A 143,327-nucleotide genomic window follows, 5' to 3' on the forward strand; every position below is an offset into this window, starting at 1 on the left:
CTTCCCGACCCAGGGATCGAACCTGGGTCTCCCGCATTGGAGGCAGACGCTTTAACCTCTGAGCCACCAGACATAAATGTTCCTTATTAAATTAAATGTGTTTGAGTTAGGAAAAGGGAGTCTCGTGAATGTTGGCCAGGTGATGGTGGATATGGCAGAAATTGCAGGAGTTCCTGAGAAAAAGAAGAAGGGAATCCTGAATGCTGGTCCAGACCCTGATGCAGAATGGACATGGAGGCTCAGACGGGGGCCAGGACGCGTCTAGAGTCCCATGCAGGGCTGGTGGTAAGGCCAGTTCTCTGGACTCCCTGACCCAGTGCTCCTCTCCAGCTGACTAGTCAGCCTCAACAATCTGTGATTCATGATGCCTCAAAACTGGGCTGCCACTGTCTTCCCAGAAACGTCCCTCCACCAAGTCCCGTGGGGACCCCCACCCCCGCAAGCTCAGAGTTCCTGGCCCATTTAATAATCCAAGCTGCGGGCGAATCCTCCTTAACAATCCCCAGACAAGCAAGACTGGAAATCATGTTTTTGCTTTGAAAACTGCCACCGACTGCCTTTCCCACCTTCTGCTCAGCAAATCTTCACAGGCCGTGTTTTAAATACTTTTTCTCCTTTCGCTGTGATCAAAGGACTTGCTTGTTCCCCTGATAGGTGACAAAAGATGTCAGGGAGACTAATGAGCAAATGTGGTGGCTTCCCTCTTCCTTTCTCCCTGGGGAAGAAGGCTCGGGGTGTCGTGGGCTGGGTGGCCTTTAGGATTTGGGGGTGAGCACACAGAGAAGGGTAGAGGCTACAGGCAGGGGTGGAGGAAGGGACCTCTGGCAGGCTGACAGTTTGGTTCTAGTGGTTGACATCAGTTGGGTGGATACTCCCAGCATGCATTTCTCCTGGGCAGAGCATCTCAGTTTTGCTTTAGGATAACCATCCTTCCTCCACCCTCATCTGTTTCAGGAGGTGTTGGCTCCAGCCTCAGCTATGGGCTGTGTGCCTGACTCAGACTTTGTATTCTTCTGGCCCTGGCGATTATGGTGGGCATGTCAGCCCATCAGAACTGTGGAGAAGCAACCTTGGAGTTCCAATTGGATGGACTATTGTCAGAGAAGACAGCTCTTCCAGCTGGGGAGACAAGGATGCAAGCCTGTAGCTGCCAGGAAGTTTGCACAAGAGGGGCTAATGAAATGGAGCCCCCAAATGGAGAAAGAAATGGACAGACGCTGAGTCTTGATGATCTTAAACACCAATCGAACCACATCTGGATGCAAAAGCAGTAAATTCCCTTTTGCTTAATCTGTTGAGGTTTTTCTTTCATCATGACAAAGATGACCATTTCATGATCATCTTTTATTATCTGAACATGTGTCTTCAGGCACCTCACTCCCTACAGTGACCCCTCCCTATGCCCAAAGATATAAATACAATTTCTTCCATTCTCCACATTTTGGGGCACAATTTCAGCCCCTTCCAGTCTCAACACACACCAACACTGGAACACCCTCTGTTAGAGGACACGAGCCTGATTGTGGAAACTGAGGCTCACTCACATAGGGTACGACATGGAGAGTTCCAGGGTCACACCTCTGGGATGGTCTCTGCCTGGGCATGTTCCCACCCAAGAGAAAGTGCAAAAGACTGGATCAAACATTCTCCCTAGTCCAGGGACCCCTGCAACTCACCCTCCGTGAACATGACCGTCCCATTTTCCAGGTTCAAGACTGAAGCACCCGGGACCAGTAACACCTGACACTCCTGCTGTCATCTCTTCGTCATGACACACACTTAGCACTTAACCCTCCACCTGCAGATAGGGGAGAGGGAGAATGAGAGCTGAAAACGTTGCTTGTGCTCCTGGATTCAGCCATGCCTGAAGACCCTAGATCTACCTCTTGGATCTTTCAAAGACCCATAAGTCTTTTTTTAGGCTAAGACAGGTTACATTGGCATTCTGTCACTTGCAACCAAAAGAGTCCTGATTATATAGTTGCTTTCAAGTCTTCAAGGGTCTGTGTGTCATGGGACAAAGACAACAGCTCTATCCAGCCAGCCCCAGAGGTCAGGAAGCAGACTGTCACAGGAAGTTCACATTTCATGGGCCCCCCTAGTTATCTAAGTGGGAAAGAGCCCCTGGAAGCAGTGGGAGGGAAGGCTGACAGTGTGGGGACGTGATGACTTGGATGCACAGGCGACCACAAGTGCCAGGACAAGGTGCCCCTGAGATAGGGGCTTGTCTTCCAAGAACTGGGGCCATAGATGCCCCAGACCAACGGTTCTCAAAGTGTGGTCTCTAGATCAGCAGCATCAGCATCACTTGTGCCCTTGATAGAAGTACACATTCTCAGGCTCCGCCTTAGACCTACTAAATCAGAAACTGGGTTTGACACCAGCAATCTGTGTTTTAATAAGACTTCCAGGGGGTTCACATGCTGAGCAAAGCTTGCACACTACTGATTTAGACATTTAAATAAATTCAATGTGCTTAGTGAAGAAAGCAAATTATTTATTATTGAGAAGAGATAGGGGAGCCCAGAGCCCAGCTATTGAGATTTCCTGTTCACAAGGAACTCAGGGACCCTCAGCAGATATACAAGCCAGTACAGTAGCCCTATGCCTCTCCCACAGGCTCACACCAAGCAAGGTGGCGAGGCAAGGGATGGCCACCCCCTAAAAGCCCCTCCAAGCCCCTTTGCTTCAGCCTCCTCTCGAGGACCCTCCTGAACTGAGGAAACTCCAGGAAGCAATGGCCATGCCCGCATATGGAGAGAAGAGCATAGCACTGAATGTAAGCATTGGGCTGGGGTTGACCAGATGACCTATAGTCTGACCAGCAGCAGAAGCAGATACTAGCTAGATTCCTGACTGCAGCCCTTCTGTCCCCAGATCCCTTTCAGTAACTCCACATCATAAGAGTCAGGATAAGCCTGCGTTGTCCTAGCAGTAATACACTATCCTGACCTCTCAGTGGCTTTGTACATCTCATAATACTTTCTTGCTCTCAAAAAGTCCAGAGCAAGTGTATGACTCTCAAGGATAGCTTTTTTCCTGCAACATCATCTCAGCAAACCAGACTGATTTCCTCTTGCAGCTCTGCCCTTTCAATATGAGGATTTAGGGGCAGGGAGAACAGGGAGGGATGGGCACAAGTTCTTAAATCCTTCCACCTGGGTCACTTCCACTTGCAGTCCACCAGCCAGAACTGGCCTGTGGCCCTAGGTAGCTGCAAGGGGGCTGGTACACGTGGGGAAACCCTTCAGACACCCCTGGCTCTGGTCTACTCTGCCACCTTCCTGGGATCACTCATTCCTTCACCAACACCTATTGAGGGATGATTTGGAGCCTTCCCCATGGGCAGCATGGGATCCACCACCATTAAGGGAACAGACTTGGTCCCAGCCTTAAGGAGTTCATGGGAGTGGGATGGGAAGATCAAGCAGACCCTCATCAGTTTCTCAGGCCCCCATTTCTGTGTCCCCCTTGGTTACAGCATCACCGTCCTTCCTGACACACCAACTAAGAGTAGTCAGCTTTCCTTCCTTGGCTGAGCCTCAGTTTTCTCATCTGTATAATGGGGATAATGAGGGCAATAGACATCATTCGATTAAAATGAGATAAGTCAATCATTTGGGCTCAGATGGTAAAGAATCTGCCTGCAATGAGGGAGACCTGGGTTCGATCCCTGAATTGGGAAGATCCCTAGGAGGAGGGCATGGCAACCCACTCCAGTATACTTGCCTGAAAATTCCCGATGGACAGAGGAGCCTGACGGGCTACAGTCCACAGGACTGCGAAGAGTCAGACATGGCTGAGTGACTAAGCACAGCATAGCACAAATCACTCACAGACTGAGGAAGCCTCACAGCCCTGGGCAGGGGAGCTGGGATTCATCAGTCTGATTCCTTAGTTCGAGATTTTTCAGTGGCTCTGGTCTTTTCAGATCTCCCTGGGTGAGTGGCCTCTGCAGAGTTCCTTGTAACCTTTCAAACTCTACAGTGGGGCGATCTGACAGCCCAACCTCCTGGCCAAAGCCAAGGTTTGCTGTGCCTGGCCTTGAGCCAACTTGGTGCCCTGAAAACAACTTAGGGACCTGACCTCTAAGGCATCCCTGGAGCCAGCTGCTGGCTCAGGTCATTCCAGAAGGGTTTCCCACCCCACCCCACCCCCAGGGCCATGGACAGAGTCAGCTCCAAGACCCTCACCCCCCACCTCTCTTTCTCCAGACTTAGATGTGGTTGAAAAGCTTACCACGGGACCAGCAAGGCCACCACCACCACCATTAGAAACCTGATCCCGAGTTGCTGATTAAAACCAGAAGGGGGTTTTAATCAGCTGGGGCCATATGCTATTTAACTGAAGATGAAAGGACAAATGATAAGCATCATCTCGGAAAGGATGTCGTTAAAGGAAGAGCAGAACAGCAAGTGGCATCTTTTATCATTACAGCAGCCCCTCGCAAAGCGCTCGTTAGGGGCTTTGAGGACCATCTGGGCCGGTTTTCATTATGCAGCACTGACGGTGTCATTGTGTTTGACGCCGGCTCCCGCGCCCATGCCACGCTAAACTTCTAAATATACAATTAATGCCTATTAATTATAGTTTTCAAACCAGCAAAATGATCCTTCATTAACTTAATCGCCTCTTTTATTTTATCAGGAAATTGTATCCTCTCTTTTCATAATCCCCACATCTGAAGCCACCCGTTGGCGGCGGCGTGTGATGCTCGGCCGGCTGTTTACGGGACAGCCTTCCTGCCGGGGCTCCTGGCCATCTCGACCCTGCCCACCCCAGCCTCGTCCCCAGCCTAGAGATGGGGAGCTACCGCAGGCCTCCAGAGCATTCCTACCAGTTGTCTGAGCAGGTGTGGGGTCCAGAGGATGGAGGTGAGGCTGGGGCAGCTGCCATACCGGGAACCTGGTCCACCTGGACCCCGGGTTGGATCAAACTGGGTTTAAACCAGCATGGGGGCACGGGGTGAGGTGGAGGCTCAAGAGGGAAGGGATACATATGTATACTTATGGCTGACTTGCATTGTTGTGTGGCAGAAACCAACACAACATTGTAAAGCAATCATCCTCCAACTAAAAATTTTAAAAAATATATGAAATGTGAAAAATAAATAAACAATTGTGTAGGGGGCAATGTGGAGAGGAAACTGGGGTCATCACCTTCTGACTGTGTATAGTTCTCATCTTCATTGCTAGAGCCCACCCTCCCAGCCACAGTAGCCAGCCACTTACAGTATTGTTAACCCATTGCATGGATGGGAAATTTAAGGCTCACAGAAGAGACATGATTTCTCCAAACTTGCAGAGCAAGCCAACCGCCAGCCTGGAACTCAGACACAGGTTGTCTCAGCATGTTTGTACATGCAGTGCCAGCACAATTGGACTGGGCATTTTCCTGTCCCTCTGCCCACAGCATGGCGGCTGCCCTCCGGCCCCTCTGTCTCTGGCTTGGCCGTGTGACCTGCCACGGGATGGTAGCAGATGTGATGCCCACCACAGCCCCTGCGTCTTGGATGGCCAGGAGATGCTCAGGGAAAGAAGGGAGGCAGGAGCGGAGGGAGGGGGAGGAAAGGGAGAAATGTCACAGAGCATGAGCTTTGCAGCCTGATTGGGCCAAACGCCTTAGAGAATTGAACAACTTACTGGCTTTACCTTCCCCATCTGTAAAATGGGTGGAATAGAAAATGGACCTCACAAAGTGAAGATTAAATGGGCAGTGCTTTGCCTAAAGTGTCGCTTTGCTGCCAGTGGGATTGGGGCAGCATGGCCTCTCAGAGAGCCTAGAGGAAGCGGCTGCATCCTCACCACCCCCACATGGTTCATGATCCTGTCTCCTGTCTCCAGTTCAGTTCAGTTCAGTCGCTCAGTCATGTCCAACTCTTTATAACCCCATGGACTGCAGCACACCAGGCCTCCCTGTCCATCACCAACTTCTGGAGTTTACACATACTCATGTCCATTGAGTCAGTGATACCATCCAACCATCTTATCCTCTGTTGTCCCCTTCTCCTCCCACCTTCAATCTTTTGTTAAAGCCCTTATACAGTTATCTATAAATTAAAAGGGTTTCTACAATGCCCTCTGTTCCAACTTCATTTTCACAGCCTTAAGATCTATCATTTTATCTCATCTATGCCTTAAAGTAGTTTACAGACCAACAACTGTGATACGGGGTGGGGGGTGCAGTGTGGGAGGCTCAGGAGGGGCACATGTCCCAGCCTAGGGAGTCAAGGGCTTGCTAGAGGAGACAGGTCTCAAAGGAGGAGTGGGGCACATTCACACAGACCCAAGGCCACCTGGAACGTCAGCTGTGACCGCCAGGGACAGCCCAGTGAGCACAGATTCCCACTGCCCTGGCAGGAGTGCATCTGTGCAAAGTCCTGGGACCTTCTGCAGTCGCCCAGGAACCTGCGTGCAAGACACAGCCTGGTAGTAAGGAGGCCTCACCCAAGACATGGGCTGGGACCAGAGAACACGTGCCCCAGCCTTTCGTCCTCCAGGGGCAACCTTGGAGACACATCCTAAAGTCATCTTGTCATCTTCTATCTCACTCTCCTGCTCCCCTGATCCTCTTCCCGGCATCACTCTACCCAGATGTGATCTGTTCCTTGTCTCAGGCTCTGCCTTGGGAACCCAGGCTAAGATCACTGGCAAGAATAGGCTTTGCAGGGAGGAGGAGCAGTATCTTCTAGGGGAAGCAGAGGTCTCTTTTATTTAAGGACCACTGGAGGTTCAGTGCAGCAGGATGGAACAAAGCAGGAAGCAGGCAGGAATAGCTCACAGACAGCCTGGTCTGCTGGCCTGGGACTGGGCCCTTGTCCTGAGGGCAGCAGGTTGGGTTTGCAGTAGGGAAGTGTCACGATCAGATTGGTGTTTGAAAAAGCACTTTCTGTCTACATTGCGAGGGCTGACAGAGGGAATAAGACTGGAAGAGGAGGTGGTCAGGCTGGGGACAGTGACAGGTTCTGGTGGGCCCAGTCCCCTAGAGTCATGGCAGCTGGGATGGAGGAGCTGGGGAGAGCTGGAATCTCTGGAGGATGCAGAACCAAACGTTTTCAGTTACTGGACTAGGGGAGAGGAAGGGGAAGTAGGGGAGGACACCCAGGCTTCTGGTTTGGGTTACCTGGTGGATTATCTTGCCATTTACTGAGCTTAGAACAAGTTTGGAGATGGGATAACATGCTCCCTTTGGGGACATGTAGTTGAAACTCCTTATCAACAGCCTTGAGGTGGTCATCAAGGCCATGGAAGTGGGTGAGGTCCCAGAAAGTGAGTCCATGGAGAAGACAGGGAAGCCAAAACTGAGACTGAAGCAATGCCACTATTTTTAAAACTTTTTATTTTGAAATACTTACAGATTCTGCAAAGATAGTACAGAGAGGTCCCATGTACCCAGTTTCAATGCTGTGATTTTTAAAGGAGGATTAGGCAAAGCTGACTGCTTAAAAGCAGCTCAGAGAGGCTGGAGAAAATCCAACAGGGCTTGATGTCAGGAAAGCAATTTCATTCAGGATTTAATTTGGCTACAAGGGAGAGTGGTTTAAACAAGTGAGAAGATGATTTCTTCCTCATTTAATAGTCTAAATGTTGGTGTCCAGTTCTGGAATAGAAGCCCTGTTTCTCTAAACCCTTAGGGACACAGGCTTCTGCCAGTCACTGCCCCATCTCTGAGGTGTTATTCTTGTCCTCATGGTCCAAAATGGTGACTAGAACACCAGCCATCACATCTGCTTTCCAGGCAGCAGAATGGAAGAAGGGATAGAGAATAAAAGGAAGAATAGGAATAAGTAAGCAACCTCTTAAGGTGGATTTCCAGGAACTGTCACATAGCACATAATACTGACTACAGTTCAGTCACAAAACTTAGTTGCAAAATAGTCTGAGAACTGTAGTCTTTATTTTTGAACTCAAAAATCACAGATCCTATTACCAAGAAGCAAAGGAGAATGGATACAGGGAAGTAACTAGCAGCCTATGCACAGAATCCAATGGTGGAGGGTGTTCTGAAAGGAAGGATATGGTCACCATGATGAAATATAGCCAAGAAGTCAAGAGATGTAGCTACTAAAATTCCCATTGGATTTGGGGACAAAAAAAGTGGCAACTTAATGGGGATAAAGATCACTGTCCGTCCCAAAGTCCTTCATCCTAGTACTTTACTTTTCCGAAGTTGGCACTTGTCAGGTGGATGGGGCAGAAGGACAGAAGTGATGGAGTTGAGAATGGTAGAAATTCAGATCACCTACTACAGTAGAAAAAGTAGGAAGTGAAGATGAGAGAGTGAAAGGGAGCTTATGCATCGGGGAGAACCACAAGGGACTGTCAGAAGGACAGCAGTGAGGACAGAGGGAGGTAACAGTCTTTGCGGCTTCCAGGGTGGGGCACTTCTGGGGCCACAGTAGGATCAGGAGTGGGTGGCTGAAGCCAAGAGGAAAAGGAGGTTGTTTCTGGGAGGGGGTTGGTTTACAAAATTTAGAGATCGGCTCCAGATGGGTGCTGAAGTCCCCTCAGATGCTGGTTGGATGTCAGGTAAAGGTGGATGCCCAGCTTCCTGGAGAAGACCCGGGCCAACCTCCCCTCCAACTCTTTAAAATTATCATGGTTATTGTGACACTGCCCAAACAGTTGTCCTTGAAGAGCTGTCCATGGATTCCTAGGAAAACGTTCAAACCTGTCACCTTTTCCTCTGAGGTTCTCCATGATCATCTGGCATGGATTAAGATGCTGTCAGCAACAGAAACCCCAAGGAACGGATGATGCCAGTGTGTGGCCCTGAGTGCCCTGGATGAAGCATTTCTGTGCCTGCGAGTGCACTTCCCAGCTCCTAGCACTTGTGACATGTTATGGAAAGCTTGTCCTGCGTGTGGTGGGAGCAGCCCTCGACCAATGACTGAAGGGATGGGTGATAAATGCCCAGGCTTCCCGGCTCTGTGGGTGAGTAACTCTGAGGGGCATTCAACTTGGGTTCGCAGCAGAATCAAGCTCTAGTTATCTTCCCTTCCCTGTCTCCCTCCTCACTCCCCTCCAGCACTTTCCAGATTGCCTCAAAATAAACAGCTTGCCCTCACATCTTCATCTCAAGATCTTCTCCTGGGAAAAGCCAAACAACCAGAGTACAGATGATGAGTAGCCACTGGGTACCCTACAAGTGGTAGTTCAGTGACATCCTCTAAGGCCCGGGTTCTGCCCCATGTCTGCTCTGTGATCCTCAAGCCGCTAGCAAGATGGCTACCACCCAGACCTCTTACAGCCCCGCAACAGGTTTCCCCTCAGGCCTCATTGGCCAGAATAGGGTCATGTGACCTCTCCTGAGCCAATCACTGGCAAAGGGGGTACCGGCTTTGCCAAGACTTGCTGAGACCAATACAGTTAATAGACAAGACCTCCTACTTCCGGGAACTTGTTGAAAACGATGGAGGAGGCAGAAGAGGAGGAATGCAGGTGGGGTAGTAGAGGGAGAAGAAAAGAAGAAGCAGCAAGAAAAGAAAAAGAGTCCAAAGGTATAATGCTTAAAGAACAACTTTACAAGCTCAAAATTTTGGGGGTTATGTTGTCCATATTAAAACCAAAGTGTATTAAAAAATAATAATAAAATTAAAAAAAAAAAAGACTGGCTTAGACTAATCACCAAGAGACAGAAAGGATATTGGGGTCAACTATAAGGACCAAAGCACACCCTCTTCTTCCCTTCCACTCTCAGTCTTCCACCATAGATGGGAAATACTGAAAAGATGGAGCTGGTTGACTCTGAATGCCATTCATTCAGTGATTGCGTTCACGCAACAAGCATTTATTGTTTGTTTCGCCCTTGCCTTCAAAGAGCCCACAGGCTACTTGCTGGGGGTGGAGGCTAGGGATTCAAGAAAGGCACCGAGGGCTGAGTGTGGTGGGGGCTGAGCAGCAAAGGCATTATTCAGGGATGTACTGATTCAGCTGTTTTGCCATCTAGAATCTCACACCCCCTCCCCCCAGAAGGGTTAGGTTTAGGGCCCCACTGAGTCACTCTCTTCCAGGAAGCCTTCCCTGATTTCCAGGCCTCCAGTCTCTACTATGTCCTGAGACCCCTTGGACTTTGAATGGATCAGGCAGGCCCTGGGCTGACACTGCCTTGGATGGTTCTGAAGTGCCCTTGTGTCCATTTGTCTCATCTTCCCCCTTAAGAATAAGGGTTCCTAGAGGGAGGGGTCGTGTCCCCAAGTCTGACCCAGAGCCTAGGCCAACCTGCCTGATCCCATCTCAGCCCCCTTACCTGCCCTGTGGCCTCCTCCCCTCTCCCTATCTCTCCCATCAATTTCTTATTTCATAAAAATCAATTTTTGTCCCGTTTTTGCCATCTGCATAAAAGACTGTGGCATCAATTAGCCTACGTTCTCGCTCTCTCTGTCTCTTTTTTTCTCTCCCTCGTCTTTTTTGGAAACCTCTTTGTAGGGAAAATCTCATATTTCAGCAATTTGCATTATCCACACACCCAGCTTTGAAGTTCTAAGTTATGGTAAGAAAAGGACCCACTTATCTGCCCATAAAAAATGTTCAAAGCTTATAAATTCCCTGAAACAGATGTACATTATCATTGGATTTGCCTTTCTTTTTGCTAGAGCATGCCTAATAGAGTTTTGGCCGCCCCCGGTCCCCTTCCCCCGCCCCTGTTAGCATCTAGTCTCCACAGAAGCCCGCTCCCCACTGGGCCAGACCGACTTCAAAGGTCCCAGGCTGTCTGTTAGCAGCAAAGCACAAAGTGGGAACATAGGGGCCTTTTAAATCCCCCACGTTTAAGTCAATATCATGCCTCCCTTCTTTCCCTTCTCCCGGCAGAGGGACATAAGTCAGCCATTCCTTTTCTGCCTTCGTGAGCGCCAATTCAGCAATTACCAGAAAGAGGAAAGTGAGACCTCTGTCTCTCTGTGTCTTTGCCCTCTTGTTCCTTCCAACTTTACTTCTGTTCCTTCTCGCATTTAAGATGATGTTCCGCATCAGGGAAGGTGTTGCTGAGCCCGGGTATGACAAAGAAGTGGATCCCTAACACTTGCATGGGTGATAATGTCATAAGCCTCTTGCATCCAAGAGGCCCTTGTCTCCTCTGACAAGCGCTTCCTCTCTAGGCTACTGTTTCCGGTCCCTTCTCCACTAAGTGGACAGACGGTCACATGCTGCGGTCCCCTCCCGTCTGCTGTCTGTGCTCAGCTTCTCAGACAGCTCCAATGGCCTGCCCTCAGGGCCTTTGCTTGAGCTGTTTCCTCTAGCTTTCACCTGGCTAATCCCTCCTCCTCCTTGAGGTCCCCACCTAATGTAGCTTCCTGCAGAGGTCTTCCTCTCATTCTCAATCTGGTCCCCTCTGTTATTCCCTCACCTGCCTCCCCAGACGTTATCACAGTTAATAACAATGTGATTTTGGTGTGACAGCTTTCTCCTTACCAGACTGAAAGCTCTCTGAAGGGAGGCAGGGAGGCCTGGTTTATTTCCTGCTGAGCGTGGTTCCTGTCATATAGCAGTTGACCAGTGAGTATTTGAGAGTATAAACGGATCAAGGAAACTGGAGATGAACTTGAGACAGGTGTGGCCCAGGGAAAAGCCAGCCGGGCCTGAGAAGGACCTCTCTGAGCAGTGAGAACCAGGTTTGGGTCACCCTCTGCTGGGACCAGGTTTGATTTTGGCAGCTCCCTGTCACCAGGCAGTGGTCTGACCCCAGAGACTGACTTGCAGTAACTAAACTGCACAGCAAGACCCAGCGAGGTCCTCAAATGATAGAGTCTTTCTCCACAATGAAAGAAGGAAGGAGAGAGGGAGGAGGAAAGGGAAAGAGGTCACGTGGACCACATTAGAATATTCTGGTATTCTGGCTAGGAATTTCTGAACAAATCACAATCAGATGCTGCTTTTCGAGAACAGGGCCAGAGGAAATGGAACTGGGTAGCCTCTGTTAAGATGGCCAATTGCCCGCCCCATCAGAAGAGGATCTGGCCAGTGGACTGACCCACTCAAAGTCCCCCAGGACTCCTGTCTCTGGTCTGTGCTGGGAGCCCATAGGCCAAGCTGCCAGTGGTGCTGCCTCTCCGCTCCCAGCACCCAGAACATCCCCTGAACATCCCTGGGTTTCAGTCTGTCCAGAGGCTGCTACCCCTTCCTGGAGGCAGAATCAGCATGTCAAGGAGCCTGAGCAGGACCCTGCGAGTGGGTGTCCCCTGCCTGGTTGTCTTTATGAGTCCAAATTACAGAGACGTGTTGAGTGCCAAGAGCAGGCCACATGTGAGGTCTGACTTGGGGCCGGGTGGGCAGGCCAGGAACGTGCTATGGTTCAGGCACTCGGCAGATATTTAACAAGCACCTATCTTTGCTGGGCCTTTGGGATTACAAAATAATCTTTGGTGAACAAGATAGTGCTTTAGTGGAAACAGATGTTAACCAAATAATCAGAGGCACAAACAAGCTTCTACAGTCCATCCTGATTATTCACAGATTCTTCATGAATTCGCCTGTTCACTAAAATTTATTTGGAACCTCAAAATCAATACCTATGGCGCTTTCATGGTTATCCATGCTCTTGTGCAGAGCAGTGAAAAATCTGAGCCTTTAGATGTGCATATGTCAGCTGACATCAAACAAGGCAACACTCGGCCTCCCTGTTTCAGCGTTCATATTATAAACGTGTTCTTTCCATGGCCCGTTCAGCACTGCACTTTTTGCACTTGTGTGCTTTGTGTTAGCGATGACTGAAGGGCTGACTAGTGGTCCAATGAGCAAGAAGGTTGTGATGTGCCTTATGGAGAAAACGTGTGCTACGGACTTCCCAGGTGATCCAGTGGTTAAGACTTCACCTTCCAGTACAGGGGGTGTGGGTTTGATCTCTAGTCGGGGAGCTAAGATCTCACGTGTCGTGCAGACAAAAAACCAAAACGTAAACAACAGAAGCAATGGTGTCACAAATTCAATAAAGGCTTTAAAAACAATTCACGTCAAAGAAATCTTAAAAAAGAAAATACATGTGCTAGACAAGCTTCATTCAGGCACGGGTTATGGTGGCTCTGGACCCTGAGTTCAGTGGTAACAAATCAACATGGTAGAATAAACCTGGTGTCTTTAAACAGAAACACATACAAAACAGAGTTGATGGAAATGTTGTTTTCAGAGGCTCACAGGAACCCAACCCGATATTTCCCCAATATCAGTGGTTCAGTATTGGCTAAATCAGTGTTTGCGATGACTTTACTGAGAGTAAAATGCAGCAAATAATGAGGCTCAGCTGCTATGACAAATGTGATCAGTGCTATGAATGAAGGGATGACAGTGCACCCAGAGAGCATGGGTACCATCTTTCTGCAGCTGAGAGCTCGGGTCAGGCCAGCAGCCCCACCTCTCAGACCTTCCCTTCACTCACATTTCCCTGGACTTGGCTGGGCTGAGAGCAGAGCAGTGGGAAGACTGGTCTTTGCTAATTTTTGTCCATGCCCATAGGCTCCTGGCAAGGGAGGGTTGAATAACAAACAGCTTGTCCGCATGGACAGGTGTCACACTATGTTTAACCCTGCCACACACTAAGCATGACCCTGCCAAGTCACTTGGCTGAAATGTAACTTGGTTACCTCCTTGGCTTCCACACAAGGTTTTTCTAAGGACATCAGCAAATGCAGGTTGAGCATACAATGAGTGCTCCATAATTGACTGATATGGCCATTTAGCCTCCTCCTAATCTTAGGGCTCAGGGCCTGGTCCCAGGGGCTGGACCAGATTCCTGGAGGGACAAGGAGAGGCCCAGATGCAGGCAGCCAAAGATTCTTGGGGCTCCCTCACTCCTCAGGAGCTGCTGGGCATGACTTTCAGGCTGCCAGTCCCAACCACTGCCCCATCCTTTTGGGAGGGCAGAGCTGCCACCCCCAGGCCCAGTTTATCAGAGCCATATGGGCAATCTCATGCACATTTGGGATTGCTGGCCCACAGTGGGCTGGGCTTGCCCAAGCTCACACTGCAGGTTGGATCTGGCGGGAATGGAGTGAATTCACTGAAGGTAGAAGGGGAAATTAACTGGGCAGGTGGGAGGTGGCACGTTGCTGCCACCACTGACCCCCAGGGGCTCTGAAGCTGGGGTGGGAGTGGGGCACCTGTCATCAGTCAGGACTGCACCTCCTTCCCCACAAGCCCTACGGGGTCAGATTCTCAGAACAGTAGCTGTCATTTCCTGAGGGCCTGCTCCGTACCCAACTATGAACTGAATGCTTCAGGCCCATCAGATCGTTTAATCAGATTCTCACCTCAGCTCAGTGAGCTGGGTACTCTGATTAGCCCCATGTTCAGTCAGTAAAGAATCTGCCTGCAGTGCTGGAGATCTGGGTTCAATCTCCGGGTCAGGAAGATCCCCTGGAGGAGGGAATGGCTACTCACTCCAATATTCTTGCCTGGAGAATCCCATCAACAGAGGAGCCTGGTGGGCTATACAGCCCATGGGTTCGCAGAGTTGGACATGACTAAGCGACATACACTCTCCCTTTCACAGAGAAGGAAACCGAGGCACAGAGAGGCTGCACCTCTTGTCCAAGGTGGCACAGCTGGGGAGTAGCAGGACCAGGATTCAGTCTGGTCTGCCTGACTCGCATGTTCACGCCCTCCACCCTGGGCTGTCCTGCTCACCTGAGCCGAGGCCCCAAGCCTGCGTTCTGTGGTCTGGCTACTAAACCCAGTCACCTCCCCAACTCCACCTACCAAGCCAAAGCAGGCCGGCAGAGGTACGATAGGGCACCTGTATGCTTGGGAACCAAGCCCTGGTCTGCAGCATGGCAAAGCAGCACAGCTAGATGGTCACGTGGAGCCTCCCCTTCCCCAAGGCTGGCTTTGACCACCTGCACAAGTGCCTCTCCAGGGAGCCAGGGCATCAAAGCACAGCAGGAAGACTGGGAAGGGCCCACGGGCATCTCCCTAAAGAGCCAAGGGAGGAAGGGGCACATCAGATCCCCACACCGGGGGTTACTGTGGACACACTGTAGTCAGAGCACACGCCTTGACTCCCACCAAATCCTGTTCTTTGGTGCCTGAAGTTTTATGAGGGGGAGGGTGGTAGGTTATTGAAGGCCTGAGCGGCAAAGCAGATAGGAAAGGAACTCAACTCACACCTACGGGAGAATTATTAAATTCTCCATTTGTGTCCTCTGGCACAGTCATGGCCACTTGCTCCAACATCACGAGGCTTTTTGGAGGTTCTGGGTGGGGCAGGTGTGTGGGGCGCTCTTTCTGTCTCCCTTACATCTCAGGGCACACACTCCTTAAGGCTGGGTCACTGGAGTTCCACCCTGCTTGTGCCAAGGCCCTGGGCTCTTCACACTGTAGTCTGCGGGCCCAGCTGCCACGTCATGTCCCAGGGTGGGTGCTTGTTAAAAGCACCAATCCCTGCTCCCAGCCCCAGGCCCACGGAATCACAGTCTCAGGGGGTGGGCCTGAGTCTCTGCATTTAACACGCTCCCTGGGAGATTCTTATGACCCCTGAAGTTAGGTGTGGCTCTCAAAGGAGGTCACCTGGGTTCTCAGCCTGTCTGCCCAAGAACTTGGAATACCTTGGTACCCAGGCCAAGGAATCTACACCATCAGAGGTGGGGCCCAGGCACCAGAGTTTCAAAATCTCCCCAGGTGATTCTGAAGGACTCATATGATGAGAATTTCTGGTTGCGAGCATTCCATCCCTGCCTGTTCCCAGCCCCCTCCCCAACAGGCTGGTCTAGGCCAAAGTCAAGTCTGGAGGGTCTTCTGTCAAGGTAGAGACCCTCTTGTCTCCGCCAGGCACGTGAACTGGATGCACCACAATGCTCCTACTTCATGGAGAGAAAACGGAAGGGAGAGGAAAGCTCTGGGGCAGTCAGGGGGAGATGGGGCATCTAGGCAGGCCTCTGCCATTTCCTCCCCCTCTGAGGTCACCTTCTGCTACTAGGAGACGGACCTCACTCCCATTCCCTCTTCTCACACTACAGCAAGGTGGGAGTGCACAAAGCCCTTGGCGGGGACATGCATTAATCAGAATCATTCAAGGGCATGAGCCCCACAGGAGAGGAGTCAGGTCAAAGGTCTGCTGCTTTGCAAGAAGGTGATAGGGCCAAGAATAACATCAGAATCCCAAACATGGAAAATGATAGTTAGAAGTGATAAAGCTTCACTGGTTGGAGTAGGGTGCCCTTACACAGCATTTGAGAGTCAATACACAGCTTTCGAAATAATATAATGCAATAATGGAATACTTGCTTGTGTGTGTTAGTCGCTCAGTCGTGTCCGACTCTTTGTGACCCCAAGGATTATAGCCTGCCAGGATCCTCTGTCTACAGAATTCTCTAGGCAAGAATACTGGAGTGGGTTTCCATTCCCTTCTCCAGGGGATCTTCCCGACCCAGGGATCAAACTGGATCTCCTGCACTGCAAGCACATTCTTTACTGTCTGAGCCTGCTGGGAAGCTAACCCACAGCTTTTAGGAGTCAATAAAGTGTTTGTCTGAACCACCTGAATTGGTTCTGCGAAACATAGCCATGCACACATGGGAGAGGGGGCGATATTGGGGCTGGTCCCACGCCTGGGGGAGCAAAGGCAGGAGCTGGGAGGCTGGGTACTGGGGCTGGACTGGACAAGGGGCAAGGGGCAAGGCTGCCTTGGGATCCTTGGAGCCTGCAGTCCCTAGTATGTGCTGGTGAATTCCTGTCTTCGGTGAGGAGGTAAGGGCAGTGGGGGTGGGGTGCCACAGCCCGCTGGCACGGAGCACAGCTCAGGGGTCCCCTTTCATTACCAAGAGTGCTGACAGGCCTCACAGAAGCCGGTTATTAGTGCAGGCAGCCTTCCCCTCCTCCTGCGACCTCCAAGGTTGCCTTCCCTCTGGTCCTGTAATGATTTGACATCTGAACGCTGAGGGAAAGGTGGGATGGGAGTGGGGGTGGGGGAGAGTCAAAGCAACTGCTCCTGGCTGTTTCCTTTGCCAGAAAGTGTAATTGGCACTGCTGGGTGGAAGTGCACGGGCCCCTCCACCCCCCGCCCACCCTTCCACCCTGGGCTTCCCGAACCCCCGTGCTTCCTGGGTGACTAAAGCCTCAGCTTAGTTGGCTGCCTGAGCCAGACAACCCTGGTGTCAGGGACAGATCAGCAGAACCGGGCATCCTAGCGACCAAGCACCCGGAGTTTTGTGCATATGTACAGGCGGTCGGCAGACCCTTAAGTCGGGTCTCTGGATCCCGGGGAAGGTCCAGCCCTCAAAGCTCAGGGCCTGGGGAGCTAGAGCAGTTCCTCTGCGGTGGGTGTCAGATTTGCCGGCAGGACAAAACTCACCCCCACTAGCCTGCAGGAAAGTGCTCACAACCTGGCCAAGAAGCAGGTTGACCGCGCGTTCATCCTCTCATTCCTTCCTTCCCTCCTTCCCTCTCTTTCCTCCCTTTCTCCTCTTCCTTTAGCTGCCGGTGACTGGGTACCACTTCTTTTAGAGCTCATTCACAATTGATCAACATCGAATCGCACAGGCTCTTGAACTCAGCAGGTCAGCATTGGCACTCCAGGTGCCAGGGCTCCAGCTGGTGGGCACCAGACAAGCCAGGCACAAGGATGTGCCTTGGCCTAGGAGGAGACCCACCTATCTGCAGGAGGGGAAGGGCAAGCCTCGGCGGGGTGACAGTGCCTCAGAGCAAGAGAGGGCGTGAGCAGCTGTCGGAGAGGAGCGGGCAGAGCCTGTGATGGACACGGGGAGCTCTCCAAATACATTAGGGCAGAGAGGAAAAGGGCCTAAGTATGAATACTATGCTACTCCTTGGGTAAAAATAAAAGGGTGTGGTGGGAAGAGGATTAAGTGGTAACTGCAGTGTTTTCTTTCTGGAAAATAGATCTGAAATAAATATTGCAAAATGTCAGCATTTGTAAAATCTGGGTAGTGAGCCTCACAGTTACTGTTTCAAAGTTTTCTGTTTCAGAGTTTGTTAGAAATATTTTTTTAAATAGCAAGATGGGAGGGTAGGGGAGAGATGAATAAGCAGGGCATGGAGCATTTTAAGGGTAGTGAAAATACTCTGTACGATATTATAGTGATGGAAACACATCCTTATGTGTGTGCGTGCCGTGCTAAGTTGCTGCAGTGGTGTCCAACTCTGTGAGACCCTTTGGACTGTAGCCCATCAGGCTCCTCTGTCCATGGGATTCTCTAGGCAGGAAACTGAAATGGTTGCCATGCCTGCCTCCAGGGGATCTTCCTGACTCAGGGATCGAACCTGCATCTCTTAGTCTCTGGCATTGGCAGGCAAGTTCTTTACCACCAGTGCCACCTGGGAAGCTCACACATCATTATACATTTGTTCAAATCCATTGAATGCACAACACCAAGAATGAGCCCCAACATAAACCGTGGATTATGGTGTGTCAATATATGTTCATCTGGCAAGCCACTCCAGTACTCTTGCCTAGAAAATCCCAGGGATGGAGGAGCCTGGTAGGCTGCAGTCCATGGGGTCGCTAAGGGTCGGACACGACTGAGTGACTTCACTTTCACTTTTCACTTTCACACATTAGAGAAGGAAATGGCAACCCACTCCAGTGTTCTTGCCTGGAGAATCCCAGGGAAGGGGGAGCCTGGTGGGCTTCCGTCTATGGGGTCACACAGAGTCGGACACGACTGAAGTGACTTAGCTGCAGCAGCAGCAGCAGTAAAAAAAAAAAAAAAAAAACAAGTGCCATCTGTTGAGTGATGCTGACAATGGGGAAAGCAAAACATGAAGCAGAGAAAGGGTATATAGGAAGTCTCAGAACCTTCCTCTCAATTCTACTGTAAATCTAAAACAGCTCTGAAAAAATAGTCTTAAAAAAAAACAATTTAAATGGGGAGATATCTCATTTAAATATATTTATTTTCATAAAAACTGTCAGTGACACTTTCATAGTGTTCCTGTGGGCCAGGCGCTGTTTTAAATCGATGAATTCTCACAACAAATCTGTGGGGTAGGTCTCTTATGATTTCCCCTTCATAAATGGGAAGCTAAGGCTTGAGAAACACACAGAACTACTAGGCGAGGGACTCAGGATTTGAACCCAAGCAGCTGGGCACCAGCATCTGTGATCACACCACCACGTCACACTCAAAGGCACCAGGAAGCTAGGATCAGGGAAGTCAGAGGGCTGTGTGCTTCTTCGTGCGCGCTGTTGCGTACTGTTTGAATATTCCACATGTGCACGCTACTGTTGTGTTTTTTTAAATTAGGTCAATTCCAGGTAGCAAGAAATAATAGAACCCTGACAGGTGTGGGGCTGGGGGAGACGGTACGGACCTCCTCTCAGAGGCTGAGGAAACAGTCTAAGCCCACCAGGTCAGAGAGGCTCCCTGCGTGGACCCAGTGCCTAGCTCGTTTCCATGGCTGCAGCAGTTCTGGGCCTGGGGCACTGTCCGCTCTGTCTGCTCGGGATCCCTCTTCTTCCTTCTTCCGGCACAGACCCCACCCCCTCGCCACAGGTTAGACATATGACTCCGGGGGGTCACAGTGATTGGTCCAGGGGTGGGTACTGGATCCAAACCCAGCCAATCAGAGCCCTTCCCTGGGCCTATCCTAGTGGAAAATCCTTTTCCACCGGGTTGTGCCGCCCAGAGTGCCAACAGCACCCACACCGTGGCAAAGCATGTCAGCGGAAGTATACATCCAGAAAGGAAGCAAGAAGACCCAGGGAGTCTCAGCTGAATTCATAGCCTGTCATCTCAAAGCCAGCTCCCTCCCTGCCTTCCCTCGTTTGGTTACATTCGTATCAGTTTCAGTTGGTTCCTGCCTGAGAGCAGCCCACAGCCCCAAACACTGAGAAGCCCAGATCCACTGGTTAAGGGGTCCTGAGAAAGACTAGAATCCCACCTCTGCCACTTGCTGTGTGTTCTCAAGAGAGTTACTCAACCTCTCTGAGCCTGTTGTACTCCCTGAGCTTCTCCTGGCCACCTCAAAACTCACAGTTGTCACAAGGATTAACTATACTAATCCAGTTCCAGGTATGCCAGTAAGTAATAAAATTAATACGGTGACAACAACTCCACACACTATCTTCAAAAATTACTCCTTACCAACCCCAGTAAACCAACACCAGAGGCTCTGGAAAAGGGGATCCCTGCTGGGAGACCAAGGAGCAGAAAGGCAGGCAGCTGGAGCCACTTTTTCTTCCTGTGTCCCTCCAGATTCACCCTCCACTCTCCTCTTTCCTGGAAGAATGCCCATGTGACCATCAGTAACTCCCTTGCTGTCTGGTTCCTGGTGGCTTCAGCTGAGGAGGCCTCAGCAGGACACAGGAGGACAGGAGAGAAAGGTCCAGAAGTCATTTCCCTGGAGGGTCCCCACAGGCTGGCTCCATCCTTCCAGAAAAGGCCATGGCTCTTTCAGGTGCCCCCACCCCTCTGTCTGCTGACAATGACCCCCCCCACCCCCAGCCCCTCCACTCCAGGGGTAGGAGTGGCACCCAGAGTGCCAGCATAGGGTCTTTTACTCATTTAAGAGGCTTGCCCACACTATGTAGATATTCCCTTTATTAAGCTCACGTACTCATGCTCAGTCATTTCATTCGTGTCTGACTCTTTGCAACCCTATAGACTATAGCCTGCCAGGATCCTCTGTCCATGGGATTCTCCAGGCAAGAATACCGGAGTGGGTTTCCATGCCCTCCTTCAGATTAAGCTCACTCCATTATCCAATTAGAATGTGTGTGTCACCGGTTTTCACAGGGTCCCTGACTAGTTGACGGGGGTCCTTTTCCTGGCCTCCCCAGGTCTCAATCAAAATTCTTTTCTACAGAGGACACTGCTCCAGGGTCCCAACTCTGGCCACTGTTCCCATTTCCCTCCACAATTCCATAATCCCACCGTCCTCTCCAAAACCTATCAGATCCTAAACCTTGAGAAAGGACCCCGGGATGAGAGGCAAGTGGCATTTAATGAACAGCAGCCCCAAAGGGAGGCAGACACAGGGTCACTTCTGGACTTTGGATGTGTCTTGAGAAGCAAAGCACCAATTTCTGCACACCAGAAAAGGTACCTGAGAGTGTATATTTATAGAAAGATACATAGAAATGGACAGATGGCATCTATCTACAGATACAGGAAGCTCTGTTAGAGAATCACGTAGGTATGTATATATTTGCCAATGGCAGGACATGAGGTTTCCACATCTTCGTTCACAACCGACAACACACAATTGCCTGATCTTGGAAAACCACACTTGTTTATGTGGTTAGTTCCCTCTCCTAAGGTTTCCAAAGCGAGAAGGCTGATTTCAGGGGCAGTCTTTAAATATGTGTGTGTATCTTTCTAAAGAAGAGAGGAGGAGGAGAGAAAAAGGAGAAATGTATTTTCACGTTGCACAAGGCAGGAAAGATGGGGCTGGTTTGGGACAGGGGGGCGTGATCCCACTGGAAAGGTGTGAAAGGTTAACTCCAGAAAGGACAGCTAAGGTTTCTAGGTTGGGACATCAAAACACAACAGCCGGGAAGGTCGCGCAGTCCGCTGAAATCCCTTGTAGCACATTACAATCAGTTAAGGGCAAAATAAAATCAGAATCATACTAAGAGGTAGCAGCTGTTTATCTTCTCGGAGATTTCGAGGGTCTCTGGAAGCCCGGCCAGGTAAGGGTGTTCTTCTGGAGTGGGGCAGGGTTCTGGCCGAGGGCTCCGGGGGTGGGGTTGGGGGTAGGGGGTGGGGGAAGGGAAAGGTGTGGGATGGCCCAGGGTGGACACTGGCAGCTCCGGAGCCCCAGGGAGCCTCTGCCACTGCAGGCCACTTCCAAACCCACAGTCACTTCTTGGGTAAGTTATGCAGTCCCCACAACATATAAATAAAAGTTTAGTTCTGTGTTTCCATATATCTTCTACATGGAGGCTAGCTGAATATTAGTGGAGTAACAATAATTATTAATAAACAATAATCGTCATAATAACAATAATTAATAGAATAATAATGCCTTGGGGGGCTGGGGGAGGGGTCCTTCATATGGCGGGGGCGGGGCGGGGCGGGGCGGGGCGGGGGCGGGGCTCTATGCCTCTATGTCTGGTAGAAGTGATGGTAATGGTGGTGGTGTTCGTGATGGTGGTGATGTTCGTGTCTCTGGACCGCCTGGCCGGCCTGGCTCTCGTACACCACCACGGCGGGCAGCTCCCTCAGGTGGTCCCGCCCCACGAGGGTGCCACCCACGGCCAGCGGCGCCTGCAGGCCCCGGCACCCTTGCTGGCTCTCCTTGGCGCGGTGCTTGTGCTTCCGGTGCCCGAGGGGCGCCAGGGTGGGGAGGAGGGCCGGGCTGGCGGCCAGGTGGCTCGAGGGGGCCACCGCAGGGACGGCGGGTCCCCCCGGGGGCTTGCTTCGCGCCCCTCTGGCCACGTGGCCCACACCCACGCTCTTGCCCTGGGCCTTGGGGGACCTCACAAAGTGCTTGCTCCCGTCCTGGGTGCCGCCCCGGAGCCGCTGCTGGACCTCCGAGGCCTTGGCGAAGGGGGCGTCAAGACAGTGGAAGGAGCCGGGGTCCGCGCCCGGGGGCTTGCGGTGTGGGACGTGGATGGCTTCCGGCTCGTGGGAGCGAGATCGAGTAGGGTTGGACGCGCGAGGGGGCAGTTCTGACTTCTGGGCCACTGACGGGGAGCCTAGGAGTCAACGCAACAGACGTTTAGTGAGCACCTACTGTGTGCTGGTGTCGCAGGGGGCCCCAGAAATCACCCGCACCCCCAGTTCTCCCACACGGAGAGAGGCAGCTGTTCCTTATCAGAGCTCCCCTCCCCACCCACTGCCGGCTCCTCCCTGTCTTGGAGGAGAGTTTTCTAGGATGGAACTTTGCCATCTGCTAAGTGGGAAAAAACTGTTTCTTTGTTAGGTCTTTAAAAATAATTAATTCTCCTTCTGAGAGTTTGAAAAGAGAGGAGACAGAGACACTGTTAACTGTCTAAGGCCACCGGGGCACGAAGAAAATCTATGAGCATGTTCCTTTACTTACAGAGGTAACCCAAAGAGGAATTAAACAAAGGAGGAGGGGGAGAAGGGCGCTAACGGGAGTGAAATTAAGTGGGCTGCGTCTTCATTTATCATAGCAAGAGCCAAGATGTCAAGGGCTCATAAAGACAGAGCGGTGCTTTGCTTAACCAAGCCCGGGGTCCTCACTGGAAGAGAGGGGAACTGGGTGGGGGTGGGTCAGGGTGCAGCGCGGAACTGCTGTTTTCACTGAATTAGAAACCCTTGGATAATACTTGATATTGTTCAACTTCGTACATGTATTACTTTAATCTTTCAAAAGTTTTCAAGATCGTCTCCCCGAAGAAGGCTCGAATCTCTCTAGTGAAAGCTCCCCGGAGCCCAGGGGCCAGCGCACACCTCCGCCCCGCCCGCCCGGCCACGCCCTCCCCTGGCCACCCGCTCAAGTAAGGGCGCTACCTTACCAGGCCCAAACTGGGACGTGTAGTTTTCTATCCCCGCGAGATCCAAGTAGTGGTTTCTCCTCTCAATGTTCTCATCCACGCAATGGTGGTAGCAACCGGACTGCTCCAGATGGCTGTCACCCTGGAACCTTTTGGGGAAGGCAAGCGGAAGGGTGGGCCCTGGCCTCACAGTGGGAGAGGTCCCACAAAGCTCCTGGGAAGTCACCAGACAAGCGTTTCTGGACCCTCTGTTAATTTCAGTCTGGGTCTTGGGAGCGGGGGAGGGAGTGACCACTTCAGTACTCTGGCCCTCCTTTTCCTCCCCTGCCTGGCCTCCCTGGGCCAAAGCAAAGGAGAGAGTAACTGATCAAAAAAGAAGGTCCAGAGCCAGGCTTCAAACCGTGTGTCCCCAGTGTCTGCCTGGCTCCCCAGGGGGTGGGGAGAACAGAAGCCCCCAAGCCATTGGAGTTGAGGTCAGCAAACTCCATCACCGGCCCAAAATCCAGCATGGGCCTTCCCAGTGTGTGCGTGTAAGGTGTGTGTGTGTGTGTGTGTGTATATGTGTGTGTGTGTGTGTGTGGTGAGGGTGACGTTTTCCCCACTGCAGGCTTCTGGGCTCCCTGCCCCTCCCCTTCAAGGGTCTCTGTGATCTGCCCATGCTAGCTTGCCTCCTCCCTGCTCCCCTTAGGACAGCCTCCCACATCTGTGGCCAGCCTGGGCACACCTGATTCCTAGCCCTCTCCTCACACCATGCTGTGTCCCTGCTTGGACCCCACCTTCTCTCTTCCCCCTGTGCTGCTATTTCTCAAATCCCAGTCATTTCCTCTCCACATACACAGATACTGGTACATCTTCGTGCCTCCCATGTTACTGTTACACTACATTACTGTTTAACTCAACACTTTTCTTTACTCAGGCTCTCTCTTTTCATCCCTCCCTCCCTTTCCTTCCTTCCTTGCAGTTAAAGAAAAACAACAGGTGAAAGCTAATTGCAGTCTTACAATCCTTTATCCACATTTCTGAAATCCAAAACGCCCCAAAACAAAGATTTTCCATAACTCGTTTGGCAGCCAAGCTTGCGCTAAACAGATGTGAAGGTAGCTATAGTCTTTATCTCACTTAACGTGAATATTTATACATGTCCCTGAAGAAATATTTCTGTGCTAAATCCTGGGTTGCTGCTCAGACCTCAAACAGAAATATGGTGGAAGCACCTTTCTAAAACTCAACAGATGCCAAATTCCAAAACAAATCTGGCCCACGGCATTTTGGATGAAGCAGCACAGACCTACATTTAGGTATTTTGGAAAACTGAGCTTGATTTGTGAATCTGTCCTCTTAAGTCACACACCCCCACCCCTACCACCACTTGCCGCCCCAGGAGGATACAGCCTGCAGTCTCCTGCTTGAAATCCCTTAGAACCTGGTATACAGCTGGTGCTCAACCTGTGCTTGGGACCGCCTTACCTGAGGAGGGCCCGCTGCTTCTTCTCCCAGCTTCGCAGCTCCTCGGTGGGCTTGGTCTCGGCTCTGGGCCTGGCACTCTGCAGGTCTGAGTCCCATCCAAAAGACAGATGAGAGCTGGTTCTTGCACCCACCCACCCACCTCCCGGCCCTTCCCAGACTGCCTAGCACACCGTCCTTAAAAACTGGCCCACAGCAGCTTCATGATAGCTCTGTGGGGAGGGTTCTCCGAGTCAGGACTAAATAGAGGGGTCTTGCAGCTACGTGCCCGGCTTAACTCCTCCCCCAGACCCCTTAGCCACCTTCGAGGCTCGGCGCACTCGCCCACTCTCCCCACGCCCAGGCCCACCTCTAGCGCTTTGCTCATCCAGGGCCTTCCATCTCTAGAACTCCTTCCCTATCCAAACCCTGGTCCTTCAAGGACCTGCTCAAACCCCACTGGTCCACAGAGCAGCTCGCAGGAAAAGCCCTAGGCTCCCCACCCTCCCACCCCCACACTCCTCCCACGTGAGCTCTGAGCCTCCATGAGAGCTGGCAGTGGACCGACCCCTTGGCCAGCATGGCCTGCCAGCCCTCACCAGGGTGATTGAGGACGATGCTCTTCTTGCTCTGGCTCCCATCGGGGGCCACCGTGAGCTTGACCCGCAGCGTCTTGCTCGACGTCGGGGAGTGGTTGACAGAGGAATCGACCACCTCATAGATGGTGTGCAGCAGGCTGGTGATGTCCTGGATGGGGAGGGAAGCAGAAAACCACATGCATTTAAAACAGAGGACTCAGAGGGGCGGTGGAGCCTGAAAGGCGGAAACCTCCCCAGTTCCCCCAAACCCAGCCTCAGGCAAAATCTAGGATGTCAGAGGCTCACCTGGACCAGAAGCAAGAGTGAGGGAGAGGGCGGGTGAATGACCTGAACGCACGGGAAGGGCGGTGGGCAGCGGGGCTCAGTGGCACCTGGGCCCACGGAGGCAATGAATGGAAGTCTCTTCAGAAAGTTCATGCCTCGCGGGTGCAGAGTTGCCCCAGGGATTCTACATCCTCCGGACTTCCAGGATGTCCTGCCAATTCTAAGCCATCTCCCAGGCACCAGAGAAAGCTCTTCCGCTGGGCACCATTTAACAGGTAAACTGAGAGGAGGGGCTTAGACACTGCGGCGTGAGCATCAGCAGCATCTGCTCTGATCTGATGCGCTCCTTCTCAATGAAAAATAGAAAAGTGGATGCGTCCCTAAATATAAACTCTTTTGTGAGAACTTGACCAAAACTCCTCTTCTCTCTAGACCTCAGTTACCCCCTCAATCAGAACGGGCTCTCCAATCCTTTGGGTTGGGGGGTGGAGGGGGGACCAGGTCCCCCTCCATAGGTCCCACCCACCACATCTGCCTAAGGTCCTTGGTCTGAGGGGAGGCTTCATGCTTTAAATGATGTTGGAAACCTCTAGAAAAGGTATTTGCCCTCTATAGGCCAGGCTCACAGACTCTTCTGCCCAGAGACTCTTCATGAATACAGATGGACTCAGCCCCCTGTTGCCCCCTTGCCCATAAGCCTTTAGGCAGAGGTGACACCAGGCACTGCCATGGCTCTGCAGTGGGTGGAACGGTGACCAGAGGTGGTGGGACCAACTGGGTACTGTCCCCACCCACAGGAGGCGGCAGCCACCCGACTCAACTACTTGCAACGTGACAATGCTGGCTGAGGGTCATTCCAGAGAAGCCAGGAATCCAGAATCTCCTGTTACGTTTTCAGAATCTTCGATACTGGCAACTAATTTTTTTTTTCAGCTTGGTTTCCCTCTGCCCCCAGCCCCTGGCAACCCCCAGTTTATTTCTGTCTCTATGAATTTGACTAGATGCCTCATATAAGTGGATTCATGGAGTATTTGTTTTTTTGTGATTGGCTTATTTCACTTAGCATAATGTCCTCGAGGCTCATCCATGTTGTAGCATGGGTCAGAATTCCCTTCCTTTTTAAGGCTGAATAATATTCTATTATATGGATATGTCACATTTTGCCTACCCATGCATTATTCATTCATCAATGGACACTGGAGCTTGTGCCCACCTTTTGGCTATTGTGAATAATGCTGCCATGAACATGGATATGTACAAGTATCAGAGAATCTGCTTTCACGTCTTTGGGGTATATACCCAAAAGTGGAATTTCTGGGTTATACGGTAATTCTATGTTTAATTCTTTTGAGAAAACTCCATACTATTTTCCATAGTGCTGAACCAATTTACAGTCCCACCAGCAGTGCGCAGGGGTTCCCTTTTCTCCACCTTCTCGCCAACACTTGTTATTTTTTGTCCTTTTGATAACAGCCATTCTGACTGTGAGGTAATATCTCATTGTGGTTTTGACTTGTATTTCCCTCATGATTAGTGATGTTGAATATCTTTTCATGCACTTATCAGCTATTTGTATATCTTATTTGGAGAAATGTCTAGTTAGTCTTGCCCATTTTTTAATCAAGTTGCTTGCTGTTGCGTTGTGGGAGGTCTTTATATATTCTGGATATTAATTCCTTCTCAGATACTTGATTCGCGGATATTTTCCCCTATTCTGTAGGTTGCCTTTCATTCTGATGATTGTGTCCTTTGATGCACAGAAGTGTTTAATTTTGATGTAGTCCAATTCATCTATTTTTGCTTTTGTTATCTGTGCTGGGCTGGAACACCTGGGGGCTAGATTGGGGTTGTTGGGGGGCTGCCAGTTTGAGACCTGGGCTCCAGCCTCTTACTTGCTGGCTCACTGGGGATCCCAGAAATTCTAGCAAGGCCCACGGAGGACCCCCTCTTTCTTCTTCTCTTTCCCTTGAGCTGCTCTGCACCACCACACTTGCCCACCCTCTCTCATCATCTTAGGAAGCCCACGAAGGTGGCATCATCATCTCTATTTTACAGATGAGGAAAGTGAGGTCCATCAACAGCATTGCCTAAAGCATCACATACCAGGCCTGGGGCCCTGGGATGCCATCCCCGAGGGTCCCAGATGATTCAAGGTGCAGGAACAAGTGTGCTTTGGTAGTCCCAGCTGGAAAATCAGCCCTGTTGATTACAAAGAGTCCAGCACAGAGGAGTAGACGCCTGTGACTATTTATTGTACAAATGAACACCTGAAGGGTGAACAGGTACTTTCTTCTGAGTTGGGAAGCTGGCCCAGATGCCAGCTGTAGACTGTGGTTGCAGTGAGGTGGGAGTCTGAATGCCCCAGCGCACAGGAACCAGCATGCTGATGGCCAGAGAGCGTGGAGGGAAGCGGTATTTATAGCCAGATTTGAGGAGTGGCTTTAGGGCTAAAAATAAATCGGGGGAAACACCAGGCTGGGTCCTCCCTGGACTGGGGGCCAACCTCCTTGCTGCTTGGCAGGAGACAGACACCAGTGAAGGCTCTCCCTGCAACTGGGCCGGGTCACCCTCCCTGGAAATCTCCACATCCTTGCTATTCCTCATGTTAGCAGGGGGTGAAGGATAGCAGAACGAAGAATGAGAAACCAGTGTCTGCCTGCAAGATTTCGGGAGGCCTCCGAGGTGGGGGGCAAACCCTTTTATGGTCAACTCCTGAGACTCCCTCAGTCTCTTCTGAACCAGAAAGGAAGAGGGTGGCTATCAGGGGCCACCGCACCTCTGAGAAGCCCAGTCTGGCCGCCCCTTGAATTGCCACCTCCATGCATTTCTGTTACCCAGGCTTCAAGCCTGGGATGCATTCTCCTGTGAAGATAATGACTCCATTCCCAAACAGCCTGGGGTGGGGTGGGGCGCAGAGGGAGGAACAGGGGCTTCTCAATGACCCCGCACAGACAGCATGATAGCTGGAGGACCCTTGGTGTGGGAAGGGGGGTGGTCTCACCTAAATCATCCCCCATCTCCCCAGGGTCCCAAACCGGGAAGGGTCTCTGCTGCTTCCAAATACTCAGGTCTCTCTGGGGGCTTTGCCTGCTCAGAATCCATTCCCTTCCCCAAATAACCGACCCTTGATTTTATTTTGTGATCCAAATCCATTCCATTTTTCATTCTACGTGACTCGCGTGTCAACTTTCTCTTGACTCCAGAATGAGCACATGTACTCAGAATCAGCCATTAAAAGCATCACATGGCTCAAATGGTTCTGGACCAGTCATGTCACTCAATCAAAGCTGGTCACATTCAGCTGTGGAGTTCCACGTGACATTCTGAATTTGGGAGAGCTGCAAACAGGCTGGGGTATAGATTGAAACTATCTGTCATTATCTTGCCAGCAGGAGAGACTGTTGATAATGAAGGAACACAGAGGAAAGAACCATGAAGAACAGCTAGTCCTGAAGACACTGAGCCTCTGGATCCAGCCATGCCTGAAGTCAGTGCGCGTGGACTGGATTTTCAGTTACATGAGCCAGTATGGTCCTCTCCCTTTCTCTCCCTCTTTTTTTTTTTAAACTTACTGTAGTTTGTGCCAGGATTCTGTCACTGATACCCAAAGAATCCTGAATGATTGAAATTCACTCACAGCTTCTTCCTCCAATCTGTTCTAACATCCCCTAAACCACAGCCTGAGGAAGAGGTGGCCTTTTTTCACCTGGGTCTCTCCTCTGGCAGCTTCTCCTGCACTGTTTACAGAGAAGAAAACACTGAGCCCTGAACCGGGACAGGGAGATAAGATAGCAAAGTTTCAATTCTCCCTGAGAGCACCCTGAGGCTCTCAGGTGCTGGGCGAGAGGCGGGCGTGGAGCCAGCCATGCTCCTCTTGGGTCTCTGCAGATCTGTTACAGGCCACACACCTGGACCTCCTGGGGAGGGAGTGGATGTCAGAGAGAAACAGGACTGAAAAGGCAACAAGGAGGCAGAAAGGAGGATATCAAGGCCCAGGCAAACGAGAGGCAGCAATCATCAGTAGTAACTCAGACGAGATCACGTGCCAGCCTAAATAAGCCCTCCCCTGGCTTCCCTTAACAGCTGAATCGAAGTCAGGTTGCCAGCTGCAGCCTCCGAGGTACCGCACGACACGTCCTGCTGGTTCCTGGCTGCAGCCCTGTCTTTCCAGATAAGCAGACATCGCACCAGTCTCCTCTCGGTCCTTAAACACCCTGGTGCTCTCATTCTCCCCAGCCCGGGGCCCTCCCCCAGCTTGGCACCTGTAGGGCTCAGTACCCATGTCACCTCCTCCAGGAGGCTTCTCTGGTCACTCCAGCGCATCTCAGTCACGTGCACGTGCTAAGTCGCTTCAGTTTTACCCAACTCTTTGCAACACTATGCACTGTAGCCCGCCAGGCTCCTCTGTCCATGGGATTCTCCAGGCAAGAATACTGGAGTGGGTTCCCATGCCCTCCTCCAGGGGATCTTCCCGACTCAGGGATCGAACCCGTGTCGCTTATGTCTCCTGCATTGGCAGGCAGGTTCTTTACCACTAACGCCACCTGGGAAGCCCTTCTCGGTCATACCACTCCGTGTATTTCTGTCACTGAACAAATCACAGCTTCTGATGATCCTACGACGGTTCAGGCTCCACTTCTCTCAGTGGACTGTGAGAGCTACATGGCTAGGAATTGCACCTGTGCTGTTTCCCCAGCGTGCACCCAGTGCACAGGAGGCGCCCACCGTAGATGGGCCATTCGCAGACCCAGGTATAGAGGAAGGGTGGGAGGAGCCCAGGGAGGAAAGAGATATGGGAGAGGTTTGAGGGGAGAGAGGGAAACAGGCCTGCAGTGAGGGGAGGGGTGGGGGTGGACAGGCTTGTAACAGAGCCGCTGGCAGCACCCTGGGGGCTGGGCTGCTCATTCCTGCATCAGCGGACAGAGGCACTGGAGAGAAGCCCACCCCAGCTCCTGGGCAGACTAGATGGGAAGTGGCCTGGGGCGATCTTGGAGCTCCAGAACCAGAGAGAGAAGGAGGCCGGACAGACTCTGCTGGGGACGCTCCCTCTAGAGAGGTCTGGGGCCCTGCGCCTGCCTCTTGCCGCTCCCCAGCCTGAACGGTGCTCGCCCCAGAGCAGCCTGGCGGCCCTTCCTCTCTGTCACCTCTTCCTTCTCACCAGTTTCCATGAAGCTCCCAGGGGCCTCACTCCTGCCCTCCCCACCTGCCTTGAAGAGAAGGGGAAGGGGCAACAGGGGTGGGCGCATGACGAAGGGTCCTGCGCTGGGGGCGCGGCCTAGAGGGGGCCAGGCAGGTGCACTCACCTCTCGGGTGACCTTGCCACTGTTGTCAAAGTCGTACAGGGTGAAGGTCCACTCCTGCCGGCTGTCTTCCTCCACGGACACGTCACACTGCAGCTCCTGGATGTAAACAGGTCACTCGGCAGCTGGGACACCCGGAGGCTGGGCCACAGGGCCGCCAGCCTCCCCGCTGCCCTCCCCAGACGCTGTGTGAAGGAGAAGGTGATGACCAAGACACGCCAGGCCTGGGAGAGAGGCCAAGCTGGGCCAAGGAGCTTGGGCCTGGGGAGAGGGGCCTGCCAGGGACCAGACACTCTCGGGTCTTCAAAGGCTGAGGAAACGCAAGGGAGGGCTTTGGGAGGAGGCGTGTGGCCTCTGGAAGAATGAACTTGGAGCCGGGGGTAGAAGCTACCGGAAGACACACGGGGTCTTCCCGTGGGTGGCCACCCGACCTGGAAGGCAGGACGGGAGGACTGTTAAGAGCTGAAGGGTCAGTCCCAGGTACCAGCCTGGGTTTGGCCCTCTGCAATGACGTGACCTTGGACAGGGCCTTTCTTTTCTCGGTACCTCAGTTTCCCCTCATACAGACTACAGAAGATGATGGTATAGACCTCAGAAGGTTGCTGGGAGCATTAACTGCCCCACGCCACGTCCCTTGTGCCCCCTCCACGTTCCCCTGTAGTGGGCCACTCCCCACTTCCCGCCTCAAGCGTCCAGCCTCCCTGTCTGAGGAGTCAGGGATTGAAGATCCCGGGAACCAGAACAAGGAAGGGGCCAAGCTGGGGGACACATCTGAGACTTTTAGCGTGGCTCTCTGGGGAGCCCTGGCGGACAGAGCCCCGCTGCCGGAGACCTGCTCATCAACCAACCCCCACCGCCGCCAGTGATGGGCACCCCTCCTTCCCTGCTCCCTGGGATCACCTCCCAAGTCCTGTCTCAGGGTCTGCTCAGAAAGAACGGGAAACAAATACGTAAGTCGCTTGGCTCAGAGAAAAGCCCAATTAATGGTGGTAGCTGCTACTGTCTTTGCTGGAATGACTAATACAGCAATGACGTCATCACCGTGGCTCCCATAGCCCGAGGTGTCCAACCGCAGGGAGCGGGAGCAGGGAATCAGGGAGCTCCGTCACCGGCCGCCCGCATGCAGGGGCTGGCTGAACCTCAGACAGAGAGTTCCAGAAAGGACAGCCGTTTGGGGAAAGAGAATCCACAAACAGCCTTTTAGATCCCCGAGTCCTATGAAAACAAGCGAAGACACCCCCATACCACCCAGTTCCATGTCTCTCCTTGGCCCACTTTTCCTTCTGCAGGAGGACAGACTCAGTGCCCCCAGAGAGGGGCGGTGCCTGGCCTCCCAAGGCTGGTGGGAGTGAGCCCCAGCACGGCAGCCCTGCCCCAGGCTTCTGCAGCTCACATTCAGCTCCCTCTAGCCATTCTCGGGCGGCCCACGCTGAGTTCAAAGACGGCCTTCCCTCAGTTGTGACACGCCTGTCTGATACCTGCCAAGTGCCCGCTCTGCTCTCCAGCACTGCGTCCTGCAGCACTTGCCCTGAACTCATGCGTGCACACGAGTGTGTGCCTGTGGGCACATGCACATATGAACACACACTCACACACGGACATACACACACTCACACATACATATGTATACATATCAATACACACATCTGCATACACATTCATACACATATGCACACCTGATCCCTCTCCCAGCCCCTCCACTTGGCTCCAAAGACAGCTTGGGTTAGAAGTTCAGAAACATGGGTCAGGTAACTACCCCCACCTCCCGTGACCTCTGTCACATGCGTCCTCTTGTCCCCCAGCCCCAGCCTCTCGGGTGAGTCCTCCTCGGGGACCATGGGTGAGTCACAGGCATCAGCTGGCCCCCGTCTGGAAGCAGACCCACATGGGCTTCCAGGAAAGATGTCTGAGTCTGGGCCTTTCCTCTGCCCTGGCCTCGGTGTTGGCTTTGCCAAGCACTTCCAGAAGACCTGCAGAGACCCGGGGTGGAGGGCTCAGGAAGAAGTTAGCAACCCCAGCTCCTCAACAAGACACCACCTGCCCCCTCAGCTCCTCGGTCAGGAGGACGCAGGGCCCTTGATGACCAATCTCACCCCCTCTTCTGCGTCATCTCCCCTTTGCTATTCCCACACAGCCAGCCAGCACTGGCAAGCCTCCAGGCCTTCTGTTCTTCCCTCGGCCGGAAGTGTCCTCCTGATCCCAAAGGCTCCCCAATGCATCACCTCTCCCAGCTGCTGCCTCTGTGCCCAGAGGCTCAACGCAGACAGTTGCCCTCCCCAGCCTCTGCCTGCAGCCCTGGCTCCCCCCTCGGGGCACTGTGCAGAGTTTGGGATTGCCAGAATACCCATCACTCTGCACCCTCTGGGCTGACTTAGGGGACCTCCCTGTCCCCTCTCCACACTCCCAGATCCCCATCGCAACACTGACTGTGCAGTTACTGGGCCTGGGTCACTCATCTGTCCCCCTCACCACACTGTGTGCCGTGAGGCAGGAACCATGCCCAGTACACTACCAGGTTCCCTGGAACCAGCGGGTGTCAATCCCCATTGCTTGGAAGGAAGAAGGAAAGTACTTATTCTGCACTGGACACCCTTTGAAGCACTTGAGATGCCTTAATTCATCATGTTTCCAACATCCCAGCAGATAGATATTGTCAGCAGTCCCCAACCTTTTTGGCACCAGGGACCAGTTGCATGGAAAAAAAATTTCCACGGACCAGGGGGTAGGGAATGGTTTCAGGATGATTCAGATGCATTACCCTTATGATGCACTCCATTTCTTATTTCTTATTACATCAGCCCCACCTCAGATCATCTGGCATCAGATCCCAGAGGATGGGAGCCCCTGGATAAAATGACTCTCACCATTTTACAGGGCAGGCGAGTGAGGCAGTGGCAGAAGTGGGAACTGAACCCCCATCTGTGGGCTCCAGGGCTCTGCCCCAGTGACCTTGTAGGGGAGACAGAGCAGGAAGGAGGGAGGGTGAAAGGAGGGTGGGGAGAGGCTGGTAAGCTCCCTGTGGGCAGCCTGGGTCTCCCACTCAGCACCTGGACCTGTGCTTGGTACACACAAGGAGCTTAATATACCATCTGGGGAGGCAGGACAGACAGACTGTGGGCTCTGGGTGGGCATGTCTCTTTTGCTGTTGACCACCTGAGTCCCCCCTGGGCTTCCCGCATTGTGCTAGCAGTAAAGAACCCGCCTGCCAATGGCAGGGGATGTAAGAAATGCAGGTTCACTCCCTGAGTCGGGAAGATCCCCTGCAAGAGTGCTTAGCAACCCACTCCAGTATTCTTGCCTGGAGAATCCCATGGACAGAGGAGCCTGGCGGGCTATGGTCCACAGGGTCACAAAGAGTCGGACACGACTGAAGCGACTTAGCACTCACTCACCTGAGTCCCAGAGTGAGGGACCTGCCCAAGGCCTCCTGGTCACCTACCCTACCTGAGAGCCCCATCGTGGCCCCCTGGACAGCCTCGGGAGGGAGCTGGTAGCAAAGATTTCCTTCACCCACGAGGAAACGGGGGACCAGAGAGGACGTGCAGGCAGCCACGGCAGCACCAGGGCCAGAGTGCTGCCGCCCCTGTCCACTCCCCTGTCCTCCCCCCAGAGCACCGGGCCACTGCCTCTGGCCACCACCCCATGGTGAGAGGCCAGGGGCCTGAGCTGAGAGGGGAGGGTCACGGGGAGTCTCCAGGGCCTGTGCTGAGCTGGGGTAGCCCCAGATGTGGCAGGAGGAATGGTTGTTCATGGGGAGGAGAGGGGCCGTCACATCTGGAGGGGCCTCAGCATCTCCCCACCCCATCAAAAAGCAGCATGGGGCAGAGAAAACCCTTCCGCCCAGGGCTCAGCACCAGGAAAGGAACCTTACTTCGAATTTCAGCTGTTTCTTGGAGCCCGGGCAGGGTTCGCCTGACTTCTCCATCCTCTTCTCATCTCCGCTGGCTAGTCCGTCTGTCTTCTCGGGAGGCAGGGCCACTGCAGGGGGAAGGAATAAGGGAGACGGCGTGAGTTGGAGGGCCCCGAGCTGCCCCAGGCCCAGATCGTGTGGCTCTGTCCGGAGGCCATCCTCACCACAGCGCAGCGGGCCCGCTCTGCCCGGCCGCTTTGCTAGAGTCAAATCCCTCTGTCCTCCGGCCCCGTTAATGCCCAGGGCTGTCCCAGGGGAGGCCCCCCTCCCAGGGTGCCTCTTTGCCAGCCGCTCAGGTTGCCCAGTGAGCCTCACAGGCCTCTGTTTTATGTGGCCCAGAGAAGCAGCCTGAGGCCACCCATGGCATCTTTGGGCCAAAGAGCAGGTGAATGGGGACAGAGAGGAGCTTCTGGAGACCCAGAGGGAGCTCTGGACCACGGCCGCTTTCTGCAGTCTCCCTGCCTTCCCTGAGAACACTGCAGTGACCTCAAAGGTGCCACCTGCCTGGGCTCAGCATGTCGCACACTGGTGGGTGGTCAGGAAGAGGGACAGAAAGGGGAGTGTCAGAAATGGAGTTCACCGAGGTGGGGGAGCACACACACACGAGCACACGCACATACATGCGTGCACACGCACACACACGCATGCACACCTTGGTGTCCTCAGGAACCAGCTTACCCTGGGCCTTCCATTCTGCTTCTGCTCACCTAGAAGGGCCTCCCTCTGCCAAAAGTGTTGAGTAGAGAGCTCTCTGGTCCTTCCATGCCCTCCCAGGAGCAGTAGGAAGGTGGGCATGAAAAGCTGGTGGTCTGTGGACATCACTTTACCGTGAAAACCCTCAAGGGGTGCCAGGGGACAGGGCTGGGGGCAGCCATCATCCCTGAGCCCATGGCTCCATCAGATCTTGAATGTCCCATGAGACCCCTCCAAGCCCCTTCTGTCTCTGCCTGATAAAGGGGACTCAGGTTTGCTCAAGAATGTGCTTTCTAGAACCTCACAGCTCCTCTCTTAGATTCCCTCAGCTTCCCTGGGGCAGTGATTCTGTTGCCCTGTTTTACAGGGGATCAAATGGAGCCTGGCTCTCACTTGAGGAACTGTCCCCATGTGTCCAACTAGGGGTGGCCCAGAAGGGCCCTGTGAGCAGCTGAGATGCCTGAGCAGTGGCCCCAACCAGGGCTGGACTTTCTTAGGAAGTCAGGAGCCTGGAGATATATGTCTACCAGGCCAGGAAACCAGGTGGAAGGCCTTGCCTCTCCCCTGACCCTGTCCCCCACCACACCCACACACCCCAGCTTTGCAGACCGGGACCCAGGAGTGGCTGCCGGGGAGTGTCCCAGCTTTCCCACTTGACACCTGCCCTGTGGGCCCAGCAGTTATTCAAAGCCCTTCCCAGGGAGCCCTCAGAGCTTCGTGGCTGACTACACTGCTCATTAACTCACTCGGGCCTCACAGCAACCCCAGGAGGCAGGTACTAGGCTCAGCTCCACTTTCCAGATGGGAAAACCGAGGTACAGAGGGGTGAAGTGCTTTGCTAGTAAGTGGCAGGGCTGGGATTCGAACCCAAGCCTGGCTCGTGCTGTTGACCACTCCATGGTGTTCCTGGCTTGGTTCAGCAGACTTGGTGCCAGCCCTGGAAGAGGGTAATCTCTGCTTGGCTCTGATCCTCCCAACACTGTGTGTGGCTCTAGGCAGGTCACATAACTTCTCTGGATATCTCACTTTCCCCAACTGTACAGTGGGGATGATAATAGTCCCTTCCCCAGAGGATCCCTGTGTGGATTCAAGGAGTTGTAATTGAAAGGGCTATGAGCCCGGGGTCAGCACACGGGGTCCAGCCATTAGTAGTGACAGTCTGGTGAATGATGTCACTGGGTCTCCCCAAGTGGCTCAGTGGTAAAGACTGCACCTGCAATTCAGGAGCTGCAGGTTCAATCCCTGGGTCGGGAAGATCCCCTGGAGGCTGGCATGGGAATCCATTCCAGTTTTATTGCCTGAAGAATGCCCAGGGACAGAGGAGCCTGGTGGGCTATAATCCATGGGGTCACACAGAATTGGACACAACTGAAGCAGCAGCACACACACATGACGTCCCTACACATTTTATCTTTAAGGAATCAGGAAGTGAGTAGCAAAGTTTTGTAAAAGCTGAGGCTTTGGGGTGCAAACAGACACAAATGTGTCATATCAGCCTGGGTAGGAAGCAGGACAGGGAGGGAAGACATGAAGATAAGGACGCTCCAGTCACCAGGCTAGACTGGTGGGGACAGGAAGGCCTCCATGGCCAATGATGTCCTGGCTCCATCACAGCTCCCTTCTTGACTGAGCCTGGGGGCCGGGGCTCGGCGAGATGCAGGGAGCCCCCAGATCTCCATGCCCCTACAGCAAAGCAACTACTCCCTAAAGTCATCAAGGGCTCCAGCTAGAGACCCCATCTCAGTCACAGGCCCCGGCTCCTCCCTGGTGGTTTCATAGAACGAGGCCACTGAGAATAAACCTAAAAGATTCAGGTAGGGGCACCTGGCAACCTCATAGCTGGGGTGATTGACAAGAGGAAGGTCAGGATGCTGCCCGCTCCTGGGGTAGGGGATGAAACCAAGTCCAGCACTCTCTGCTCCTCCAAAGCAAACACCTCAATGGCCAAGAGGTCTGGTTGTGACACTGAGCCCCAGAGAAGTCGGGTGGGAGACGGGCCAGTGACCCAAGCACAGCCAAGCACACAGCCTGCACCACCCTGACCCCTCCATCTCAAATCTACCAGCACACCGCAGGGCCAGAGCTGCTGCCATCGTGGGAAGAAGAAAAAGAAAAAGAAGAAAGAGAAACAAAGGGCAGCTCCATCTTCAAAGCTGCTGCCTCCCTCTGCCAAGGTCCTGGCTGGAGATGCAAGCCGGCGAGGCTTATCGAAACCAAACTTCAAGTTCAAAGGGAAGTTATCAGAAAACCACCTTCAGGTTCAATGTTGCCTTTCAAGTTCCACTTGATAAAACCCAAAGAAAAGAAACCTCTGTCCCTGCTCTCTCCTTCTCCGGGGCACCCCTCCCCCTGACACCCAGACAGCCCATCCTCCCTTAGGCCCTCCCCAGCCTGCCTTCCTCTCTCCTCTCCCGGGGAGAAGGGGAACCTCCCCCTCGATCCCTTATCCCCTTCATACGTCTTCTCCAAAGACCAGGGTTTTGTCCTTTCTTCATCAGTGGGTCTCACCCCTCAGCCCATCCTCACTCAGAAGACCACCCAGACACTCCCCAGGGGCCCCTTCCCAGCATGAGGGACAGGCACAGGTGGGTAGTATTACTGGGAGCCGTCTGCCCTGGGGCCTGGGACCAGGAACAAGGACAGTCAGCACCCGGTTGCCCCCACCAAAGAAAGCCTTTCTCCCTCTCACTGTCCCCTGTCTAGGGGCCAGAAGAGGTGGCAGATGATCAATCAGAAAGCCACGCAGACCCCAGTGCCAGACGCCCGGGCTGGGACTCAGGGGCCCTGCTTCTATATCCACATGTGAGTGAGCCCCCTGAAACTAAATGACATCAAACCACTGCCCACCCCAGCCACCCCTGTGCAGAACACAGCCCCCCTCTCTCCACCCGTCCAACCTCGGGCTCATGGGCAGATGGGAGAAGGGTGAATGGGGCTCACTGCAGGCTTCCCAGGCCCCACCAACCGGAGAAGAACAGTATTTTTGTCAGGATGGGTTTTAGCCCCAGAGCCTGAGCCCATTCATTCCTCATCGCCTACGCCTGTTCAGCCCACTGATTTTTCCCCCCAGAGGTGACCTTTCGGGGGCACAGTTTCAGGGGGACTCTGGTCATGCTTCAGTAGCAGCACTGCTAGCTGGAAAGCAGTGGAAGGAGGAGGAAAAGGAAGGGAAGGGACAGAGTGAGGAGGAAGGGAAGCCTCTCACTGAGCGTGATGCACCCCCGGGTGACCCAGAGCAGGGGCGGGCATACAGCCCGTGAGCCAAAGCCAGCCCACCACCTGCTTTTGTAAATAACGCTCTACTGGGACACAGAGACACCCACATCCATTGTCTATGGCGAAAGAGAGTTGAGTAGCTGCAACAGCCACTCTAATGCCCACAAAGCCTAAAATATGTACTCTTCCTGGCCCTTTAAGCAAACGCTGTGGACTGTGCAGTTTTGCACACCCATGAGGAGACAGCCTTGATAGGCAGGGTGCAGGCTGGATTTCACCTGCTGTTCACCTGCTTGACTGGAAATCCTTGTGCAGTCCACAACCTGCCCAACCATACACAGCAGCGAAAGGAGAAAGAAAATGTCAGCTCTGCTTTCTTAAAACCAAGTCTCAACTCCAAAGAGTCTGGGGCAGCGTGCAGGGCTCCTTCTCTGTGGACGCGGCCCCCTGTCCCTCCTCTCACCATGGCTATGGCCATGAGGAGCCAGCCGGCCGGTTGTGTTTACCAGATGATGGCTCTGTCCCACATTAGCTCCCAACCTGGCATCTCTCCACCCCAAGCAACTGCCAGATTAAATGCATTACTTGACCATCTTCACCCGGCTCCCTTTGATGTTCCCTTCTCAAGCTTCAAAATACCTTTTGGAGGGAGATCAGACAGCATTAAACAGAATTACTAATTAATTAAGCAAAGTTAAATTTTAAACACTGTTTGTTGTGTTAGCCAAAAGCCTGAACAGAACAGACTTTTTTCCTCCGCTGAGATCAAAGACAGTCTCTTCCCTCTCCCCTCCCCCAGTTTAAAAAGGGGGTGGGGGTGGGGAGGAAGAGAGAGAGAAAGAAGAGAGTGTTGAATACCTCCAGGGAGAGTAGGAAATAACCTAAATGGGGGCAACTCTGATCATGGGCCCCCCATGAATCTAATGGGAGGCATCCGAGGCTTCCTTGGAACCTCATGCTATGAGAGCCATGGTCACTTTCTTGGGACTGTTTAGCAGTGATCCAGGGAACAGGATGGCACAGCCAACCCAGCCAGAGCTGTTGACAGCTGGCGCCGCCCAAGCAGTACGAGAAGAAGGGCTGTGAAATGAAACAGATCCACCCACCCGAGACCCCACCCTCCTCAGTAGGATAAGTGCCCCAGGGCTCCTCCCTTGGGTTTGGGGTCAGGGTCACTTGGGGTCATTGGGAGACTGGCTCTGAGAAGTGGACAACTGTGCCTGGTACAACTCAGGGAGTGCCATTCACACACAGGACATCTTTGATTTCTGTATTGTTCATGACAGTTTTTGGACAGATGGCAGAAAGGTGTCTTAAGGAGGGGCCCCTTTTTCCAATTTGCACAAACGCATTTGTTGCTAGCAGAGGGCTGTCTAAACTCATTCAGTCTGCAGTCTTCTCTGGGATTTTCTGATAATGATGGGAGCCTACCATGTCCACGCGGCCAGAATGCAAGTTTCCGAAGAGCTGGCCCTGATGGCTACTGCCCCAAGGCTGCCCACAGTGTACCATATGTGCACAGAGCAAATATTCCATCCCAGAGTGACCACTGCACCAAATCCCCCAGGAGGACAGGACACAGGCTATGCAACAAACACTACGCATTCTGGTGTGGTTGGGAACTGGAGTGGGAAAGAGGGCTGTTTAAAAGGGGTAGGTCCATTCTGAATCCCAGACATCGGCTAAAATCCAAACCCTGGATGATATCAGCAAATGCCAGCTTATTTTAACACAATCCAGAAGGGCCTGGTAGACATTAAACTTTGGAAGAAGAGACAAATTTGAAACACGGGATGATCAGCCCCACCAAAGACTAGAAATGACTAATGCCAGAAGGCCTGGCGGACACCTCTTAGCCTGGTTACCTGGCAGGTTCTTCTCAGTTGATATAACGTAAGATTTAACACAAGCCAGAGCTTCCTGGCTGGAGTTTGGACACTGGCCTTAACACACCCACAGGCCCTTCTCAATTGTCCACATCCAGATTATCTGCCACAAATATTTTAGGCTCAGGGTGGCTTGCCAGGATGTCTCTGACTCCCCAACCCTTCAAGAGCAGCTGTTAGAGGGAATGCAGATGAATTTTAATATTAGCCTATGCCAAATATAATTAGGAGGGTAAATCTGCTGCCAGTAAAAAGAGAAAGATATCGTATGTGCATTCCAGACCAAATGGTTTCTTGCGTTATCTGCATGAGGCTCTCCTCGGGGCACGCGCGTCCTAGAGACATGCAAGTGTGTGCGTCCTTGCACACAGCAGTGGGCTGTCCAGGGGTGCTGGTGACATTACTGGGCACACACATTATTCCATCATGTCCTCGTAATATCACCACACAGGCTGTGGTACCACCTGCCTTTTACAAGAGGAAACTAAGTGGAAGAAGCCAACTTGATGGACCCATTTCCCAGCCCCGTCTCTCCAGAGAGCCAGTTTTCCCTGCCAAGAACACTCTTTCTGTCTCTCAACACCTGCTCCTCCTTCAGGTCTCCAGGTTAAATGTCCCTATCTTCTGAGAAGCATGCCCTCACGTGCTCCGGGGCTGGGTTAGGTTTCCCTGCCCTGATTACACTGCTATCATCAGCACTCGTGAAACGATCTTTCCGCTGCAGCCCCAGCCTGTCACCCTACAGAGAAGTGTATCATCATCATCATCAAACGCAACAACCAGCAGTAGCAGCATCAGGATGCGAACACAGAAGATGTAGAAACAGAACGAAAATCCCTGTTTCCTGCCTCCCCAGCCACTGGTCTGCCCACTCCATCACAGGACAATGGTAACACCTGTCCCTGCCTGTCCCGCAACCATGCTCCTCTTTCTGATAATAGCATCTGGGTTTCTCCAGTGGGCCGCCCCTCCCCCAGCTCAATCTGTGTGGTTTATGGGGGCGCTGATCCCACTCCACACAGTCAAAGGCTTTGGCATAGTCAATGATGCTAAAGCTGAAACTGCAATACTTTGGCCACCTCATGCGACGAGTTGACTCACTGGAAAAGACTCTGATGCTGGGAAAGGTTGGGGGCGGGAGGAGAAGGGGACGACGGAGAATGAGATGGCTGGATGGCATCACCAACTCTGTGGACATGAGTTTGAGTGAACTCCGGGAGTTGGTGATGGACAGGGAGGCCTGGCGTGCTGTGATTCATGGGGTCACGGAGAGTCGGACACGACTGAGCGACTGAACTGAACTGAACTGAACTGATCCCACTCCAAGCTTCCTGGAAGCACCCAGACCCCACCAGCTTATTTTATCCTGGTGGCCCTGTGTCCTCACTCTAATGCCAAAGGACAGTTGTTCGTGAAGCTGACGAGGTTAAAGTTGCTGGGCCTCTGACTTGCACCGGCTCCTTCCAAGTTGGAATGTGTGGACGTGGTTGGTTGTTTTTGTGATGCTTTCAAAATCAGGTATTTTATCCTCGCTTGGTTAAGAATGCTGTCTCTTCCCATTCTGACTTCCCGCCCGTCCCCTTGTGTCATGTGGTATTGGAGTGAACACAAGCATTTCTTAAATCGAGCTAAGGGGAACTTGAATTGGGGATATATTTATTTAGGTTTAGTGGGAAATAAATGCATAGTAAATAGAAATATGTAAACACGTATATTTGTATATAAATGGTCCACAGTTATGAAAGAGAATCGTGTATTCTTTCCCTTAAAAAAGACAACCCCCAAACTGGATAAACTTGGGTCCCACAAAAATCTAGACCTATCCTGGCCAGTAAAGTAAGAATCAAACTTTTGCAAGAAATAATGGACTTGGGGGCTATCTTTCACCTGTGATGGCTCAGCTCATAGGATATGAGAACCCAGAGCTGGGTAGTCATCTTGGCCACCTTACTGGGAGAGACTAATAGAGGGCAGAGGGAGAGACTAATAGAGGGCAGAGGGAGAGATGATGGAGACAGAGAGAGAGAAAATGAATGAGTGTGTGTGTGTGTGTCTGTTAATGACATGGTTTGAGCTCCTGGATCAACCAGCCCTTCTTTGGCAAGATCTATGCTAGGATTTTTCAATTCTATGAGCCAGATTTTTAAAAACACATTTCTTTATTTATTTGGCTGCCTGGGTCTTCAGTTGTGGCATGTTGGATCTAGTTCCCTGACCAGCAATCAAACCTGGGACCCCCTGCATTGGGAGCCTGGAATCCCAGCCACTGGACCACCAGGGAAGTTCCTATGAACCAGATCTTAAGCAAGTGCAGGCTGAGTATCCAAAAGACCCCAAAGAATCCTGACTTAACCCTCCATCATTTGGAGCCCTTGCTTTTCAGGAAAAACAAAACCACCAACAACACATAACTGACCCAATGCAGGACTCTCAAAGCTGGCTTCCAGCAGTTTCTGCCAGTGGGTGTCTACCCCTGCCAGGGTCTTTTTCTCCTCACTCCTGCTTCCCCAGGTTACATTTTTCTGTAAGTAGATTTTATTTAAGGGCCAGTTGTGACTGAGGGGAAAGAAGAAAGGGGGAAAAAAAAAAAACCTTCCCAACAAATAGCATTCTGGCCTTTTTTTCTCATCAGAGCATAAGGTTGATGGCCACTCTGCTTTGAGGTTTGAATAGGATTGAGACGAAACATCTGTTGGGGAAGGGAGGGGAAAAAGCCAGGAGAGGGAGAAGGAAAGGGAAAAAAGCCTTCTTTGGGCTAAAAATATCATGTCCCTGCCACTCTCCCCCCATCCCCGCCCAAGTTAAAACATGTGATGAAATTCAACTTTTAAAATCTAACCCCGAGCTACTTGAAGCTATGAAAGCCTCCTCGGTATCTGACACAAGTCAGAATTTCCACTGTTCAAGCTGAGCTTTTATGAAGAACAGACTTGAGAGAAACTGCTGTCACGGCTGCAGCCCGGGCTTCTGGGGGGACTGCAGTGGACTGGAGTCGGGGCGACTGACACTCGCCGGCAGGACAGGCTCTGAACTGAGGGAGAGGAGCCAGCGGGGTGTGGCCCGCCTGCCCCCTCCATCTGGGGGTCCCTGCTGCTCGGCAGTGAACTCCCCTTCCTCCCAGACTGACGGGAACCACCGGCTGCCCCATCGATTGAGAGCCTCGCCTGGGACTCCAGGGCTCTGGTGGAGCTGTCCGTGGCCTCTTCCTGAGAAGTCCCCTCTCTCTCTTTCTCTCTCTTTCCAGCTGCTCCCTGAACTCCAGACTCGGTGTCCATCTGTCTCCTCCACACCCCCACCTGCATGTCACACAGGCATCTTGAAGCCAATACATCCAAACACAAAAGACATGGTCACCTGCTAAAACCACCACCTCAGAAGTGAACGCTTAGCTCCCGAAGCCCAGTCCCTAAGGTGTCCCTGGGATCCCTTTCTTTCCCTCACCCCCGTCTCCCAGCCCTACTACCCCACCCCCAGGCCCCTCCATGTCTCTCCAGCCCCTCAGCCCCACTAGGCCGAGGCCATCAGCTCTCCCCTGCACCATCGCAATCGCATCCTGTTCTCATGGCTTCCCCCCCACCTCAGAATGACCTGTCCTTCACAGAAGCCACAGTTCTCTGGTGAAAAGGGAAGTCAGAATCTGGCACTCATCTACCTCAAACTTGCCAACAGTCTCTCTTCAAAACCCCAGCCCAGGGCCCCACCCCTGCCGGCCGCCCCACCCCATCCCCCTGGTCCCTGGCTGTCACTTGGGCCTCCCTTCTGTGCTCCTCCAAACCCCACAGCCCTCCCACCCTGTGGCTCCCCTCACTCCTTCTGACCGCTCACCCCTCACATCCGCCCATGGCGGCGCCTTCCTGGCACCTGCATCTCAGCTGAAACGTCACCCCCTCAGAGAGGCCCATCACCCTTCACCTTCCCTCCACCTACCTCTTCACAGAACACCCCTCCCAGAACCTGTGTGAACCAGAGTATCAATTCACTACCTGCCTCCCTCGTGCCAACACCCTCACAGAAGGGCCCACCTACCTTGTCCGTGGCTGGAACCCAAGGGCCTAACAGGGCCCCACAGCTGCAGTGGGCACTCAGCAAATATTAAACTGTGCTGAGTGACGAAGAGACTGTCCTCATGTCTGCTGTGTGACCTGAGACAGGCCACGCCCCTCACTGGGCCTCAGATTTCTTAGTACAAATGAAGGGCACGAAAGGCCTCCCAAGGGCTCCTTCGCTCTGTGAAGGGTTGACATTTCCCACCTGGGAGCCTCGATGGACTGGAGTGGGGCACACAGGGCTTTCCTGGGAGCTGGACTCCAAAGACTTCATGGTGTTGGCTTCATTCTTCTAGAGAGCACAGTTGGGCCCTGACTAACAATTTTTTTGACTTTACAATGGTACAAAAGTGATTCACAACTGTACTTGGAATCTCAAATCTGGATCTTTTCCCAGGCTGGCGATATGTGGTACAACTCCTCTTGTGATGCTGGACAGAGGGTCCCAGCCCCCAGTCAGCTACGTGATCATGAGGGTCAAGAACCCATACACTTACAACCATCCTAAACTCAGACAGCCAAACTTTTTTTCACTTTCAGCACAGTATTCGATAGATGACATGAGCTATTCAACACTGTTATAAATAGGCTTTGTGTTAGATGATTTCACCCAAGTGTAGGCTAATGTAAGGTGGGCAAGGCTAAGCTATGATGTTCAGGTTAGATGTATGAACGTACTTTCAACTAATGATATTTTCAACTTACAATGGGTTTTTTGGGACATGACCCCATCCTAGGGCTTTCCAGATGGCACTAGTGGTAAAGAATCCACCTGCCAATGCAGGAGACATAAGAGACACGGGTTTGATCTCTGGGTTGGGAATATCCCCTGGAGGAGGGCATGGCAACCCACTCCAGTATTATTGTCTGGAGAATCCCATGGACAGAGGAGTCTGGCGGGCTACAGTCCATACGGTCACAGAGTTGGACACTACTGAAGCGACTTGGCACGCACGCACGATCCCATCCTAAGTTAAGGAAGATCTGTTTTTATTGAGCGCTTATGGCACGCCAGACGATGTCACGCACTGGGAGTGGAAGGAGATATTCAGAGATTCTAATAGGATTAAAGAAGCTTTGAAAATAGGCCTACTTTGATCTGGACTAGTAAATAATTACAAACACCAGTTGGCTCCTCTTCAAGAAAGAGGAACCCATGGAACAAGAGTCAGGACAGCTCACAGACACTGGCACACTCTGAACCAGCGCTGCACTCTGGGCTTATATAAATAACCTCGCTGTTACAGGCCCTCAGAGGAAGACGCGCTATGTCTGCCCCCAACAAGAAACTGAAGCACAGAGAAGTTAAGTGACTCTCCTAAGATCACACAGTGAGCTGCAGTACAGCCAGGCTGGATCTGGGGTCTGACTCCAGAATAAAGGGAGAAAAGTGCCTCATGTGTATTCCCATGGCGGGGGGGCAGAAAGACCAATCTCGGGCCATGCCAACTGGGACAGGCCCTGAGCTCACAGTAGGACTGCTTTGCCCTTGGGTGTCAGTCCCAACACCACTGCTCTGCTCTGCAGGACTCCAGGCACCTCCACTCTCGGGCCAGAGAAGCCGAGACCCCCGCAGACTCTGCCAGGCAACACCTGGGTTAGGCCAAAGCAAGGCCTGTCTGGCAGCAGCCCTGGGGGCCTTGGGGGGGGCAGGCCCCAGAGGGAGGGGCTGCCTGACTCACTTTTGGTCCTTAATAAATGCACGACCAGCAGGCAGAGTTCTGTGGACTCAACTTTCTATGGAAGATGCCCAGCTAACGCACTCTGCCCAATTTCACCTCCAAGCAACGAGGTAGAAAGACAAGAAACAGTCACGCTGTTGGGGGTTAGTGGTCAGAGGCCAAGGGTGAGAAGTGAGAGTGAGCCAAGATGTTGCGCAGGGATGTGGCCAGCACTAGGTCGGGGTGAGAGGGGACGCGGGGAGAGAAGGGGCCTGCGACCATCCACAGGCCCTTCTCCCCTGACGGGCGCAGAGCCAGAGTTCAGTCTACGCTGGGTCGAGAGGACACGCCCAGACACAGTGCTTCCTGGAGCCCCAAGGTCCACCTCAGGCACAAGCCACAGGCTGCCACCACCTGTCGTCCTGCCCAACTGGGGAGGTGGGGACCTCAGGTGGGCACTGGAGTGAAGGGTGGGGTGAGCCTCCCCAGTCCTCCGTGCCTTGCTGGGTCAGCAGAAAGGGGGGTTCCCTTTCCCTTCCCCCCACAAGCCACAGGTCCCGCCTGCTACACCAGGACAGCTCTGGAGCGCAGGACTTCTCGTGCTTACTTTGTTCTCTCCACAGTTCAAAAGGAGCTCGCAGTCCCAGCCCTCGCTCTGAGCCCAGCCTTAATCTCCCATCCCTCGAGCTCCCAGCTGGCCAGTTAAGGCAGTTAAGACGCTGGATTAGGCCCGGCTTTACATAACAACGCAGGAGCTAAAGCCATCCTCTCCTGGGATGGCTAAAAGACTTCTTTTTATCTTCACGCCTCAGATGGCCTTTTTTCTCCCTTAACAGCCCTCCAGTCGGCCAAGAGGCAATGAACTTGGCCAACAGGAAGACAAAGAGGAGATTCAGGATTCGGCTTGCTCTCCCTTGGCCCGAGGCTCAGAGAGATGCCCGCAGCCCCAGCTCCAGGCCAGGTGGCTGCTTCGTTGTGGCCAGGGCGTGGCAGTGCCCACCAGGCCTAGCTGTCCACAGCCATGTCCATCATCCTGGGAGCGCTGCCTCGGACCCGGCGCCAGCGGTGGCCCAAGAACCACAGCCAGCCGCTGGGGCCAGCATCCCTTCCAAGAAGCCTCAGGGGCCACACAGGCAGGCCCAGAGCAGCCCAGCCCTACTGCCTTATGTACTTATTGTTTTCACTTTTTAATTCTGTTATTAGTCTTTCGCTTCAAAGGAATACATGATCACATTTTTCTTGTAAAAGTTGAAACATTAATTACAGTTAATACTACAATCCTCTGACCACGCTTTCCAGTTTTAATCTCCTCCTCCCCTGTTCAGAAGGAACTACTCTTTCTGTCTGTCTAGGCTTCTAGCTACACAATTCTATACATACATATGTGGTCCACATTCACACATACAAGGAAACACAGAGTGCTCTCTGGTACCCTTTGTTACATAAAAGGTAATTAACATACTATCTATAGCACACTGCATCTTTCAGCAACCTGGTCTGCCTTACATTCTGTGCTCTGTATAAGCTTTTGTTTGAAGAAAAGGGGCTGGAAACTTGACCACCAACAACCGAGTCTAATCCCTAGTTGGAAAGTGAGTCAGGCTTGTGGCTCCCAACCCCTGCCCCCCTCCAATGGTGGTACTGATATACTTGGACGCTGTCAATGACTGGCAAGGTGCCCAGTCGAGGCACCTTCAAAGCTGTCCTCGAAGGCTGACCTGCAGCTGGTGGACCACAGGGATCGACCAAGTGCCACCAACATCCCCACCCTTTCCCTGACAGGAGCTGGGACTCTTGGGCACCTCCTGTTTATCTCCCATCCATCAACCAATGTTTGTAAGTGCCACCCCACAGCAGTTTATCCTCTCTACAAGGTGCCCACATTCTCCGAGCATCCACGGAGTCCACATCCCCATGGATCATTTTATAGAGAGGGAGGGACCTGGCCAAAAGCCATAGCAAGTCACTGTGGGAGCAGGAGGGGAGGGGGGACCTGGAGATAAGTCTATGGGTTCCTCAACCAAGTGCTCCTTCTACTCCATCCAACAGGGCTCGTACTCTGAACAGAGGTTGAACAAAGCACCCTCCCTTTCCGAAGAGGAGGATTCCATGGGCATCTCATGTCTGCAGGGAAGGATGCCTCATGTGAAACCAATTACATGATTTCAGGCTGAGCCTCAGTGGCCAGAGAAGTGCCTCATTTGGGGCAGTAACCTGGGACTCAATAAATGATGAAAATATAGACAGATGGTGAGATGAGTGAATGCCAACTGGAAGATGGTTAAGTGGGTTAAGGAATGAGTGATAGATGATGAAGAGATGGGTGAAGGATGGATTATGGATGGCTGGGTGGTAGACAAGGACTGGCCGGATGGGTGACAAAAGAGAAGGTAGATGAATGAACAGCAGTGAAGGAAGGATGGAGCAAAAGATGGATGGATGAGCGCTGAACGGGTGGGTCATGGATCACTGGGTGGACTATGAGTGAGTGATGGGTGGATGAATGGATAGATAAGTGGACAGGTGGATACTTGTATGGCGAGGGGTGGATGGAATAGATGGAAGGATGAATGAATAAGAGGATGAACTTGCTAAGTTACCAGGTGATTGAGCAAATGAATAGAAAATGGAATGAGTGCTGAAGTCCATGTAATCCATGTCTGGGGTCACCTTAGCCCCCAGATCCTACATCTTGCAGGCCTTCACCTGACTCCCCAGATCAACTCTAGGCACCAGGTGCTGGCATCTCTCCATGGAGCCGAGGAGGACAGCTGAGGCTTGGGGAAGCCCAGGGAACAACAACAATCAAAGCCACTGGGCCGGAGTGTAGCCCCAGCTGCTGCTGCTGCTAAGTCACTTCAGTCGTGTCCGACTCTGTGTGACCCCATAGACAGAAGCCCACCAGGCTCCCCGTCCCTGGGATTCTCTAGGCAAGAACACTGGAGTGGGTTGCCATTTCCTTCTCCAATGTGTGAAAGTGAAAAGTGAAAGTAAAGTCGCTCAGTCGTGTCCGACCCCTAGCGACCCCACGGACTGCAGCCTTCCAGGCTCCTCCATCCATGGGATTTTCTAGGCAAGAGTACTGGAGTGGCTTGCCATTGCCTTCTCCGGTGTAGCCCCAGATCCACAGGCAAACATGCTCAAGAGAAACACCCTAGAGTCCTGACGGAGATGTCTGTCCACATGCCTCCTCCTCCTTCTATTTGGGACCTGCTTGAATTTGAGCAAAGTCTGAAAGACACTCAGGTCCCAAGCACCCTCCAAATCCTGGGCCACAGAGTGAATCTCTCAGAATAGTGCTTCTCAAAGTACAGCATGCACACAAGTCATCTGAGGAGCCTATGACAGCAGACCAGATTCAGCAGCCTGGGTGGAGCTGAGGAGTCTACATTTATCACAGCTCTCAGGCCTGATGTGGCCACAGTCCTTGGGTCTGGCCAAGGCTCCCCTCCAGAACTTCCTGGCATGGTCTACTCTCCTCTCAGGGCCCTACAGCCTTTCCGAGACCTGTATTTCCCCTCAGAGACCCTTGCCAGCCCCCTATCCCAGTCCCAGAGAGGGCTTTACTGTACAAAGTGTTAGTCACTCAGTCATGTCTGACTCTGTCACCCCATGGACTGTAGCCCGCCAGGCTCCTCTGTCCATGGAATTCTCCAGGCAAGAATACTGGAGTGGGTTGCCATTCCCTTCTCCAGGAGATCTTCCCCACCCAGGGATCAAACCCAGGTCTCTTGCATTGCAGGTGGATTCTTTATTGTCTGAGCCTCCAGGGAAGCACATTTACTGCCCAAAGGCTATGCCAGTTCAGCAATTCTCTCCTCTGATTCTGAGTGAAAAAGGGAAATTCTATCCCTTTTAGCAAATGCTTTCCTATGCTGTCCAGTCATTGCACCAGCTTAGGGAATTGAGTAGGAAGAGGCCCTCATTCCCATTCTACAAGTATAGAAACAGGCTCAGAAAGGTGACGTGGCTTCCTAAAGTCAAATTGGTATACCAGTGGCCCCTGACCCTCTACCTGAGTGTCCTAATTCTTTCTACAATGCACTGCTTCCTTGAAGAAAGAAAGGAGTGAGAGCTACAGAGGAAAGCGGTGAGGGGTTGGGGCTCTGTTCGTGTGTGTGCATACCTGTGCTCCAGGTGTGTGATGTGAATGGAGAAACACAAGGGTTGCTTCAAATAGTGCGTACCACATGCCTAGCCCTGCTTGAGAAGCCTATGAGTGGCCACTCCCCTGCAGTAGGGAAGCTGAGATCAAACAACTTGTTCAAGACCCCATGGGTAACACAGAGCAGGGTGTGAACCTGGGTGACCTGAATCCACTCCCAGCGAGGACCAATGAGGCGCTCCACTTCCCTCTTGCTCCTCATCCCATCCACCCCCAGTGCACCCCCACAGAGAGTCCTGTCCTCCTCCTGGTGTGCAGATTTTCTGGAGGGTATGCAAGGCATAAGGTAGACCAGATGGTCCTTCCCTACCTCACTCCCCTTGGGAAGAAAGTAATAGGTTCTGGTACCTTCTAGACGAAAGTCTTCCTCTTCCTCCTCGCTGAGCGTTTCTCTGAAAACTTCACCCACAAGCTCCTGGAGGAAGACAAAGCAGGAATATTAAAGAAGTACTGGAGTCAGGTAGGAACCTGGCCTCCTTACGGTCAAGGTGGCATGGTGAAGGTGTGTTTGGCTGCTCACAAAGAAGTAGGGACCCTGTTCTCATTCTTCTGATGGAAATTTAGGTCAAGTAGGGAGAGTCTATGACACTTGTAAAGTTCATTATTGTGCTGCTTTTTAGAAAGCAAGTTTTTCTTAGCCTACAGCCTGCCACAAAACATTACACAGGCTCACACTTCCCACTTGGAAAGGGAGATCCACCCTCCACCCAGGAAAATGACAAAGACAAGGTCAGAAAATGTCCCTCCTCTACCCCTCTGGGCCAACCCGATACACTCAGGACCAGAGCCACCCCTGTGGGTCCCTAGAGGAGACCTCAGTTTGGATCCTTCCTCTATGAGAGGGTCCCAGGCAGGTGTCTTGATGAGTTTATAAAGAGGGCCTGGTTTGCTGAAGGGAGCACTCCCTCAGCATAAATCCAGCTGTTAACATATACCCAAACTTGACATAATCCCTTAACATAAACCCAACACAACATCTTCAGCACAACATCTAGGAACCTGTAGGCTCTGCCTTTTGCTGATCTTCAATCATGCCTCCCACATCTCCCCCTTCCATCATCTGGCCTGATCCTTGCACATGCCTTGCCTTGGTCTGCAGGCGTGAGTTTAAAATGTCCAGTAAATCATGCCATGTAGCAGAGCTGCTCCCAATCAGCCTGGTCCAGCTGCCACCCACGTGTGGTCAGGTTGGCAAGGGAAGTTAGTTAGGTCCACAGGCTGGGAAATTTCTGGGATGTCAATAAAGGTCCCATCTATCTGATCCTGCTCCAGTAGTATGACTCTAGACACAGAGGAGACCAGACAAGCGCTTATCAAACAGCTTCTGTATTTATTTGTATTCTGCCAAGAGGAGTAATGAGATCAAAAAAGATTGTTTTAAACAAAGTTAAACAAGACCCTTTGGGTTTCCCAGGTGGCTCCAGTGGTAAAGAACCCACCTGTCAATGCAGGTGATGTAAGAGACACAGGTTCAATCCCTGGGTTGGGAAGATCCCCTGGAGGAGGGTGTGGCAACCCATTCCCAGTATTCTTGCCTGGAGAATCCCATGGACAGAGGAGACTCGTGGGCCACAGTCCATGGGGTTGCAGAGTCAGACACGACTAAGCAACTTAGCATGCATGCACGCAAACAAGACCCTTTACTGCAAGACTTAGTATGGTAACAGACTGTGGATACCTAAGTAGTAGCTTATGCTGCACCCCTCAAACCTATTTAGACCAGGAAGCTTTTTTCAAAAGCCTCACATGGGATTTATGTTCCGAGGAAGCCACATTGGGAAATGCCCCTCTTTTGGGGGAGAGATGAGGTTTGGGTGTGGGGGGAAGGGTCACACTGCTTTCTGTCTGTTGATGCCCACAGTGATGCCGTGGCGGTGCTTCATGAACCACAAAAAGAGGAGCAACAAAAAAGCCTCAACTTGGCAGCTCTCGCCAACTTCTCCTTTTGAAAAAAAAAAAGTATAAAGAAAAAGAAAAAACACACTCTTCAAAAATTAGAAGGAAAAAAAAAAATCCTGCACTGGAGATGCTTAAGAGAAAAACCATGAGCTCGCCTCGATTAACAAAAGAAAAACAATGCTTTGTATAGCTGATCTTATCAATTGGACACAGCTGGAGATAAGTCTCGTGTGTGTGTGTTTTTAAAGATGAACAGCTAACGTTTTATGGATTAGAGGTGGTGTTCTCTGTTCTCTTTCTTCTTTCAAATCATTCTAGGGCATTACACACCCTTTCTTAGACGTTGTTCAAATGTGGTCATTCAGACCGCTGGTGTCCCATGGACTTCAAAACCAGGCTGCATTATTCTTCGAGTCAGGATGTCTTCTCTCTCTCCTCCTCCGCCAATTATTATAATCACTGAACACTTCCTGGGCTTGTAAACTGGCTGTTTGTGTTAACAGAGCTGGAGCTGACAGGGGAACTGGGAGATGGTGACAGGAAAGGGCTGCACTTGGCTGGCATCATTAGATGGCTGGGACGCGCCGGCAGCCAATTAAAGCCGATCTTTCATGCGGGAGAGAGACGGATGCCGCTTCTCCAGAAAGGCTGGCAGGCAGCGCTTCCTCACAGGAGTGGGTGACCGTCTTCAAGGGAAGCGACAGACCCGCGTGTGCGGAAGCCCAGTGGAGGCTGGGAGCCGGCACTGACCTCTGAGCCACCCGGACCGCTCCTGGCAAGGCTGACAGGACCCGTGAGATGGAAACTTCTGGGCACTGGCATCTTTTTACTGGCACACTCAGAGGAGTTTAACGACTACAAACGTCACCAGCAACAAAGCAGCCTTCTGGAAGAAGCCCCATAACGATGCCTCGCACCCACAGTCATCACTTGGATGACGGCTTCAGTGCTCCCTGAGAAGAACTGTCTGCTGAGCGGATCTGGCTCTCTTGACATATTAAAGATACGTCTCTGCATATGAAAGCAGAGTTCTGGCAAGTTCTGGGGTCGGTCTCTTCCCACTAAACCTCACTCTGCTCTGTGTGACACATCGACGGCTCCTCAGCACTGTGGTCCGCTGACACCCAGGGCTGTGCAGCTGATCACTTATGGCAAACATTCACTTCCTCCACTGACCCAGACAGCCTAGGGCCTGGGGAGTGTCGTGTCTGTAGTCCTCGAGCTTTGAATCACCAGGTCAGAGGCCACATAAAATGTTGAGTCAGACACAGGATCATATCCTGCCTCCGTGGCCTCCCTCGCCCTGGATGTGGGGCCAGCCGTTGCCTTCTGGGAAATCTCAAACTACTTATCTGTAAAATGGGCACAGTGATAAACCATTAAAAAGTCAGCTGACACTTACTGTGCATCTCCTATGTGCCAGGCACTTTATATTATCTCCCTTTATCATCATAACAGCCCTGCTCTTTCCATCTCTTGAGGAACAAATGCTCATAAAAATGATGTGCAAATTTTAAAGTGAAAGGTATTAATTGTTACTGTCTTCCTACAAAGTGCCTCAACCCTCAAGGAATGATATAGGAAAACAATGCCAGTGACAATCACTCACATCCCCAAGCCCTCATGATATATATGAGGTACTGATCCATTGGGATATTCACCAGAACCTCCAGAAAATGGGCTTCCCAACAGTCCTGTGGGTTTAAATGAGGAGGAGCCTCCAAGAGGCGGGGAGACCCTAAGGTGGATCACCAGCAGAGCCAAGACTTGAGCCAGCTCCTTCAGGTGCCTGGCCTGACCTTGTACAGTGCAATTGGGGCTCCCATGGGCATGGGGATGGAGATGGCCAAGAGTCCTGGCACTTGCTGGGGACCAAGAATCATGCTTAAAGAAGTGTAGAAAATCAGTCCAGCCAGCAGCTCCAGTGTGTCAGAGACCAAACACTCCCTTCTGTCCTGCAGGACTCGAAAGCCCCATGGCTCCTCCTCACGAGGTTTGGGACAGGGCCAAGTCTCGGCCAGGAGCCTTCCTGCAGGATGGTCCTAAGGGCCTGGCCCCAAACCCTGCATGCAGGGCTCCTGGCCATGAGTCCCAGGGGTGCCCCAGCACAGAGGATGCAGGACACGGAACTGGTGCTGCTCAGACCTTGGTTCAAATCCCTGCTCTACGTGGGTGAAGGAGGTTTATCTCCAGTGTTCCTCAGTCTTCCCATCTCTGCATAGGGATGAGAGCAGTCACTCTGTCTCGGGGCAGGTGTGAGCCATTGCATGGAAACTACTTATCATTACATCTGATACCATGATTGGGGTTTAACAGACAGTGGTTACCATTTATTACTTGCACTCTTACTGTCAAATGGCTACTAGAACATTGCTGGGCAAAGCTGAATGGCTCACCAGACCCGAGGCGCCCCCACAGACTCAAAGAATCAAGACACAGAGAAATACACTCTTCTCCTGTCTGGTTCATATTTCTGGTGCTTTGCATTTAACTCCCATGGCAGTCCTTTGAGGTAATACCATTATCATCCCCACTTTACAGATGAGAAAACTGAGACACAGAGAGGTTTCGTGACTTGCCCAAAGTCACACAGCTAGTAAGTGTCAGAGCCAGGATTAAAGGCAGGCTGCATGGCTCCAGAGCCCATACTCTTCACCACACTGCCCTGGAAGAAGCCTGAGTGTGGGGTATGGTGTGCAGTGACCTCCCTCACTGCTCTCTTCAACTCAGCCATCACGGCCCCCTCTCTTCTGGTCTCTGGGACAGTCAGACTCAGCCTCTGCTCCAAGTTCTGATCAAAGACCTTCCTGGATCCACCCAACCTGGTACCAGGCTGCCTCCTGCCCAGTGGGCCAGGCTGAGTGGCCTACAGGGCCCAGACCTGCCTCCCTCCCGAGTCCCAGCGCTGCCCCTCCTCTGCCCCACACTGGGCCCCAGGACAAGAGGCCAGCTTCTCCGGGTGCTGAATGTGCAGCCAGCACCAGCCCAGAGCCCAGAATTGCAGGCACAGTGCCTTATAAGGCCTCCAGGGATGGGAACCCACATCAAAGCAGGGCCTTGGGAGCGGGCTGGAGTTCAGTTAGGGTTTTTTCCTCTTTGTCTTTGAGACTTCATACTCCTGAGCTTAATATCTTTCCCCACCGCCTGCCCCAGCAGTTCTTTGTCAATCTTTCTGTTCTCTAAGAGCTAACAGATGTTGGTGCCACGGGGTTTCAAAGGCAACTCCTGATGCCCACAGAACACGGCACAACTTACAGATTCCAAGAATGCACGGGGCTGGGACAAGCCAGGGGTAGAGAAGGGTGGGGGGCAGGACCCAGCCACCCTGTAACCCTGAGATCCAAGCAGCCTGCCCTGGAGCTGATCCAGGAAATTCCTGGCGAGCTCCCTCTACCCAGCACACTCCATAGAGGCGGCGTTCCTGCACTCGGGGCGTTCCTGGGGAACCAGCGCTGCCGCAGGCAGGCCCCTCGGAGAGTAAGCTCTGGCCGTGCACGGCAGGGATATTTTATTCCCAGAACCCAGCTGGACATGGGAGTCAGGCGCCTTCCCGCCCCCTGGGAGTTGAGTGATAGCAGATGCCTTACTTAACCCCTCTGGGCCCCATTTTGCTCCTCTATAAAATGGGGATTTCGTTGTCAAAGAGGAGTCAGTAAGAAAATGCAGACCAGATACCTAGGACAGTGTCTGATGCAAATCGGGGAAGGGAACACAAGCGTGAACTTCTCCTTCTGCAGCACCCTATTCCTGCCATGTGCTTGGAACATTCTCACATTTTATCCTTGAAAAACCCTAACACCCAGCGATTCAATGCCTCAGTGTCCACCCTGATGTGCAACACTCGTGTGTGTGCACCAGGGAGATGTGTTCAAGTTCAGTGAGGCTGAAGGCAAGGCTGTTGATGTTAGCCCACAGTCAGAAACACTCTGGACACCCAGCAAAGGAAAGTGAACCAGATCGACGTGTGCAAAACCACACAGAGGCTCCAAAGAGCCAGGGAGATCTGCAAACTGACACACAGAAGCCACGCCACGTGCGAGACACAGGGTACGATTCTACTCGTATACTCAAGAAAACACCAAACACACACACGCACCACAAGGCCGCCAACAGGAGCACAATATCCACGGTTACTCCCAAGGAGGGGAGGGCGACCAGATCGAGGGAAACAGTCACAAACTTCATCAGAATGGCTCCAGATTTTAAGGCAAGCATCCTCCTGTGCCACTTGGGTCATTAAAACACTGTTTTAGCAAAATCACATACAAGAACCCGCTTGACAAGAGAGGGGCCTGAAGTTCAGCCAGGAGACTAAGTAGCTGGTTCAAGGTCACTTAAGAAGAGAAAGTGACAGGGAGGGGCTAGGGCTCCGTGGCCCTGGGCTCCTTGTCTGGAAAACGGGGTAGAAGGCCACCATGATGCTCATGGGGCCTCGAGCACAGGCTTTCTGGGGCTCCAGCTCCCCACCCAGCAGCAGGGAGACCCCTTTTCTTGGGCTTCACTCAGGAATCAAGAGTGAGAGGACCATCCACTTTCTGAGTTGCAACGTCCCCGATTGCAACATACGCCTCCACCCTTTGTTATTTCTGCCCTCTGAGAGCGTTCTCTAGCCCCCCAAGGATGCTCTATGCACACGGGCCGGGAAATAGGTAAAAGGTGCCGGCAGCAGCACTAGAGGGGCCTTCTGGGGGCCCGGACTCCAGTGTCAGGGGCTGGGGATTCCCTCCTCCCCAGAGAGGGAAACAGACACACTCTTTCCAGACCAGATTCCAGCAGAACCCAGCAGACCTCAAGGGGCAGCTTCCCAAGAGAAATGGCACCTCCTCTCAAAGGAGCAAATGGGGCAGAGCCCTTGGCCACTCCCCTGAGGACACTGCAGCCTCAAGGGGCCACAGGTCACCTGTGGGAGCTCTAGGTCCACATACCCAGCACGTGTCCTCTGGCTGCAGCGAAGCCAAGTGGAGTTGTCCCCCAGGATCCTTCTCACGGAAGCTGCTGGAAAAGACATCTTCTCTGGTATCAAGGCTGCACCTCCTCTCTTCTCCAGCTGCTGGAGAAGGTCCACCCAGGAGAGAACACCTCCCCACCCACAGGGACAGAGAGAGACCCACGCGGGAGAGGGTGCTCGTCCACAGCCTCAGGTCCAGCCTTCTCTAACAAGGAGGCCCCCGGAGGGCTGGGATCTGAGTTCATTTTGCTCTAGGACAGGGCTTGCTGCATAGCAGACACTCAAATATCTGTTGGATGAATTTTGAGTCAGACCCACTTTCATCGGCCTTTCCTGGGGACCAAACAGCTAAATTGCCACAGAAGCCACTAAATTGCCCTCCTTGTTCACGCCAATTCTTACAACTGAAAACTCTGACCTCCAAAGACCCCAGCACCAAGCCCAGGATTCCCAGCCAAGCTTGGAGACCAGAGGGAGGAAGCTGCCACCGCCGGCTTCACTGCAACACCTCCACAAGTGTCCCCAAGCCCTACCCCACTGTGGGAGCCCAGCAAGCTGGGTGGGGGGATGGGAAGGTGGGCCCTGAGGGCTGCGGCCCACAGCGCCAGCCTGCATGTTCGTCTATGAGGAACAGCACTCCAGGGATGTGTGGCAGTCATTAAAATTCCTCAGATTTCTCCCTGACTGTTTTTAATCTGCTTGAGATGTAATCTCTGGGCCCATGTCGCAGGGACTCCAGCCTGAGCTTGCTTCCTAGACTTGAAGGACTGCTTCTCAAGAAGGTGGATGGTAGGCAGGGCATGGGAGGGGAGGACTTCTGACCCTTGGGGCCTGACTCTTGGGCCACTACGTCCCCCTCCTCTGACCCCCAGGTCCTAGACCCTACAAGGTACAAATCACACCCAAAGACGGGTTTGTCCCATCCTGGAGACACAGCCAGCCACAGACAACAAGAAGCGAAGCCCACAGCCTGGGCTGTCAACCCAGCAAGCCGTGGGCACCCTTAAGCCATCATCCCAACCTCCCCCAAGACTGGGTCCCACCTGAGCCACCGTGAGTACTTAATACTTTTCTCTAAATTGGCTCTCTCTGTCCTCTTGAAAAAAAGAAAACCTAGAGAAGGAAATGGCAACCCACTGGAGGATTCTTGCCTGGCAAATCCCAAGGACAAAGGAACCTGACAGGCGCGAGAGACTCAGACATGACTTAGCAACTAAACAACTGTATAGCACAGGGAACTCTACTCAGTGTTTTGTGGTGACCTAAATGGGAAGGAAATCCAATAAAGAGGGGATTTATGTATACACATAGCTGATTCACTTTGCTGTACAGTAGAAACTAAGATAGTACTGTAAAGCAACTCTATTCCAATGAAGATTTATTTAAAAATTCCTGAAAGTCTTACCATAAGAAGATCAATAAAATCATGGGTGTGATGTCCTAGTTGAAGCTGAGGTTTTAAAAAAATATGATGCGTATGAAACCAAGATGAAACTGTTAAAATACAAGATGTCCACCACCAACCTCAAATCCCATCCCCCTGGTAGAATGTGGAACGGGCCCTGGAAAGGACAAGGTTTAAGGAGTCCAAAGCTGAAGTCTCTGCCCGCTGCCGCCTCCACCTTGAGCCATCAGGCTGGTTCTGACAGGAGGGAAGGAGTTGGGGGAGGAAGCAGGGAGGCAGGGAGCAAGGTGAGTGCCTGGTGTGGTCGGATGAAAGAAGGTTCTCACGGATCCTCCTTTTCCTGTAACCACAGGCCCTCCCTCTAGGGCTCACACTTTTGGAATGTGACTCTGGACATGGAGAACATGGCTGATGCCAACAGAAAATGGCAAAACTTAGCATGACCCAGAATGTGCCCTAACCTCCAGCCTCTGGGATTTCAGGCTCTTCCAAGGAGATGACCCGACGCAAGGCAGATGGTCCAGGGCCGGGTGGGGTGCGATGCTCGCTGCTGCGTGACTGGAATTTTCCTACAAGTCAGTGTTCAAAGGAATTTCTACAGTGGAACCCGGGATCTGATGGGCTTGCTGGGGCGTGGGAGTAACTGAGGTCATGAGTATAAAGGACTCGGTGATCATCGTAACCAGCGTTTCTTTGGTAAGGGCTGGCCTGTGCCAGAGCTCTGCTCAGCACGTTAGATGCACAAACGCTCCAAACAGCCCCATGGGTTGGGCGCTGCTGTCACCCCATTTCAGCCACCAGGAAACAGGCTTAGGGAGGTGAAGTGACCGTCTGATTTTGACCCTGGCTCCTCTGCTTTTGGGGCTTCCCAGGTGGCTGAGTGGTAAAGAACCTGTCTGCCAGTGTAGGAGACATAAGAGACGTGAGTTCGATCCCTGAGTTGGGAAGATCCCCTGGAGAAGGGCATGGCAACCCACTCCAGTATTCTTGCCTAGAGAATCCCACGGAAAGAGGAGCCTGGTCGACTACAGCCCATAGGGTCGCACAGAGTCAGACGTGACTGAAGTGACTTCACCTGTCTGTGCCTCGGTTTCCTCATCAGAACATGGAAATGACGGCCCCCGCCAGGTGGGGCAGCTGCAGAGAGGAACTAGGAGGGAGGTGGAAGCGTGCAGCACACGCCAGGCAGTCGGCACGCCATCAACACAGCTGCACCTTCTCTCTCTCTCTGGGCCCCCTCTTTCATTCTCTGCCCTCCCAGCCTCTCTTCCAGCCCCGCTGTCTTCGGGACATCGTACAGCTGATCAAAGCCGGACCTAGCGAGGCCTCAGCCCACCCAACGAGGCCTTGAGCGGCAAGCCCGGCAGGCTGCCTGCACTCAGCACCTCTTAGCGTCTCTGCCTCTTTCCTGGCCGCTGGCCAGTCATGCCACCGCCAGCTGACCCTGCCACATGACCAGTGTGCCACACCCCTGGCCTACCATGCTGCGGACCAGCCATGCCACCGACGTGCCATGTGGCAGGCCTGCTACACCCCTCAGCTGGGTGCTGATAACAGGACAGGCCAAAGGGGCTGGGGTGCACCTCTGATCACCAAACAGCTGGGACTGCCGCTGCCAGCAGCTCCTGGCTTTGGGACAAGCCCCAGGTCGGCTGCCAGGGTCCAGCGCGTGTGCCCGGCCAAGCAGGGTGGCGGTGATCCAGGTTGCTTATGACAGACGCACGGGCGTCTGTGGACCAGAGAACGGGGCCCCCACAGACCACAGGCCACCTCTTTGTGTGGAAAGGACGTGCACCCCTGCCCAGGGCCAGGACCAACCCAGTCAGGGGCCCTGAGAGGCCAGGGGACCTGGGGAAGTGTGGTATATCTCTCAGCCTTGAGAGTAAGAGGTTTAGGCTTCTGGCTTCTGTGAATGTAAATAAACAGATGGAGTACGTTCCTCTTGTTTTGAATATCCAAAGAATCCTCATCAGTTTCATGAGAGAACCAAAGAACGGTTTGGGCTAGACTCTAGGACTCTTCTGCTACACACACACACACACACACACAGCTCACCGCATCTGGCCTTGAAGCTCTTGCAGGAGTCATCTTCCTGCCCCTCTGATCCTAGCTGACACTAGGCCTGCCTTCCTCTCTCCTGATCTCCCTCCCCTCCGCCCCTAACCCCATAACCCAGCTTTGACAGCTTCTCTCCAGCTGGACTGCCTGCCTTGGGGTCTCCAAATCCCACCTGTGCTCTTTTCTGCACTGGGAGAGCCCTCTCCCCTTAACGGCTGGATGAAGTCTCCCTGCTCCGCTCTAGTATGGCTGCTGACTCCCAGCACCCCACCACCACCACCATCAAACTGGAACATAATCAACGGTCGCCCCTCTGGGCTCCCAGAGGATGCAGTTCATTCAGGATCTTAGCTAATGCTGTGTCCCCTGATCTGTACCTCAGTGTCCACATCTGTAAAATGGGCCTGTGACTCAGGAGTGCCCCGAGAGTCACACATGAGATGGCCGTGAAAGAACGGAAGAGTTAAAGATACTGTCTGGGAGTGAGTGCCGTTAGGTGGGCGGGCAGGTGCGGGACAGCTGATCCCGTTTTGTTTATCAAGTAGAGTCACATTCTCTGGAATACTTCTGGAAGGACACGCAATAGCTATCCTTGGGGAGTTGAGGTGCTGTCCTTCCCATTGTCCAGGTCTGTAGACTGCCTGGGTTCTCTGTTTTCTCTCTTCTTGCTCTTTTTTTAAATCAAGAACATGTAGTGTTTTTATACTAAAAAGAAATTAAACTTTGTTCCATGAAGAAGAATGACACAGCTCCCTGCTAACCTGAAGCTTCCATCAAGCCCCTGGGCTGGCGTCTCAGACCACACTGTCCCAGCCCTGCTCCCGATTTCTTTCCTGTGTCCAACTGGGGCAGCACCCTCCTTCTTGTTGTTCAGGCCAGAAACCCAGGAGTCATCCTGCCACGTGTTTTCAACCCTTCTGTTCAATCCACAGTGTATCCTGTTGGCTCTGCCTTCAAAAGGTACCCTGAGACCACGTCTTCCCTTCCCCGCACGCACCGAGCGCTCCAGGCCACGCAGCGGGACAATGACAACCCTTTTCTATTCTCCGCACCCACCTCCCACCCCATTCTCCAAGGTCCTCCCAGCACCCCACAAAGCCCCACCCAATCTGTTACAACACCTCCCTGCCTCCATCTGTTATTTCTCTGTCACTCTGCCCCAGCCACCCCAGGCTCCTTGCTATTGCTCAAACACACTTGGCACCACCTCAGGGCCTTTGTCCTTTCTGTTTCCTCTGCCTGGGAATCTTTCTTCAAATATCCTCTCCTCCCACTCCTCCAAGTTTTGGTCACCTCATCACCTGGGTGAGATCTTCCAAACACCCCTATTTAAACTTGCAGCCCCGTCTATACCCCCTCACCCTCTTCCCTGCCTAGCTTTTCTCTGGGACACATACCACCCTCGGATACACATAGCAGTGCCTGACAGAGGGGGCAGGCCATGAGTATGTGTTGACGACTAAACACGGCTCTACAATTACTGACTCAGAAAGACACACCCCACCTTTTCGTCAAAGAGAAAAGCAGTTGCCAAACAGCAGAGGGAATCCGATTGCATCTGCTAAAATCGTCTGCGTGTGTTTCCATGCAGTGTAGTCCGAGAGGCCCACCTGGAGGGACTAGCACCACACCAGAATGTTCCCAGAGGTTTGTCCCTGGGCACTGGATTCAAGGTCTGCAGTTGTTTGCCGTGAATGTGCAGGAGGATTTCTACAATCAGAAGTAGTAGCCAGGCATTTGGGCAAAAACAAAAACGGCCACCTGAGCTGGTTCTACAAGGAATGGCCCATGGGAGACTGCCCACAGGGTCCTGGATCCAATGGGTGGTGAGGTTTACAACTCTCCAGTGACATGGGGGCTTTTCCAGTCCTCGCTGGGAGAGAAGGTGGAAGCCCTGGGCTTCTCGGCACCTCAGACCCCACTGCTCCCTCCCACAGCCATGCTAAGCTCGCAGACCATGAAAAAACCACTGCTGGAAACCCACTGCTACTCACTGCCTTTGGCTGCGCATACATAGGAAGTCAGGGGCTGCCGAGACCCCTCTTTGTGGTTCATGCAATGCAGACAAGGTTTTGATTCCAGAAATGGCATGAGGCCAGCTTAGCATGTCAAACTGCGCTGTCACTGGGAGTGGGGGAGGGTGGCAGCTGCCCCCGCTTCCCCGAACCTGCTGCACACCAAATTCTGCTGTTTCCATTCACAGGCAAGGAAGGAAGGAAGGGAAGATAGAAGGGAGAGAAAGACAAAAAACAGGTTTTGGGGATCACGAAGGCTGCCCCTATCTGGTCTGGTCAACCACCTACGTCTACGTCACCCCAGAGTGGTCCTCTGGGAAGCCCGTGGAGGTCTGGGAGATGCTGTGTGGTCAGCAGCCAAGGTCTGAGGATGTTCTGGAGCCTGGGGGGAAGATAGCATCCCCGACAGTGACTCCATCCATCACACCTATACTTTGTTCCATCATAGTCTTTGGGTCTTCTGACTCACCCAACAACCCTGGGAGGTCACCAAGGTCAGCTGTCATCCCCTTTCACAGATGAAAAGCCTGAGGCTCTGAAAGGGGAGGCAAGAACATGGTGCAGTTGGGAGGGACCAGGGCCTCGTGGGAGGAAGTTTCTCGGCGGGACAGGACACCTGTTGTGTGTCCATGTGGCAGTGGAAGACAGGCCTGTGGCACACTCACACCCAGCCTCCCAGACCACAGGCGCTGGGGCTAGACCAGCACCCTGGTTCAGAAAGGTCCAAACCCCTCTAAGAGTGTCAGAAAAATGCCATACAGATAAAATTGCATGATGAGCCTTTTCGCGAACTTTAGGTTAAGGACTCTCAGAGTACAGATGGAGAACCTGTGTCCTCAAAAAGCAACAGGATCTGCTCAGAGTCACAGAGCTGAAGAGCAGCAGGGCCATGATCAGAACCCAGAGCATCCAAAGCAGGCAACAAAAGATGAGGCCTCACAGGGGCTGAAATAAAAACCAGAGTCTCTCAACTCTACCGGAGGCCACTGTGGGAGCACTCTGACCAGGCTCTCCAGGTGCCAGGACCAGTGGTCCATGCAGTCTGCAGAAGATCCAGGGTTCTGCTGTGGGACTTCTCAAGCCTTTATAGACTGTTCTTAGGAACCCCTGAGGTGTCCACAACATGAGGGATTTCCCCATCTTCTCTAGATTCTTAGATGTGGACTCACCCCTCTGTCTCATTTACCATTTCCACATCCTCCCAGCCCCCATTCAGCGTGCAGTCCCTGCCATCAGCCCAAACCAGTGAGGTTTCTTCAGAGAACAATCCCTAGTGCTTTGATGGGAGAGTCAGAGAACCCCAAACCGCCCCCACCCTACCCTCCACCAGGTGGCCCCAGGCCAGTGACTGCCTGGAGCAGGAGAGTGAAAGCCCAGCTTCCATGCCTTCTGTGGGGACTGACTCTGAGCCACAACTTACAGTCCAGAGCTACTCACAGGGTCAGGCTAAAACCAAGACTCTGCCTGAAACTGCACCTTGCCTGCTCCTTCCCCTCTCTCCCCTGCCTCCCCCTCCCCACTCCTGCCCCATTGCTGGTCTGTTCCGGGAGAGCGTCCTCCACGAATCACTGACACACAATCCTTGTCTCAGGCTCTGCTTCTCTGTGAACCTAAGCTATCTCTCCACTGAACAGCCTGGTAGTTGGAGGAATCCTGACACATTTGGCGAATTCACAGGGAACAGACAGGCTGATTAGTCTCAGACAAAGGCATCACCCCATGGCCAGGCCAGCGAGGTCAGGGACCAAGGGTCTTCATGCCAGGACTTGGACCTGAGTGGCAGGCAGGTGAGCACAGACATTTTTTTGTAAGATTTTTGTTTTTTTTAAATGTGGACCACTTTAAAGTCTCAATTGAGCTTGTTACAATATTGTTTCTGTTTTATAGTTTTTGGTTTTTTGGCTCCCAGGCATGTGGGAGATTAGCTTCCTGACCAGGGATAGAGCCCACACCCCATACATTGGAAGGCAAAGTCTTAGCCATCAGACTACAAGGGAAGTCTTGAGGATGGAATTTTCCTCCCACCTACCACCCACCCTTTCCCAACTTTGAGAAAGCCTCCTCTTCTTTGAGGCCTAATTCAAGTATAGGAAGCCCTCTCTGAGCACCTCAACCAGTCCACCCCACCCCTCCAGCAGACTTCCCTCGCTACTATCGACAGCTCTCAGACTGCCATGTCCAAGGCTGAAGCAAAGCCCTTGGTCCCTTCCATCACCTCTGCAGTGGGCACCTGTGACTTGGACAACGTCCCCTCTTCCCTCAGCATCCACTCCTCCGTCTTCTGGCAAGCCTCCTCTTCTTTGAGGCCTAATTCAAGTATAGGAAGCCCTCTCTGAGCACCTCAACCAGTCCACCCCACACCTCCAGCAGACTTCCCTCGCTACTATCGACAGCTCTCAGACTGCCATGTCCAAGGCTGAAGCAAAGCCCTTGGTCCCTTCCATCACCTCTGCAGTGGGCACCTGTGACTTGGACAACGTCCCCTCTTCCCTCAGCATCCACTCCTCCGTCTTCTGGCAACCATGTAATTTTCCTTAGAAAGCCACCCCTTCACAGGCTTGCCAAAGTTTACAAATAAAAACCACAGGACACTAAGTGAAGTCTGAACCTCAGATTCAATCATTGTTTAGTATAAGCCTATGCCATGCAGTGCTTGGGATATACTCATATTTTTAAAGAGGGGTTCCCAGATGGCACTAGTGGTAAAGAACTTGTCTACCAATGCAGAAGACATAAGAGATGCAGGTTTGATCCCTGGGTCTGAAAGATCCCCTGGAGGAGAGCATTGCAACCCACTCCAGTATTCTTGCCTGGAGAATCCCACGGACAGAGAAGCCTAGCAGGCTACAGTCCATAGCATTGCATAGATTTTAAAATATATTCTTTATTTGAGACTCAAATTGAACTAGGCACCCTATATTTTATCTAGAAATCTTCCCCTCCACCATTTTCATCCAAGAGGTGTGGACAGGACTGATTTCTCCCCCTAACTGGACAAGGAAGGGCACATGTCCCCAGGTCTGACCAACGAGAACTCTGTACATCCCTGGTCACAGGGGTTGGCCAAGTATGGGCACATGGGCCAAGGTCAAAGACATGCAATCCCAAGGACATCTGCTTTCTTTCTGGTGACATTAATGAGATGTGAGGGTAGGGATCTGACACTGAGGAATACATTTTACCTCCTTACAGGGAGAGTCTGTCTAAGGAAAAAAGCCATCACAGAGGGAAAGAGAACCAGGAGGTTAAGACAAAAGAAAATATGCTGTGACAACACTGCATCTGGATCAAACTATGCTTGAAGCTAGAGCTTCTCCTGGACGTTTCAGTTACGTGAACCACTCAATTTCCCCTTCTCGCTTAAGCCAGTTTGAGCCTGTCCTCTGTCATGAACAAGTTCTGCTCAATTCAGACTCCTCTCACCCCACCTACCCCTGGGACAACAGTGGGCACAGACCCCACGCTCAGAGAGTATTCCGCTGCATATGTTTTTAACTTTATACCTCACTGTGCAAGCTCGTGTGGGATTATGGGAAAGCCTGGGCTTTTGAGGCAGGCAGGCTGTTTCCATCCCAGCTCTGTCCCATCCTTCTTCCAGGACCTTGCATGAATAACTCAACTCTCACGAGCCTCAGTTTCCTCATCAGTGAAACAAAGATCCTAGTACCTAGACCTGGCCTGCCCATATAATTTCACTGCCCAAACCAGGACCCTTCTGAGAGTGAAAGGGGGCAATTTTAAGAAACAGGCCAAGACAATAGGAGCAGTTGGAACTGTCTTGGGTAAACAAGCCAGTGGTAGCATGGACCGACAACTGACCTTGCCCACCTCCACCTGAGCCACAGTCAGTGCGTACTGTCCTGTCCACCCTCCCTCTGCCCAGGACACTCCCCCCACTCTCTTCTAGCTACTTCCATCTCAGCTTTAATGTCCCCTCTTGGAGGCACTATCCTGTGGCACTCAGACTCAGTATGGTCCCCACTCTGTACCCTGGCCACCTGTGACACCCTTGTTATCCTCAGGGGTCTTTATAATGACTCCTAGTGGATGGCCAGTCGCCCGCATGGCTAACTCATTGAGGACAGGGACTGTACATTTCTTCTTCATTCCTGAAGGCCCTACAGACCTGGCCCAATGCCTGGAATACAGAAAAGGGCAGCCAAAAAAGTAAACAGCTAACCCTCCTTTTCCTCCTCTCTGCAAATCCCATATTTTCTTCGTGTTGATAAACGCAGCTTGGGTGAGCTGTCAAACAGGGCCAAATGGGACTAGGATCACAGAGTGGGGAGGGTGTGGGGCAGGGGTACAGCCTGCCTCCAGCCAGCCAGGACATGTTAATAATGATCTCAGAGCCAGCGACTCTGGGGACAGCAGCCCCAGGAGGCCCCGCCCACCTCAGCAGTCCCTAGGCGGCGGCGGCAATGCGCTGGCCCCACAACAGTTTTCATTGATCTGGGGCCAGTGGAGACTGGACCCAGGCCGACTGCCTATTCCAGAATCCAGCCCTGGCTCCTGCTCAAAACACAGGCCCGGCGTCTCCCCACGGCCCCAGCCAGCTTTGTCCTCGGCAGCCACAGCCAAGTCACTGCCCAGAATGTAAATCGGGCAGGTGCAAAGGGGCCTCTCCAACCTGAGACCAAGGCCATGACATCCCACACATGGCCCCAACTGTTCTACCCACAAGCAGACGGCGTCCCCTTGGGATGCTCAGCCCCTTCCCACAGAGCAATCCTGGCTTACCCCGGGGAGGTCTCACTGCTTGAGTTCTTGGTCCAGACAGGCTCCCAGCCTGAGGTCAGCTACCTGGAGAACACTTTGTCAGACCAGCTCCTTGACTCACACCCCCATCCAGATAGCACAGTTCAGTTCAGTTCAGTTCAGTCGCTCAGTCGTGTCCGACTCTCCGCGACCCCATGAATCACAGCACGCCAGGCCTCCCTGTCCATCACCAACTCCCGGAGTACACTCAAACTCATGTACAGCACAACTTTATTTCCACAGGCTTCCTCCTCTGCTCTATAGGCCTCAATGGCTCCATCTTCCTGACCAACTCAAATCCCTCTGTAGCATTGCCCTTCCTTCCCAGGCCTGCTCATTGGGAGACACGCGGTTATAGGGGTGGAGGAATACTAGCCTGGGAACCATACACCCTGCCTCATCTTCACTATTTGTATAAAGTGAGGAGACAGGGCTCCAATGGTCCATGATTCCATGGCTCACAATAAAGCCAATCCAGCCAGGTCCTGACCTCTTCGTCCTTCTTCTGCTCTTCAGGCTACCCTGAAGGGCTCTTGCCCACTTACAAAACCACTTACAAAGTCACAGAGTCATCTCTCAAGACTGCTGCTCTCAGGAACAAATGTGCCTTGAGGAGAACGCAGGAGATACGTAGGCTCTGAATGCTTCCCTCAATCAGATTCTGGATTGGCCCAGCACGTAGCTCCCCTGGCCCCACGCCTCCCGCCCCAGGGGTGAGACAGACGGAGAAATGGCAAACACCTAAAACACTCCAGGCAGGACCCCAGCAGCTCAGCTTACATGTATCTCAGAAAACAATGCTTACCGAGGTTAATTTCATGAAAGGTCGAGTCCTAATGGCCATGAGCTCAGATGATGCCAGAGGGGCCAAGAGAATCACAACGTGAGGTGGGGCCCAGATTCAGCCCCGGGTTTGGGTCTTGGCTCTGTCACTGACTGTCTGTGAGATGCTGGACAAGCTGTGAGCTTCTCAGTGCCTCAGTTTCCTCCTTTGCATCACGGGAAAGTAATAATACCTACCGGGTGGAGTCGTTGTGATGGTTAAATTAGATAATGAAGCGCTTAGAACAGTGTCTAGCTCATAAGAAGCTCTATATAAGTATCGGTTCAACAAATAAAACTAAAGGTTAATATAAACTACATAAAGAGGTACTCATAGAAAAGAAGAAAGATTCCCCTCCCCACCAAAAAAGATGACTGAATACCGCTAGCATTCATTGGCTTTTACACATAAGAAGGTATAAAATTTGCTTTTTCCACTGGAGGTATGCCAGTCTTATATGAGGTGACCGATATGTTCTTGTATTACCCTACAAGCACAGAAGGATCAATATGGGGACATGAGGTTGGGCCAAACGGTCCTGGAAGAGGCTGGACCTCTTGCAGAAACAAAGGCTGGACTGGCAGGAGAGGTTACTTACAACGCCAAGGTCAAAAGAGGGATTCCACATCATTTGCCTGCCCATTTCCTTTAGAGGGGAGCAGGAATGGCCCAGACTGGAGCCACCACGCCCCAGGAGATGAATCCTCAAGGTGGCCCCACTAATTAAGGACACTACCAGCAAGGCACAGCCCTACCTTCATAGTGCCCCTGTGGCAGCTGATCCTTCACAAGGCCAGGGGAGAGGGCTGTGAGCACTGGCCACTTGCTGGCTGTTGGGCACACTGGACTACAGAAATGCAAAACCAAACAAAACCCCATGAGTTCCTTGTAGACAGCACACAGTTGTTGCTTTCTCCTTTATTTTTTATTTTTAAAATCTATTCAGCCACTCTGTGTCTTTGGACTGGAGACGTGATTTAAAGAAACTATGGAAAGGGAAGGGTTCACTCTTGCCATTTTGTTCATGCCTTCTGCTAGTCTTAATTCTTTTGCCCTCTCGCTGTCCTCTTTTCTTTTTTATTAGATTTTTTACTGGCATGCTTTTACTCCTCTTTTTTTTTCTTTTGTGTAGCTTCTCTGCGTATTTTCTTTGTGGTTACCATGGGGCTTACATAGAATATCTCAGTTATTACAGTCTATTTTAAGTTCCTGAAAACCTAGGTTCAAAAACTCAAACATAGAAAACTTCAACACTTACTTCTCCCCCTACCACATTTTACATTGTTGTTGTCACAATTTATATATATTCATATTGTGCATTTATTAACACATTTTCTAGTTACAGGTATTTTTAATACTTTGTCTTCTAACTTTTGTACTGGAATTAAAAGTGACTTGTGTGCATGAGTGCCAAGTCGCATCAGTTGTGTCTGACTCTTTGCGATTCCATGGACAAGAGCCCGCCAGGCTCCCCTGTCCGTGGGATTCTTCAGGCAAAAATACTGGAGTGGGTTGCCATGCCCTCCTGGGATGGCATGGGGATCTTTCTGACCCAGGGATTGAAACTGTATGTCCTGCAGCTCCTGCATTGCAGGCAGATTCTTTACCACTGAACCACCAGGGAAGCCCCTAAAAGTAACTTACCCACTGCTATTACAGTATTTTGTATTTGTCTATGTATTTACCTTTACCAATGAGTTTTATACTTTCTGACATTATCGTGTCACTGTTGGACTCTTTAGTGTTTCTAGTAAGGCAGCAGCAGCAGCAATAAGGCAGGTCTACTGGCCTCCCTCAGTTATTATTTGCCTGGGAATAATTTTATTTCTCTATCATTTCTGAAGAAGTTTTGCCAGGTATAGTCTTCTTGGTTGGCAGGTTTTTATTTTTCTTTCAGTACTTTTAAAATATCAAGACTTCAAAAATATATTAGCATTCCCACATTTGCTACAGGATTATTCACAATAGCCAGGATGAAGAAATGATGCTTCCTTCAGTAGATGACTAGATAAAGAAAATGCAGTGTGTGTGTGTATATATATATATAATTGAATATCACTCAGCCTTTGAAAAGAAGGAAATTCTATAATGTGCAAAAACATAGACCAGCTGCATAGGTGAACGTTATGCTAAGTGGAATAAATCAGTCACAGAAGGACAAATAACACATGCTTCCACGTATATGAGGAATTTAAAAGCAGATTCATAGACTCAAAGGTGAAATGGTGTTCAGGGGCGAGGAAGGGTAGAACTGGGGAGTTGCTAGTCGATGGGCATAAAGTTTCAGTAAAGCAAGATAAACAAGCTCTAGAGAACAGCTGTACAACACCAGACCAATAGTCAAATAAAACATATTCTTGGACACTTAACAATTCGTTAATATGTTAAGTTATTCTCATGTTAAATGTTCTTACCACAATAAAATAAAAATAAAAGTTTTTAAGCATAAATAAGTAGGGACTTCCCTGGTGGTCCAGTGGCAAAACTCTGTGCTCCAATTCAGGGGGCCTGGATTCAATCCCTGGTTGGGGAACTAGATCTCACCTGCTGCAACTAAGAGTTCACATGCAGCAATTAAAGATTGCACACGCATCAGTGAAATTAAAGATCCTGCCTGTTGCAACTAAGACGTGGTACAGTCAAATAAATAAGTAAAAATAAATATTTTTTAAAAAAGCATAAGTAAGTTAACGAAGAAGAAAACCCATAAGGACAATACAGGCTTTAAAAGCCCTATTAAGTCACAAGTAAACTTTACCATTTAAATAAAGTTGATTGGTTGGTGGAGCTGAGTGACTGGTTCATGGGGACTCATTTCTATATTCTGCTTTTGTGTATGATTGAAATTTGCTATCATGACTACTTTTCAAGGGGTTGGGAGGAAGGGTAGTTTAGTCTGAAAACTAAGAGCAGGACTTTGAATCCTTCTGGGAGAAGCCGTCAGATCCAAGACTCACCAGGCATCAGCTAGTCAACAACCAAGAAACTGTGATGCTGGGTTCTGAGAAGGTGCTAGACTTCTTTTAGGCACGGCGAGATCACAGCAAAACAGGAGGGGCTAGCTGCTGCGCGGCACTGACTGAGCTAGCCACTGTCCCAAGAGCTTTACGATTATTGACTCATTAAACCATCACAACAATCATAAGGTTCTCATTGTTATTTCCCCATTCTACAGGTGAGGAAACTGAGGTCTGAAGCAGTTAAGAAACTTGACCAAGTGGCTAAGAAGTGTCAGCCGTGGGATTCAAACCCAGGCCACGCTCTAGGCTGTGCTCTAACCACCATATTGCAGTGCTGTTCCAAGTCAGCCCAGAGCAGGTCATGGTCCAGCAGGATCAGATATAAAAACAATAAAACAATGGGTTAAAGTTGTAGCATCACCATAGCTTTGGTTTAGATTTTATTACAAGTACAGTAAAAAGTTGGTAACTATGGTGTCCACCACTAGGTCATTTGATCTGTCATTCTAGACGCATACTCGCAGTCCCACATATTTAAGAGAATTCAACTTGAAATTAGCATTTAAATCTTTAAGAAAAATTGACTCCTCAGATAGACATGTAAGTTGAATGAACTGAGTGGTAAAAGTACAAATAGGCACAGGTGCCCCTCTCCATGCTGAAGTCACCTGGACATCAGGGAATCCCAACAGCACCACAGCGCTGACCCATCACCCACACAAGGCCTGCTTCACTCACCACCAGCCTGAGTTAGCCACCTTTGCCCTGAGCAGTTCTGCTGTATAGGACCTTCTGGGACTCCCTCTACTGATTCAGCTTTGGGCTTAGTCACATGACACACCCCAGGGGCAGACAGACATCCAGAAGCAAGTCATGTCTCAGAGATCCTCAGGTTCTTTCAGATCCATCAAGCTATATGCAAACTGCAGGACAATTTTTCCATAAATCACTAGTTCAGACCAGTGACTTCAGAGGATTGAAGCTATCTTGATATTCAAGATAATACTTTTCCCTCCTACGTAATACAAACTCAGGTTGGATTAACAGAAGAATTACATCTATATCACTGTAGATGATTCTACTATCACCAGAATAGGATAGACCCCACCTGGAAAATGAGTTTTGTATGTAAACAAATGGGTACACTCGCCTTGCTATTTACAGTGTGGCCTGAGGGGCAGCAGTCTCTATATAGTCTGGGAAGTTGTTAGACATGCAGAGTCTCAGGCCCCACCTTATCTACTAAATCAGTATCTGCATTTTTACATGATTCTTACGTAATTCATATGCACATTCAAGTTCAGGAAGCCCTAGTCTACTGATCACCAGAAAGATGATCAGTCGCTCAGTTGGGTCTGACTCTTTGCGACACTATGGATTGCAGCACGCCAGGCCTCCCTGTCCATTATCGACTCCCAGAGTTTACCCAAACTCATGTCCATTGAGTCGATGATGCCATCCAACCATCTCATCCTCTGTTTTCCCGTTCTCCTCCTGTCTTTAACCTTTCCCAGCATCAGGGTCTTTCCAAATGAGTCAGATCTTCGCATCAGGTGGCCAAGGTATTAGAGTTTCACCTTCAACATCAGTCCTTCCAATGAACACCCAGGACTGATCTCCTTTAGGATGGACTGGTTGGATCTCCTTGCAGTCCAAGGGACTCTCAAGAGTCTTCTCCAGCACCACAGTTCAAAAGCATCAATTCTTCGGCGCTCAACTTTCTTTGCAGTCAAACTCTCACATCCATACATGACTACTGGAAAAACCATAGCATAGCCTCGACTAGACGGACCTTTGTTGACAAAGTAATGTCTCTGACTGCATAGTTAGAGCTGGTATTTATTTACTTAGCAGGTACGGAGCCCTGTTTTAAATACTTTACTCATATAAGCCTTGTAAGAATGAGGTGGGGACTATCGCAATCCCCATTTTACAGATAAAGAAACTAAGATTCAGAAAGACTAAGTAAGCTATTTCAGAGCACACAGCTTCAGAGAGGCAGAGCTGACAACAGAATGGTGAAGAGGTGGAAACTCAAGCTGAAGACCCCAGATGATCTGCAGGAGAGGCTGGGAGGCTTTTCCTTTCTGCAAAGTGAGAAGGTCAATTCTGGGTGCCCCTTGAAGGCAGAGCAGAACTCATAGCAGAAATGGCTCAAAAACTCTATCCGTGTAGGAGCTGGAGTCATCCAACAACAACAAAAAAGAGGCCACTCAAGGTGGTGAGCTCCCCATCACAGGGAGGTATTCAGGCAGAAGCTGGGTGGCCTTCTATACAAAATGTACTGGAGAGGATACCTACTTCATGAAGGAGTCAAGCTTGACAGCCTGGACTTTCCTCTTTAATCCCAAGGCCAGGAAGATGTTTCCTACATCTGCTGGAAGACTGGAAGGTAAGAATGCCCTCCTTTCCCATCAAGGGCTTCCTGTGGATAACAATGGTCCGTGGGAGCCGAGGAAGTCTCTGTGGCCTTATGAGTCCAAACAGATAATGGAAACTTTTGTTACCCCTCTGGCCCAAGCACCTTCCTCATCCTGAATCCCAGACATGTGGCACTGGTGGTCCTCAGACAGGAGGTAGAGCTAACTGACCCTTAACTGGGGACAGGAGGGGACTCCCCTCACCTGCTCTGAAGCAAGGCAATACCTCTGTGGCTCAGAGATTTGCACTTTCACACAGGGGGAAAAAGTCCGCATTCACTTCACCCGTGGGCTGTGGCTTTCACTAAGCAGATCCCACTCACTGGCATCTTCAAGTACCCGCAATTTGGGCTTAGCTCACGGAACACAGTGAAAACATCAAACCCTGATGGGAAATTGTCTTCTAAAATGTCAGCCCATGGAGCTATTTCAGAGGGACACAGTCCTGGCCTGGAGGCAGCTCAACTGAGGCTCAGAACCTGATCGCTGGAGCTGGAATCACAGCTCCCCATGTGAACGGACTGCTCTGTGACTCAGATTCTTGTCTGGAACATGAGGACAGTAACAGCACCTATCTCATGAAGCACACTTTAGAACAGTCCCAGGCACGCAGTAAGCACTGCGTTGAAACATAGACCAAAAAAGTGGACCAAAACACCCTCATAAAACAAAGCTTTGCTGAGTATGTTCATGAACTTGTTCAATGAAATAATGAACAAAACACCTGGTGTGTCAGGCACACAGCCGTCTCTGGATAAATGGTGGCTGTTAGCACTGCAGATTCTGCCGCTATCATTTTTATTACAATGATCAGATTCTAAGGAGAGAAGAGAAGAAAACTGACACAGACCACAGGGTCCAGCCCAAGGGGCCAGGATACAGAGGGGAAGGGATGGGAGACCCTGATGGCTGAGGCGGGCAGCACAGGGAGGAGGGGAAGGCCCTGCCTGGGTAAGAGCTGGGCAGCTGGATCCTGGAGGCAGCGAGGTCTCCACAGAGCCAGCTCCTTGGGCCTCAGAAGTCAGGCCAGCTTTCAGTTCCCGGCATTCCGGCCCCAAGTCCCTACTCGGGCCAGCTGCCCAGGGCACTCAGATTCTTCCAGGGCCCAGGACGTGCTTCCAAGGCAGCCTCATCGCAGACTTAGGCCCAGAATTCCTTGGCCGGCAAGGACCTCATCTCCGCGCGGCTGACACGGCCCAGCTGCTGGGGCGCCTTCTCCTGCACTCCCACCAAGGTCCTGCCAGCTCCGAAGTGGACGAACAGGAATTGCCAGTGTCCCCAGATCCCACTTCAGCCACGTGTTTGGTACAAATGCCAGTGAAGGGCCTTGACCGCCTCTCCTCGTCCTTCAGTGTCTCTCTATAGTGGCCGATACTGCAGGGTCAAAATCAGAATCTAAAGACAGATTTTCCCCACCCTGGAACAAAAAACCCCATGAAAGGCCAAGTTGAAGGACAAAGAAACGAAAAAGAACCCTCTCTGTTCTCCAGAGCAGCGCATCCCGAATCTAGCACTGTCCGTGATTCTTCAAGGGTGCCAGGGAAATTGCCACCGCCTGGCCTCATCACGGGTCCCTTCATCAGGAGCTCGTGTGCACCCCACCCCACTGAGGTCTGGGACCTCAGTCTGGGTGTCTGGGGGTTGTTCCCTTCTACAAATGACAGCCTAGCGCCCTCAGGGGCACAGCCGCTGAAGGATGGGGGCTACGGTGTCATGAGGCCTCTGTCAGATACAGCCAAGCTCAGCAGGGGCCACCCTAGATGGAAGAGACCCCTTGCTCATTCATGGAGGCCAAAGATGAGAAACCAACCAGCTCCAGTCACTATCAGTTAGCATGTACCTGTAACCTAGGGTCACTTCTAATTAGAATAATCACTGACGTTCACTCTGGGCACCAGATATTATGCCATATACTTTATCCTTTTCTTCTTTCTTAACCCTTGCAACATCCCTTCTGTTATTATGTCCATTTTATGAATGAGAAAACTGAAACAGGCTGAATAATGGCAAAGGTTACACATCCATTTAGAAAGCGGCAACTCCAGGGCCTGTGGGCAGGAAAAAACACCCTCAGCCCAGCTGTGGCAAGCCGAGTGCGTCAATGGCCTCGATCGGTTCACACCCCCCTGCACGTACCTGCTCCGGCAGTGTTCACCCACACTGACTATGAGCTTAGCCATGTGACTTGCTCTGGCCAGTGGGACTGTAGCAAATGTGATACAACCAGAAACCTGATAAGGTGCTTGGGGTTTTCCCTTCGTCTCTGGAATGCCAACCACTGTAAGGAGAAAGGATGGGGCCTGCCTGCTGGAGGAAAGTGACACGCACTTGAAGGACAGTCAGCGTATGTCAGATAGCTCTTTTCTAGAGCAGGCAGCTGCCAATCTACTGTGCCAACTGTCCTCAGAAGCACAAGGAAGCCCAATTCGGATCAGCCGAGCCCAGCCCAGATCAATAAAACTCCTCCAACCAGTCCAAAGAAGCGATCACTAATGGTTGTTTTAAGTCGCTAAGTCTTAGGGCGATTTGTTACACAGCAAGACTTCACTATGCATCTATACACACACACACACACAGATTTCTCTCTTACTGTCTATTCTCTTCTGACATAGGGAACAAACCTCCTGAGATTAACAAAGTGAAGTGATGCTATTGTGAATGAAAACTCCATTTAAATTGAGGGGTTCATGCTAAATGAGGGATCACCAATGAGTTTCTTTATTTAGATGAGTCTCTGAAACCTAGAACTCCTGGAAACACCCATGAAGAGATCAGACCACCTCTGCAGCTGTGACCCTTGTCATTCTGACACACCTGTGCAATGGAACCATTTATCACCCCCTACCCCACTCCCTTCCACACTCAGCAGACAATGCTCTACCACTTGTCAGGGGATGCATCAGTTTCCTCCCACGCAAGCTGACATTAAGTTATGACTCTATTTTGGATATCTGCAGTATAAAAAACTGCCCCAAACTTTGTGGCTTAAAACTGCCACTTCCTTATCTCTCATGATGCTGTGGGTTGACAGGGCTCAGCTGGGTGACTCAGATGGAGGCTGGGCTGCCGTCATCAGGAGCTCAATTGTCTGGGCCCTTGGCAGGCGAGGCGGGAACACCAGGCTCAGTGTCTCCCGGCTGAGACACGGACAGCTGGGCTTCTCTCTCGCTTCATTCCGTCTGTGAGCCTCACTCTCTCCACGTGACCTCTTCACATGGTTTCTCCACCCAGGTCGCTGGACTTCTCACAGGGCAGCCTGGGGCTCTCTAAAGCATAAGAGCAGAAGCTGCCAGGCCTTCTTAGTGCTTCTTCCACTGCTTTCTAAGGAAAGCAGTTACAGGGCCTGTACAGGTTCAAGGTAGGGGAATAAATCCCACTTCTTAATGGTGTTGGGGGCGTGGTGACAAAAAGTTGCAGCCACTTTAATTCATCATAACCTCCTACCTTCTACACGTGGCCCACTTGGCTGAACCACCCAGGTCAACATCAGCCCATATCCTGAAGTGGAGGGGTCACCCACCTTATACCTTAATCCACACTAAGCAGCAGGCCTGGGATGGGTCTACAGCATATACATTGAATAAGCAAATGGGCTTTCCCGCCAGAACCACAGACAGGTCTGGAAAGAATACCAAGGCGAAGGCAGTGAGCTGTGGACCCCAGAATCCCTGCCAGGTCACTGGAGGCTCCTGAGGTCTCATTCAGAATGAATGAAAGAGATGACCCATGAATGGCACCGCTCCCATTCCTGGACACACATAGGGATGTCTGGAAGGTGTGAGGTCACCACGTTCTTTGCAAAGACCTCAGTCTAGAAATGGGCACCGGCAAGACCTGGTCTCCCCTGGGCCCTAGGACAGAAAAGAATCTCGTCTTGGCAAGAGCCCTAAGCAGAGGCCTGAGGGACTGCTAGAGGGAGGGCAGCCCCGGGAGAGTCCTTAATCGTTTAACTAAAATCACATTTGAGGCATAATTAGCAGACAGCTCCAAATTCATGATCTGAGGCCCAACGGCTCAAATGGACTAATTAATTGAGACATACTTGGGCGGGCAATGCACTCTGGCCTTCTCTGAAACATCCCAGGGAACTCAGCAGATCAAGGCTGGCATGTGGTCCATGAGTTGCCTTCCTATGGCTAGGCAAAGAGACAAACGTGTTCCTAGGCAAGAAACACACCTTGCAGCACGCACAGCTCAGGGTAGTCAACCAGGCAATCTCCCGACCCTCACGATTCACCCTCCCCAGAACCACTCCTCCAGCCCTGAAGGCTCATATAAACCAAGAGCTGTTGCAAAATTGCCCAACATCATCCTGGATCAGAAAAACAAAGTCACCCACTCTGTGGAAGCCCACAAAGTACCCAGAGCCACAGACCCACCATAGACAGCAGGCGCTGGCTGTTCAGCCAACTCGCTCAACCCAAGCTGCCTCTGAGCAAGCGACTGGCACCCCACACAGCAAGGGGAACGCAAAATTTCAGCGGAGAGCTCTGGAAACTGGTGCCCAAATTGAAAGAACACTGAGTTATACTAAAACCCCCATATTCAAGATTCGCAAGGCACCTGAGCAAAACAAAAGCTCTGAAAAGTCCTGCAGGAAAGAAACTTGGTTAATCAGTTGTTGTATCAATTTTTTCCCAAACTTCTTTTAGCACAGGATCTTTTATTCCCTAGAAATGCTAGTAGGATACTATATTTGGGAAATACTGTCCTATGGGAAGCATAGGACATCAGCAAAGGGCAGACGTCATAACCACAATCCTATAGGAACGCAATTATCCAAATAAGTGAAGTGGGCCAGGTTTCATTGTATAGTAAACATACAGAAACTTTCATCTCCATGCAGAAATACACTCAATTTTCTTAAAACAAAGAACCATCTTGGCTCACCTTTTCGCCCTTCTCTGAGAAAAGAAACATACGAGAAATACATGCAATGGCCGTGACGAAGGCCCGGAGAGAGAGAAACAGGATTGCTGGGTGCTGAGGGGCTCTGCCATGTGCCCCACACAGCCCTGGCCACACTTAGCTCTGTTGAACTGATGCCAGGGTCCACATCACAGTGTTGTACACCTGTAACTCATGTGATACTCCCCATCAACTATATTTCAGTTTTTAAAAAGGGAAAAAAATAACAAGATGTCAGAAATCTGGACTTCTAAGTGAAAGTCCCCATATTTTAAGTGTTGGTTCTATTATTTTTTGTTTTTTTATATTTATTTTTATGTGAATTTTTAAAAAGTCTTTATTAAATGTGTTACAATATTGCTTCTGTTTTATGTTTCGGGGCTTTTTTTTTAATGCAAGGCATATGCGATCTTAGGTTCCCAACTAGGGATCAAACCCACACACCCCTGCACTGGATAGTGAAATTTTAGCCACTGGAACACCAGGGAAGTCCTTTCTTTCTTTTTTTTAAATTGAGTCAAATACAACATTTCTTGGGGCCAGATACAGCCCATCAACTTGTAATCTCCGCCAAAACGACGAGAGTAGGACAGTCATTAACCTGCTGCTGTCTCCTGTTTTCCAAGCTTCTCTGGCCAGGGTGCCCTTGGGAAGCAGGGCTGTAGGATTGAGGATGCTTGCCATTTTGGGCGCTGTCCCTTGCATTCACCCAGCACATATACTGCATTCCCTACGTGTACCCACTCTTATGCCAGATGCAGTGATGGCTTCCTGAAGATGTGGGCTTTGCCATTGCAAAGGCTCCTGGATCCTCTCCCCACCTTGACTTGTCACCATGTGACAAGGTGAGCTATGAGCCCTGTACACAGTGGGGGCTCAAAGTGGCCAGGCCATCAAGGGGAACCTTCAAGGCATCATAATGCTAAGGTTATTTCCAGAAAAGGGATCTGTTCTCAAATGAAAAATAAAAACAAAAAGGCCACCTGAAAAGGTTTACAAAGGAAGGGGACAGACAGAAAACCTGGGTGCAGCAGGCCAGGCTACAGGAGTATATGCACAATCACAGGCTCGCTGGATCCTTGGAATGGCCCCTGTAATAACACAGCCAGGGCTTCCTTTGAATGTTTATTTGTTTTCACAGATGAGGCCCATGGATGTAAACCGAGTGTCCTCTAAGGACATAGCAAGTCTTGCATTCCTGACAGGGGGAGATGTCATGAAATCAGTGATGAGGCGCAGCCTGTGCTGCAGCCAGTCTGGTTCCCAAGTTGCCCAGGAGAACTCAGGCCTCCAGGGCATTTTCTGAACCATGAGGGAAGGTATATTCATCTCCTTGTGTGCATCTCAGTCACTTCAGTCGTGTCTGATTCTTTGAGACCCTATTGACTGTAGTCCGCCAGGTTCCTCTGTCCATGGAATTCTCCAGGCAAGAATACTGGTGTGGGTTGCCATGCCCTCCTTCAGGGGATCTTTCCAACCCAAGGACTGAACCCATGTCTCCTTCGTGGCAGGCAGATTCTTTACCACTGAGTCACTGGGGACGCCCATATTAGCCTCATACATTCCTCAAAATCAGATGGACAACCACAGAGGTGGCAGAGTGGGCATCCAATTGGAACCTGAGTGTGAATTGCTCAACAAAGTGCCAGCAGCCCCAAGGTGCAACACCACTCACATGGTAAGAGGCAGACACTCCTGGAGCAGGAGCCAGACAGCCAGGTGAGGAAGTCAGCAGAGAAAGAAGCCCAGGCACCAACAGCCCCTGCAAAGGGCACAAGACTCAAGCTGGGGTGGCGACAGAGATGGAAACATGTGCTCACAGGCTCATGCTCCCCCTTCCACAGTGTGGGACTGTCACTGGGAGGTGGCTGCCCCAGACAGGACTACGTTTCCCAGCACCCCTTGCATCATGGGACCACATGATGACATGTCATCTCACAGCCAAGGATCATAAGTAGTACACAGAGTTTTCCACTTCTCTTTCCGTCACTAGCTGGAAGAAAGGACTCAAAGAAGCAGATGAATGAGCCACGAGATGGAAGGAGCCTGGGCCACAGAATCACCACCACATGGGTGACAGTCAACTTGCAACTAAAGATACCTGTTTTTGACTGGTACATGAATAATGAAAATTCTTATGTGTTTGGTTACTTACATCTTTGCTACAACAACTAGGTGACTCCATCTAAACCAGGAGAAGAAAGAAAGGAAAATACCATGGATTGAGAGAGGAGATCCTCACCAAGGTGAGCAGCTCAAGGCCTCCGTGATACAGAAAAACCTCACCTTGCTAAGTCAGATCAGCCACTGCCTCCTACATGCAGCCCTACTGAAAGACCCTAAACAGAGGTCAACTTTAAGACCCCTGGGTGATTAATTATGTGAACTGTGAATTCCCAGATGTTCAAGCAGGTTTTAGAAAAGGCAGAGGCACCAGAGATCAAATTGCCAACATCCACTGGATCATGGAGAAAGCAAGAGAGTTCCAGAAAAACATCTACTTCTGCTTCATTGACTATGCCAAAGCCTTTGACTGTGTGGATCACAATAAACTGTGGAACATTCTGAAAGAGATGGGAATACCAGACCACCTGACCTGCCTCTTGAGAAACCTGTATGCAGGTGAGAAAGCAACAGTCAGAACTGTACATGGAACAACAGACTGGTTCCAGATAGGAAAAGGAGTACGTCAAGGCTGTATATTGTCACCTTGCTTATTTAACTTATATGCAGAGTACATCATGAGGAACGCTGGGCTGGAAGAAGCACAAGCTGGAATCAAGATTGCCGGGAGAAATATCAATAACCTCAGATATGCAGATGACACCACCCTTATGAAAGAAAGTGAAGAGGAACTCAAAAGCCTCTTGATGAAAGTGAAAGAGGAGAGTGAAAAGGTTGGCTTGAAGCTCAACATTCAGAAAACAAAGATCATGGCATCTGGTCCCATCACTTCATGGGAAATAGATGGAAAAACAGTGGAAACAGTATCAGACTTTATTTTTTCGGGCTCCAAAATCACTGCAGATGCTGATTGCAGCCATGAAATTAAAAGACGCTTACTCCTTGGAAGGAAAGTTATGACCAACCTTGATAGTATATTAAAAAGCAGAGACAGTACTTTGCCAACAAAGGTCTGTCTAGTCAAGGCTATGGTTTTTCCCGTGGTCATGTATGGATGTGAGAGTTGGACTGTGAAGAAAGCTGATCACCGAAGAATTGATGCTTTTGAACTGTGGTGTTGGAGTAGACTCTTGAGTGTCCCTTGGACTGCAAGGAGATCCAACCAGTCCATTCTAAAGGAGATCAATCCTGGGTGTTCATAGGAAGGACTGATGCTAAAGCTGAAACTCTAATACTTTGGCCACCTCATGCAACGAGTTGACTCACTGGAAAAGACTCTGATGCTAGGAAAGGTTGGGGGCGGAAGGAGAAGGGGACGACCGAGAATGAGATGGCTGGATGGCATCACCGACTCTGTGGACATGAGTTTGAGTGTACTCCGGGAGTTGGTGATGGACAGGGAGGCCTGGTGTGCTGTGATTCATGGGGTCACGGAGAGTCGGACACGACTGAGCGACTGAACTAAACTGAACTGAACCTTGATAAAGAATACCTTATGAAAAGTTATTTTGGAAAAAAAAATAGCTATTTTTCAAGTGTAGTCTGTCCACACACCCAATAACCTGCTAAAGGGTATTCCTACTGTCTCCATTGACAAGTGAGGACCACGGGGTCCAGAGATGCAGGGACTGGTCCAAGGTCAAGCAGCTGGGAGAGGCAGAGCCAGATTTTGATCTAAACTCCTGTCCCTTCCATCAACCCCTCCTGCACTGGGGTATTTCACACCTCTTCCCACAAATCACTTTCTGCACCACTCACCACACTGGGTACCTCCTAAAGAGGCTGCTGAGGCCAGGGTTGGGGGCCAGACTCAACAGTCAATGCAGAGGATCTTGTGCCAACCCACAGCTTCCCTCAGGCCAAATTCTGCTGTTTGCTGAGCCTGCCTGGGAGCTGCTGCTACTGCTGCTGTTTAGGCACTAAGTCATGGCCAACTCTTCACGACACCGTCAACTGTAGCCTGCCAGGTTCCTCTGTCCATGGAATTTCCCTGGTAGGCAGCCTACGTGTGAGGCTCCCATCCAAAACTACCTCTGTAACCCGGCTCTCCTACAATCTTACTAGTCACTAGTTATCGATATTTACACCAGGCATTACTATCACTGGGAGTCTGCATTGTCTTTGTAGCCTGGAAGAGGGGAAAGGGGTGAGTGGCCAGATGCCATTATGTGATCTGATGTTGGAGGGTGGAGAAAGCTGCTCCTCCTAGTGGTTCTGGGGCGTGCTTAGCAGTGCACACATCTGCCAGCCACCAAGCATCCATTTATCTAGGGCCTGGGCAGGGCTCTGAGGGGAGTGAGGGCAAATTACCACACAGTTCCAGCTTTGAACAAAAGGCAAGAATAAGCCAAGAAGCTAGTGACCAATCTCAGAAGCTGAGAATCCTCTAGAAGCCAGAGGTGGGTTTTGTGGGAGCAAAACATGACCCCCGACAGAAAGATGGAGCTATGGAGGCCAGTTCATTCTTTGTTGGGGCCGTCCTAGTCCTTGTAGAAGGTTTAGCAGCACCCCTAGCCTCCAATACATTGGCCACCTGATGCAAAGAGCCAACTCATTGGAAAAGACCCTGATGCTGGGAAAGACTGAGGGCAGAAGGAGGAGGGGGTGACAGAAGATGAAGATAGTTGGATGGCATCATCAGCTCAATGGATCTGAGTTTCAACAAACTCCAGGAGATAATGAAGGACAGGGAAGCCTAGCGTGCTGCAGTCCATGGGGTTGCAAAGAGTTGGACACAACTGAGTGACTGAACAATAATAAAAAAAACAACTAGCCTCTACAGATCAGATGCCAGTAGCAACACCCACCCAACTGGTGACAAGAATGTCTCCACACATTGCCAAATGTCCCCTGATCCCGCTGAGAAACCCTGCTCTAAATTAGGGTGCGACCAGTGGCTGGCCATGCCAAAATTTAGGCCTGGTGCTCTCAGATCTTCCATCTTCTCATATCTGGATTTGTTGTGTGTGAAATGTCCCAATTTTTAAATTTTGCCAACCAATTAATTAAAAATAATCTGCTTAGGCGATGAGAACCAAAACACATGTGTGCCAGTTACCAGCTGAGCCTCTGCTACATCCAGAAGGAAGAAGAGAAAGGATATAACCCACCTAACAATGCTGAAGGCCCTGAGCTCCCTACAGACCAAGCTCAGATCCCCCCACAGCCTGGAAGAGCCCTCTGCAAGGCTCACACAACAAAGGTGGAGACAGACAAGGAATCTGAGTTATTGCTGGGGGAATACTGTCACCACCTCACAGGCTTTGCAAACACTCTCCCAGGAACACAGGCAGACAAACCCATCCTCAGAACAGATTCCCTCTGCAGGAAAGCTGAATTTCCTCATTCACGTCCCTGCCCTCACTTAACCTCCTCTCCCCAAAATACAATTACTCTCCTGCAGATGTTTCTGGAGCCCAGGACCTGCATGGCTCTGGTCTACCAAGCAGACACTTATGAACCACCCCCGACAACAACAACCAGCCTCTGGACACTGGTGAATCTTTTAGCTCCAACACTGCCCTAGAGGACTGGGCTCTGTGTCTCCAGCCCTGAGTTTCAGAACTTGTTCTAAGCAAGTTTCCTTTACTTCGAGTGAAAATCTGGGTTACTAGGGGGAGGGCAGGAGAGAATCTAATAAATCTTAGAATATACTTTTTGGCTAAAAGAGAAGAAAAAAAAAACCTACTTACTGGTGTCATGAAACAACTTTCCAGCTCTCTCTGAAGAGAGCGGGTTCAGAAGTTACTATTGTATTCAAGCTGTATTAAATCAAGCTGTGAGCAGCACCGGGGTTATGCTTTTAAAGAATGCCCTGAGCCAATTCTGATGTTTAAAGGGAAAAGGAAAAGTTTCCAAGGCTTCCATAAATTCCGACGAGAGGAAGTTTCAAACTTGGGTGTTCACAGTCCGTGGCCCCCACATGGAAACAGCTTGGTTTCATGTATTTGGTTTTCCTGTTCAAACTTGAGGGTCTTTTAACTTTTTATTTTTACAGGGCTCCAAAGAAAAGGGAGAGGGAGCCATTAGTTCCCTGAGTGCCAAAGAAAACCCCAGAGCCTCCCTCGGAGGGCCTCTCTGCCTGAGGCGGCCGCGAGGCAGGGGTGTGGGCAAGGGGACCCCTGGGTCCTGGCACACCCTGGCCGGCTCCTCCTGCCCGCTGGAGGCCAGGCCTGTGGGGCCAGCCGCTAATTAACTCCGACAAGATCAATGCAGGCCGGAGCGTGTGAGTGGAGACCGCGCAGGACAGTCATTTGACTGTGGCTGAGCTTCGGCCAACGCCGGCAGCAGGAGGAACAAAATGGAGCCTTTCCAAAAACAAGAGGAGGCCCGGCCAAGAGCCGAGGAATCCTAATTTTAGTCCCTGGGGAGAGACGGCTATGTCTACTCAGCCAGAGCACCGGTGAGGACCGCATCCCTCAGAAATGTCAACCAAACCAAACAGGCCCTCCCAGGACACAGCCCCCAGCTCTGACTTCAAGGAGCTCACCCTCGGTCGGGAGGGCTGACTCACACACATCAGGTTCCAATCCCCAGCCCCACTCTCCAAGCGCTGACCGCCTGGGAGGTGGTCAAGGTCATTGCAGGATACCCATTTGACAGGCAGGAACACTGAGTCCCGAGAGGGGCAGTGGTGAGGCAGAATGAACACGGGCAGTCCTGAATCTGGATCCAATAGGGCACAACACCCGTGTGACCTGGAAGAAGGCACCCTGTTACTCAGAGCCTTTAGTTTCACCATCTGCAAAATGGGAGTGAGGATGCTTCCCTAAAAAGTTGCGATAAGGCACAAATAAAAGTTGGAGAGGTATCTGTATATATTGTATGTATTGTATCTGTATGTATTGGGTTGGTATCTGTATACACTGGTTTGAGTTTTGAAAGAACTTTTTGGCCAACCCAATATATACACACGTACGTAGATACACGTTTAAAGGTGACTCTTGAGCTGCACCGCAGATACAGAGGGTTGACAGCAGTCATTCCTATGACCGCATACCCCTCCCCCATCTGGGGTAACAGCACCCTGACCCGCCTTGGGCTGCTGCCTGCCCTCAGTCCCTGTGGTTGTGAGCCTGACCAATTTCCAGACGCCTACTGAATCAGAATCACCAGGGGCTGAACCCAGAAGTAACTCTTTGTTTAATTTCCCCAGGTGCACAAGACGGTCTTAGGAACAGCTGCCAGAAAAACTCGAGAGGGCCCAGAGGCTGAGCTCACAGAGGGTGTTAATCCCCCCAGGAAGCTCACATCTGCAGAGGGTCTCAGATTCCAAAGGGCTGTCCAGATGGGACCCTCTCCCAGACCTGAAACAAGATGAGAGTCCCCGAGGGGCATTCCTGCGGGGCAGAGACCAGGTGGAGTTCTGACCTGACCCTGGAAAGTACTCTCTGGCTCTTTCTGCCATGACACTCCTTGCCGCCCGCAGAGCAGATCAAGGAGAGAATGGATGCCCAGAGTCTCCACACTGAGCCTGCCCCTTGTTCCTGTAACATTTGACCGTAGTTCTGGAGGCCTGAGGGGGAAACCGGGGACATCCACTTGCCACAGGGCAACTGCAGCATCAGGAAGTCTCCATAGCAACCCTGCATCTGGAGAAACTGATGAGTTACCTGGTAATCAGATAGGGTGCAGGGGGTCAGCGGCAGGCAGGGGTAGAGTGGTACTAAAGGATGGGGCTGGGGCTTTTCCAGAAAGGAGGGAAATAACAAACATCTGTCCAGAAGTAGGAAAAAAATCTTCCAGCAAGATTTTTCCTTCTTCTATCTCCTCTTCCTCATAAGAAGACATCTTGCAGGGAATAGTTAGTAGTTATAATAGGAGCAGCTTTCAGTTCAGTTCAGTTAAGTTCAGTTCAGTAGCTCAGTCGTGTCCGACTCTTTGCGACCCCATGAATCACAGCACGCCAGGCCTCCCTGTCCGTCACCAACTCCCGGAGTTCACTCAAACTCATGTCCATCGAGTCGGTGATGCCATCCAGCCATCTCATTCTCTGTCGTCCCTGTCTCCTCCCACCCCCAATTCCTCCCAGCATCAGAGTCTTTTCCAGTGAGTCAACTCGTCACATGAGGTGGCCAAAGTATTGGAGTTTCAGCTTTAGCATCAGTCCTTCCAATGAACACCCAGGATTGATCTCCTTTAGAATGGACTGGTTGGATCTCCTTGTAGTCCAAGGGACAAGCACCATCTATGCCAGACCACGGAGTTCACGACCTTACTGAATTCATGCACCAATCCCAGAAAGGAGGGTCAACCAGTAGTCCCGTTTTACAGGTAGGGAGACTATGAAGTCTTGGAGAGATGAGAGAAATTGTTTAAGGTAACACAATCAGTAGAGGTGTAGGGGTGTGTGTGTGTGTTTGTGACCCTATGGTAACACAACCAGTAGAGGTGTAGGGATGAGTGTGTGTGTGTGTGTGTGTGTGTGTCTCTTTGTGACCCTATGGACTGTAGCCCACCAGACTCCTGAAAGATGAGGGAAATTGCTTAAGGTAACACAACCAGTAGAGGGGTGTGTGTGTGTGTGTATGTGTGTGTGGTAACACAACCAGTAGAGGGGTGTGTGTGTGTGTGTGTGTGTGTGTGTGTGACCCTATGGACTGTAGCCCACCAGGCTCCTGACCCCAGATCCAAATTCATCCGGTTCCAGAGTCCACTCTCCTGCTCTCTTCTGACAGGCACGGCAGCACCCCTTCCATCCTCCACATTCTCTGGGCTCATCAGAGACTGGCTTTGGATCCAGCTCCGCCTGACCCAGAAGCACACTCAAGCCCTGATGCCACGCTGCCACTAAGCTGGTTAAGAGAAACTGAGCACGCACTTTTAGGCATGGGCTCCTTGTGCAGAGAATTTGTTTCCCACGGTCCCCCAGCAGATGCTCGGAGCTCCTGCCTAGCTAGCGCACTAAGAAGGGGGTGGGGCACATGACCTTGGAACACCCAACCGCCAGCCTTTCCCAAATAACATGTGGGGTGGAAGAAAAAGCATTGGTTAATTCCAAAAAATAAAAGTTCAAGATTGAAGCAACTTAGGAGTGACTGAGTGCAACCTCCCCAGCCCTATTTATGGACAGGACAGTTGAAGCCCGGAGAAGGGAGGAATATGGGCAAGGCATAAGCAAAGCAATTTCTTTCTGCAGGTATTGATGGATGGATCCGTTCTATGTGCCAGGCACTGTGCTAGGCACGGAGCTCTGGGGGTTAATCATAAAGACTGTCCCCTGACAGCAGAGTTGATGTTCCTATAGGAGGTGAGCAATAACTCAATGACCAGTGGTGATGAGCACCCCAAGGAAGTGGAAGGAGTAGGGTGGGTGGTACAAGGCAGTGGACCCCAACATTTTTGGCACCAGGGACCAGTTTTGTGGAAGACAACTTTTCCACAGACAGCAGCGGGTGGGGTGTGGGGGAGATGGTTTAGGTGGTAATGCAAGCAACAGGGAGTGATGGGGAGTGGCAGATGCAACTTGGCTAACTCGCCAGGCCACCACTCACTTCCTGCTGTGTGGCCCAGGAGGTGCCAAGGACCAGTACTAGTCCACAGCCTAGGGGTTGGGGACCCCTCCCATAAGGCACAGCAGTGACAAAGGAGCTGGTCCTTAGTGGGGCCTCAGGGAAGGCTGTTCTGAGGCTGTGATGTGGAAGTGGAATCTTGAAAGGTGGGTATGGCAGAACCAGGCTAAGAGTGTGGAGAAGAGCACCCCAAGTAGTGGGACCAGCCTGTGCAAAGGCCCTGAGGTAGAAGCATGAGGGATGAGCTCCCGAAAGGACCAGAGTAGCGGGGACAGAGGGAGCTCAGGGGAAGGCAGTTGGAGGTGAGAGGTGGGGAGCGGGCAAATCATGGGGAGTGTTACAGACTACCGGAAGGATTTCAACATTCCACTCAAGGGCCTGGGGAGTCACAGCAGGGGATTTATACAGGAGCGTGATTCTGTAAAACCCCACTGTGTTCTGTAAGATCAGCCTGGCTGAACACAGAAGATAAAATCAGAGGCTGGTGGAATCCTCCGGGAGTGATATGCCGATGGCTTAAACCAAGACGGGGACAGTGAGAAGAGTTGACAAACGTCCATCTGTTGGTTGTTCAGCTTAGGGAGGGGAAGAAGAGTTGGAAACGACCTCCAGGTTCTAACCTGAACAACAGGTGAACAGAGGGCCCGTCACCGGGCCAGGGAGGGCTGGAGCCCTCGCAGTTCCCTAGGAAGATGAAGAGGGTAGTTTTCAGACAGTTTGTGTATGGATGCTTGAGCAACGTGGAGAGACAGCGCCAAGCAGTGGTACCCAGGTCTCAGTCGCCCTGAAACTCCCAAGGCCTCCACACATCCCCACACCCCGGGTGCCGTGTACACACACCCTGGGTCTGCCCAGCTGTGCGGCCAGCTGGCCAACCTCATCCTAGCTGCCCTGCTGACGGGCCTTTCTCCATCACTTCCTCCCACAGAAGGCAGAGCCTCAGCATCTGCGTCTCTCACATCGTGATCTCAGAAGAGGGAATTTGCTTTAGTTATTGGAAGGCTGCCGTCTGCAAGTCCCCAAGCCAGGGCCCATGTCACTGACAATTTCCAAGGCCTTGAAAGGGACCTTTAATCCAATTGTCTGTGGCAGGCAGTTAATGGGCAGCCCCTCCTTCCCCCTCCACCTTCCTCCCGGCTTTCCTTTTGAAGGCAGCCCCAGGGAAGAGCTGCCCCGCGCAGCCCTGGTCCAGCCCTGACAGCTGCACGCCCACACAACCAGGAGGGTCTGCCAGGCAGCTGGAGAAGACCGCCGGTGCCCGGTCCTTGGCGTCAAACCCCTCTGTGCCTGGCACAGCACTGGCACACTTGCAGGTGGGGGGCGTACCCCTAGCCATGTTCCTTGCTCAGCACGAAGTGCTGCACAGGTATTACAGTCCCCCCAGCAACACATTTTCCAGATGGAAAAACCAAGGCTACCAGATATCATGGTCACCCTGTAAATTCTGGAAGTGGATGTCCAACGGCACTCTGTGTCCAGAGGCCTCACTACAGATCAATATGAACGATGGTGCTCACTGCCGCATTAACTGCTCTGTGTGTGTCAGGTCCTCAGCTAAGTGTTTCAAGTCCTCAACCTGCACAACAGCTCTGTGGTGTACACACCACTTCTCCCATTTTACCCGTGAGGAAACAGAGGCACAGAGAGGTTAAGGAACTTGCTCTAGGTCACACAGCTAGTAAGTGGCAAAGTCAGCATCTGCATCAGGTCTGGCTGACTCTGGAGCACTTCTTATTCTTTATTATCTGTCCCTACCCATCAAACCAGTCAATCCGAAGGGAAATCAACCCTGAATATTCATTGGAAGGGCTGATGCTGAAGCTGAAGCTCCAATACTTTGGCCACCTGGTGGGAAGAGCCGACTCATTGGAAAAGACCCTGATGTTGGGCAAGATTGAAGGCGAGAGGAGAAGGGGACAACAGAGGATGAGATGGTTGGATGGCATCACCAACTCAATGGACGTGAGTCTGAGCAAACTCTGGGAGACAGTGAGGGGCAGGGAAGCCTGGTGTGCTGCAGTCCATGGGGTGGCAAAGATTTAGACACAACTGAGCAACTCAAAAACAACAACCCCACACTTAGCCTAGTTGCATTTTTTTTCCTAATCACGTGTACATAAAATTTAGGTATACCACAGGTATCCTTTTTGTCTCTCTGAATGTATGTACACATATGCATGTGTGTATATGGGGGCAGTGTCATCACCGTTAAGAATGGTCTGGAATCTAGACCAGGGCTACCCAGTAGGAACAGAATGCAAGCCATGCATCTAATTTTAAATTTTCCAGTAGCCACATTTTTTTAAAAAGGGAGATATGGGTGAAATTAATTTTAATAATGTTATTTAAGCCAAAATCTCAAAAATCTTGCCATTTCAAAGTATTATTTGTTATCAATGTAAAAATTATTAAGGAAAAATTTACATTCAGCTTTCTCATGAAGGCTTTGAAATCTGCTGGATGTTTACAACCCAGCCCAGCCCTATTTCAAGTCCTCAACAGCCGTGTAAGGCTAGTGGCCACAAAATGGACGGTGTCCCCCGTGCTATAACCACTCTAACATAATATTGTTTACCTTCCCAAAAACCTTGAAAGTAATGCTCTGAAAGACTTTTTTTCAATCAAAGAACCCTCTGGAGAGTCACCACCATTCCTAACCAGCAGGTCCCACTTTCGTGTTCCTGGGCCTCCTATGGAAAAGGCTAATATGTTCTGAAGGAGATACAAAGACTAAGAAGTGTCAAGCAACTAAGCGGGGTGGGTATGAAGTGGTTACCCAGCCCTACTGCCCTCCAGGCCCTGAGACTTCCCTACCTAGAATCTTTCCACCCTCCCACTCAGCCTAGAAGGAGGAGGGGTTCGACAGTACCATCCCATTTTACTGATGAGGAAACTGAGACTGAGAAAACACGGATCTTGTCCAGGGCCCACCTATCTGACCTGGCCAACCCAGAGCAGAACACAGTAGGCATCAGCAAAGCCATCCAAAGGCTTTTAGGAACAAGGAGGGCAGACTTGAGGGAAGGTTTTGGGGGGTTTATAAATGTGTGATGGAGGCTGCATGAGAAGGAAGAAGGAAACCAGGCTTCTGAGGATGAAGAAGGGGCATTTGCAAGGAATGAACAAGCAATGTACGGATTTCTGGCGAAAGGCATAGTCAAGGGAACTCTTAAGAGGCAGAAAGTGTATCTAGGTACTAGGATGCCTTAGCAAGTAGCCCATGTACAGGGTACTGTATGAGGAGAGTCCAAGTTCCATTACCAAGTTATCGAAAAGCACCCATTGCCCAACCCATGGGCCATAATGCCAGAGGAATCCAACTTCCCAAAATATTTACCAGAAGGCTCTGGGCACCAGACTCCATTCTATAAACTTGGGTACCATTCCAAAGCTGAAACGATAGATCTCCTGGAGAGCAAGATAAACTCTCCCTCACATTCTAAATAACGACAGGGAGGTGAGGAAGAGAACGAAATAAATCAACCTTCTCCAACCGCCCAACTTAAAAGGGATTATGCTCAGAAGCAAGAAAAAGGCAAGGATGCCGTCTCCTTATCAGGCACACGGCTGCTCCAGACACAAACAGAACTCTTGGCAGGCATCCTTCTTTCCCACTGTGGGGGCGGGGGGGACGAAGTCTTAATCCACAAAGGTCAAACCCATCCTCCTTAAGTACAATCAGGCCAATACTGTTTTTCCCTAATTTCCAGGAAAGAACAGTCCCTTCCGTGAGCTGAGGTACAGACTGGGGTTCAAGAAATGAAGCTCGTAAATCTCCAATTTGCTGGCGTGACCCAGATTTCCGATCCTCCACCATGGAATCTAACCAGGAGTCTCATCTGGGACTCAGGAAATATGCCCACTGCACTCCAAGGCAAAGGAAGCTGCAGGATAAGTTTCTGCAATATGAGTAAGGAAGGCCCATCTCCCCGCCTCTGACAATCACCATTGGACGTCATGGATTGAGCACACATAAGTACTTGACAGAGATGATCTCATTCAATACTCACACATGCCCATGAGGTGGATAACTCTTTTAGCCCCAACTCTGTTATCCTCAACTTACAAATGGAAATGAGGCTCAGAGGGGCAAAGACCCAGAGTCACAGAGCCTGCAAATGGGAGAGCCAGCTGACCCCAGGCTTGCTCTCCAGCTGGGGGCCTTCCCACACTGGCATGCAACCCTGTTTTTTCCTTTCTCTGCACCCCCCTTCCCTCCTTTATAACTTAGGCTCCCTTCTGCCCACCTAACAAGCCCCAAATCCCCAGGGAGGGTTAAGAGAAGGTGGGTGCACACCCAGGAGCCCCCCACCCCCTAGGCTCCTGCGTCATCTCATGTCACCTATTCCCAGCTCCAGAAATGCAGCCCAGCCTCTCAAATGGCCCATCCAAGAAGCGGGCTTCCTAGCATAATATTTTCCTCCCACAGAACGTGAGAATAAAGGGCTCTTTGCTTGTCTCCTGAAATAACTGGCTCTCACCATAAAGCAATCTTCTGCCCAGTAAAAATATTTCTGTAAAACTTGGTAACTCTATCTGCAGTTCCTTTTCTGAAAGTCAAAAACCTTGGAGAGTGAAACATGGCAGGGACAGACTTTATGACAAGCTCATGAAGTCATGTCTCCCCAGAAATTTCCTCCTTAACCCTGTGATTAATTTGCTGTTAACCACAGGGGTTTTGTGTCTTAATACTCTCAAAGCAAAGCACTAGTTTGCATTTCTGCAGAACAATACCTACCACCTGAGACCTAGTGTCCAGCCAGGTGGGCAGCGAAACCACTGGCTGGGGCTCAGGGGCCAGAAAGAACTCTGCTGAGACTGGGGACCTCCACCATACAGGCATCATGCACAGGTGAGCTGTCACCTGTCCATGGCCACGCAGGAGGCACAGTTCATAAAATAAGTGAGAGGTGTCCTAAGATCAGAATGGAAAAGCACTCACAACTAACTCAAACTCACCCCAAGATGGCTGGATAAGTCATTGAAATCTCCTTGGCCTTAGTCTGCCCATCTGGAAATGGAAAAGAATCACTCCAGGGAACTCTTGAGTGAACAAAGATGTTCTCTCTGAACCTCTTTATCCATCAAATAGCAACCAAGCCCCTTCCAGATGCTGCCTTGGGTCCCAGAGAGATGGCGTGGGTTCACTGGGAATCAGCAGCTCCAGAGAGGTCTTATCGGACTATTATTGACTGCTTACTGCATGCTAAGCCTTAAATCGCAACATGCATTATTTCATTTAATCCTTGAAATGACTCCAAGAGATGAATACTTTTCCCCTTCATTTTACAGGTAGGGAAATTAAAGCCCAAAGTGAATACAGTTCAGTATAAACCCAGATCGGAAGTCCAGGCCCAAAGCTGTGTGTCCCCCTGGAGTAGAGAAGATCCATATAAGAAAAAAAAAGTTAAATGATGAGGTTTTTAAAATATCCATACAAACTGAGGTGGCAGTTCTTAACCTGGGGTCTACAGCACTTATTCAAGGAGAAAGACACCATCTGATACAGCAGATTCCCAGAAGGGTCTTATTACCTATCCCCTGAGGGTTAAGGATCACCTAACTATGCTCTTCACAGAGAGGCTAGGAGCTTGAAAGGAGAGCTATGATTCATGGGGGCTGCATGGAGAAGCCCCCCTTCTAGATTTGCATGGCAAATCACTTATGCCTTTCCAAGATCCAGTGGCAAGCAATGGTCCTCCCCAGATAGCTAGCTAATTGTCAGGCAGCCTCGACCCCACCCACGCCTGCCAGCTGCTGACTGGAGCTGCGGTTAGTGAGTTTTACATGCAACACAGATGTTGGTTCCATCCACCCAGTGTGCATTCTGCAGTCTTCTTCTCACAGGTGGTTTTCCTTTCGGGAACCACCCACCCCCACCATCCCAGCCCTTGAGGTTTGGGGGGAGGGCTCTGATCCCAGCCCCCACTCCAGGGTGGCCATGTGACCCAGAACTGGCAGAAGCAGAGGGTTTGGTTCTGGGATGGCCATGGGATCAAGTCACAACTACAGGATCCCAGCCTAAAGTTTGGTCGAAACTATCTTCGAGCTGGAGATGGAAGCCCAAACTGCTAGGAGCCAAATTTCCACTACCTGGGCTAGAGTCAGCCCAAGAAAGAAGCTGACCCAAAAGAAACCAGAGCTGAAAGCAGAAGCTGCCACCCTGGGACAGAGCTGGATGGAGTTCTAGGACCCAGCTTTCCTGAATTCGGGTTTCTCTAGTGGCTCAGATGGTAAAGAATCTGCCTGCCATGTGGGAGACCTGGGTTTGATCCCTAGATCAGGAAGATCCCCTGAGTGGGCATGGCAACCCACTCCAGTACTGTTGCCTGGAGAATCCCATGGACAGAGGACTTGGATGGGCTACAGTCCATGGGGTCACAAAGAGTCAGACACAATTGAGCGAATTCAATTCACCCTCCCGACCTCCCCATTACACAGGTCAATAACATGCCTCTGTAGGAAACAGCTGAGATGGGCTTAAAATTCAAAGGGTCCTGACTCATCCACACAGAGAAAGGTCACACCTACTTAGCCACAAATCCCCCCTGAAGCTGCTGCCCTTGTGAATTCTGAAGACCCTGGCTTGGGGCGGCGGGGGGGCTCTGGCTTTGCCAGAAAAGAAATAGAGGGCTTGGTCGGGGAGGGACCCCTAAGGGCACTACCCTGAGTCCATCCCAACCCTATACCCCCTTCCAGCTATTGGCATCTCTCTCCATCTCTTCCAGAAAAGCGTATCCCTAGAGCTGTCTACGTGTGCTATTTTCTCATTTCTCCTAAATGTATTGGCTCTTTGAAAAATACAAAGTGGTACTTGATCACTGGGGGGAAAAAGTCAAACAACGTAACAATGTATAATGTGAAAATTGAATTCCTCCCCTCCTCACCACCTCCCACCACTGCACTCCAGGGGGAAACAGAGTTTGACAGTGTATTATTACAGATCTTTCCATGTGCATCAGCAAATATACAGAGACACAGGCCTGAACACACTTTTGTATACTGCAAAAAACAGGGCCACCTTATACTGACGTTTTGTTCTTGCTTTGCTCATTCAACAGCATCTCAGGGCCTCCTCCCTATCAGTGTGTAGCCCTCACTCAACCTGGTTTTACCAGTTACAGAGAGATCCTGAAATGGAAAGGCTACACCACTGTTTACTGGCCTGTCTTCTGGTGATGGATATTTGAGTTACTATAAGTTTTCCTTCTTTCAAATACTGTAGCCATGGAAATTCACACATATTCATGCTTCTGCTCCTGTGCAAGTGTTCCTCAGTCCCTTCAGGATCCATGCCAGTCTCACCTGTGCTATCATTCCACCAAGACAGCTCCTGCCAAACTGGACTGCGACCACCAGGACCCAAAACGCAATGGACACCTTTTCTTACTCAGGCTGTCAGCAGTATCTCTCCAGGAGACCACATGCTCCCTCCTGGTAGACTACTTTGACGGCCCCCAATCTGTCACAGCTGGAGCTTCCCTAGTGGCTCAGATGGTAAAGAATCTGCCTGCAATGCAGGAGACCTGGGTTGGATCCTTAGGTCAGGGAGAGTCCCCTGTAGAAGGAAATAGCAACCCACTGCAGTATTCTTGCCTGGAGAATCCCATGGACGGGGGAGCCCATTGGGCTACAGTCCATGGGGTCTCAAAGAGTCGGACACAACTGAGTGACTTTGCACTTTCCTTTCATTCTATCACACCTCCCAGTATTTATGCCCCTGTGTAGTCCCCTCCCCGAACCTGGGCTGGACCTGTGACTAGCTTTAACAAAGAGAATGTGACACTGCCAATTCTAGGTCTAAATCCTTAAAAGGTCTGGCAGTTTCCACTTTTGTACTTGTAGAAAGTCGGCCATCATATAAGAAGTCTGATTACCCCGAGACTGCCATACTATGAGGAAGCCCAAGCTAACCCTGCGGTGAGGCCACCTGGAAGAGAACTGAAGCCCCAGGCATATGAGCCAAGTGGACCTGTGGCAGCTGGCCCCTCACTTTTGGAGTCAACCCAACTAGGCCACATTGAGCTGGAGATAAGGTGTCCCTGCCAAGCCCTGCTCAAACTACATAATCTTAAGCAGATCACAAAATGATTAAGTCACTAAGTTTTGGACTAATTTGTTATACAACAAAAAATAACCTAGACATCCACCTTTTCTTCACTACATTCTGAGAGGAGGAAGCAAAGGCCAGGAGAGGTCACAGTAGATACCTAATGGCTAAGTTGGGTTCAGGATTCCCCAAACAGTGTTCTGTCCAGAAGAATTGAGTTTGCAGGATGCAGCTGCTGCTTGTCATGCTCAGAGGCTGGTTTCTAAGGTGAGAGGACATGGGACCCCCAAGGGCCCTCTTCATGCCCTAGGCAAAGGGAGTGGGTGAACAAGACAGCAACCATGGCAATGCTTGGAAAATTTGTTCTGATCAAACTGTCAACAAACCAAAAAGCCCTGATGTCAAGAAAGAAAACTTTGGCACAGAGAGGTTAGGGAACTTGCTCAAGGTCACACAGCCAGTTAGAAGTAGGGCTAGGTCCTGAAACCAGGCATTCAAACTCAGAGTCTAGACCAGTGACCAAACACCAGTGTTTTCTAACACTTATAGTGACCCACAATAAGAATTGTGTTTTATAATGGGCCTCAGTATATATGGGTTTGGGAATAGATATGCATTTAGACTTAGACCTATCTGGGCTTCCCTGGTAGCTCAGATGGTAAGGCATCTGCCCACAGTGTGGGAGACTCGGGTTCAATCCCTGGGTTGAGAAGATCCCCTGGAGAAGGAAATGACAACCCACCCCACTACTCTTGCCTGGAAAATTTCATGGACAGAGGAGCCTGGTAGGCTACAGTCCATGGGGTCGCAAAGAGAGTCTGACACAACTGAGAGACTTTTCTTTCTTTTTACAGACATATCTAGATCTATTTATCTATTTATTGGTATGGGCATCCATGTCTATATATCTATCTATCATCTATAGACATGCCTGTCCATGACGATCAGCTAAACAGAAAGTGACACAAAGCAACATTTACTATTACTACACAGGATGTTCTCTCTTATTTTTGTTTTTGTCTATTTCACTTTTTTAAATACTGGTCACTACATAGATTTCAAGATCCATGAATGGGCTTATAAGACAGTTTAAGAGAGAAAAAAAAAAAAACTCACCTATAATGAGTTAAGACAGCTCTAAAATCAGACTGCTCTGAATTTGAATCTTGCTAGAGCAAGATTCCACTTCCAAGTCAAGTGACTTTGGGCAAGAAGGCAGATTTCCTTAAAATCTCAGTTTCCCCAGCAGTAAAATGGGATAATGACAGTACCTGCCTCATAGGGAGACTGGGAGAACTCAGTAGTAGGGACAGCTCTTGGCCCAGGGCCTGGCATACAGCAGATGCTCAATGCTACACCCATGGTTCAGCACAGGGCTCAGCATACAGCAGGCACTTGACAACAACACTGAAGCTGCAGCCACAGAACCCCAGATAAGGAGGTATGTACCCAAGACTGACTAGGGCAGTGGGTTCCTTGAGATCTCCAGGACAGGGGAGCAAGAAAAGTACTCCCAGCACCCACTTAGAAGGCAACTTCCTTCCTGGTTTGTAGTAGTTCTCTGACATCATTGTTTTGCTTTTGAAGTCTATCTAGATCCCTGGGGGAAAGAAGGCTAAAACAAGGTCAGGGTCAAAAGCTTCCCTGTAACAAGGTACCCCAAAGTAGCACCCTCAAACCTACTCAGGTGGAGCTGCCATGAGTCAAAGCCTGCGTGAGAGCCCTCCCACCCCCAGCCTGTGCAGACCTCTGGAGTTAGAGACACATTTGGGAGACTCGGGTCTTCCCCAGCCTCAGCTGTGGCCTGAGGGTGGCCAGGCCCATCCTGCTGACAGGCACCTTTTAGGCTCTGCCCCACCCTCTCCAGGGCCCCAGCTCTGTCCTCAAGCTCAAGGCTGGGGACTTGGGCAGCACACGGCAGACCAGCCAATCAGCTCCAAGCTTTCACGGGACCCAAGGTTCTCCCCCCATCTCCCACTCAGCCAGAAGGAAGAGAATCTGGAGGAATCAGACATCGATATAAAATAAATAAAAACATGGAAGAAGATTTGCAGCAGGCAGACAAGGGCTCAAAACAAGTTGCAACATATCCTGCCCCACAACCCCCAAGCACTACCCACTCCTGAGCTGGACCTTGCATTTCTACTTGAACATCTCAGGGACTGGACTGTCCTATGCCGGACAACAGAAGTGCGTTAAAGACTTCTACTCGGCAATCATGCCTTGTGGCCTCTGCACTTCCCAGACCCTTTGTCTGAGCTGTTTTTACCACACCTTTTGTCACCTGGCTATTTATTCTTTTGGGACTCAACAACTTAGTTCCGTAAACTGAAGGAGAACCCCTCCTCATTCCCTCTTACCACGCCCTGTTCTTTCCCTTCATCACACGCAGTGCATATTTGGGTGAGCATCCACTAACCACACCAGACGTCTGCAAGATCAGGGGCGACGTCTGCTTTGTTCTCCCTGATTTGCCAGAGTGAATGCATTTCACTCTCTGAACGACTCCACAAGGTAGGACCTTATGACCGCCCATTCCACAGATGTGAAAGCTGAGGTAAGCTATCAGGTAACCCAGGGCCACCCGGCTGGGAGAGTTGGGAAGTCTGAGTCTGAGAGCTCTAAACACACTCCTGACACCTACTATGGGCACACTCTGGGCTTTGGTATAAAAGGGGCCACAAACCACATCTACACTGTACTCACCCTACCTGCCCTCCCATCCTTCCCTCTACCAACTGAAACATACTATCCATGACTCCCCAGCTCCCAGCCTTGGCTTGGGCTGTACCCTCCACCTTGGAGGCAGCCTGAATCCACCCTCCCTGGCTGGGCTCAGGAGTTTAACTTGCTGAGCCTGTCTTCTCAGCTGTACACAGGGGAATAATACATGTAAAGAATGCATGCACAATATTAGGCACTTTAATATTCACTTGTATGTGCTATTATCCCTCACACCGTCATACCCCACCAAAATCTTGTAGGTTTAAATCAACAGTCACAGGCCAGGCCATATCCAGCTGTCTGGGTCCACCCAAAAGAGTGTTTTTGAAAATTTTTATGTAGTTGACAATAATTTTTTAAATTAGAAAAATTTCACATAAAAATCCAGACGGCTGGATTCTCTTAACCATCAAAAGATGTGGCAACACCAGGCCACATTCCCACATGACAACAGCTGGCTGGGGCTGAGGGGCGCTGCTCCCTGGACGCATCACATATGCTCCCCAGGGCATCCGAGTCCTCCCCACCTCCCGGGTGTCTCCCAGCCAGCCTGATGCATTGGTGAATATGACTTCTCTGGTCCCTGTAGGTCCTTTAGATTCTAACCCCTGGTCTCAGGCTTACCATCCTTAGAGCTGTATTGACAAGCCAGGTCTTTCAAAAACACCTCCTCCAATCTCTGTAACCCTGTGTCTCTTCCTGGTTTTGTAACTGTAAGAGCGAACTTACACACTTACGATCCATCCCATGTGACAACCATTTTACAGTTAGAGTCCTCACAGCTGCCCGGTGAAGTAGACACTATTATCATCCTCACTCTGCAGATGAGGAAACAAGCACAGAGTGGATCAGTCTATCCACCCTCGTCCATTACCCGCCGTCCCCTACCCCCCGCCCCCAGCCCTGTGTTGCTCTGTGCCCTCAGAAAGATAACCTTGGGGACCCATTCACCAGGGCTTCTCAGTCTCTGGCTTCTGAATTCAGCTGCCAATGGGAGGCCCCGGCAAGAAACTGGAGGATGCCAGGAGACGGGCGTGGCGTGTTTCTTCTGCACCTCCTCACAGCTTCTGTACCATATCTCTGACGGCAGCTAATCCTCCATCTTTATAGCTTCTGCCTGGTCTCCACCCATCCTCAGCTGCCATTCCTACATGGACCCAATCCAAAATACCCAGCACGTCCTCCCTGGCCCTCTCTGCCCTTGGGGGGTGGTAACAGCTTCCTCCTATTGCCAGGGACCCACCCACCAGACACCAGGAACCTCAAGACCCCATGAAGGTTCCCTGAATGCTGCCCATACCTCTGGAAGCTAATTTCATTTAGACTCTCTGGAGTGGCTCTGTTTCCCGCTAGATCCCTGGCTGACAGAGGTTCGACGCTGTGCCCAAGCTCCCACAGGCAGAAAACGGTGCAGCAGGATCTGAACCCAGGACATTGGGCCGCAGAGTCCTCGCTCTTTACCCACCCCCTTACACCACCTGGTGTCCTATTCTACTTCTCTTGGTCCTTCCCCTGCCTGTGGCCCCCTCAAGAGTCCCCTGGGTGGCCCTCAAGAACTAAGCGCTGAGCCTGGATCGAGGCAGACCTTCCAGAATCTCTCCCTTAGCCCACAGAATCAGTCACTTGATTCCTCTTTATCCTCTGAAGTATTTTTACAAGGGGAAGTATCCTTCCCCACATTCCTTCTTCCCCTAGATCAAAGGGCTTACTTACCTCTGTCCTGCTGGCCCCTCACACAGGGCCCCTCACACACTTGTCTCTCCTCTGGACAAAGACCAAGCTCCCTGGCATGGCTGAGAAGGCCCCCCGGCCCAGGCCGTGACCCCTCTTCAGCCAACTGAACTTCGATCAGCATCTCACACAAACTGGCCTCTTCACTACAGGGCTTTCTGACATGTGGTGGGTTTGTCCTGCAAACACTCACATGGCTGTTACGTGTTCTCTCCCCTTGCCGTGCTCACCGCTGCCCCTCTCCCAGTGCAACTCTGGGCTTAAATCACAGCTCCACTGAGACCACCTGTGACCCTGGACCAGTTTGCACTCTCTGCTCTAGACATTCAGAGTGTCTAGAGAAAGTCTTTCAGACTTTCAGAGAATGCCCAGAACATTCTCTAATATTCCCTAAATATTGTCATTATTCAGGAGATAACTCAAACATGAGCCAATCAAACATGAATATCAATGCAAAGTAAAGTATTAGCAAATCAAATATGTGCTAAGTTGCTTCAGTTGTGTCCGACTCCTTGTGACCCTCTGCACTGCCAGGCTCCTCTGTCCATGGGATTCTCCAGGCAAAAATACTGGAGTGGGTTACCATGCCCTCATCTAGGGTATCTTCCTAACCCAGGGATCGAACCCACATCTCTTATGTCTCCTGCATTGGCAGGTGGGTTCTTTACCACTAGCACCACCTGGGAAGCCTAGCAAATCAAATATAGTAATATTTTAAAGCAGAGTCTAGCATGGCATAGAAGGATTTAGTTTAGGAATGCAAAGAAACTTAAACTCTAGGAAATCTGGCAATGTAAGTCATTCATATAAATCACACATTATATTAGCAAAGAATCATCAGCTCCATCAATACTCCAATAGCATTTGATAAAATTCAATAATTATTCCTGGTTTAAAAAATCTTAGCAAGTCAGGAGATAAAGAAAGCTTTCTTAACTAGTTAAACAATGAACATCATACTTAATAGTTATGAATCAGTCAACAATATTCTAACCAATGCAATAAGATAAGAAAAATAGATGAGAGGCAAAGCTGAAAGTTTAGTTTCACTAAACTCTAAGTTCTATGAGGCAGGAAGTATGTTCTATTCCTCATAATTTCCACAACATCCTAACCACACTCAAAAATTTGTGGAATGAACAGCAACCCAGATTAGGTCTGATTCCCATTAAGTGTTCTCAAAGCACCCAGAACCTCTCCTTTGAGGCATAAATCACAACTTAGATTGTGTAATTTGTTTTTGAAAACACTTATCTCTTCCGACTAGAATGTAAGGTCCATGAAAACAAGGACCATGCTCTACTGACAGAGCAGATGTATATCTGGCATAAAGTAAGTACTGAATTTCTATTGCACAGATGCATAAATGACTTGAATAGAATGCATTCAATACATAGTTTCTAAATTGCAATAAATGTAATAAATTTTATCCTACTTCTCAGCTAGAAGATTCCAGGCCCAGAGAAGGGAAGGATCCTTCAGCTGATGCCACACACCACTGTGAAGCCTGGGTTCCTCTGAAAGGTGTCAGCCACACATAGGCCACAGCCCACACGGCTCAATAAGTAACGAAAGTGAAGCCCAGAGCAATTCTTGAAGCCCTCGAAACAAACACACATCCAGGACACACCCCGCTGGGCAGTCACCTGGTAAGAGCTCCTGCATGCTGCCTTTCTGGGGCGAAGGATGACTTCAGCGGAGGGACCTTAGGCTTCCCTCGCAAAGCCCTGTGACAGGTACCGCGTAGACAAACAGCCCCCTCTGCTTTCCTGGGCAGTTATCAAAGAATTGCTTATGTCTCTGCAAATGCTTGTTTGGAAAAGGTTCTCCACCCCACCTGGGCTTGGCAGGAGTGGCAGCATCACCAAGCCTGCCCTTTGGGGAGTGATCAGCCTTTTCCTCCGGCTCCTGAAGGAACTCGGCCATTCTTCATGTGCAGAGTCTGAAGTGAGCCATAAAGAAGCAGGCAGCTTCCCAGGATAAACGGAGCACGGTGACATCAAAGACTGCCTTCCAGATTAAACAACCGAGGCCTTCAGCTCTCTCTGGCGTTTCTTCCAGGATATTCTGGGCTCCTGCCTCAGTTCTCCCTTGGACGGAATGGCAGATATTTTGTTTGTGAGAGTCTGCATTTTTTCCTTCCTCGGGGAGTGGGGGAGGGAGGAGGGGAAGAGAGAGCGACAGGAAGAGAAAGAATGTCTGTGAGAGACAAGAGCCACAGAAAGAACATGTGTGAGTGGGAAAGAGAGCGGGGAGTCAGGGAGGCAGCCCGCAGTGCCTGCTTCGGGATCCAACAAGTGACCTAAAAATTCCAACGCTGTGAACCTTCAGTCAGTGAGTGAGGTTGCAAGAACCCTCAAGCAAAGAAGATTGTGTATGTGTGTGTGCTAAGTCGCTTCAGTCGTGTCTGACTCTTTGTGACCCCATGGACTGTAGCCCGCCAGGCTCCTCTGTCCATGGGATTGATTCTCCAGGCAAGAATACTGGAGTGGGTTGCCATGCCCTCCTCCAGGGGATCTTCCTGACCCAGGGATCAAACCTGTGTCTTTTATATCTCCTGCATTGGCAGGCGGGTGTTCTTTACCACTAGCGCCACCTAGGAAGCCCATAAGGAGGATTGAGGGGTCCCTGACTCCCCGGGGCCCACAGATCTCCTGTGGGCCCCTGCCCCTTGCCCAGAGGGTCGCAATACACTCCTCTTCCTCAGACACATCTGGTAAACTGAGGCAGGAGATCCTCTTCCCTCCAGCACAGGCTCACAGCAGTTCTGGGGCAGGACAGGCTCTCCCTGGGATGGCATGTCACTACACCCTGTGGCCCTTGAGGTGCCTCCCTCTGCCAATCCCATGGCTCAGGCACCATATCCCACCCACAGCTGGGCTTCTGACCTTCCTCCCACACAGGGCAGCAGGGGCCACCCCTCACCCAAACAGCCGGAGCAATGCCCTCCAGTCCCTGGGCATGACACTACATGCTAATCATGACACTCTACAGAATGTGCTGGTGTCTGGACCAGCAGGCTGGCTTCCAGGCCGGCTCCATCCCACCCACCTGTCCAGAGAGGGAGCTCACATGTGCCAAGAACCACTAAAATGTGGGGGGGGGGGGGGATTTGTAAAATCCGGGCTTGTAAAATCTAAAATTTGTAGAAAGAATGAGCACCAGAGAGTTTCAGACCCCACAGGACGCACAGTCACTTGGAGCCCACAGTCCCTTCTCGAGGGCTCAGCCCAACCACGGACACTAATGCGCCAGGGCCTCCCCCAGCTCCCGCTGCACAAACCCGTCCCCTCTTTCCACACTTCCTTCCTCACTGGCCCAGCCTCTCACGAGTGTCACTGTCTGCCAATGCACCTGTGCACACGCTTATTTTTCATCTCCTTTATTAGACTGGAAGACCCAGGAAGACAGGCACCGCTGCTCTGGGATCTGCCACTGTAGCCTCAATGCCTGTCTTGGCTGGGGAATTCATAATTAATACCAATTCATTATTGATCATAGTGAATGAACAGCTGAGAGTCTGGAAGGAAAGATCAAATTACAGTCTGTCATTTATTCCAGCTTCCAGCTTTACCTGGCCGGGGTAAGAAGAGGCAGTGATGGTGACCTAATCCATCTTCATTCATTCTGCGTTCATTCACTGAGCAAATTTATCACGAGAACCCACCACATGCCCTGGGACTGCCACAGGGAAGACGGATTCTTCAGGAGGTGATTCTTCCCTTGCTGACCACTCAGCCTTGTTGCTTGAAGGCCTCAGAGGAACAGTCTGGCCCCTGAGCCCGGTGCCCAAGCTTCCTGGTATGAGGAGGAATACGCTCTGTCCAGTCATCACCTGCATTATGGCCTCACTCTGACAGCCCCACGGGGCGAGGGGATTAAACATTCCCCAAGTCTAGAAGTTTGTGGGACACACTGCGGTTGTCTCCTGGTTTAGCTTCCCACTGAGTTTACGACAATCTGTACAAGGTATGAATGTAGAGTATCTATTCCTGAGTTTGAGGGAAAGCACACACATAACAGCCTGACTTGGGGAACCAGAGTCCTTCTCAAAGACAAAAAGTTTTGTAGGGAGGATAAGACACTCCTCGAAGCCTTTACCAGAGACCCCATCACAGAGATGCATTAATGTATCCAGAATGACACCCTTGCCCACTTTCCATCATCCTGAGGGACCCAGACCTACCGGAAACCAGAAGGCCCCCTGGCACTCTGCCCAGCTCCAGCTTGCCCCTGCTCTCCTCCCCATCCCCCATGGGTCCAGAAAGCTGCCAGGTGGGGCTATGAAGCTGGACTGGGAGCCACAAGCAGAGGGCACCCTCCGTGGAGAACTCAAAGAAGCCAGTGAGTGGAAGCCCAAACGCCTCCTCTAGCCTCAAAGCAAATCATCTTTTAATTGTGAAACACCAAATATTTAATTTATGCTCTACCTCAAATGTCAAGTCCACCTCCCGGCACATAGCTTTGAAACCACGTAAGGAGGCCTAACACTTTCCATATGGTGAAGACATGGGGCCTTTTAATTGTGCCAACTGGTATCATTCAAGGGTAATTCCCCTGGAATCCAGCACTCAGGCAGCAGCTGGGCCGGCCTCCAATCTCATCACCCAGCCCCATACGTCCCTGCAGGCTCCCACCGTGCCTGCGCCCTCCCAATCTCCCCCAAATATCAAAATGCACGAGGTGCCCCTAATCAAATTACCAAAGCGCCTGGCAGCCACCTTTGATCCAGAGGCAGGCTTGCCTGCACCAAAGTGCTCAGCCTGTTTTCTTCAGGCGACTTTGCCATAAAAGAACAAAAGGGCCAAACTGGGGGTTATTGGAGGGGATGGTCTTAAATCCGGAGGTCAACGTGCATATATGCACACGCATGTGTGCGCTGCACGAGTGTCCACAGACATGCAGGTTCCGCTTCTCCAAGTGTCTCCTATCAATATCTCTGTTCACTCACTCCATCCATCTACTAAACTTGTTCATTTTACCCATTATATCTTCCAACATTTCCAGTTGCTTTTCTTTTGTTAATGCCTGTTGCTGCTTCATGCTTCTAATGTCATCCTTTATCTCTGAGATTATTATGCTTACTTTAATGTCTAATTCTCCAGTACACAGTTGCCTGGCATACAAATTGTTCACGTATCATTCATCTTCTGTAGAACTCGTCCATCTTGCATGTCTCCTTATTTTTCTCCTCTGAGCTCACATTCCCTTGAAGCTCATCATGTACCACTGAAAGGGCAGATGTCTTAACCTGTGTCCCTCCAAATGAGGCTATAAAGTATGGGGGAAGGAAGCCTCTGGTTACATAATCTGGGCCCCCATCTCCACCTTCCCAGGGCCTCAGGAACCTGCCAGGCTTTCCCCAGGTTCTACACTTTATGAAGAGTTACCTGCCAAAACTCTGCCAGGGATGAGCAGGTTATTACACCCATTTTGCAGGTGAGCTCATTAAGGTAGACAAAGGTAAAATGGTTTATACAAGGTGACAAGCTACTGTGGCCGAGACCGACCTCATTTATTTTTTTTTTTTGGAAGGGTAGGCATGGGTTAATTGCCGATGAGGTCACCCTCTCACATCCCAAGATCTTGCATGAAACTAAGACCCACCTTAAACGTTTACTAAGCTACTAAGACCCCCTTAGGGAGGAAGAGGGCAAGCAGGGGCCCCTCACGCTTCTGCCTGCCTCACCCCAAAGTGCTGGGCAGCTGGCCAGGGTGCCACCTCTTAGGAATGAGTAAGTGCGACCCCCTCCAGGCAGATGCTCTGGTGCGGGAAAGTACTAACTAGTAAGTACTCCAGAAAGGGAGAAAACCAGAGTCCACACCAGCTGGCTGGCAATTTTACAGGGTTATGAGGAGGATTAAGATAATGTAAGCAAAATGCTTGACACACATGGGTGCTTAATAAATAGTAGTTATCTTTGCAATAATAATACTGCTGGTTGGATGAGCCAGGAATGTGTCCCCAGCTGCCTTGGTGAAAGGCTGGGTGATAGAGTAGAGACAGAAGCCATTCCCAGGACAGGGACAGGTCTGGGGTGGGGGCTGGGGGGCGGGGGTGAAGCTCTGCCAGCTCTGCCTGGAACGAAGCACACTTTGGAGCCCACACCCTCCTACATCCTGATGAGATAATGGAAGAACCTAGAGCCACCCTTTCCGTGCCCCTAGAACTCAGGGAAACTAAACAGACCGGGGTTGCCTATTGCAATCCTATTTAATATCTCAAAGTTAAACTGGGGGCATTCTTTCTCATTCACAATTTTGACCAGTTGTACTTAACATTTTTCTCAGAATCGACTTTAGACTATCTGTTTCAACTTAGCTTCATCCTAAACAATAATATCCGTGAAATCAAGAGTTTGATGTCCCAGCTATTTTATTTTTTCTGGTAAGAAAAAAAATGTAACTGTTAAGATAAAAACTATTCCTCTAAGTACTACTTGAAATCACCTCACAGGCACCCACAGAACACCTTGGGCTCACCCTGGCTTCTCCCTAGGCCAACTCCACCTCTACAGGCTCAGGAATGAGGCCAGCAGTGGGGAGAAGCCAGGCGTCGGGATCCCAGTCACCAAGCACGACTCCCAAGGAGGCAGAGTTTCTCTCTTCTGAATATCCTGGATGGCAGGGCCCACCCTCCACCACCCAACATATGTCACACTGATGGCTCTTGGTCTCACGTCTTCAAAAGTGCTTTGAACAAACACTAATGACCCCTCAGCATTTCTCTGCGAGAGGGGGCTGGGAAAGGAGCGGGCAGGCCCCATCCCATGCTGTCCTCAGCTGGGGGAAGAAACCAGGCAACAAAATTCCCGTGACTTCACCAAAGCCACAGACTTAAGCTGGGGCCCCCTTACCCCCTCCCCCATTTTCCCCAATGGCAACTTTTACTGGCTCACATCCCTCTTGCTGGGAACACTACTATTTAATTAAAAACGACAGACTTTTGTTTTCCTCTCCTTCCTTCCTCCTCCCTCCCATCCTCCAGGATTGGATGCCAAGGAGACCCACCAAAAACATGCGGGTAACATTTGTTATGGCTTTGAAGATAAAAGTCAATTGAAGTAAGCCCTCGCTGTATTTCAAGTTTCCCCTAAAGCATGGAGCAAGCTGCCTGGCAGTTTAGGAAAGAAAAAAAAAAAGGGGGACTGCAAATAAATGTCATTCTGCAGGAATACTTTGTAAAAATAAACAGGCTGAAAAAACCCAAAACTTGATTAATGGAAATCCACTCAGTTGGCCTCTGTCTTGAGCTGCAAAATGCATTTGTTCATATGGCTAAATCGGATCATTTTCATTGGGCTTTAAATAAATAAGGAGATCAAAAACTAGAACTGGTCGGGGGAAGAAAGGGAAGTTTGTACTTCTGTTTTTAAAGGGCCCTAACTGCAGGGCCCCCTCCCCCCACCCAACGTTGGCCTTTCCTAGGGGACAGTAGATTCAGTTCTAAACTAGCCAACAGATGAAAAGAAATGGAGAGGAGAAGGCCCCCTGCTCAGCAGTGACAGTGTAGGAGGAGATGGGAGCTTCCTCTAGATGCAGAGGTTATTTCATACATGCACAAGAGTCAACTATCCACAGGCTCACCTTCTGCAACTGACTACACTCAGTCCAGGTCCCACCACCCTAACACACAGACATACACACACACACACACACATCTGAAAACTCCACTGGCCCCTCCCCAGCCTATGAACAAGACCAAAGGACTAACCAGACCTGAAACTCAGTCTGTTCCCCTCTAAGTTTAAGAAAAAAAATTAAATGTCACATCAAAAAGTTGATTCATCCTTTGATCCTTGGCTTGCTCGAGTTCCACGCAGACCATCTGAAAGCCCTGTGCAGAGTTCCAGAGCCCATAGGACATCTGTGAACACCAGTCCCAGGCCAGGAGCTGCAGCTGGACTCACTCACTCCCCTGTCACATCTACTGCTCCCCTACGAACAAATCCAGCCACAGGGACTCACTGGGTGAAGGTTGGGGGTGGGCCAGGCTAGAGCATAATGAGGCCGTCTCTCTCCTTATGCACCAAGCCAAGGGGTCTCCCAGATCTCAGTACCCCCCAAGTTCTGCCCCCACCCAGATCACTGCCTGCTCTACTGGGACTCCAAGGCAGTTGGCACTGATGAATGCCACAGATACTTGGAACACATTCGGAGGGCAGCACAGTCCTGCCTTTCACCCAGACACCCCCAACCGCCTTCCCTCTTCCCTAGCCCAACTCCAAATCCACCTTTGAATGCTGGCCACAGAAACAAGGAAGAAATCAGAGCAAGTCCCCAAATCCCTCCAGCACAGACAAGTTCCCCGTCAACTGGCCCACCTCACCTAGGACCTTTGCCCCCAGGCAGCCCTCTGCTCCCCAACTGGCCCCTCCATCTGTGTCACCAGTAAGGTTCCCCGAGGCAGGCAGTGTGCAGGGTCATGTTGGTGGGGTAGGGACACCTAAGGGATTTCTGGGCTTATAAGTTGTGCCAAGAGGTGCTAAAAGTTGGCTGGGGGGTGTATGGAGACCCATCTCTAAGGTTGAAAGGGAGGTAAGTGGGGATCGTACCCGAGTTCCTCTGCCAACGGTGCCCGCCGCCCGCAGCTGTCGGGGTCCCGAGCTGCCACCGGGGCAGCGCTGCCTCCCGATCCACTCCTCGATGCCTTTCCGAGCCCAGGCGGCGCTCACAGCGAAGCTGTCACCTGGGGCGGGGACGACATGAAGCCCCTGAGTCTGGCCCCTAGGCTGAAAGTTACCCGAGAGAGGAGAGAAAGAGTGGGCGAGGCAGAGGCAGCAAGGGACCAGGAGGGTGCTGAGAGCTGCGCACGATCCTGAGAGAGGGATGCAGGTAATCAGGAGAAGGGGGTTCTCGAAGCGAAGCCCCGCGAGCAGGGACCTCGAGGCGAGCCAAGAGGGACAGGGTGAGGGGAAGTGGGGAACTGAGGGTCAGGAGAAGGGGCGCAGGAGCCAAGATCTCGGAGGGGAGCTGAGGACCAAAAAGAGAGGAGGCAGGCTCCTGGTGAAGGGGCTGCAGAGAGCGCGGAATTGGGGTACCGTAGGGGAGGGGTTGAAGGTCAGAAGAGAAAGTACTGGATAGCGGGGAGGGGGTAGGTGGGGCAGAGAGGGGGACACAAAGTGTGCTCCACGGAGAGGGTTTGTGGGACTGGTGGCTGGAGTAACGGGTGGGGGTGGCCCTGGTAATAAGATCCGCGGGTTAGGCCATTCCGCTGCCGTCCGCGGTGCTTCCCCGTCTAGCCCCCACCCGCCCCCCCGTCCGTGCCCCGCGCGCCCCTACCTTCCGGGCTCTCCCTGCGCTTGCACACGGCGGCTGCAGGCACAACGCGCGCGGCGGCGGCGGCGGCGGGAGCCGGAAAGAAAGGAGAGGCAGAGAGTTAGCAATCGCGGGGACGAGGGCGGCGGGGGCCAGGGGGCCGGCGCGCGGGCGGGGACACTGACCCGGCTTGGAGTGAAGTTTCCCCATGCTGGGGGCGCGGCTGGAGGGGGCGTCCCTAAGCCATGCCCGGCCGGCGGGCCCTGAAGGCTCGCCGCGCCTTGTCTCGCTCTCCTCCTCCCGGAGCAGCCCCGGACCTAAGCGGAGCCCGAGGCGGCGCCGGGACTCGCTCCTGCCGCTGTTGCCGCGGCCGGACTGACGCCCCGGCGAGCCGAGCCCCCAGCCCGCCGCAGCGGCCCGCGCCTCCCCGCGCGCCCATTGGCCGGGCGCGGCTCATCAAAGGCGAGGCGGGCCGCCGAGGGGGCGGGCTGGGGGCGGGGCCGGCGGCCTAGGGGCGGGGCGTGGAGAAGCGCTTAGGGCTGGACACAGCGCCCCCCTCCAGGCTTCGGTCTTTAACCCGGGCCGGGGGCTGGGGACCCAGGGCTGGGGACTAGAGGTGGGGTTGGATGGTGGAAGGCGGTGGAGGAGCTCTGGTCTGTAGGAATATTGGGACAGACACCCTCTTGGGTCCTGCCCGCTTTAGAACAATTGCTCCTCTCACGACGCTGCTCACGGCGCTGTGTGTTCCCTGCGCTCGATTTTTCCTGGAAGCGGACTGGACTCTGCGGCTCCAATTTACAGGTGATGAAACTGAGGTCGGAGACGAGATGCTGCTCGGAGCGCCCGCAACGTTGCCCTTTCTCAAGTCTTTCATGATCGGTCTTCGGCAGAAAATGTTCGCTATTCCCCGCCCAGTGCCCGCCCTGCTTCTCCTCCGAACCTCTCTCTAGGCTTTGATTTGGTTGTGCAGGAGAAGCCCCCATTGCGCCTCCCGCCAGCTGTGGACCCAGCCAGCTCGCGGCTGCTACAAGTGTCCGAAAGCCGCGAGTTGCCAGCAAATCGCTCTGTCCTCTCCTCTCGGGCCCGTGGGTGCCCGCCGGGGGGTCGGGGCGCGCTGCCAGCTGTGCGGCCCGGAAGGGGGTAACCGCTGGGTCTTTGATCTTCCTGGGTTTCCGCTCCCCGCTGCAGTTCGCCAGACCCAAGGGCTTGTTTGTTTTGTCTGGGGAGGTCTCTGCGGAGGGGAGGGCGACATCAAGGGGTTCCACTCCACCTTTGTGGTTCTCAGAGAGCACGCCTGCTCTGCTGGGGACACTGGGGGCCTGTTAAGTTCGGCCTGGTACTGGGCAGTCTGGGCGTGGGAAAAGAAAACCCTGTGCTAGGAGAGAAGAAAAGCGCTGCCCCTTGGACTGAGTTCTCTGTGTGAGCCTCCGTTTTACAGACTGTAAAACGGAGGCTCAAGTCTGTCCCTTTTGCCAATTCTTTAGAGGGACACTGCCGAATAGAAAGATAATGTGAGCAACATACGTAATTTCAAATTTTCTAGTAGCCACATTTTTTTAAAGTAAAAAGCAACATTAATTTTAATGTATTTTATTTAACCCAATAGGTCAAAAATATTTCAGCATATAATGAGGTGTACATTCTTTCTTTTGCACTGTTTAAAATCTGGTATATTTTACACTTAGAGCATAACTCAACCCAGATGAGCCATACTGCAAGTGATCGATGGCCATGGGTGTTTGGGCATCACAACTCGGCAGCATCTACATGTCTCCAAAGAATATTGGGGACTGCGTGGCCCTCTAGAGTCATAAATCCCTTCACCCAACAGTATCTTACTTCTATCCTTCAAATTTGCTTTTTACATCCCCTTTTGCAGAGAAATGAAGGCTACTCTTATAAGCAGGTACATTAATGCTCACAGCAAGCTGGTTCCATTTGAGGAGTGCTGGGACCCCCCCCCAAAAAAAAAGTTATTATTGTTGATTTTATATTGCATTTCTCAATACAGTACCTGGGGCTTCCCAGGTGGCACCAGTGGTAAAGAACTCACCTGCCAATGCAGGAGTCATAAGAGACATAGGTTCAATCCCTGGGTCAGGAACATCTCCCAGAGGGGGGCACGGCAATCCACTCCACTTGCCTGGAGAATCCCATGGACAGAGGAGCCTGGTGGGCTGCAGTCCACAGGGTCACAAAGAGTTGGAAATGACTGAAACGACTAAGCACACATGAACACAGTATCTACTGTATGTCAACCATTGTCTTAAGTCATGTATAACTCTTACAACCACTGTCTGATGCACGCTCGTACTTGTTCTATAAAAGAGGAAACCCACTAGGCTCAGAGAGGTGAAGTCACTTGACCAAGGTCACACAGAGAGTCAGTGACCTGGTTAGGAACTGAGCCCAATCCTCTTGATTCCATTGCCCATGTTGTTTTTACTACTTCAGGCTGTCCCAACACTGTCCAAACTTAACATTCCTCTGTTAGAGACAGACTTGCCCACCTGGAAACAAACACTGATTCAGTGCCAGCTGTGTGACAAGCACTGTTTCAGGCACTTAAGATACATCAGTGAACAAAACAAAAAATCCCTACTCTCACGGAACTTGCACTCTACTGGAAGGAAAACTGAGAATAAACATAATGAACGGGTAAATAGTATGCTAAGTTCACAGGCATCACCAGCTATGGTAGTGGTTCTCAACTGAGGACAGTTTTGCACTTTGGGGGGCATTTGGGGTTGTTTGAAGGCATCTGGTAAGTAGAGGCTAAACATCCTAGAAAGCACAGGACAGCCACCTGAAAGACTGATCCAGCCCCGAGTGTCAATAGTGCCAAAGTGAGAACCTCTGGGCAGCAGGAAAATGAATGAGCAAAGCAGGGTGACAGGGATCCAAAGTAGGAGGGAAGTGGGGGCTCTGCATGTCTGAATTCCAGTAGGACCTTTCCTGCAGACCCCTCCGAAGGAAATGGAATTTGGTTGGGGGGGAGGGATGCTGGATGTCTCTCTCACCCCCACCCCCCACTGGTGCCAGGGTGCATCTAAATCAAAGCAAAACTCGGAGTGGTCTTTCTCACAGTGCTCAGAAAGTTGGTTACTTCCTTAAACCGGTCATGGCTTTCTTCCTGCATGAGAAAAAAGTATCCCCTCATCCCCTTGGGAATGTCTTTTTACAGTTCAAAAGGAGATAAAAGCAAGAACTAAAACTCTGCAGTTACCAGCTTTGAGTCTTGAGGGAAGTAAATCCCAAATGTCCAGCCCAGACACAAAGCTCCCCCTCCACCTTCAGCCTGGCCCTTGCCAGCCCGGCAGGCGCCTGGGGCTTCACTGTTATGGGAACCATGACATCCCCACCCCCACCAACCTGGTCCTAGGGGGAGACACAAGAGAGGTGGGCCTGATGCTGAAACCTCAGGCTGTCCAGAGCTCCGAGGAGGGGTGCCCCAGAAGCCACCAGCCCACCATCCACCTGGGATGGCTATTCGCCCTTTGTTAGCTTCTGGCCCCATGATTCGCTGTCTTTTTATGTGTTTTTAATAATTTATCTGGCCCACTTCTTGGGCTGTATACTCACAGTGACACATCTTTTTCTTTGAAGATTTCCCATCCTTTGAGGGAGGAGAATGGGTAAGGAAGGCATGGAAGAGATAAGAGAGAGAGATTATAACAGAAACGGGTTTCATGGGGCTTGAGATTTAGCAAGGCTGGTTTAGGTGAAATCTGTTAGACATGGAGCTGGGAGGTTTAAACACACACACACACTCATTGCCCTGGTTGGCTCTCCCATGCTTGTCCCCAAGTTAAGCCATCTGCTCTGCTGCTGCTGCTGCTAAGTCACTTCAGTCGTGTCTGACTCTGTGTGACCCCATAGACGGAAGCCCACCAGGCTCCCCCGTCCCTGGGATTCTCCAGGCAAGAACACTGGAGTGGGTTGCCATTTCCTTCTCCAACCTTTTGAAAGTGAAAAGTGAAAGTGAAGTCGTTCAGTCGTGTTCGACCCTTAGCGACCCCACAGACTGCAGCCTACCAGGCTCCTCCATCCATGGGATTTTCTAGGCAACAGTACTGGAGTGGCTTGCCATTGCCTTCTCCGCATCTGCTCTGGTCCCCTGCAAATAAACGCCACTTCCTAGAAGAAGCCCTCCTTGGCCTTCCTGCCTGAAGAACTCTGACCACTCTGAAAAGTCAAGTTCCCGCCCCCCCCTCCACTTAGCACTCCTTACTTTTTAAGGATGGGGCTAAATTTCCCTTATGGAGTTAGGGCTCCTTGAGTTAGGGTCTTGCCTGACTTGCATGTCTAGGTGCAGTACCCTGCATTGCCCATAGGAGGTGCTCTATATGAAACTAGAGGAGCCCACCCAGTCCCATCTCTACCCTGTGACATGTTGTGGTCAATAAGAGGGTGGGAGGGCTTCCAAGAATATGAGCTGGGAGATGCTAAAGAAAAAAATGAATGTCCAAATTTTGCTGGTTCCCCCTAGATCCCTGGAGTTGCTTCATGCCACAGCTGCCTGGGAAGTTTTGGCACTGTGTGTGTGTGTGTGTGTGTGTGTGTGTGCGCGCGCGCATGCGCGCGCGTGTGTTAGTCATTCAGTCGTGTCCAACTCTTTTGCAACCCTGTGGACTGTAGCCTACCAGGCTCCTCTTGTCCATGGATTCTCCAGGCAAGAATACTGGAGTGGGTTGTCATTTCCTTCTCCAGGGTATCTTCCCATCCCAGGGATCGAACCCAGGTCTCCTACATTGGCAGGCAGATTCTTTACCATCTGAGCCACCAAGAAAGCCTGGTTTGGGTGAGAATAGGCGAGTTAAACTGTCCTGCATGGGGCTTCCCTGGTGGTTCAGTGGTAAAGAATTCACCTGTCAGTGTAGAAGACACAAGTTCAATCCCTGATCCAGGAAGATCCTACATGCTACAGGGCAGCTAAGCCCATGTGCCACAACTACTGAGCCTGTGCTCTAGAGCCCAGTAGCCACCACTGCTGAGCCTGCATGCTGAAGCCCACGAGCCCTAGAGCCCGGCTTCACAACAAGCCACTGCATTGAGAAGCCTGCACACTGCAACGAGGAGTAGCCCCCGCTCACACAACTAGAGAAAAGCCCACGCAGCAGCGAAGACCCAGCACAGTCAAAAATAAATAAATTTTAAAAAACTGTCCTACATGAAAAAGTCACAGGCATTTTCAATATGGCAACCAGGAAAGAGAAGGAAAGAGTGACGAAGGAAGCAGCATGAGAAGAAAGTGACAAATAAAAGGGCTCATGAATTGACAACCCAGTGAGGTAGGGGCAGTCGATCCATTTTCAGGACAGTGAAGACTAAAATGTGATTGGCAGTTGTCAATTGCTCTGCTCGGTGCTGAAATTGCCCTTCATCCCCCCAAACCTCGGCAAAACCCTTACCTCGTCTCCAGGGTAATGGCACAGGACAGAAGGAAGGAAGCAGAAAGATGGCCCAAATGTAGATCATCCATCCATAGGCCAACAGGCCACAGACAGTCTTCAGAGTGGAGATGTTCATCAGGAGGGAAAGATGGGAGCAAGAGGGAGCCAGGAGGAACACCAGCCCCAGAATCAGTCCTTGGAGGTGAGCGGAGGGGAGTCTGGACCAGGGGTGTGGTCCTCAAGCCACTCTATCCAGGTGTTAGAGGAAAGAGACCCCAAAGACAGCTCCTGGCGCCTAAATGTCGTTAAAACTGAATTGAATTTTTGTGCTGCTGACACCTCCCGGGTCAAGGGTGTTTCAGCAAGTTCAGCATCCCAGGTGACCTTGGAGGAGGGGGAGAGACAGCCCAGCCTCAGCATGGCCGGCTCTCCTCCAGTCCCTGCCTCTCTGCTCCTCTCCAGGCCCCTCTGAGAAGCCCTTCCAGCCTCAGCACCACTCTGTCTATTTCCAGACTTCTTTCACAAAAGGGAGAAAGAAACTCCCATCTGATGAAGACTTTGTTTTCAGTAACAGTCTGGGCCTAATTCCCATACTCAGTCTGCTCATCCAGAAGAGAGAAGGAAGGACCCAAGAGATCAGTCTTTCCCAAAAGGATGTCCATTGAACAAAAGAAATGTGAGATGCTCTTACTATATGAAAGAAAGAGCTCTGTGGGCCCTGGCCTAGCAAAGAGAGACAAGTTCCTCTTCTGCAGAAGTCAGAACCTTCAGGGAGTGCCCCAGCTTTGTGAGTCTCTAAAAGGAGGGCATCCTAAGCAGTTTTTTTCAAACTCACTGGACTGCGGAACCCTATCTGGGAGACACAAGTGAAAATGAACATTCATGGGACAGTCTTTGGAAAATGCTAGACTTGGTATCTTCTGAGGTTCCTTCCAATCTGAAATTCCAAGTGCTAAATCCAGGGACCTAGCCTAGAAGGGCGGCAGGAAGGAAAGAGCTTGACCAATCAGGATCTCTTTGCAGAATTTGACTAGCAAGGCCCAGGCCCAGGGTCTGGGGTCTGCTTGCTGGTGATCTCTGAAGCTGAAGGGCTCTGTAGTTTCCGTAGCTCCAGGGACTGGAGCAGCTGCTTAGGCATCCATGTGGGCTGATGAACAAGCAGAAAGAAGCAGGGGTAGGAGCTATCAGGAGCTATCAGAGATAGTAAGCCAGGTGAAGAAAGATGTGCAGACAGACAGACAGAATGTCTTGGTCCCTGATGCTGCCTGTACCCAGCTCCTAACCTTGTTAGTTCTGCCTATGTATTCTATCCAGAACTGAGAGATCCTTGGTCCCCCCATCTTGGGCTGGTGTCAAAGAGCCTAGATGTGAGTTCCCTGGAATTTAATGTGCATAGGAATCCCCTAGGATCATGTTAAAATGCAGTCTTGTATGGGACTGAGAATGTGCATTTCTAACAAGCTCCAGGATGAGACTGATGCTGCTGGTTTGTAGACTGCATTCAAGACTCTAGAAAGTGAAGTCTTCTCAATAGTCACTAGTGTTATAGAACTTGCCTCTTCATTGAGTAAGTTGCAGTACTGGGCAGAAGAAGGAGGAAAAGACATCAGGAGAAAGGGACCTGAGAAATAAAGATACTCTCTTTCACCACGTCATTCAACAAAGATTTTTGAGGGTCTAATTTATAGCGGGCTTTTATGTTGACAAAACAGACAAACATAAGTCGGTGCAATATTTGGTGTGTCAATGGGGAAAATCAAGGAGGAAAGAGGGAGATAAAATACTAGGAGAGGGGTTGCAATTTTAGATAAAGGGGTCAGAAGGTCGTCTTTATGCAAAGAAGTGAAAATCAGGAAGGGAGCCATAAGGATGCCAGGGGAAAGGAGGTCCAGGCAGAGGGAACAGTAGGTGCAAAGGTCCTGAGGCAGGAACATGCCAGGAATGTTTTGCAAACAAAGAAGCCAGTGGCTGTGAAGCAGAGAAAGTAGGGAGGAGGGGAAGATGAGGTTGGAAGGTGACAAGACCATGAGAACCTTGTGGGCATTGGCAAGGACGTCAGCTTTACTGGAGAGAGATGGCTGCTGTTAGGGGATTGTGAACCAGAGTGACAAGGCTGCTGAGTTGAGAGCAGAGTGGGAAGACGGGGTGGTGGAGGAGACCAGGCATGGGCAAGGAGACCAACCAAGAGACGGCAGCAGCCTCGGCGAGACACAAGAGCGGTTTAGACCAGGGTGATTGGCAGTGGAGGAGGTGAGAGGTCGTGGGCTGGGTGTACTTGGAAGTTAGAGGCGACAAGACTAGCTGATAAACTGGACGTTGGGTGGAAGAGAAAGAATCAAGTTAAGGAAGGTGCTAAAATGGCCTGAGCGGCTGGGAGGAGGAAGCTGCCAAAAACCGAGCTGATGAAGCCTACGGTGGGCGCTGTCTGCAGAGCAGAGAAGCTCAGGACTCAGACTGAACGTGTTCTTTGGAGAGGCCTGTTGGGTATCTGAGGAAGCAGATCAAGCAGGCAGTTGGATCCATTCACCTAGGGTTCAGAAGCTGCGGGCTGAAAGCTACACCTGGGTGTCATAAACCCCGAGAGGGAATTTAAAGCCCGACGTTGGATGAGCTCCCCTGGGAAGTGAGTGCAGACAGAGAACAGAAGAAGGCAAGGACAGAGCAAGTCTGGGGGATGGTGAGTATCTGCCCGTCTCCCAGGAATCTCCGCAGCTCCGCGACCTCTTGACCTCCATCCTGTCTACGTGGCTCCCCTCCTAGAGAAGCCCTGCTCAGTAAATCCTTCTCTTACCTGCTCACCCCATCCCTGCCACCCGCCCCCACTCCACAGCAGGCAGGATTCCTGGCTCAGCATCTGAAGTCTCAAAGCAGTTCTTTGTTCAAACCAGCCCTGGAGATAAACGAGACAATGTGTGCGAAGCGCTCCGGGCGGCCGGCTGGGGACCCATGAAGGCCAGCTCTCTCTGACAAAGTGGATACGGCAGAGCTCCGCACCCTCCGCCCCAGGTTAGCTGTGTCTGGGCCCATGTCACAGCACCCCGTGCCTGGCACACAGTAGGGGCTTTAGACATGTTTGTTGTGGACAGGAATGACAGCAAAGGGGCCCATCTGAGAAGAGGTGATGCTATCTCTCCTTGGACATCTCCCGGAGTTCCCCAAATCCCCCTCCCACGTCATTTGAGCTTCCATCGTGGCTCAGATGGTAAAGCGTCTGCCTGAAATGCGGGAGACCCGGGTTCGATCCCTGGGTTGGGAAGATCTCCTGGAGAAGGAAATGACAACGCACTCCAGTTCTCTTGCCTGGAGAATCCCACGGACGGAGGAGCCTGGTGGGCTACAGTCCATGGGGTCGCAAAGAGTCGGACACGACTGAGCGACTTCGCTTCTCTTTCACTTCCACTTTGACTCTGTGCCCAAAAGAGGTCACTGCCACCCTATGGCTCCCAGCAGCTTTTGGCCACATCACACCTGCCCCCAGCCAGAGCAGGAAGGCAGATGGAGGTGTCCATACACCCAGCTACTACTGCAGTCCCTTCCCTCTGAAACCACAGGGCCGAGTGTTTTCTCCTCCGCAGAACGGAGAATTCCTCATTTGCATCTTCCAGCAGAGAGCTGGGGCGCATCCTCCACCTGGAGGCTCTTTTGACATCCTCGTCTGCGGACCTCTCTGGGTGACAAGTATCTTTGTACTCAGCCCCCTTCCCCAGCCCCTCCCTCCCTCCCTGGGTTCTGACTCTTTCTCACAGGCTTCCGTCTGCACAAAGGGACCATTGAGAGGCAGGCCGTGGGACGCCGCCTTTGATCTGGGGTTCTAATAACGTGTGTATGTTTGCGTTCCAAAACAATGCAGCCGCCTCGCTGGGGACGGACCAGAAAGTCGGCAGGATGCTTACAGTGGAGGCTGGGCAGTAAGTATCAGCTTGCTGGTTGGCACCTTCAGAGAGCACCTCAGCTGAGTCTGACTGGCGAGGTTATAAAGACCAAGACCCTGGCACGGCCGTGCTTTGCCAGATGCCCCTGAGCTCCACAGAGCCGGTGATAATGGGTTCCCCAGGGGAACAGGGGAAAAGACAAAGGAGGAGTTTGGACAGGTAGAAGAAAGAAGTGAAAGTGTCAGTCATGTCCGACTCTTTGCGATCCCATGAACTGTAGCCCACCAGGCTCCTCCGTTCATGGGATTCTCCAGGCCAGAATTCTGGAGTGGGCTGCCATTTCCATCTCCAGGGGATCTTCCCTACTGAGGGATCGAACCTGCATCTCCTGTATTAAAGGCAGATTCTTTACCATCTGAGCCACAGCGTTGGTGGCATCTGCCCAGTCTAAAGGGGCAGCTGCAGCTCAGCGCCAGTTTCCACTCAAGGACCCTGAGTTGCTAGATCTTTCCATTTTTCAGGAGTAGCTTCAAATCCATTTTTCTAGGTGAAATCTCCAAATTTTCATATATTGGCAGTTAGTTCAAAAAAACATATAAATTATGATGTAGGCCAAATGAAACATGCAGTCCTGCTGGGATCCTGCCCCTGGGCACCTGCTTCACCCTCTGCTTAGGTAAACGCATCCAGAGAAAATGTACACTGGAAACAGCTGAGGCGGGGGAAAGGCAATGATTCAGACCAGACCCAGGCTCTCTTCAAAAGGGAAAAACAGGGTGATTATGGCAGACTCATGCCCACTGCCCCATGTCCCCCAAACGCCCTCCCTGCCATTAGCATTACCCGTCCAATCTCTCAGCAAATGGGTACTAAGTCCCTCCAGTGTGCCAGGACTAGGCTGGAAGCAGGAGCTGCAGGAATGAATCAGAAAGGACTCCCTCAAGTCCAGGCAAGCAGACAGAAACGTGGCGAACTAGCAGAAATGTGGCGAGCTAGGCTATGTTGGGGGCTCACTATTGCCAGGCTCTGTGTGAAGGGTTGTATGCATTTTGTTACCTCACAGGGATTCTCAAGGAGAATAATGGAACTTACCAACACAGTGGCAGAGGCTATAGTCCCCACTGCCTGCTAGCCAAGCTCTTGCATGAGGTCACTACTCTTCACTGTTTCATGGGCTGCAAGATAGGTCTCCCAGGTTTGTGCCACATAACACTTGGTATTGTGCAGTGTGTAACTTGTGCAACTGTACATGCCAAGCCTGTGGTAGGACAAATTACAACAAATTAAGTGTTCATCAAGGTACATATAGAGCCCAAGAGTGTTATGGTCAGGGTCTCTCCTGAGAGCCTTCTTCCCAGCACAAATCTTGCATCTGTAGAAGAAAAATATTCCTCCTTTGCCCAGACCATCTGCCTCCCATGGGTACCTGAGAGAGGCAAAGTTGAACATAGCACTTCCTGGCTCCAATATTTGCCCTCAGTTTTCTTGTCTATAAATGGGGATTGTAGTTAAGATGTAAGTCTAACATCCCTGAAACAAGTGAAGCGGGATTCTAAGCTAAACAAGGTAGCTCTGCCTTCCTCACCTGCCAGGAGAGTAAACTTGAGCCCCTATTTACCCTCACTTCACCTATCAGCTGATAAAGAATCCGCCTGCAATGCAGGATTCCTGTGTCAGGAAGGTCCTCTGGAGAAGGGATAGTTTACCCACTCTAGTTTTCTCGGGCTTCCCTTGTGGCTCAGCTGGTAAAGAATCTGCCTGCAATTCAGGAGACCTGGGTTCAATCCCTGGGTTGGGAAGATCCCCTGGAGAAGGGAAATGTTACCCACTCCAGAATTCTGGCCTGGAGAATTCTGTGGACTGTATACTCCATGGGGTCACAAAGAGTTGGACACAACTGAGCGACTTTCACTTTCACTTCCATCTATAAACAGTAGGCAGCTCCCAGCTCGGCCTGGGCTTCTGGTAAGTAAGCTTCAGGCGTCATTAACGTTGCATAACTCTCATCATCATCATCATCTCCCTGACCTTCCATGGTTGGAACTATGCTGCAGAGGGCTGTGCCCTCCTCCTGCATAAAGCCTCCCATGGTTCCCACTGCCATCAGGCATCAGGCCAACCCTTTCCAAGAACTCACTGGGCTGCGCAGGCCAGCTGACCTTTCGTGTTTGCAACATAAGAGCAACGGGATGGAGCTCCCAGACAGTGTGAAGTGGAATGGGGCCCGCCCAGCCTGCCGCCTTCCATCTGGGCTGCTCTTCCCCCAAGCTGGGGGCCAGGGTTCCTCTATCCATTGCCCTGGATCGCGTCAGGGAGGGCTCTAGGGAGGAAGGCTGGTCACAATTCATTATCCAAGGTTGGCAGGTCAGGCCTTAAGAGAATGGCGCTGGCCTCAGATAGAAAAGGGTAGAGAAGGGACGAGCTGACAGGTCTGGGAGCCCCACCTGCTCTGCTCCCGGCTCCTCCCTTAGACCCTTAACCTCCTTCTTTGTAGGAGGATGCTCTTGGGGGCCCAAGTGGTTCAAGGGAAAATACAGAGGGCTAGTAATAACCTTTACAAAGCTCCTCTGCTGCTGCTGCTGCTGCTGCGTCACTTCAGTCGTGTCTGACTCTGTGTGACCCCATAGACGGAAGCCCACCAGGCTCCCCCGTCCCTGGGATTCTCCAGGCAAGAACACTGGAGTGGGTTGCCATTTCCTTCTCCAATGTGTGAAAGGGAAAAGTGAAAGTGAAGTCACTCGGTCATGTCTGACTCGTAGTGACCCCATGGACTGCAGCCTACCAGGCTCCTCCGTCCATGGGATTTTCTAGGCAAGAGTACTGGACTGGCTTGCCATTGCCTTCTCCGACAAAGCTCCTCAGCCTCACTAAAATCCTGGAGAATGGGAACTAAACAGCAATAAGACACCTTTAAAGGGCTTTAATCATAGGAGAGCTGTAGTCACTCTTAAGCCCAATGTCCCCTTCATACAAGGCAACATTTTAATGCACATGTAACATTATAGATACTCTTACTTTAGAATGTAACCCACTCCACTCTTCCCTGGAGAATCCCATGGACAGAGGAGCCTGGCAGACTGCAGTCCATGGGGTCACAGGGAGTTGGACACGACTGAGCAACTTCACTTACTTACCTACTTTAGATGAAGATCGCTCAAATTTCAAAAAGACTTAAATGCCAATCAAACTGCCAATTTTTCTGTTCTTAAAAACAACGTGTGGGGTCTTCCCAGGTAGTCCAGTGGTTCGGTTCAGTTCAGTCGCTCAGTCGTGTCCGACTCTCCGTGATCCCCTGAATCACAGCACACCAGGCCTCCCTGTCCATCACCAACTCCCGGAGTTCACTCAAACTCATGTCCACAGAGTCGGTGATGCCATCCAGCCTTCTCATTCTCTGTCGTCCCCTTCTCCTCCCGCCCCCAACCTTTCCCAGCATCAGAGTCTTTTCCAGTGAGTCAACTCGTCGCATGAGGTGGCCAAAGTATTGCAGTTTCAGCTTCAGCATCAGTCCTTCCAATGAACACCCAGGATTGATCTCCTTTAGAATGGACTGGTTGGATCTCCTTGCAGTCCAAGGGACTCTCAAGAGTCTTCTCCAACACCACAGTTCAAAAGCATCAATTCTTCGGTGATCAGCTTTCTTCACAGTCCAACTCTCACATCCATACATGACCACAGGAAAAACCATAGCCTTGACTAGACGGACCTTTGTTGACAAAGTAATGTCTCTGCTTTTTAATATGCAATCTAGGTTGGTCATAACTTTCCTTCCAAGGAGTAAGCGTCTTTTAATTTCATGGCTGCAATCAGTATCTGCAGTGATTTTGGAGCCCAAAAAAATAAAATCTGACACTGTTTCCACTGTTTTTCCATCTATTTCCCATGAAGTGATGGGACCAGATGCCATGATCTTTGTTTTCTGAATGTTGAGCTTCAAGCCAACCTTTTCACTCTCCTCTTTCACTTTCATCAAGAGGCTTTTGAGTTCCTCTTCACTTTCTGCCATAAGGGTAATGTCATCTGCATATCTGAGGTTATTGATATTTCTCCCAGCAATCTTGATTCCAGCTTGTGCTTCTTCCAGCCCAGCATTCCTCATGATGTACTCTGCATATAAGTTAAATAAGCAAGGTGACAATATACAACCTTGACGTACTCCTTTTCCTATTTGGAACCAGTCTGTTGTTCCATGTACAGTTCTGACTGTTGCTTCCTGGCCTGCATACAGGTTTCTCAAGAGGCAGGTCAGGTGGTCTGGTATTCCCATCTCTTTCAGAATGTTCCACAGTTTATTGTGATCCACACAGTCAAAGGCTTTGGCATAGTCAATGAAGCAGAAATAGATGTTTTTCTGGAACTCTCTTGCTTTCTCCATGATCCAGTGGATGTTGGCAATTTGATCTCTGGTGCCTCTCCCTTTTCTAAAACCTGCTTGAACATCTGGGAGTTCACGGTTCACATATTGCTGAAACCTGGCTTGGAGAATTTAGAGCATGACTTTACTAGCGTGTGAGATGAGTGCAATTGTGCGGTAGTTTGAGCATTCATTGGCATTGCCTTTCTTTGGGATTGGAATGAAGACTGACCTTTCTCCAGTCCTGTGGCCACTGCTGAGTTTTCCAAATTTGCTGGCATATTGAGTGCAGCACTTTCACAGCATCATCTTTCAAGATTTGAAATAGCTCCACTGGAATTCCATCACCTCCACTAGCTTTGTTTGTAGTGATGCTCTCTAAGGCCCCCTTGACTTCACATTCCAAGATGTCTGGCTCTAGGTCAGTGATCACATTATCGTGACTATCTTGGTCGTGAAGATCTTTTTTGTACAGTTCTTCTGTGTATTCTTGCCACCTCTTCTTAATATCTTTTGCTTCTGTTAGGTCCATACCATTTCTGTCCTTTATCGAGCCCATCTTTGCATGAAATGTTCCCTTGGAATCTCTAAGTTTCTTGAAGAGATCTCTTGTTTTTCCTATTCTGTTGTTTTCCTCTATTTCTTTGCATTGATCACTGAGGAAGGTTTTCTTATTTCTCCTTGCTGTTCTTTGAAACTCTGCATTCAGATGCTTATATCTTTCCTTTTCTCCTTTGCTTTTCGCTTCTCTTCTTTTCATAGCTATTTGTAAGGCCTCCTCAGACAGCCATTTTGCTTTTTTGCATTTCTTTTCCATGGGGATGGTCTTGGCCCCTGTCTCCTGTACAATGTCACGAACCTCCATCCAGAGTTCATCAGGCACTCTATCTATCAGATCTAGTCCCTTAAATCTATTTCTCACTTCCCCTGTATAATCATAAGGGATTTGATTTAGGTCATATCTGAATGGTCTAGTGGTTTCCCCTACTTTCTTCAATTTAAGTCTGAATTTGGCAATAAGGAGTTCATGATCTGAGCCATAGTCAGCTCCTGGTCTTGTCTTTGCTGACTGTATAGAGCTTCTCCATCTTTGGCTGCAAAGAATATAATCAATCTGATTTCGGTGTTGACCATCTGGTGATGTCCATGTGTACAGTCTTCTCTTGTGTTGTTGGAAGAGGGTGTTTGCTATGACCAGTGCGTTCTCTTGACAAAACTCTATTAGCCTTTGCCCTGCTTCATTCCGTGCTCCAAGGCCAAATTTGCCTGTTACTCCAGGTGTTTCTTGAGTTCCTACTTTTGCATTCCAGTCCCCTATAATGAAAAGGACATCTTTTTTGGGTGTTAGTTCTAAAAGGTCTTGTAGGTCTTCATAGAACTGTTCAACTTCGGCTTCTTCAGCGTTACTGGTTGGGGCATAGGCCTGGATTACTGTAATATTGAATGGTTCGCCTTGGAAACGAACAGAAATCATCCTGTCATTTTTAAGATTGCATCCAAGCACTGCATTTCGGACTCTTTTGTTGACCATGATGGCCACTCCATTTCTTCTAAGGGATTCCTGCCCACAGTAGTAGATATAATTGTCATCTGAGTTAAATTCACCCATTGAGTCCATTTTAATTCACTGATTCCTAGAATGTCGATGTTCACTCTTGCCATCTCCTGTTTGACCACTTCCAATTTGCCTTGATTCATGGACCTAACATTCCAGGTTCCTATGCAATATTGCTCTTTACAGCACTGGACCTTGCTTCTATCACCGGTCACATCCACAACTGGGTATTGGTTTTGCTTTTGCTCCATCCCTTTATTCCTTCTATAGTTATTTCTCCACTGAGCTCCAGTAGCATACTGGGCACCTACCGACCTGGGGAATTCCTCATTCAGTATCCTATCATTTTGCCCTTTGTTACTGTTCATGGGGTTCTCAAGGCAAGTATACTGAAGTGGTTTGCCATTCCCTTCTCCAGTGGACCACATTCAGCTGTGGTCCATGTGATCAGATCGACTAGTTTCCTGTGATTATGATTTCAGTGTGTCTGCCCTCTGATGCCCCCTCGCAATACCTACCATCTTATTTGGGTTTCTCTTACCTTGGGCGTGGGATATCTCTTCACAGCTGCTCCAAGAAAGCGCAGCCGCTGCACCTTACCTTGGATGAGGGGTATCTCCTCAAGGCCGCCCCTCCTGACCTTGAACGTGGAGTAGCTCCTCTCGGCCCTCCTGCGCCCGCGCAGCCACCGCCTATTGGAGGTGGGGCAGCTCCCCTCGGCCGCCGGCCCTGGCCTCAGGCGTGGGGTAGCTCCTCTCGGCCGCGCCTCTTTGCCTGGTCTGTTGCGCCGGGGCCTGCGTCTCCCACGTCTGCGCCGGGGCCGGCGTCTCCCGCGTCATACACATTTCCGCTGCAGGGGCACAGGTTCGATCCCTGGTTGGGCAACTAAGATCCCTCAAGCTATGTGATGTAGCCACACACAAAAAAATAGGAATAGGTGTCAGCATTTCAAAAGGCAGTGTTGGGGAACCCTCTTATCTCATATCCTATTCCTCCTTGAGCTCCAGCATCTGGTCAGCTCCTCAGACACTCACCGGGCCTCCTGAGTCTGTCCTCTTGCTTTAGCTCCACTTCCTCCTCTCCCCGGTCCAGCCTCCTGCTCATCCTTCAGCCCTGGCACGGGTGTCACCTCTTCCTCCACAAGCCAGCTGTTCTCTTCCTGTTTTAGCCCCCAGCTGGAGCCCTGGAGAGTTCTTACCTTCAACCCAAGTGGCTTAGAAACGTGGTCCCTCATCCCTCACTCTCACAATCATCACATAGAATTCTGAACCAGCTGTTAACATACAGAGCCAAGGCTGTTTTCAGGATGAGCGGAATGGGGATCTATCCCACTTCTTTGCAGCTGCCCTCTGAAAATCAGTCCCCAGCCAATCTCCGGCCAGAGGACCAACTGCATACAGCTTGTGGAACCCACATGGTGACAGGTTGTCAACACTGACCACCCCATCCACCCCACACTGGATGTTAAGTTCAAGGTGACTCGTTGAGGGGCTGTCTTCAGGCTGCCCTCCACCCAGTGCGGGACAGTCACCAAACTGGGTCCGCTAGTCAGTGCTGAGACAAACCCAACTGTGGGGGATGAGCGCACAGCAACATTGATGAAGGTGAGTCATGAGCTAAGGTGTAGAAAGGCTTTACACAGAGCCTGGCAAATAGCAGACATACGGGAAAAGGGAGCTTATCATTATTAAAATAGCACCCCAAAATAAAGTTTTCTTTAGGACTTTCTGGCTGTGAGTGACTGTGACAAAAACCCACTAAAACTAATCCGAGCGAAAAGGAAGGTTATGGACTCACATAAACCAGGTGCTGGGAGGACAGATCATGGGCAGCTTCAATTTATAACTTAACAACCTTGTGTCGAGAGCGAAAAAGATAATTATTCACCCCCCCAGCCCAGATGAGAAAAATCCTGGGGAAGGACTCTGATTGGTCTAGCTTGTGTCATGTACACATTCCTGGACTAGAGGAGTTTGGCGGGTCCAGCTTGAGTCAGATGCCCGACCTCGTGGCCAGATAGAGTTGGTTGGCAGCCCCATCTCAATGACAATATTCGATGAGAAGGAGCAACTCCTCTGAAGTAAGGGGAAAAAGGAAACATTTTCTTACCTAAGGAAGGCAGAATGTCCTCATAACTCCACCCTTCCAATACATGAACTCAGGGCCTGCCAAAGAGGCATTTAGCCTCCCTTTGTGGATGGGGAAGGTGAGTCTCAAATCTATGAAATGACTGGCCCAAGGTCACATGATCTATAAGTGGGGGCCCTGGGACTCAGTCTCGGAGCATCTGCCTCCATAATTTTCCTCACATCTAATCCCCTTCTTTCTCCAGAAAGAAGAGAAGGATTGACTGAACACAGGCACTCACATTTCCCCAACTCAGCTACCTTCTTGGGTTAGTCCAGCTCGTCCAGAGCCAAGCTCGATCTTTGGAAATGTCTTTGAATGGGTGAACTCAACCTCTTGAAACTGACCCCTGGGAAAGCAAAAGGGAAGATAGAGACACAGGAATGAAAGACTAAACAATTTGAGAAGCAGGTTCACAGTCATCCTTGACCTTGAAACACAGGTGACTTGGAGACCAGAAAGGAAAGCTGGTCTAAAAAGGAAAGAAATCTGGCTTGGTGAGGGAACCAGAGGGGGAAAAAACACTTTATTTGAAAAAAGAATTGAAAAATATATATCATACCTGGCCCAAGGCTACCCTCTGAAGCCTGGTCTTGATGTTTAGAAAAATGATTCTAAGATTCTCTCCTGTTGAATAGAACCATAACACCTCCCTCTCCCGATGGTGGTGGGCCTCCAGGGATGAAGGAAAACCATGAAGGGGGTGTCAGCATCAAGACGGATGCCCTGGGTCAACTGACACCCCTGGAAGGAAGCCAGGTGCCACCCTTGAGAGCAAATAATTCATTCTCTGATGAGATGGCAAGAAGTTTACTTTTCAGAATAGTCAGAGACCAGTCTCTCTCCTTCTTCCTGACCTGCTCACAGTACATCCTAGTCTGGCTTCTGCAACCCCCTTCTTCCAAGAACATCCAATAATTTTCCTTTCCTACCTCCTTACTATCCAGATCTACCTGTCCTGTGGCCTCTTTATTCAGTGCTGTACAAGAAGCCCAGCTAATCTGCCTGATGTCACTGGAGTGACTGTAGGTGTTCCGGGTGAAGGTACCAATCATCTTTCCTTCCCAAAGAACACACGTAACACGTGACAGAGGGCTTGTTCCCTACGCTGACCTTAGGGTTTGAATAGGGCATGCCAACAAATCATTTCCAGGCTTTTGGGGCATCCCAGTTCATCCCTTCACAACCAATAAGGTGCCAGGTCCCATCCATTCTTCTGAAATCTCCCTTAGAGCTGCATTTTCTCCCTCCACACTGCCACTGTCCAGGTGTGATTAAATATGGCCACACATGGTTTGTCACTCTCCCCATGGAGCAGAGGTATTTATTTTCCCCCTTGAGTTCAGACTGGCCCTGTGACTGCTGAACCAGTGGAGGGAGGGAGAAGCGAGCCTGTGCAAGTGCTGGCCTAGCCCTTAAGAGGATGGGCAGCTTTGTTTTCTCCCACTTGGAATGCTGTCTTCTGGAACATTCACTCCCAGAACCCAGCTGCAATGCTGGAAGCCCAAACCACATGAAGAGATCATATACCTGTGTCAGTCAACAGCCCCAGCTCAGTTTCCAGCAGACAGACAGCCACAACCACCAGCCATTGGTGTGCGCCATCTTGGATGTCTAGCATGAAAGAGGCCCCAGTTGACAGCAATCCCAGTCAACATCACACAGAGCAGAAAAGCTGCCCCACTGGGCCCATTTGACCCTCAAAATCACAGGAGGTAATAAAGTAGTTAAGTCACTGAGTTTTCCGGTGGTTTGTTTCACAGTGGTGAACACCTAAACACCAGAATCAAACTTTCATCTCCCCTGTTGCAACCATCTGCTATCTCCAAGCCTCCACACTCGTCTATTCTCGAGGGTTCTTTTCCAAGCCCAGGACTGAGTGTTTCATTCTTCTGAAGCCTTCAACAGCTTCTCATTGGCCATGATGATAGTATTTAGCCCATGGATTACCAGGGCAGCTTTATTAAACACAGATATGTCATTCAAAGACTTGGAATCAGGGTATCAGATGGAGAAAAAACACAGCTGGTGTGGCAGATTAAATTATTTGTCCATGCTTCTTCTTTGTCTGCCTTTACCATGAGCCCTGATGAGCAGAGGGAAGTCTCTCACACCAGTGGGCTTGGCTGTGTAATTTATTTCACCCAGTTGAATATGGGCAAAAGTGACACTGTGCCAGTTCCAAGACAAGACCTTGAGAGGCATTGCGTATTTCTGCTCTTCCCTCTTGCACCGTTGCCATACACTGTGAAAGAGTGCACGCAAGATGACCACCACTCTTTCAGCCTGGGTCCCAAGATGAGAGATATGAACCCAACCCCCAGCCTGGACCTGACTGATTTACAGAACTGTAGTGAGAAAAATTTGTTGTTCTATCCCTTAGGGATCACTGGTGACACAGCATCATTGCAGTAAGACCCTATGGACTGCAACCCACCAGGCTCCTCTGTCCATGGGATTTTCCATGCAAGAATACTGGAGTGAGTTTCCATGCCCTTCTCCAGGGGATCTTCCCGACCCAGGAATTGAATCCCAGTCTCCTGCATTGCAGGCAGATTCTTTATCATCTGAGCTACCATATCTCAACTAATCATCCAGTGATTCCAAAGCACATCTCTGATGAAGAACCACTGGCCCAAAGGTTAAAGTCACAGATTCTTAGACTGGCATTCAAGATCTTCTTCAGTCTGACTCCCAGTTATCTTTCTGGCCTCATCTCCCAGCTTTCTCTTCTGTTTTGTTTTATTTTTTCCTTTTGTTTCCTTTTTTTTTTTTTTCTTCAACTTTCTCCTCTGAACCAGTCAGGAGTCTGGGTGCTAAAACAGAATCCAACCCTGATGAACCCTAACATAAAAGGCACCCAGAGGTAGCTGTAAAATCAGACAGAGAAAATGGGCAGAAAGCAAGAAAAGTCAGGCAGGTGAGACCAGGGTCAGAAGAGACACAGTCAGAAAAAGAAAGCACCGTTGGTCACCTGGACTCCGGGCACTGGATCTTTAAGCCACTGCTTGCAGAGAGGGGATCTTGGGTTCTCCTGCTCCTTTGGAGAGGGAAGTACCCCCACTGGCGCAGTCACACACTATCCACCACTAGAGAAAGAACAGCTGGGACTCCTAAAGAGGACAGGGTCAGACTCCAGGCAGCCAGAATCCCCACAAACCTCCCCTGAACCTCCATATTCCCTATGAAGAAGAAATGAGTTCACGTTTGTAAAACTGTTGACTGTTTCCAGCAAATAGGAAGTGCCATAGGAAAAGTGTTAGTTGCTCAGTCATGTCCAATTCTTTGCTACCCCGTGGACTGTAGCTGTCCAGGCTCCTCTGTCCATGGGAGTCTCCAGGCAAGAATACTGGAGTGGGTAGCCATTCCTTTCTCCAGGGGATCTTCCCGACCCAGAGATCGAACCTGGGTCTCCTGCATTGCTGGCAGATTCTTCACCATCTGAGCCACCAGGGAAGCCATAGGAATATTTCTCAAATAAATATTGCACTACATAATTTCTAGGCCATAGGCTAAATAAGAACTTTTAAATTTTTTTGGTTAATATTTATTTATTTGGTTGTTCCAGATCTTAGTTGCAGTGTGTGGGATCTAGTTCCCTGACCAGGGACTGAACCCCCGCACCCTGCTTTGGGAACTTGGAGTCTTAGCCTCTGGACCACAAGGGAGGTCCCAGTCTTTTTTATTTTAATTTCCCTTCATCTCTGTTCTCTTAGGTTGGGTTCCCAGAAGCAGATTTCAAAAGAAGAAAATGTGTAGAGGGTTGGGTAGGGGGGTCAGAAAGAGAAGGTATCAGTTAGGGCACAGATACCCAAGGGAGGATGTGTTAGCCAACAAGGATGTGTTATCAAGCAAAGTCCTCCAGAGAGTAGCTTGGGGTCACTCCCACAGAGGAGCTCTGGAGTCACATGAGCTGCGTGAGCTGGGGTAGTGATTCTCCCACACTGACGGACGTTGGTTGTTGAGGTCTCTGGTTGCCTCTGGGTCAGAGCTCGCCTACTCTGGTTCCAAGACTCTCCTCTTAGAGCTGTCAAGTGGCAAAGCATTTCCAAATAGGAGACTCCATGTGCCCAGCTGGAGTACTGGTTTGACATCCCAGTCTGAGGAATTAGGGATTTTGACCAAGACATCTATTGCCCTGTGGTATTTCACCAGCAAGCCCTGGGCTGGGCTGGGCTGCGCACATACATTAGCCAAAGTTCAAGTGGTGTTTCCACTACTCATATTTTGAGGGTTCAGATGCAGGCTGGGCTTACTCCCTTGCTCAGGATTCTCCCAAGACTTCCTCAGCATCCACCAGGCATCACGCACTGGCCTCAGTGCCTGGGAAGACCTCAGGACTCACACATTCACAGATGACTCCAGGTTCTGCCCAGCATCAGAAGAGAAGGACAGATCAAGTGGGTCAGGGTGCTGAGGAAAGAGATGCCACTTCCCACCTGGAGTTTAGGGACCGGCCTCAGGGAAGGGTCATTTTTGAGCTGTCCTTGAAAGGATCTGAACGGACTGAACTGGGAAATTATTCTCTGGAGGACTTTCCTTGAATGCTCACTCTACTTCAAGATCTCATGAATTATCTCTTTTAACTACCTCAACTGCCCTGCAAGGAATATTTATCCCCATTTTCAAGTTGAAGAAATTTGTACTTCCCTCGTAGTTCAGTGGCTAAGACTCTGCACTCCCAATGCAGGGGGCCTGGGTTTGCTACCTGGTCTCCAACCAGTCCATCCTAAAGGAGATCAGTCCTGAGTGTTCATTGGAAGGACTGATGCTGAAGCTGAAACTCCAATACTTTGGCCATCTGATGCGAAGAGCTGACTCATTGGAAAAGCCCTGATGCTGTAAAGATTGAGGGCGGGAGGAAAAGGGGACGACAGAGGATGAGATGGTTGGATGGCATCACTGACTCAAGGGACATGAGTCTAGGTAAACTCAGGTAGTTGGTGACGGACAGGGAGACCTGGTGTGCTGCAGTTCATGGGGTCGCAAAGAGTGGGACACAACTGAACTGAACTGGAAACTAGATCCCACATGCCACAAAAAAAGATGCTGCATGCCATGGCTTAAAAAGATCTCATGTGTTGCAATTAATACACAGAGCTGTCAAATAAATAAATTTTTTGTAAATAAAAATGAAGATGAAGAAATTGAGACCCAGAGAAGTTAAGTAACTTGCCCAAGGTTATACAGTTAATAAGTGTTGAGCAAGGTTTTCTAACTGCTATATGTACTTGCTATCTTCCATTAGAAAGATGCCAGTAGAGTTTAGACACATGTCTATAAGTTAAACTTGAGAAAAAAAGCCATAACATGGATGACAGAGCACATCCACAGGAGATGGAAAGTGTGGTAGTGATTGCTTTTGTCTATCAGACATAGCTCCCTCTCTTCACCCCATCTTTTTCTGATATAAGGGAGGGGTAGGCATGTGTGTGCATGTGTGCATGCTAAGTCGCTTAAGTCATGTCCAACTCTTTGTGACCCCATGGACTATAGCCACCAGGCTCCTCTGTCCATGGGATTCTCCCAGCAAGAACACTGGAGTGGGTTGCCATGCCCCCCTTCAGGGGATCTTCCTAACCAGGGATCGAACCTGTGTCTCTTATGTCTCCTGCACTGGCGGGTGGGTTCTTTTCCACTAGTGCCACCTGGGAAGCTCCAGGTGGGTGTACCAACAGGATTCCTTTCCCCAGATCTAGGCCTTGAACTCAGGGGTGGAAGGTGACTGCCACAAAAACATCAGGTAACAGACCCCCTATCTCTGGCATCCTCTGAAATAGAACTTCCAGATCCAGCTGTTCAGTGCCATCTTCAATCCTCCTTACTACCCCAGGGTTATTTCAATAAAAGCTCCCAAAAGACTCAGGTTAGTCAGAACTTGTTGCTCCAGTTTGTCAACAAGACATCTCAAGTGACATAGCAGTTGATACTAACAGTGGGGTGTTGAAAGTGACCTACCCTAAAATATGGAATTGGCGAGTATATATTATCTCATTATGCAAGCAAGTGTGTGTGGAATGTTTGCACATGCAGCCAAACAGATCCTGAGTGATATACAAAACAGGTTGGGGAAACCCCTTCCGTGGATGATCTTCCTTAAGCTACATCTTCTCTCTGCTTGTTCTTCTTTTTGACTGTTTCAGGTTTGCTTCACTCCTTTCCTATTTTAACCAAGTCAGTGCTTTGCAAGGTGACAAAGGATGAGGAATCAGGTGGCCAGGTCAGGTAGGGAGTCCCCTGGTGAGTCCAGGAGGGAGCAGAGAGAGCTGAGTGGTTCATCAAGGAAGGCAGTGGGCTGGGGGAGGAAAGTTGGTTCTAGTGACACCTTTGACTTGCTGTGTGTCATTGTGAGTCTTCCCTTTCTGGGGTTCAGCCTCCCCTTTGATAAACCTAACAAATTCGGGGTAAACATAAAGGCACCTGTCCTAGATCACACGAAGAGCCCGACAAGGTGAAGACAGGTAGTAATCCTGGGGTGCTATGTCTATGTAGACCTCTCTGGACTCTCACCTAAGAGTCTCTGCACCTGAAACCGATACATGCCACATTCTTACTATTCACACATCTTTCTCTCCTAATCCTACACCACTCCAGTTGTAGCAGAAAGAGTTATCTTTCCCCCACTATCCACTCTGCCTTCCTGGCTTTAGTAAGAGAATGGCCTCCCAGCTACAGGCTCCATTTTCCCGCCTCCCTTGCAGCTAAGCAGGGCCCTGTATGAGCAGCACATGAGCAGAGGGAATGTCTGTTTGCCCTTCACCTTGTTCTTCCCTTATTTTGAGGGTTGGAGCATTGATACAGGGTTGAGATCCAGCTTTAACCATGGGGATGGGCAGAAGACAAGATGGAAGTAGCTTGGACCCCTGACCCAATTGCCCTCCACTCCCAGACCACCTCCCAACTTGAGCTTCACCTGAGAGAAAAAAAAAACCTTCTACCTAGTTCAAATTGCCATACTGTTCTTTCTTTAATATTTATTTATATATTTATTTATTTGAGTCTTAGTTGCTGCATGTGGGATCTAGTTGCCTGACCAGGGATTGAACCCCCTGTGTTGGGAGCACAGAGTCTTAGCCACTGGACCACTAGGGAAGTCTTGAGAGGACTGTTCTTAAAGTCAATTACCATGTGCCCTAACAGACATCTCCTCCCCCAGTTCACACCAAATCCTCAGAGGTTTTGCCAGCTGGGGTGAGAAGCTAATATCCACCGAGAAGAGAGGAAAGATGGAGAGAACTGAGGGCAGGAGAGGGAAGAAGAGCTTTTTCAGACACCCACTCTGGTCCAGACATCCATTATGTTAAAAGCTTGAATTGTATCATTGGCAAATACGGTCCATTTGTTCTCCTGAAGTGACAGGCACACTTCACTCCTTTTGGGGAAAAGGTCTCAAGTCTGAATAACCATAATTTCTCTGTTAGCCTTTTTTTCCCAAGTGAAAATGATGCTCAGTTAAGTCAGCTCACAACTCAGACAATTGCCCAAGTACTTCTCTTTAAGACAACTACTGTTCTTCAGTGTGCAGGACGAATGCTTTATGCGTTGGCCACACAGAACATGAAAATGGCTTGTACTCAAAGGTGAAGAAATTAACAAATTAATCCATTTTTCCTGCTTCAAGGACATTCTTAAGTGATGAACATCTCTTTCTGTTTTTTGTTTTACCATGAGTGTATCACAGCCTGATTCACGTGCCAGTGAGAAATCCATAATTTGACCATCTTGGGCCAGGTCTCAAAAAGCCCCTAGAGGGAGGAGGGGATTGCGACACACAAACTTGAGTCACAGACTCCTCCCTAAGAAGATCCCGCCGGCGCCAAGAATTAAGAAACTCCTCCCAAGAAAAGTCCCGCCGGCGCCAAAAGTCGAGCCAATCAGAGTAAAAAAAGGGAAACCCCCCCAGAAAAACCCCGCGCGCGTATAAGCTGGCCAATGAGCTTCCGTGTATGTATGAACTGACCAGTAAGCTTCTGCCAGCTTGATCTTTTGAACAGAAATAGGTGCTTGTGTAACCTGCCGCCTCACCCGAAAAACCGCCTTATTAGGACCTCGCTTTTAAATCAGCCAATAGAGACCCAGTAACTAAGCTTCTCGCTTCTGTACCCACGCTTCCCGCCTTCGCCGCTCCTATAAAAACCCCTCACTCCAACCGTTGGGCGCGCAAAGCCTACAGACAGACTTTGTCGCCCCAGGTACCTGGTATTCGAATAAACCTCTTGCTGATTGCATCCGGACGTGAGTGGTCTCGTTGTTCCCTGGGAAGGGTCCTCCTGGAAGGAAGAATCTCTGTGGAGGTCTTTCATTTGGGGGCTCGTCCGGGATCTTGGCCCTTTTTCACCCAGGGACCACCGACCCACCACCGGGAGGTAAGCTGGCCAGCGCTCCTACGCTCTGTGTTTCTCTGCTTCTACGCTTCTGTACTGTACATGTGCTCTAGAGTTCAGCTGAACAATCTGTATCTGGCTGAACTGGGAAGGAGCTGACGAGCTCGGACTTCCTTCCGCAAGCCTGGAAGACGTTCCACGGCTGCCTGGAGCCCGATTTTTCGGTGCTCATCTGTCTCAGTCCACGGACCAAATTGGACTTTTTGGGGCTCAGCCTCTGTCCGAGGGGTACGTGGTACTCCAGGGAGACGAGGGAACCGGACCCTCATCTACGTCTCCATCCGAGTTTTTGCTTTCGGTTTTGCGCAAAGACCGCACTGTGCGATTTTGGTGTTGTGGTGTCTGTCTACTGTTTGTTTGTTTCATTGTGGGATTTGTCCTTCTAGAAGAGATGGGTCAATCCGTAACCACCCCCCTAAGTCTTACTCTGCAGCATTGGAAAGATGTCCTAACCGTTGCCCGCAACCAGTCGGTGGAAATTCGGAAAAAAAGATGGATCACCTTCTGCTCGTCCGAATGGCCATCCTTCCACGTGGGTTGGCCACAGGACGGGACATTTAACCTCGACATTATTTCTCAGGTGAAATCCAGAATCATGGATCCAGGACCGCATGGCCATCCTGACCAAGTGGCTTACATCGTAACTTGGGAAGCCCTGGCCTGTATTCCCCCGCCTTGGGTCAAACCCTTCGTCACCCCCAAAGGCCCCTCTCTCCCATCGGCTCCAACCCCTCCGCTCCTCCCTTCACCCGCCCCAACCCGACTTTCTACTCACTCTTCTTTATATCCAACCCTGACTAAAGCCCCTAGCGAACAAAAAGATAAGAGGCCACCTATGACAGTTCCGGTGTTGCCGCCGGAGGAAGGCCACCTCATAGATCTCCTAACCGACGACCCCCCACCTTATCAAGGCCCTGCCCCAATGAGAGAAGCTGCCCCAGCAGAAGCAGCTCCCAGCGCCCCGACCGCTCCGGCGCCCTCCCCGGTGGCCGGACGACTGCGGGGCCGCCGAGAGCAACCCCCAGACTCCACCTCGCAGGCCCTTCCTTTGCGAACGGGGTCAAATGGCTAACCCCAATACTGGCCCTTTTCTGCCTCCGATCTCTATAATTGGAAAAATAACAATCCTTCTTTCTCCCAAGACCCCTCCAGGCTAGTCTCCTTAATTGAGTCCATCTTAGTTACTCACCAACCCACGTGGGACGACTGCCAACAGCTGCTGCAGGCACTACTAACCACTGAAGAAAAGCAGCGAGTCTTTTTGGAGGCCCGGAAAAATGTCCCGGGCGAAAACGGTCGTCCCACCCAACTACCTAATGAGATTGACGCTGCTTTCCCCCTGGGGCGCCCCGACTGGGATTTCTCCACGGTTGAAGGTAGGAACCACCTACGTCTCTATCGCCAGTTGCTCATAGCGGGTCTCCAGGGGGCAGCAAGACGCCCCACCAATTTGGCCCAGGTAAAACAAGTCATCCAGGGTCCTGAGGAGTCCCCCTCCGCCTTCCTAGAGCGGCTTAAAGAAGCCTACCGCATGTACACTCCTTATAACCCTGAAGACCCGGGGTGCAACCTCCCCATGTCCTTTATCTGGCAGTCCGCCCCAGATATTAGGAGGAAACTAGAGAGATTAGAAAATCTCAAGGAGAGTTCCTTACAAGACTTAGTAAAGGAGGCAGAACGTATATTCAATAAGAGAGAGACACAAGAAGAAAGAGAGGAAAGGCTTAGGAAAGAGGCAGAAGAGAGGGAAAATGCAAGAGATCGTAAGAGAAATAAAGAGTTTAGTAAACTGTTGGCCACCGTAGTTTCAGGACAGCGGCAGGATAAGTTAGGGGGAGAGCGGAAGGGGCCCCGAATAGATAAAGACCAATGTGCATACTGCAAAGAAAAAGGACACTGGATTAGAGACTGCCCAAAGCGACCAAAGGGGCCCCGCCAACCGAGGCCCCAGACGGCCCTGCTAACTTTGGAAGACTAGGAGAGTCAGGGCCAGGAGCCCCCCCCCGAGCCCAGGGTAACTCTCGACGTTGGGGGGCAACCTGTCACCTTCCTGGTGGACACCGGCGCTCAACACTCCGTGCTGACTCGTCCGGCGGGACCCTTGAGTAACAAGTCGGCGTGGGTCCAATGCGCCACGGGAGGTAAGCGATACCTGTGGACCACGGACCGAAGGGTACGCCTGGCCACCGGAGAGGTAATCCATTCCTTTCTACATGTGCCTGATTGCCCCTACCCCCTGTTGGGACGAGACCTCCTCACCAAGCTCAGGGCCCAAGTGCATTTCAGAGAGGCGGGATCTTGTGTGACGGGGCCCCAAGGGGAGCCCCTCCATGTTTTGACCCTAAAATTGGAAGATGAATATAAGCTCTACGAAGAGGAAAGACCTAATGAGGCTCAAGGCGGCCTCTGGCTACAAAAATTCCCGCTAGCATGGGCCGAGACCGGGGGGATAGGACTGGCCGTTAGACAGCCGCCCTTAATAATATCTCTAAAAGCTACCGCCTCCCCGGTGTCAATCAAGCAATACCCCATGTCCCGAGAAGCCTACCAAGGAATCCGGCCGCACATCAAGAGACTCTTAGACCAAGGAATCTTAATCCCCTGCCGGTCGCCCTGGAACACCCCCCTCCTCCCTGTAAAAAAGCCAGGCACGGGAGACTATAGGCCAGTTCAAGATTTGAGAGAAGTCAACAAGAGGGTAGAAGACATACACCCCACAGTCCCCAACCCGTACAATTTATTGAGTGGGCTCCCGCCAACCCATGTCTGGTATACGGTGCTAGACCTTAAAGATGCCTTCTTCTGCCTGAGATTGCATCTAGATAGCCAACCCCTTTTTGCCTTTGAATGGAAGGATCCAGAGCTGGGGATATCCGGACAGTTAACTTGGACCCGCCTCCCACAAGGGTTCAAAAACAGTCCGACTCTTTTCGATGAGGCTCTGCACCGAGATTTGGCTGACTTCAGAGTCCAACACCCAACCCTCATCCTGCTGCAATATGTAGATGACCTCCTACTAGCGGCAAAAATGGAAGAAGACTGCAAAAAAGGTACGTCTGCCCTCCTCGAGGCTTTGGGGACTTTAGGATACCGGGCATCGGCAAAAAAGGCCCAAATATGCCAACAACAAGTCACCTATCTGGGCTACCGGATAAAAGAAGGACAGAGGTGGCTGACTAAAGCCCGCCAACAGACCATCATGAACATTCCAGTCCCTAAAAACCCCCGCCAGTTGCGGGAATTCTTGGGGACAGCGGGGTTTTGCCGCCTTTGGATACCGGGTTTTGCCGAAATGGCAGCACCTCTCTACCCTCTCACAAAACAGGGAGCATACTTTGACTGGCGGGAAGAGCATTCCAATGCCTTCGAAAATATTAAGAGGGCCCTATTGACCTCTCCCGCCCTCGGGCTCCCGGACCTGACTAAACCCTTCTGGTTATACGTAGATGAAAAGCAAGGTTATGCAAAGGGGGTCTTAGTCCAGACCATAGGACCCTGGAAGCGCCCTGTGGCATACCTCTCCAAGAAACTAGACCCTGTGGCGTCAGGATGGCCACCCTGCTTACGCATGGTGGCCGCCATCGCAGTCCTCACCAAAGACGCCCACAAGTTGACTATGGGACAACCTCTGACCATCTTCGCCCCCCACGCGGTAGAAGCCCTCATCAGACAGCCACCAGATCGCTGGCTATCCAATTCCCGGATGACTCACTACCAAGCCATGCTCCTGGACACGGACCGAGTGCATTTCGGTCCCATCGTGGCACTCAACCCGGCCACCCTGCTCCCGATCCCGGAAGAACCCGAATGGCATGACTGCCACTTGATTCTTGCGGAGGCGCATGGGACCAGGCCAGACCTGACAGACCGACCACTGCCGGACGCGGACTTCACCTGGTACACTGACGGTAGCAGCTTGGTGGACAACGGACAAAGGAAGGCGGGGGCAGCTGTGACTACGGAAACCGAGGTAATCTGGGCAGAAGCCCTTCCGCCGGGGACCTCAGCCCAGAAAGCCGAACTCATCGCCCTGACCACGGCCCTCCGGATGGCAGAAGGTAAGAAGTTGAATGTGTACACCGACAGCCGGTACGCATTCGCCACAGCCCACATCCACGGAGAAATTTATAGACGCAGAGGGCTCCTTACCTCTGAGGGAAAAGACATCAAAAATAAGACTGAGATTCTAGATTTACTAAAGGCCCTGTTTCTTCCCCGAAAACTCAGTATCATACATTGCCCAGGACACCAAAAAGGAGACAGTCCCATGGCGCGAGGAAATCGGATGGCCGACAGAGCGGCCCGAGAGGCGGCCTCAAGCGGGCCACCCGATGCCTCGCAAATCCTCCCTCTGGCCTCGGGACTTGTCAATACTTATGCCTCAAATTGGCCGTTCCAGTATACTGAAGAAGACATAGGCCTACTACGGAAGATGGGAGCTTCCTATAAACCTGAAGAGGGATGCTGGACTTATCAACAAAAGCCAGTAATGCCCAAGAAACAGACTCAGGAATTCTTTGACCATCTACACAAATTAACCCACCTTAGCCCCCGAAAAATGAAGGCCCTCATAGAGAGAGAAAACCCATATTATTTATTAGAGGGGGACAGCCTTTTACAGCAAGTGGCAGGCAGCTGCAGGGCCTGCGCCCAGGTTAATGCAAACAAAGCCCGATATGGGATCGGAACCCAGGTGCGGGGACACCGACCAGGCATACATTGGGAAATCGACTTCACCGAGGTGAAACCAGGACACTACGGCTATAAATATCTCTTGGTGTTTGTGGACACTTTTTCTGGCTGGGTAGAGGCCTTCCCCACGAAACAGGAGACGGCCCGAACAGTCACCAAGAAGCTGCTAGAAGAAATTTTTCCCAGGTATGGAATGCCCCAGGCACTAGGGACCGATAACGGGCCAGCCTTCGTCTCCCAGGTAAGTCAGCTGGTGGCTAAGCTGTTGGGGATTAATTGGAAATTACATTGCGCCTACAGACCCCAAAGTTCAGGGCAGGTAGAACGAATGAATAGAACCATCAAGGAGACCTTAACCAAATTAACGCTTGCAACTGGCTCCAGAGACTGGGTGTCCCTACTGCCCCTGGCCCTATACCGAGCCCGGAATACCCCAGGGCCCCACGGCTTAACCCCATTTGAAATACTATATGGGGCCCCACCGCCGGCCACCACTCTCCTCGATCCCCATATTGCTGAACATGCTAACAGCCCTTCTTTAAAAGCCCATCTGCAGGCGCTCCAGATCGTACAAAAGGAAGTTTGGAGACCACTGGCCGCAGCCTACCAGGAACAGCTGAACAAACCCGTGATCCCGCACCCATTTCAGATCGGAGACTCTGTCTGGGTCCGCAGACATCAGACTAAAAACCTCGAGCCCCGGTGGAAAGGACCCTATACAGTCCTCTTGACTACCCCAACCGCCCTGAAGGTAGACGGCATCGCTGCTTGGATCCACTCCTCGCACGTTAAGCGTGCCCCGTCATCGAGCTCCGCCGACATCAGCCAAGACAGCCCGGACGGACCGCCTCGATGGAAGCTCCAGCGCTCTCAAAATCCACTCAAGATAAGACTTTCAAAGATCATATAGCTGTAATCCTTATAATCTTGGGTTCCCTGTCACCTGTATCCCCTACTAACCCCCATACCCCAAAACAAATAACCTGGAAACTTCTAGATGGGCTAACTGGCGAGGTACTCAACTCGACCACTGAGATTCACCCCCCCAACACTTGGTGGCCAATTCTATATTTCAACTTCAAAGACCTCGTACAAGTAACTTGGGCCGGGGGACTTCTGCAGGACAACGGGTTTTGGGCATGCCCAGGGTATATGAAAAACTGGAAAACTTGCGGGGGCCTACAACATTATTGGTGTAGTTCTTGGTCCTGCGTGACCTCAAATGATGGCAAACATAAGTGGGACGTTGGAAGCAGGGATGGAATTACCTTCTCGTTTGCACTAAAGGCCCCCGACTGGGGTGCATATTCCCCAGGCCCAGACGGGAAAGATAGGTATGCCCAAGTTAAGATAATGTTCAACCAAGAAACAGCAAAGGGACTCCGTTGGACTTCAGGGCTCAGCTGGGGAATCCAGACCACTATGGGGCCCATCTATTGGCATGGCCCCTATTACGGGGGTATCTTAACCATCCTCCAAACCATAGAAACCCCAGGCCCCACTGCTGCTGTCGGACCCAACACCGTCCTGACGGCTCGGAGCCCTCAAGCCCCTAAGATACGCCCCGTAATCAAAATTAACACCCCCTCACCTAGTCAGTTGACACCTCTGCCAGGACCATCAGAGGCCCCTACACCAGAAACTAGGGACCGATTATTCAACCTGGTACAGGGAGCCTACTTCGCCCTTAACGCCTCTGACCCTGACAGGACCCAGGAGTGCTGGCTGTGCTTAGTGTCTAGTCCCCCTTATTACGAGGGTATAGCAGTCGGGGGCAACTACTCCAATCATACCCAGGTCTCCGGCCGATGTGCTTCTGGCACTCAGCATAAACTAACCTTGTCCCAGGTTTCTGGAAAAGGACTTTGCCTTGGAACCATCCCCAAAACCCACCGGGTCTTATGTGACACTACCAAAACCCTAACCGGGGGCACCTACTATCTAGAAGCCCCTACTGGGACCTATTGGGCTTGCAGCACCGGGCTAACCCCATGTGTCTCTGCCGCAGTGCTTAACAGAACCACTGACTACTGTGTCTTGGTTGAGTTATGGCCTAGAATAACTTACCATAGTTCTGAGTATGTCTATAACTATTTTGAAAAAAGGTTTCGTTATAAGAGAGAGCCTGTTTCTATCACCCTGGCCGTGCTGCTTGGAGGATTTATGGTGGGAGGAATAGCGGCAGGATTGGGCACGGGGACGGCAGCACTCATAGAAACTAGCCAGTTCGGACAGCTCCAGGCCGCCATGCACACGGACATCAAAGCATTAGAAGAATCTGTAAGCGCTCTAGAAAAGTCACTTACCTCCCTCTCCGAAGTAGTTCTGCAAAACAGGAGAGGGCTAGATATCCTATTTTTGCAGGAAGGAGGGCTTTGTGCAGCCCTAAAGGAGGAATGCTGCTTCTATGCGGACCATACCGGGCTAGTGAGAGACAATATGGCTAAGCTAAGAGAAAGACTCAAACAGAGGCAAAAATTATTCGAGACTGAACAGGGATGGTTTGAAAGCTGGTTCAATCGCTCCCCCTGGCTCACAACCCTACTCTCCTCCATCATGGGCCCTCTAATAATTATCCTGCTAATACTATTATTTGGCCCATGCATTTTCAACCGGCTAATGCAGTTCATTAAAGACAGGCTGTCAGTTGTGCAAGCCTTGGTCCTAACTCAGCAATATCACCAAGTAAGACAAGGTGAATATGAATAGAGATGGCTTAAAAACCTCGAATGAAAGATTCCATTCTTATTCACAAGAGAAATGGGGGAATGAGAAATCCATAATTTGACCATCTTGGGCCAGGTCTCAAAAAGCCCCTAGAGGGAG

The 143,327-nt window shown here is 51.0% G+C and overlaps 2 protein-coding genes and 1 pseudogene across 2 annotated transcripts; 1 reads left to right on the forward strand and 2 right to left on the reverse strand.

Annotated features, from left to right (window-relative positions):
- Positions 1 to 20,982: 20,982 nt before the first annotated feature.
- On the reverse strand, positions 20,983 to 110,506 carry NKD1 (NKD inhibitor of Wnt signaling pathway 1). Its single transcript, XM_055412805.2, has 10 exons — positions 110,310 to 110,506; positions 110,149 to 110,181; positions 109,422 to 109,555; positions 50,881 to 50,947; positions 34,827 to 34,933; positions 30,959 to 31,054; positions 25,392 to 25,539; positions 24,817 to 24,901; positions 23,371 to 23,498; positions 20,983 to 22,584 (listed from the first exon to the last, which is right to left on the reverse strand). Exons 1-10 carry the CDS (start codon positions 110,332 to 110,334, stop codon positions 21,992 to 21,994), a joined length of 1,416 nt encoding a protein of 471 aa, XP_055268780.1. The 5' UTR covers positions 110,335 to 110,506; the 3' UTR covers positions 20,983 to 21,991.
- On the reverse strand, positions 31,154 to 34,820 carry LOC148774414 (uncharacterized; annotated as a pseudogene).
- A 25,694-nt stretch (positions 110,507 to 136,200) lies between the features above and the next one.
- LOC129563331 (uncharacterized) lies at positions 136,201 to 142,029 on the forward strand. Its single transcript, XM_055437179.2, is given in 1 exon segment — positions 136,201 to 142,029. A coding segment is annotated over 1 exon segment (5,211 nt). The 3' UTR covers positions 141,412 to 142,029.
- Positions 142,030 to 143,327: the final 1,298 nt, after the last annotated feature.

This window comes from Moschus berezovskii, chromosome 22 (assembly GCF_049115385.1).
Source record: "Moschus berezovskii isolate FMDL1 chromosome 22, NW_MosBer_1.0, whole genome shotgun sequence".
In the NCBI taxonomy this organism is placed as follows: domain Eukaryota; kingdom Metazoa; phylum Chordata; class Mammalia; order Artiodactyla; family Moschidae; genus Moschus; species Moschus berezovskii.

Excerpts from the sequence above, each read along its gene's own strand:
- NKD1 (XM_055412805.2), bottom strand. The coding sequence starts at position 110,334 with ATGGGGAAACTTCACTCCAAGCCGG. Across the intron at positions 34,934-50,880 it reads GGAAGACTTTCGTCTAGAAG|TGGCCCTGCCTCCCGAGAAG; the intron begins GTACCAGAACCT and ends TTCCCCCTGCAG. Across the intron at positions 22,585-23,370 it reads CACGTCCCAGTTTGGGCCTG|GCTCCCCGTCAGTGGCCCAG; the intron begins GTAAGGTAGCGC and ends GTTGACTCCTAG.